The sequence below is a fragment of the Lutra lutra genome, chromosome 1, assembly GCF_902655055.1.
Source record: "Lutra lutra chromosome 1, mLutLut1.2, whole genome shotgun sequence".
Classification (NCBI taxonomy): Eukaryota; Metazoa; Chordata; class Mammalia; order Carnivora; family Mustelidae; genus Lutra; species Lutra lutra.
In genome coordinates, this window is record NC_062278.1 from 95,474,139 (window position 1) to 95,618,317 (window position 144,179).

The 144,179-nt window shown below is 38.4% G+C and overlaps 2 protein-coding genes across 8 annotated transcripts; both read left to right on the forward strand.

Moving 5' to 3' along the window:
- The first annotated feature begins 396 nt into the window (after positions 1–396).
- On the forward strand, positions 397–71,110 carry PRKCI (protein kinase C iota). Of its 3 annotated transcripts, none has more exons than XM_047730254.1 (18): positions 399–689; positions 17,087–17,208; positions 32,737–32,826; positions 34,710–34,760; positions 38,505–38,590; positions 40,102–40,242; positions 43,553–43,607; positions 44,877–44,935; positions 52,426–52,602; positions 53,041–53,138; positions 54,331–54,417; positions 56,266–56,401; positions 59,654–59,741; positions 60,989–61,114; positions 61,674–61,753; positions 64,063–64,152; positions 64,533–64,648; positions 68,534–71,110. In XM_047730254.1, the coding sequence occupies exons 1-18, from the start codon at positions 589–591 to the stop codon at positions 68,619–68,621; spliced, it is 1,791 nt and encodes a 596-aa protein (XP_047586210.1). In that variant the 5' UTR covers positions 399–588; the 3' UTR covers positions 68,622–71,110. The 3 variants fall into 3 exon arrangements, with proteins under 3 accessions (XP_047586228.1, XP_047586210.1, XP_047586220.1); XM_047730264.1 differs by lacking the exon at positions 399–689 and adding an exon at positions 31,577–31,799; XM_047730272.1 differs by lacking the exon at positions 32,737–32,826 and having other exon boundaries at positions 397–689.
- A 31,010-nt stretch (positions 71,111–102,120) lies between these two features.
- SKIL (SKI like proto-oncogene) lies at positions 102,121–131,745 on the forward strand. 5 transcript variants are annotated; one of them, XM_047730328.1, is made up of 8 exons: positions 102,128–102,550; positions 104,139–104,198; positions 104,865–105,926; positions 119,534–119,631; positions 121,272–121,504; positions 125,746–125,987; positions 126,269–126,493; positions 127,349–131,745. In XM_047730328.1, exons 3-8 carry the CDS (start codon positions 104,889–104,891, stop codon positions 127,505–127,507), a joined length of 1,995 nt encoding a protein of 664 aa, XP_047586284.1. In that variant the 5' UTR covers positions 102,128–102,550; positions 104,139–104,198; positions 104,865–104,888; the 3' UTR covers positions 127,508–131,745. The 5 variants fall into 5 exon arrangements, with proteins under 5 accessions (XP_047586292.1, XP_047586284.1, XP_047586273.1 ...); XM_047730317.1 differs by having other exon boundaries at positions 102,128–102,531; XM_047730336.1 differs by having other exon boundaries at positions 102,121–102,531; positions 104,139–105,926; positions 126,269–126,424.
- Positions 131,746–144,179: the final 12,434 nt, after the last annotated feature.

Sequence of the window (144,179 nt, forward strand, 5' to 3'; positions counted from 1 at the left end):
ATCCCATCGGGACTCCAAATCCCAGAAACCCGGCAGGGCTAATCTATCCCAGTCCCTAGTCGGCTGACCGCGGACGCAACCAAGTTGGGAAACCGGGGTGAGATGCAGCCGCCTCGTCCCCTAATGTTTTCCCTGCAGGAAGGGGGCTTTGTAGGGAGAACTTTGGCATTCTCTCAGTCACAGCTTCCAAGAAGGTCTCCCTTCCGGCCCGTGTGATGTGACAGGCTGCGTCTCCCATCCTCTCTCCCCCTTTTCCTAGCCCCCGTAAGAATGGTGCAGCCGGGCGGTGAGGCTCCTTGAGATGGATCGATGGTTGCGCCCGCCCTCCCCCGGAATGTGGGCCTTTGGAGCGAGCGAGGTGGGAGGGACCGGAGCGGGGAGGCGTGCTGGGCCCGGGAGGCGGGAGGAGCCGCGCGGTTCCGGCTGCCCCGGCGAGGCGACCCTTGGGTCCGCGCCGCGGGCGGAGTGGACAGGTAAGCAAGAGGCAGCCGCGCCTCTGGAAGAGGCTCGGGCAGCGGAGTCCCCCCACGGCGCCCGGCGCGCCCCCCGCACCCTCGGCCTCCCGCGTTGAGGCGGGGGAGTAAGGAGATGCCGACCCAGAGGGACAGCAGTACCATGTCTCACTCGATCGCAGGCGGGGGCAGCGGGGACCATTCCCACCAGGTCCGGGTGAAAGCCTACTATCGCGGGTGAGTGTCTCAGAGTCGGGGTGGGGGTGGGAGGGGAGGGGAAAGGCCCGCTCCACTTGGACTGGAGGCGGGGAGGGTGAGGGGCTGGAGATGTGGGCGAATGGGTCCGGGCGGGAGCCTCTAGGGACGCAGGATGGGTGACCAAGTGGTCGGGGGAGGAGCATGGGGCGCTGCGTTGGGGCACCCCAAGGTGTGTTTCAGGGCGCCCGGGAGTCGTGCGGCTGATGGCTCCGGACTAGGGTCCGAGGGAGGAGTCTTGGAATGGAGCAGGTCCACCTGGTGGGTTCGAGAGAGACTCGCCTACTAAGAGATTTACAAGGGCTTTACGTCATGAAGTCTGAATGTGTTTGGGGTTGCGAGTTGATTCCGAGTGATGCCTCAGTGAACTAAGTTTGCTCTAGGCTTGAAAGACAGGACCGCTTTAGTTTGCTGGTTCTTTGGATTACCAGAAGGCCTAAAGCCTCTGGTTCTCTAAGTCAGGTTTACCTTCCTCGCCTAGAACAGTTCACAAAGTGTATCCGGACTGTGGTCAGGCTGCCTGTGTATTAGACATAGGAGTTATTATTTAAGAGTAAAGTTGATGGTTTTTAGGGATGTGCATTAGGTACTTATGTCTCCCCGAGATTAGGCTGTATATGTGTAAATTAAAACTGTGAATGCTTCTTTGTCAGTGTTGCTTCAAGGACCATTTGATGGGGGGAGATACTGCAAGGAGAGAAGATGAACCAAGGCATAGTTTTAAAATCTGTGATCTTTACGCATATTATTACCTGTTACAACTCCTGTGCTTACACCAGTAATAAACCAGTCCTAATACTGTTGTATTAAATCGTAGTCTATAATCAGTGACCTGACGGACATATCCCTCTTCTCTTGAATTCAGTTGTGGTTTGAAATACGAGATAATTATATTTAGTAGCTTTAGAGAGGTGAAATGTTAGTGTGAACATGAAGATTTGAAGTTAAGGGTTAACAGAAAACCCAGTGGCTTTGGCCTGTCTGTTTGTCCAAGCAGAAGTAAATTGCTTAAAAAAAACTCAAGCACTAGGAGGTTGAAACTGCAATGCATACTTTTACATTCCGGAGGGGATCAGTGAAGATAGCAAACTTTAAAAAAAAAACAAAAAAAACATGACTCTCTTGTTTTGATTTCAAAGGAAATGGAAGCCCTAAAATGTGTTATTGGTTTGATATAACGACTTACTAGTTGCTGCCATGTAGCCTCTGACTTCTTGTTTATTAGGTTGACTGTATTCAGCTACAGTTTACAAGAATTATTTTGGACAGTATCAGTGTTTTTGCTTAAATCAATCAAGGAGGTCTTCAGTTTAAAACAATACCTAGAAGTGTGTGTGCATGTTTTTTAAAAGTTTGTAGTGGTCCCAAGAGCTGTTTTGACTTGAATATGGTCAGCTATGAACTTTGCAATGTGGGGGGAAAAAGTTTTTGCTTCCTTTATCTTACCTTTAGCTTGATAGATGAGGTATTTCACTTTACTTTCTTTTTTTTTTTTTTTTTTTTTTTTTTAGAATAGTGACTGGTCATATAGGCTTTTTTCTTAAGTAAGATTTTATTTATTTGACAGAGAGTGAGAGAGCACAAGCAGGGGGACAGTAAAGGGAGAGGGAGAAGGAGGCTCCTCACTGAGCTGGGAGCAGGACTTGGCACTCAATTCCGGGATTCTGGGACCAGGACCTGAGCTGAAGGCAGACACTTGACCTGAGCTGAAGGCAGACACCTTCCTGGTTCTGCCACCCAGAGAGTCACCTCACTTTCCATTTTACAAAGTTGACAGTCCATGAGTTATTAGGCCTAGAGAATGAAATATATAGTAGGTGTTTTTTTTTTTAAGGTGTCTCATTATTGACATTTTAAAAAACTGGATTAAATGAATATACTCACATGGTAGGAATATGCAGATTGTACAGAGGTATAAAATAAGTGACTTTCATCCCATTGTCCCAACTTCCTGAGGTATGCTGTTAACAGTTTATTTCTGTTCTTCTGGCAGTTGACTTTATTACTTTAAAAGTTATACTGCTGTTTCATGATTCAACTTTAGATAGTACCTTTTAATCCCGTCCTCTCAAAGATTAGAAATTGGGTGAACACTGCCTTTTGCTTGCCCTTCTCCTGGTTGGTGCTTCTCAATTTTTGATTGTTAAACTATTATTTTCAGTTCTTTGGTTTACATTTATGACTTTAAACAATATAAATTCTTTTTTTTTTTTTAAGATTTTATTTATTTGTTTGACAGAGATCACAAGTAGGCAGAGAGGCAGGCAGAGAGAGAGAGGAGGAAGCAGGCTCCCTGCCAAGCAGAGAGCCCGATGCGGGGCTCGATCCCAGGACCCTGGGATCATGACCTGAGCCGAAGGCAGAGGCTTTAACCCACTGAGCCACCCAGGCGCCCCTAAACAATATAAATTCTTGTCTTATTAAATTTAAATAGTTTCCAATGATTTTAACTATGAAGAGGAAGAAATTTAGACCCCCCCCCCCATTTTTACTGGTTTGACAAATGGAAATAGGCCTAGTTAGTAAATTAAAATTACCATAAACTTCTCCTTTGGAAAGAAATCAAAGTCTGTTATATTTCAGGAATGTAGGTGTCATATTGTCTTGGCTTATTGCTACAATTATTTTTATAAAAGAGAATAAAAAAGAACATATAACCCTTTAAGTGCCTGACTAAAATTTCTCCAAAACATTCAAGTTAACATTTTGTTTTTTAAAATCTATGAATTTGGGCACCTGGGTGCCTCAGTCATTGAGCATCTGGCTTCGGCTCAGGTCATGATCCCAGGGTCCTGGGATTCAGCCCAGCATCGGGCTCCCTGCCTAGCAGGAAGCCTGCTTCTCCCTCTCCCACTCCCCTGCTTGTGTTCTCTCTCTTGCTGTGTCTCTCTCTGTCAAATAAATATATAAAATCTTAAAAAAAAAAATCTATGAATTTTTGTTAAAGAATGAAAGAATCAGTCCCTTGCCCTTTATTGCTTTTTATTCATTGGAAGCTTTCTAACAGTGCCTTCATTTCAAGCCTCATTTAAAGACAACATCAGCACTCTCTAAATTGTACCAATTTCTGTCCCCTGAAATTAGATCTGTTAAGATTATATGTTTATTAACAATAGTCTAAACTGGTGGTTTTGATATTACATAGTCAGCTGCTCATTACTACAGATGAAACTAAAATGAGTCACCCGTGAGGGTAGCTAATAAACAGGTAGGCTAACTAGAACACCTACCTGATTTTAAAATAGAAAATTCTTCCTTTGTATCAAGAAATGTAAGGATAATGTGCATTTGAAAAAAGTTGCTATTCTTTCAGATCTTATGAAAGGCTGTTATTGGAAAGTTTTCTCCTATCCCCTTGTAACAGTATTTCTGTCCAATGAACATTGAATCTTGGAATAGCCAGAATTTTTTAGTGAATCAATTGCCTTCTCCTTTCAAAGATGTGTATAGTGTTCTCTCATTCAGTTAAATTTGTTCTTAGTGCAAATGACATCCCTCTAGATGTAACAGATTTAATTAGATTTTTTTCTAGTTTTTAAGCAGCAGATTAATAGCATTGAGAATCTGACTGGTTTGGGGTGCCTGGGTTGCTCAGTTGGTCAGTTGTCTGACTCTTGATTTTGACTCAGGTCGTGATCTTGGGGTGATGAGATTGAGCCCAGTGTGGAGCTCCTTGCTCAGTAGGGAGCCTGCTTGATATTCTCTCTTCCTGTCCCTCTGCCCCTCCCCCAGCACGCACTCAAGCTTTCTCTCTAAAATAAATAAATCAGTCTTCAAAAAAAAAAAAATCTGACTGTGTCACAGCCTATACACCCTTCTTTCCTTGATATGGGAGTTTGTCAGTGAGTGGCCTTCCTTCTTCAATCATTACCTAGTAGTGTTAGGAGGAAGAGAAACAGGTTTTGTTGGTTAGTGATAAATTGCTATTGTATGTGCTTATCCTTATATTAAAGTTACTTGATATTATGGGATAGAGTTTAACAAGGAAATGTCTGGACTACTCATTTCATTTTACATTATAAATGTATGGGAAATTTTGCAGAAAGATTGTAAAAATGCTTTTTAAACCCACTGCCATTGAACGGTTATAACATTCTAGAGTATTCTTTTTGTGCACATCTACAAATAGGAGATTAACTCCTTGTGTATTTGGATTGTACAGCTGGTTCAGTGAAGAAGTATGCAGGATTTTTTTGTGAACAAGTCTTGGCAAGACTTGTTTTTAAAAGTATTGCAAAATAGTTTTAGCAATATAAGGCATATCTCTAGAATGTTCTAAGGAAATACAAAGAGTATATTGAATTGGGAGTTGGGGGAATGTTAGTTATTAGTCGTGGAGCTTCTGGCATGGCACCTAACCACAGGACAACTCCTCATAGCTTTATCAGAGGAGAAATGACTTGGTGGCCTGGTGCCAAAAACCAAAATAGCTCTCTCAGAAACTTGAATCAGATAATACAGAGATAAATTGCTTGGTAGCAGTGAAGAATGGAGCTGCAGAATTAAGGGAGAGGCTAGTGAGGCCAGCACCAACCAGGTACAAATGTCAGGTCTGAGAAAGCAGAGGAGGAGGCAGCTTTCTGTGAAAAAATTCTTCCTGGAGGTCCATGAGAGCTTTCTAGTACAACTCCCAACCCTCTTGTTAAGGTAACTTGAGTGTTTGGGTTTTTTTTAATGGTTGAAGTGAGCATAGTGAAAACCTGAATTTTTAAAATTCCAGTCTTGCTTAGGATTTCACGTATTACCTAAAGTGTGTTTAAAAATCACTTTAATAAATATTGTTGAATACCTGCTGCCAACTCTAAGGTAGACACATGGTGCTAGGGTGGACAAAGGGTGTAGAGGTGGCTAATCTAAGGCTCTGCCCTCAAGGGACTGAGGAACTTTTAGGAGGACAGACATAGAAGAGTTAATAAAGGAGTGTATATGTGTTTATGTATAAGGTCCTTGCAGGGATAGATATTAGGGATGGATCCTTCTAGAGGATGAAGTGTTTGAGGCTTTTAAAGGATAAATAGGTTTGCCTGGTTGATGAAGATGTGGGGTGAGGGTCATTCCAGGCATTGCACAACTGCGTGGTATGTTTGGGGAATTCAGATCAGTTTAGTTGTTAGTCCCATAGTCATTCCTTATTAGGACATAAAGTGTGAAGTGGGCACTGATAAGAAGTGAGGCTAAGAAGAGATTCACAAGCACTACTCATGAAGATTCTCAAATATCATACTTTGGGCTTCGGACTTTTTTTCATTTGGTGAGGGTTTTAAGTAAGACAGATTCATGCTTAGATTTTCATCTTAGAAGGCTCACTCTTAGAACCAGTATGGGTGATGAATTAGCAGTGGATGAAGACTAATTTGGAGGCTTTGGAAGTAGTCCAGCTGAGAGAATCAGAGGGGGAGAAGAGGATATGGATTGAACAGTGATTTTAGGGGTAGAATCAATATGAATTACACATTGATTGCCTGTGGGGAAAAGAGGGATTCTGACAACAATAGGTTTCTTATTTGAGAGAGACTAGGGAATAAAGGAGGAAAAGATTAGTGAGAGGAGGTAATTCATTATGTGGATCAAGTAACTGAATTTTGAGTTCTTCATGCTTTGCAGGCATCCAGGTGGAAATGCCTAGAATTAACTGAAGTGTCATTTATTGTGTGCCTGCTGTATGTCCCAAGCCCTGTACCTGGCAGCTTACCTATGTAAGAATGTGGCTGAGAATGATGATAGAAACAAAAATGAGACCAGTTACCAAACGTAGATGACAAAGGCAAAGGACTAAAACTAAATTTTAACAATACAGACATACCTAAAGTGGAAAGTTCCCCTTCTACCCTCTCACCCCCACTTCCTAATGGTATCCATTGTTAATAGTTGGGATATTCTGCATCATATTAATATGTCTTTAAGTATAGATATTATGTGCACACAAACCTTTTTATTTTTCAAGTAAACAGATTTGTATTTCTACACATGTTTCTGCAGCTTGATTTGTTTTCATTCATGATCATCTTTCCATGTGAAGGTAGGCAGGGATAACTAGATAACTAGAGACATATATAGAGAGCAAACTGCTTACTTTATAATCGATGTATAGTGTTCTATAGTATTGTTATACCATAATTTAATCTTTTTCCTGATTGATGAGCATAACAAATTACCTTCATTAAATCAGTATTTCAAATTATGCTGAAGGAACATCCTTTTTATTTAATATATATTCTTGCAAACGTGGTCCAAAATTTGCCTTTTTTTTTTTTTTTAAGATTTTATTTATTTATTTGAGAGAGAGATAGTGAGAGAGAGCATGAGCGAGGAGAAGGTCAGAGGGAGAAGCAGACTCACCATGGAGCTGGGAGCCCGATGTAGGACTCGATCCCGGGACCCCGGGATCATGACCTGAGCCGAAGGCAGTCGTCCAACCAACTGAGCCACCCAGGCGTCCCTAAAATTTGCCTATTTTAAAACTTGATAATTGTCTTCCAAACACCAACCAATTTATGTTCCAAACAACAGTGTACAAATGAAGTATTTTCCTTGTGTTCCCAACTGCACATTATTGGTCTTTAAAGTTTTTCCCAGTGGGGGCGCCTGGGTGGCTCAATCAGTTCAGTGTCTGCCTTCAGCTCAGGTCATGATCCAAGGGTCCTGGGATCAAGCCCTCCATTGGGCTCCCTGCTCAGCTGGGAGTCTGCTTCTCACTTTCCCTCTGCTCCTCCCCCTGCTCCTGTGTGTGCACGAGCTCGAGGGCTCTCTCTCTCTCTCTCAAATAAATGAAATCTTAAGAAAATAAATAAAAATTTTCCCAATAGGCAACAAATGCTAACTTTTTTTTATAGCTATCTTTTTATACATTACTGATCATTTGTAGTTCTGTAGCTTGTTTATTCATGTCTTTTGCCCAGTTTTTCTCTTGGATTCTTTTTTTTTTATTAATTTATTTGAAGGGGCATTGACATTTTGTCTGTTAAAAAAGTTGCCAGCATTTCTCTAACCTGTTTGTCTGGAGTTTTTCACTTTAATTTAGTCAAATCCATCTGTTTCTTTTTTTTTTCCCCCTTTTTGGCTTCTGGGTTCTCTTAGGTATGTGTATTTCCCATCTAAAAATATTTTTTGTATACTAATTACGCAGTTTTTCAAGTGATTATCTTTCCAATCAATCTGATATTTGGGGGTTTAGTTGTTTGTGCTGTACTGATACGACTTAATTTTTTTAAAAAAGTGTATTCTAATATTGTTACTGAATAGGTTCTTTAACCACTGGGCTAAAGGACAACTTTGTTCCATACTAAATTTCTCAGATGAACTTAAGTACTTTCTATTCTGTTTCATTGATTTTTTTAAAAAAATATTTTATTTATTTGAGAGAGAGAGAGAGAGAGTGAACATGAGCAGAGGGAGAGGCAGAGGAAGAGAGAGAGGGAGAATTAGATTCTCTGCTGAGTAGGGAATCAGATGCAGGAGTCTATCCCAGGTCCATGTGATCATGACCTCAGATGAAGGCAGACATACACTCAACCAACTTGAGCCACCCGGGCGGCCCTTTTTCACTGATTTTGGGGAGAAATATATTTTTGCACATACCGCCATTGGTTTAATTATTGTAGTTAGTTTTGATATATGCTATGAAAAAGTCATTTCATTAATTTTCTATTTCCACATTTTCTTGGCTGTTCTTGTATATTTATTTTCTCTTCCAGAGTAGTTTTTGAAGGTTTTTCTAGGTTCCAGAAAAAAATCTTTTATTTTTTTCTATTTTACTTTATTTATTTATTTTTTTTAAAGATTTTACTTATTTATTCCAGAGAGAAAGAGTGAGCAGGGGGAAGAGCAGAGGGAGAGGGACAAGCAGACTCCCATTTGTGCATGGGGCCTGATGCAGGACTCGATTGTAGGACCATGAGATCATGACCTGACCTGAAAGAGTCAGACACTTAAGAGACTGAGCCACCCAGGTGTCGTCCCCAGGAAAGAAAAAATCTTACTGGTATTTTGATTTGGAATTGCTTTGAATTTATAGGTTAATGTGAGAACTGATAGTTTTATAATATAGAGCTTTGCCTTTTAACTATGAGGTATAATACCTATTTATTGATTTTTTTTTTTTTTTACTAAGGTTTCTATCCCTTAGATTTTACACATTTCCTGTTAAATTTATTCTTAAATGTTTTATAATTTTGTTCCTTTTTTGAATGGAATATTTTGTTTTCGGAGGCTTATGATATATCATCTATTTTTGAATATTTAAGTTTAACTGGTCACCTTAATTCTAATAATTTCTTAGTTAACTTGGAATTTATAGCTAGATAATATCATCTGCAAATAACAATTTTGCCTCTACTATATATCTCACTTATATTTCTTATCTTAACTATTTGGCTAGGTTTTCTAGACAGTGTTGAATTTTAGCAAGATCTTTTATCTTTTTTTTTAAGAGAGGGAAAGGGGGAGCGGGGAGGGGTAGAGGGAGAGAGAGGGAGAGAAAATCTCAAGCAGGATCCATGCCCAGCTTAATGTAGGACTCCATCTCACCACTCTGAGAACATGATCTGAGCCAAAATCAACAGTTGGACGCTTGACTAAGTCACTTGGGCACCCCAGCAGTGATCTCTTACCTTAATGAAGTATTATCAATAGTTAGAAAAATCTCACAAATTATCTCCAAAGATGCCCAGTCTCCTTTCCCCCTCTATGAGGAATGCTAAAAGGCATAGAAACTAATCTTTATAATGTATCCAGTTGTTCCAAGAACTATGTTGAGTGTTTCCCTATCATTTTTAATTAATCTTCCCAGCAATATCCAGAGGCAGATACTATTATCTTCATTGTATGGATGGTAATGTTGAGGCTTAGTAAGCCACAGCACAAAGCTGAGTCTTAACCCTTCAGAGAATTTTTTTTCCTTTTACTAAATGGATGGGGCTTTTTAAAATCACTTTTTTGCTTTTTTGTCAAAGTCTTATTTCACAGTTCTTTTTGAGCCAGTTTTCTTTTTTTTTTTTTTAAGATTTTTAAATCACTTGAGAGAGAGTGAGAGAGCACAGAGCGAGTTAGCAAGCACAGGGAGGGTCAGAGGTAGAGGGAAAAAGAAATTCCAGCAGACTCCTCCCTGAGCTCAGAGCCTGGGGGCGGTGGGGGTCACCTCAATCTCATGACCCTGAGACCGTGACCCTGAGCTGAAAGTAAGAGTTGGACACTAAACCAACTGCACCACTCAGGCCCTATTTATCATCATGATCATTTAAAAATGGCAGTTGCTTTATGACTTTTTATGAATAAATTAATTTGAGGAGTGGTACTATGAGATTGTATGAATATTCTCTTTCCTCAGAACTTTTAACCCAGTGATTTTACCTTTACCATCCATGGATAATTCTGCCTAAATCTGTTATATCAGTGATTATAAATAAGACTTTTTTCTCTTTATACTACATTTAATTTTGGAGAAAAGCTTATTTTGAGATAGCAGAAGGACTGAACTGGTGGTTTTTTTTTTTCAGGTTTATTTTTAAAAGCAATTAGTCCTACGGAAAAACATTAGATTCTATATTTTAGAACATAGGAACATAATGAATGCTTAAAGCAGTTTGTCTTCTGAAGCCCAGTAGCGAAATTAAGACTGCCTTTTTTTTTTCTTTTTTAAAAATTCAGCTAAAACTATATCTAAATTTGCCATTTTGGGAATTTTTGTGGTGAAGTAGACTATATTCTGTCGAAGACCAGTGGTAAGATAATTTATGCTAACACTGAAGTTAAAACCAGAAAAAAAAATCTTTCATGCATAATTTGTTTTATACCTTTAGAAAGTAATATCTTTATTTTGTAGCTCATTTTTAGCTTTAGGGCTATAATAAGGATCTGGTGTTTGCAGAGGGTATGAACATGGTGCTTTTTCAATTACTTAGAGAAGTGTTTATATAAAACTCCCTTAAATGTTTTAGTTCCTGGAACTTAAGGAGTGGCAGTTGATAAAGCATGACTCCTTCACTGAGTCTCTTTAGGGTGTTTGTACTTATGTTTCTCAAGGATTATTTTTAAAATATTCTGATAAATATTTTTTAGCTCTTGCAAAATAAGATTTCTTAAAAATCCCTATTGTTTACAGACATGCTTACATATGTGTTAATTTTAAGTTCATGTGGACCTTAATAAGGAAGTCACATTTTGATGATATCTGATACTAGTTTTTTTCCCTTGCTTTCAAAAAATACAATGCCATACTTGTTCTTTGCCAGAGAAAGTCTATAGGAGCCTTTACTTATTTAATTCTAAAATACATTCTTTCAACTTTTACTCCCTTATACTAATGACCTTGAGGGTATTTTGAAAGAAAAATTGCTGGGGAGGTGGGGGGGAATGGGCAAAGTGGGTGATGGGTATTAAGGAGGGTGCTTGTGATGAGCATGAGGTGTTGTAAGTGATGAATCCCTAAGTTCTACTCCTGAAACCAATACTACACTATATGTTAACTAACTTGAATTTAAATAAAAGCTTGGAAGGAAAAAAATAATATTAAAAAGATAAATAAAATTGAACAACCCCCCCAAAGTTGCTTTAAGGTTAGCATATCTCTTAATAATGTTGTTAGAAGAAGGAACTATTTTCTATTTTTATTTTCTTTTTTAAAAATAAAATTTTAAAATATTTAAAACAATTTTATTAATAAAAGTCATTTTAAATTTTTAAAATATTTTGTTTATATTTTTTACTAGAAAGCAAATTTTATAATAAAATCATACCTTTATGTGGTAGAGAAATTAATGATTATTTATACCATTCAGAAGAGTCTAAGTACAAAGCACATCTTCTTTCCATCTCTGATCTCTCCCCAATCCCCAGTTCCACTACCCAGAGTTAACTACTTTTAAAATTTTGTTTTGGTTTGAAGTGCCTGGGTGAATCAGTCGGTTAGGCATATGACTCTTGATTTTAGCTCAGGTCACAATCTCAGGGTCCTGAGATAAGCCAGTGTTGGCGTCCACACTGGGTATGGAACCTGCTGACGAATCTTTCCCTCTCCTGTCCCTTTCCCACTCCCCATGCTCGCTCTCTCAAAAAAATAAATAAAAATAAAAATCTTGAAAATTTTGTTTTGTTTTATTATATCCGTTGTTCAATATGAAAGATGAGGAATTTAGTACTTCTTTGTCACTGTCTCTCCTGGTTTTTAGTTCTTCTAATCGTTATGTTTGTAACTTAAATAATGTACCTTCTGCTTTTCTTTTTAACTGTGGTTAAAAAAAAACTTAATTTACATCTTAACCATTTTTAAGTGTACAATTCAGTAGTGTTAACTCTATTCACATTGTTGTGTAACCAGTCTCTAGTACTTTTTCATTTTGTAAAACTGAAACTGTACCTATTGAACAATTCTCCATTTCCACGCACCCCCAACCCCTGGGAACCGCTGTTCCAATTGAGTGGATTCATACAGTATTTGTCTTTTTGTGACTGGCCTATTTCACTTAACATAATGTCTTCAAGATTCACCCATGTGTCAGAACGTCCTTATATTCATTCATTCATTTGTTCGTTCATTCATTCATTCATTCATTAAGTAATCTTTGCACCCAATATGGAGCTCTAACTCAGGACCCTGAGATCAAGAGCCGCATGCTCCGCTGACTGCTCCAGCCCGGTGTCCCAGAATTTCCTTGAAGGCTGAATAATATTCCTTTGTGTTTATAGATCACATTTTGTTTATCCATTTCTCTTTTAATGGACACTTGGGTTGCTTCCATCTTTTGGTTATTGAAAGTAATGCTACTATGAACATGGGTGTACAAATACCTGTTGGAGTCCCTATGTCCTGTTCTCTTGGACCTGTACCCAGAAGTGGAATTACAGGATCAAGTGGAAATTCTGTTTTTAATTTTTTGAGGACCCTCCATACTGTTTCCTATAACTGCTGCACTGTTTTACATTCCCACCAACAGTGCACAGGGCTTCTGTTTCTCCACATCTTTGTCAACACTTGTTATTCTGTTTTGTTTTGTTTTGTTTTTTTGATAGTAGTTATCCTAATGGGTGTGAGGTGATATTTCATTATGGTTTTGATTTGTATCTCCCTAATATTTAGCTATGCTGAACATCTTTTCATAAGCTTGTCGGCTGTTTGTATATCATTTTGGAGAAATGTCGGTTCAAGTCCTTTGCCCATCTTTTATTTGGGTTATTTGGTTTTTCTTTTTCTTTCTTTTTTCTTTTTTTTAAGATTTTATTTATTTATTAGAGAGAAAGAACGAATGGGGAGAGGGGCAGAGGGAGAGGAAGAAGCAGACTCCCTGCTCAGTAGGGAGCCCCTTGTGGGACTCAGTCCTAGGACCCTGGGGATCATGACATGAGCCAAAGGCAGACACTTAACTGACTGAGCCACCCAGGTGCCCCCATTTGGATTTTTCTTGTTCCCTGTTTGTATTTTTAAATTATTAATTTTAGATAGAGTATTGACTCTCTACTAAGAAACATTTTGAAAATAAAGTTTCTCCACATCTTGATTTTTCTTAGAAATTTTTACATTCTAAAAGTTTGTAACATTGTTCTCTTCTTTAACTTACAAATTTTTGTTTAAAGCAATTGTTAAAAGCATTTATGAGTTGCCAGACTGGCTTAGTTGGTGGAGTGTGTGACCTTGATCTTGGGGTTGTAAGTTTAAGCCCCATGTTGGGTGTAGAGACTACTCAAAAATAAAGTCTGGCGCACCTGGCTGGTTCAGTTGGTTAAACATCTGACTTCAGCTCAGATCATGATCTCCAGGTCCTGGAATCAAGCCCTGCATTGGACTCCCGCACTCAGCAGGAAGTCTGATTGTCCCTTTCCCTTTGTTCCTCCCTACCCTCAACTGGTGCACGCACGTGTGCTCTCTCTCTCTCTCTCTCTCAAATAAATAAATAAAATCTTTTAAAAACAAACAAAATTTAAAATGAATGCTTATGTAGGTATTAAGTACTTGAAGAGCCAAGTAGTATGATCAGATGCTTAAAGAAGGAAAAGTAATCTTGCATAAATAAAACTTTTCTCTTTTAAAGGTTCCTCTTAACTTTGTTGTTTGGGGCTGGTACGTTTTCTTCACCACTTTTATTTCATCTGTTTTCAGTCATCTGGGATTTTTACTTTCTGGTCCACTGCTGGTGCCTTTTTTGACTTCTAAGACTTAGATAATTTGGCATTTCAGTTTTCTTCTCTCTCTCTCTTTTTTAAAGATTTTATTTATTTATTTGACAGAGATCACAAGTAGGCAGAGAAGCAGGCAGAGTGAGGAGGAAGCAGGCTCCCTGCTGAGCAGAGAGCCCAATGCGGGGCTCTATCCCAGGACACTGGGATCATGACCCAAGGTGAACGCAGAGGTTTTAACCCACTGAGCCACCCAGGCGCCCCGCCATTTCAGTTTTCTGATGTTCCATGCTCCCTTCGAATGAAAGGATACAGATATGTGTTCCCTCTGCCATATTAAACCAGAGGCATTTGTTGCTTTGTGTGTTGCTTTTAAAAGGTTAGTTGGGGAGGGGAAGGGTCAGAGCACAGTGTCCACCCCCGGTGTCATTAGATTTGGATTTGAATTCATATTCTATTTTTTTTAAAAGATTTTATTTATCTGACAGAGATTACAAGTAGGCAGAGAGGTAGGCAGAAAGAGAAGCAGACTCCCCGCGGAGCAGAGATCCGGATGTGGAGCTCGATCCAGGACCCTGGGACCATGACCTGAGCCGAAAGCAGAGGCTTTAACCCACTGAGCCACCCAGGCGCCCCCATATTCTATATTTTAACTGGGAGAGACTGGCAAATATTCCTTTGTGCTTTGCTTTTTAAATCTTTAAAATAGGTTTAGTCTTCTAGTTTGACAGTTACTGTGAATGTCATATAAGATACAGTTTGTTTAAATACCTGGAGCACATTCAGTATTCTATGAATGCTTATAGGCAAAGGAAACATAAACCGTGATAGTACCCTGTCAAAAGTGTGTTTTCTGGAAGATGGTTTTCTCCTAGAGAGTATTTCTTCTACAGTCAGTTAAGAAATGTTTACGTCCTTATGATGTTAATAGTTATGTGAATCTGTGAAACAGTCTGAGAATTCTTGTCTTCCAGTTGTGTACGGTTTAGTTGAGGATGTGTTATCAGTGTATGAGTTAAATAACAGAAGATGGAACATAGGATACATGTTGGACAGGTTTAGAAATGGAGACCATTGGGCTTGTGTGGTTGAAAAAGGTTTAATGGAAGTTCATGTTGAAATATCAGTTAAAGAATTGATCCCCACCTCCCCATATAAACTGGGCCTTGAACTGAGGAAAGGTCAGAATTAAAACTTGTATCATCAAGGTCTTCTGTGTGAAGGTCATGAGTAAACCAGATGTCTGTTGTAGAGTATATGTCTTGGGGATGGGTTCAATTTGAGAATAGAACCAGATTATTAAAAAACTTAAATACCACACACAGAGAGCTGGAATTACAGATTTAAGAGACCCACTACATAGAGATAGTAGTTAAAACACTGAATGTGAATTAGGTTTAGAGAGAAAGAAAGAGTGACAGAGGATGAATGTGAGAGAGGGTGTAAAGAGTATCTTGTGATTGACGACTGAAAGAGACTAGAGTTCAGAAAAGTAGACAGAGAACCAGGGTGGCATACTATTATGAAAGCCAAGGCAAGAGGGTTCTCAGAGGCAGGGGCAGAAAGTTCTGAGTTGCTTAGAATGATTCTCAAGAAAAGGCCAGTCAGTTTCCATGCTCTGCTCTCTGCTTACCTTTGACAGCCCCTAAAGACTATAGTTTTTTTAACTTTTTTACAGATGACTTAAAATTCTAAACTCCTTATTTCCTTCTCTGTGCTCTGTGTTCAAGCTACCCATGTGTGTTCACAGTTCTTCCTTTCTTCCGTGAATATTTCTCAAGAATCCATTCTGTGGGGCACCTGGGTGGCTCAGTAGGTTAAGCCTCTGCCTTCAGCTTGGGTCATGGTCTCAGGGTCCTGGGATTGAGCCCTGCATTGGACTCTCTGCTCGGCAGGGAGCCTGCTTCCCCCTTTCTCTGCCTTCCTCTCTGCCTACTTGTGATCTCTCTCTCTGTCAAATAAATAAAATCTCAAAAAAAAAAAAAAAAAAGAATCCATTCTGTGCTAGGCACTGGGTCTAGGCACTGTGTTGGCCACTAGGAATATAATGAACAAAACAAAATCCCTACTTTCATCAAACTTATATTCTAGTTGGGGTAGATGGTAGACTATAAACATTGGTTTACCTGTTGAAGTAGTACAAGAGGTTGGTCGGAGAGGTAGCCAGCGCCTGGTAGACCCTGCTAGGGACTTTGTTACTCTGCATGAGAGACAAAGACATTTGAAGAGTTTAAAACAGGAAAGATGTGAACTACATTAACTCTGTAAAACTCTTAGAACAGTTTGACACCTAGAGATCTTTGTAAGTGTTTGTTAAATTAGAGTCTTTCAGGCTATCTGACTAACATTTGAAAGGATACTGTGGCTGGCTACTGGGCTTAGACTGGTCATAGGGAGCCTTCTCGTGGCTCCTTGGAGGAAACCCCAGGCCTCCTGTTGCGATTTCAGGCTTCACAGTGAGTAGCTGCTAGGTAGATTTATTTGAATACTGTTGCTTATCTAACACTAAAACAAACATAAATACACTTTTATGTCTATTCCTATGTTTTCTGTATATCTACCTTGAAACATTAGTCATATTATAAAACCAATTGGGACAAATGGGAGTTCTTTGGGAAAAGGTGAAAATGAAGGTGCGAAGCCTAAAAATCATGCCATACAAAGAATGGATGACAGTCTCATGGATGGTTAATCTGTGGAAGTGAGGGCTGAGGAAGAGGACATGACAGAGCTTTGTCCAGTTATTGAAGAGCCATCTCTTAGACGAAGAGTAGACTTCTTAGGGAGAGGAGATCTGGAGTCCGCGATTAGAACAGATTTCCATTATATATAAGGCAGAAACTAATCAATAACTGAGCTGTTCATCTGTGGAGTGCAGTGCCTCACAGAAGAGTGTGCTCCTGGAAACTAATATTAAAGCAAAGTGGGATGACCATCAGAGCAGTTAAGGTGGGCTTCCTGAAGGAGGAGGGAGATTGAATTGAAGTTTCTCACAAATCCACTATTTTTATTTTTTATTTTTAAATTTTTAAATTTTTAATTTAAATTCAGTTTAGTTAACATTCTACTCTTTTTATTTTTGAAATTATTGATATGGGTTTTTCTTTTTTTTTTTTTTTTTTTTTTGCTTACAGAGATCGTCTACCGGAAGCAATGCAACGATACACACTCACAAAATATCTGACATTCTTCAGATCGCCAGGCATTCAGTAGTATGTAGAACATCATTAGTTTCAGTTATCTTCAAATTTAAAACTCTTTTTCTTTTTCAGGGATATCATGATAACACATTTTGAACCTTCAATCTCCTTCGAGGGCCTTTGCAGTGAGGTTCGAGATATGTGTTCCTTTGACAGTGAACAGCTTTTCACCATGAAATGGATAGACGAGGAAGGTGAGTGATAAAGAGAGGGTGTATGCATTTGATCTAAGATACTATTTTGTCATTTATTTTTAAAATACAGTAAAAGTCCTAATTTTTTAGGACTATTAGGTAAATTAGAAACTTGATGCCATTTTTATTTTGCTTCAGGTACTTAAAAGACTATCACCAAAGGGGACAGTCTTTGTTTTGTCCTTTTTAACTCCAAAAAAAAAGAGAAATTAATGTGATTATCTTCCCCCATTAACTTAAACGTCAAATAGTGTTATATTTTACTTTAATTTTGAATATGAATGTTGTTTTATACTTTAGAGATTACCGTCAATAATTTGGCAGTATTTTTTGCTGAATATTCCTTCAAAGAAAATGTTACAGAATAAAAGTGATTGTGACACTGTGATTTCAAAGATGGTGGCATTGATACCTTAATGACTTGGACTCAGAAAACATTTATTGAATATCTATGTACTAAAAATAGATATTTTCTGCTCTTAAAGTCAATGTCTCATTGGGAGATGGACATGTAAATAACAAATGTGGTGAGTTGAACGTAAATGCGTAGGGATCTTGGAATGCAAAAGAAGTAGCATGTCCCTGTGCCCGAAATATTTGTGACATTTGGACTAAAATAGTAACAGAGTAAAAGTTCTTGAAGTGGCGGAGGTGAGGGGAAAACCATTTTTGACAAAGAATAAGATAGAAAAAGGACAGAGGTATGAAGAACATGGTGTGTGTGGAAGAGCAGTAATTCACTAAATTAACGTGTGGGGAATGGTGTGGTTCAGGACTAGATCCTTGCTCCTGAGTGTGGTCTGCAGAACTTTTAGAAAAGGCTCATCACAGACTCCTGGATCCGAATCTATATTTTAACAGGAACTACAGGTAAGTCACATGAATATTAAACTTGTCAAACTTAGGGTTGACTCAATCCTGGAAGGCTTTGCAAACCACATTAGACTTTATTTTACATGATAGAATGTCACTGAAGTATAGCTTAAAGATACCCTAAATATACTAGCTTTGTATTATGGCCCTCTATTAATTGTAATGAGAATGAAATTTCTTTTTAAGGGAAGTCGTTATAATATGTAGTTCAATATTTGGGGCCATTTCTAGGTTTCCTGATAGGAAGAGCCCTGGAAAGATATTATCTTAGATCCAAGTTGTACATAAACTCAAAATCTATTTTTACTTTTTAAACACATTTTTAAAAAAAGTTTTATGTATCTAATCTCTGTGCCCAATGTGGGGATAGAACTCATGACCCCAAGATCAAGAATCACATGTTCCTCCCAGCTGAGCCAGCGAGGCACCCCTTTAGACATTTTTAAAACTTTCTCTAAAGTAATCCATGTTTGCTGTTTGGGAGAAAAAGTAGCACAGGTGTTTTGAAATTTTGAAAGAAGTCTTCTCTTTGCCCTTTCTCTTCTTTCCTTCCTCATCAGTTCCAGGCGTAAGAGAGAAAAACCATGGTAACAGCTAGTATATATCCTTCAAGATATTTTCTCTGTATATACAAATATGTTTGTTTCTGTACATTATTTATAAGTGTACTTTTTTTTTTTAAGATTTTATTTATTTATTTGACAGAAATCACAAGTAGGCAGAGAGGCAGACGGGGTGGGGGGAAGCAGTCTCCCTGCCGAGCAGAGAGCCCGATACGGGGCTCCATCCGAGGACCCTGAGATCATGACCCGAGCCGAAGGCAGAGGCTTTAACCTACTGAGCCACCCAGGCGCCCCTATAAGTGTACTTTTTGAATACAAAAAGAATTTAATCACATAAATCATTAAATGATATTTCCCTTTTATGTTGTGAATTGGACATTTTTCATTTCAGCATGAATGAAATTACACCATTACTTTTTTTTTTTAAAGAATTTTATTTTTTTAAAGTAATCTCTGCACCCAAAGTGGGGCTTGAACTCACCACCCCAAAATCAAGAGTCACATGCTCCACTGACTGAGCCAGCTAGGCACCCCTACAGCATTACTTTTTTAAGTGCTGTATAATATACCACATCATTGTAGATATTTCATGGTTTATTTAATCCCTTATTGGTGGATGTTTGGACTACTTCCAGGTTTTTTTTTTTTTTTTTTTTGCTACTATAAGCAATACATAATGAACATCTTTATATGAAATTTTGTGCAATTGTATGGGGCTTTGTGTAGCGAATACATAGAATATGCACATCATAAATTTTGGTAGCTAGGGACAATTTGCATTCAAAACAAGTTTAAACCAATTTATGGCACAGTTACATTGAATGAGAGCATGCCTTTGCTCTTACCCTTACTAACCTCAGATATTATGAGTCTTAACATTTTTTGTTTTTTTGTGTGTGTGTTTTTTTTTAAATTTATTTATTTGACAGACAGAGATCACAAGTAGGCAGAGTGGCAGGCAGAGAGAGAGAGAGGAAGGGAAGCAGGCTCCCTGCTCAGCAGGGAGCCCGATGTAGGGCTCAATCCCAGGACCCTGAGATCATGACCTGAGCCGAGGGCAGAGGCTTAACCCACTGAGCCACCCAGGTGCCCAAGTCTTAACATTTTTTGAAGTCTAGTAAGGGAAATACTAGCTTGGTATTTTAAATTCTTTTATTATTTAAGGACAAGTCTATCTCTATCTATTCATCCATTTTTGACCACAAGGCTAGTTTAAGTATTGTTAATTCTAAATGGTGTGGATATCTCACAGTATATCTTCAGCCTAAATATGAGACTATATAATTTAGCACAGTATATACAATATAGTTAGCATCAATAAATTGATTCTTATCATGAACTAATGTTATTCTCTCTTTTTTTTTTTTTTTTTTTTAAGTAAACTCTATGCCTAATATGGGGCTTGAGCTCACAACCCTGAGATCAGGAGTCTTATGCTCTACCAACTGAGCAAGCCAGGCACCCCAATGTTATTCTCATTTTAATCCTGACCTGATCATTTCATGCCATTTATTTCCCATTTGGGATTTTTTTTCAATTGGTGGTTTTCAAACTAGTGCACATAGGAATCATAGATAATGCATTTTATTAAATTGATTTAGAGATAATCCATTAAAAATTGTTATAGCATTTGAGGTGCGTGAGTGGCTCAGTTAAGCATCCAACTCTTAATTTCATCTCAGATCATGATCTTGGGGTTGTGAGATCAAGTCCCAGGTTGGGCATGGAGCCTGCTTAAGATTCTCTCTCTCCCTTTCCCCCTCCCCCTATCTCTCTCACCCTCTCTGAAATAAAATAAAATAAAATGAAACAAAATTTTATAGTACTCTTATACTTTGTATTGTCTTTACCTGGGAAGCTCTATTCCCACATTGTTATATGGCTATCTCTTTCCTGTCCTTCAGGTTACTCAAATGTCCTGTCCTCCAAGAAGCCTTTCACTCCTGTTCACTTTGAATCTCATTTTATGGTAGAATGGAAGCTCCATGAGAACAGAGATCTTGTCTTTGTCATGGAGCTCCAGTGCCTAGAGCAGTACTCCATAATAGTATGCTCGAAAAACATTTATGAGTTGTAGAAAAGGCTAAAAGCAAGGCTGTCCTGTAGTTTTATGTACATTATTGAAGATTTAAGTGTTGGGAGTTGTGGTTTATTCTATTTTTTCTTAACATTATAGGATATTTTTAATTAACAGATTCACATAGTAAATTAAATTAATTCTCTGGTGAAACAGTCTTATCCTTTTATAATGCAATTCAAAGTTCTTTGTCTCTAAATAGCTATTAAATGTCCTAATTTTCTGGGGAGAACTATAAAACTATAGCCTCATTCAAGTAAAAGGTTAAACTTCCTATTAAAGTCTGCTGATTCCTATGTGATCCTTGTTACCCTGGTTAATTTCGATACCAGTCCCTTCTTAATTTTAGGCATATAGAGACAGTAGTAATTATTTTTAACTTCCTTACAATTATTTTTCAGTTGTAATTTTGTTACCTTTATTTTTAGCCAGGTAGGCATCAGGGGTGCTTATCTAGAGAAAAAATTCTCTTCAGAATCAGTGGGACACAGGACTATGATTTCTCTGGTTTATGAGCAACACTGTCTAGAAGCTAAGCTTTTAACTGTGGTATTTTTTCTGTTAGAGCAAATAATGATCACAAGCTTACTTCATTTCTTAAAGTAGATCTATGACAGCCATTCTTTTTCCTTGTGTTCAAAACCAGTTTTACTGATTTGTTTTGATGTGTCTGTGGAAAAACTGATTTGCTTAATCTAACTAAACATTTTAGAATGAATAGTAATTTTGTAACAATTATACCTCCCTTCTCATGTGAGGAGAGAGTATGGGACAGAGAATGATAAATGACTTTTTAGTTCATCAAACTTTAATTGTGACTGTTTTTCCTTAAGGATATGCTTTTTTATATTCACAATCTAATATTAAGTATTTTCTAAATTTCTAATTCCATCAGTTTCTAATTCATTCAGAATCTGATTACCAGGTTTATGTTTAACTGCTTTTATTCTGTCACTTCTCTTTTATTAGAAACTAACCTTTGGGTATTTTATTTCTTAGTTAAGTTTTTATTGAGTGGTGCTTGCTTTTTAACAAAAATATTGATTTGTTTGAAGGAAAAAGTATCTCTGAGGATCCTCAGAACCTGAGATCTTTCCTATAAACAAATTAATGATGTCTTTTTTGGTGAATATACAACTAGAAGGGATTGGGTAACAGTTTTTTCCTTTCTTACAAATAGCCAAATATTGTACAGGCTGTTATTTAACCCACCTTTTCACTTAACATCGTGTGGATTATCTTTCCATATCAATGTATGTAGAATTATATAACGTGGTTTATATAATGTTTATATAACTTAACCAATCCCCCTTTGATGGATATTTGGATTATTTTGTAGTGTATAAAAAATATTAGTGCAGAGACTATCTTTGGACATACTTTTTTTTGGGAAACCTGTACTATATTACTTATAGGGTGAATTCCTTGAAATGGAAAGTGTCCTTGAAAATAGGTGGTACCAAATTGACCTCCAAAAATATTCTGCCTTTTGTTATACTTTTCACCAATAATACATGTAAGTTATTATTTTATTATTATTTATATTTAAAAGGCCACCTAGGCATACTTCAGTCAGTTAAGCATCTGCCTTTGGCTTGGGTTATGATCCCAGAGTTCGGGGTGGAGCCCCATGTTGAGCTCCCAGCTCAGTGGGGAGTCTGCTTGTCCCTCTTCCTCTGCTGTTCCCCCTGCTTATGCGCTCTTATGTCTGCTTTCTCTCTCTCTCTCTCTCTCTCTCTCCCAAATAAATAAAATCTTAAATAAATAAAAATGAAGGAGGTATAATTGACACAATATAGTGTACATATTAAAGTGTACGTGCAATTTGATGAGTTTCAACACCCAGGAAACCATCATCACAAGATAGAGAGCATATCCATTACCCCAAGTGTTTCAGTGTGCTTTGCAATTCCTCACGCCTACCCCTTTATGCCAAGTAACTAGTGATTTGTTTTCTGTCACTGTAGATTAGTTTACATTTTTTAGAGTTTTGTAGTCATGGAATCGCACAGTATGTATTCATTTTTGGGGGGCAGGCTAGTCTGGTTTCTTTCACTGAGAAAAATTATTGATTTGTGTGTTGTGTGTATCAATAGTTCATTTCTTTTTATTGCCGAGTGAGTGGTATTCCATTATATGAATGTACCGCAGTCTTTGAACTGTTCCTCTGTTGATGGCCATTGAGGCTGTTTGCACTTTGGAGCTATCACAAATAAAAGCTCTATGGCAGTCACATATGAGTCTTTGTATAAATACAGATTTTCTTTTCTCATGGGCAAATAACTAGAAGTGGAATGGCTGGATCATCTGGTAGGTATATATCCTTTCTTATTTATTCTTTTTCTTTAAGATTTTATTTATTTATTTGACAGAGAGAGAGAGAAAGATCACAAGTAGGCAGAGCAGCAGGCAGAGGGAGAGGGAGAAGCAGGCTCCCCGCTGAGCAAGGAGCCCAATGCAGGGCTCCATCTCAGGATCCAGGGATCATGACCTGAGCCAAAGGCAGACACTTAACTGACTGAGCCACCCAGGTTCCCCGGTATATATCCTTCTTAAAAAATAAAATAGGAAAACACGTATTTGAAAAGGAGATGAGGTGGGGTACTACAACCCAGGTGCATTCTTGGGCTGATGATTTTTAGAAAAGAATTTATATGGAAGTTGAGGATAGGCAAATTGATACCTTTTTAAAAACCCTCTAATCCCGGTCATCCCTGGAAAGTCTTCTGCACTCCCAAGAATAGAGTACCCCACACTGAAGACAACTGGCTGACTTAGAGAAGTCCTCAAGCCCTTCTTTCAGTTCTGGCCTCTGTCCCAACTCTGTGCTCCAGGCATTCTGTCCGGTAAACTCTGGCTGCTGCCATTTATACAGCAGGCCGTGTAGATGCCTGAAAGGCAAGGGGATCAGACTGGGGCCCACCTGGAAAAAATCCCTTGCAGTGGTAGGGTGGAGATGAGTTGACAGGTGAGACAAGAGGGGCCATAAGATCCTGACTGGTCACCAGAGATCCCAAACTCCAACTTACACTGTGGTCTGTGTGAAGGTCTCTTCGTTGGCATCCCCACCTCCAGTTACATTTTAAGGGATAACTACTATCGTAGGAAAAGTTTATAATCCAGACTGTTTCTCACTCACATCCCTCCATCTCCAGGAGGAGGAGTTTCTCCAGGAGAACCACTAATCTGGTTTTCTGTCACTATTCTATATATATAAATAACAAAATGCAGTGTTTTCATGTGCTTTTAAATTCATATAAATGATACTAGCACGTATTTTGAAACTTCCTCTTTTTCTACTGGACATATGTTTTGAGGTCTGTTCATGTGCCTAGAGAACTAGTGTACTTCTTTTTTAAAATTCTTTTTTTATTGTGGTCAAATATACCTAACATAAAATTTTAACTTTTGTTAAGTGTACAATTCAGGGACATTAAGCTTATTCACAATTTTATGCAAAAAAGGTATCAATTGGGATGGTTGCATAAAATTGTGAATAATAGGATAACATATGCTTACCATATTCTAGAATCTTTTTATCATCCCAAACAAACTATACCTATTAAGTAATATTTCCCTTAATTGAATTTAAATTAAAAAAAAAAAAAACTCCGCATTTTCCCCTCCTCCAGCTCCTCTTCCTCACATGCTTTTCTTAGACTTCCTGTCTCTATGAATTTGTCTTTTTGTCCCTATAAATTTCTCTGTGAAATAGATTTCTGGCTTCCTGCTCTCTAGGTCACCTTTGTTTTTGAAAGATAATTTTGCTGGGCAAATAATTTTTTTAATTTAATTTAATTTTTTTTGCGTTCTGTACACTGTCTTCTAGCTTGCATTGTCTCTGATGCAAATCTGCAGTCAGTGACCTTTGTTCTACTCTATGTAATATTTCTCTGGCTGCTTTTAAGATTTTTCTCTCTATAATTGGAAAAATTTTGACCATTATCTCTTCAAACAATTTTTTTTCTGTCACCAGACCCCTCCTTTAGGGACTCCAATTATAGATATGTTAGTTCTCCTGAGGTGTCATAAAGCTCACTAATGCTCTGTTCCCTTTTTATCCCCCCAGTCTGTTTCTCTGCTTTTCATTTTCGTAGTTTCATTGCTGCCTGTCTAAGTTCACCAGTCTTTTCTTCTGCCATTAATCCCATCTAGTATAGTTCAATTTGGGTCTTTATCTTCCATCTTTACTTGACATGCCCAATACCTATAGCTTCGTGAGCATATTGGATATAATTATAACAACTTTTAATATCCATTCCTATAAATTCTTTCATCTTTCAAGGTCTATTCCAATTGATTGATGTTTCTCCTGGCGTGGTTCGTATTTTCCTGCTACTTCATGTGCCTGGGTCTCTTTTACTGGATCCTGGATATTGTGACATTGGCAATGGCTATATTTGTATTTTTATGACTATTTCTGAGTTTTGTTTAGGGATGCATTTAAGTTACTTGGAAATAGTTGATCCTTTGTTGCTTATTTCCAGTCTCCTGAATCTTTTTTTTTACTTGTTTTGTGTAGTTTTCTTGTGTTTCAGGTGGAGGGTTGAATCCAGTTCCTATTACCTCGTCATCTCCAGAAGTGGAAGTTGAGGATGGGCAGCTTGATAGGATAGCATATCCTTCTGTAACCACTGATTTCCACCTTCTAGAAAAGCAAGCCAGAAGCCAGGAGTCCACTGCTTTTGTGATTGGGCCTAATATTGAAAGGATGGCCATTTAAACACTCTAGCATTCTTGGAAACTTTTTGCATATCTGTATTTTAAGCAATGCAGCCCTTCAGAGCAGGGAGTGCAGGAGCTTTCACAAGTAGTATGTAGTGTTCTGAACCCAGTTTCCAGAGGGGGGATGGCAGTAGGAAGGTTCGGTGGGAACGGGGAGTTTGTAAATCTACAGCAGACTCAGGTCTCCGGGAGAGGACTGTGGTGATACTACCTCAGGCAAATGTTAACGGTTGCCAACTTTGGTTGTAGGCTGTGTTGATTCTCTTAAGTGTGGGGCATTGAATTGAGTCATGTGCCGAAATACCTAATATAACTAGAGTTATATATGTGTTTCATTTTTTTATTTAAAGATTTTATTTATTTATTTGACAGAGAGAGAGATCACAAGTAGTCAGAGAGGGAAGCAGGCTCCCTGCTGAGCAGAGAGCCCGATGCGAGGCTCGATCCCAGGACCCTGAGATCATGACCTGAGCCGAAGGCAGAGGCTTAACCCACTGAGCCACCCAGGTGCCCCTATGTATGTGTTTTAAGTTCTGCATCTTGTCAGGTTATCTCATAAATAACTGAATCTTGCATATTTATCAAACACCTGAGGTCCAGGGCCCTATTTTCTTCTTTCTTTTCATAGGTGAAAGAAAATGTAGATGCATTGAAAGAAAGACTTGATCTGCTGGTTATAATACACACATTTTATTACCTTGAAATTCATTGACCATAGCAGATCTCACTCTGGCTGTATGTCTGTTTCAGGAGGTGAATTTGGACTTTAGTAATAGAGGGGGGCTTTGAGAAATAGCTTTTCTTCCTATCTTTGTTTCACGATGACTCTTCATGGAATGTTTTACTTCTGAGTTACGTGTCCTGCTTTATCAGGCATGAAACAGTTGGCCCAAAAAGGTAATACTTGAACCACAGATAAAAACAAAATAGATTTGAATATACGTAATGTCAGTAATTAACTCCTCTTTTCACACTTGTGATTATTCAAAAGTATCAGTCTCTAGGTAAATACTGAATACAGGTACTTCACCCAGTCTAGGTTTCAACCAACACAAGCAGGTACTAGTCTGGCAAAAAGACAGTGTCTAGCAGAAGAGAAAGATTGATTTTTTTAAATATGGTTGTAATGATACTTTTAACAATAGTTAATTCCATTCACGGCATTTAGTCAAAGCACAATAATAAAAGCCACATGTATAATGGACCAAGCGTACTATGAGTCACTTTAAATATATGATCTTCAGTTTTCCCATTATCCTCACAATATAAGTAATAAGCCTCTGCAGAGAGAGAGAATGGATATGTGTGCACAGACATATATATATCATATATATATATGTTTTTAAACAATGAGAATATAGGTGTTACTATATATATGTGTGTGTGTGTGTATATATATATCCCATGCTTATTAGCATTCACTACCTATTTCCCCTAAGTTCTTTACCCACTGCAGCCCTCATATATATATATACATATACATACACATATGTATATATATATATAGTAACACCTATGTTTTCATTGTTTAAAAACAACCTGAGCTAAGTTTAAATGTATTTGCCAGCGTGGATTCAGTTTCCTCACCTGGAAAATTGGAAATGAAGTGTTAATTAAATTTGAGACTCAATCTATTTCTAGAATTCTTTGAATATTTCATTATTTAGAATTAATTTAGTCAGTTGGCTTATTTAACTGGAAGAATAATTTACACACTTACTGATATGTGAAATTTTCATTACTTTTTATGTTGCTTTTTTATTTTTGGCTTATACTTAAATCTACTGTAGAAACAAGTTTTTTTTTTAACGTATATTGAAAATGGTATATAATTAAATTGACTTTCACTTTCATAAATGTGGCAAAATGGTAGAAATTTGGGTAACTGGGAAAGTGAATCTGTGAATGAATTACTTTATTTCTTTGAGGCAGAAAAAAGACAGACTCTGCTTTTGGACTAGAATGTTACTTTGCTGTCAGACTTACATTTATAAAAATGCTGCATTATGTAAACATTTTTTCTAAAACAGCTTCATTGAGATATAATTTATTATTTAAAGGAGTTTTTAGTATATTCACAGAGTTACACAACCCTCACCACAATCAATTTTAAAACATTTCATTACCCAAAAAATAAATCCCATGCTCATTAGCATTCATTACCTGTTTCCCCCTAAGTTCTTTACCCACTGCAGCCCGTAGACCTAGGTAACCACTAATCAACTTCATCTTTCTTTCTTTTTAAGATTTTATTTATTTATTTGAGAAAGAGAGAGAGCATGAGAGGGAGGGTAGAGGTCAGAGGGAGAAGGAGACTCCCCGCCGAGCAGGGAGCCTGATGTGGGATTTGATCCCAGGACTCCAAGATCATGACCTAAGCCAAAGGCAGTTGCTTAACCAACTGAGCCACCGGGGGGCCCCCAACTTTATGTTTCTATAGATTTGCCTAATCTAGATGTGTCATATCAGTACTTGTTCAATTAACAGGCATTTGGGTTATTTCCATTTTTTGGCTGTTATGAGTACTACCACTATGAACATTTAGTTACAACTTTTTGTGTGGCCATATGTTTTCATTTCTCTGGATATATACCTAGGAGAAGAATTGCTGGGTCATATGGTAACTATGTTTAACCTTTTGAGGAACTACCGGACTGTTTATCAAAGTGGCAGCACCATTTTACATTCCCATCAGCACTATGTATGGATTGATCCTCACCAGTACTTGTTATTATCAGTGTATTGAGTGTTGATCCAAAAATGGTGTATCTATGTAACCTGGTTGAATCATTTTGACTCACTATTTTTTATCTAGCATCTTTAAAATATTAATAACACCAAGTTAAAGACTGGATGTATGAGAGAACCAATCTTTCTTTTATGTAAATTATACTCAGTCAGAAAATAAATCAGAAGAAAAGATTCCATCCGTAGTAACAACATGATTTTTTTAAAATCTAGGGGTAAACTTTAAAGGAATGTGAAGAACCCATGTAAAGAAAACTGAAACAAAAACAACTGGATTCTATAAGCAAAACTTTAAATGAATGGGGTTAGGAAGAGGTATCGTGTAAAATGAGAACTCCCTGCAGATAAATCTATAAAGACCGCCCCCCCAAATTCTAATAGGATTTTTAAAAAACTGATAGTTTCATTTGGAAAAATAAACAGGAAAATTCTCAAAAAGGAAATGTAAAGAGGGAAGAATTACTCTAATTTTTATGTTGAAAAACACCATAATCACAGATATAAGAGTAATAACAGCTGACAGAAAATACTTGTAACATTTCCAGAGAGTTGGTATCTCTAATATAAAATAATTAGGTTAAAAAAAAATAGATGAAAAATCTACTTAAAGAAATGTAGATAGCTAATTCATAAATGCCAAAAAAACTAAAAAATTACTAATAGTTAAAAAACCCAAAGATTTGAAAATAAGACCTTTTCACTACCAGATTAAAAAATAATTAAAATTTAATAATTACTTATAGGGAGTTAGGAAAGATACACTTGTATATATGATAACCTTTTGGAGTTCCTGTCATTCTAAATTTTGGGATAATTGTCAAAATTTTAAATGGGGGCACTTTATTTTATTTTTTAAAGATTTATTTTAGAGAAAGAAAGAGCACGAGCAGGGAGAGGGGCAGGGAGGATGCAGAAGGATAGGGAGAGAATCTTAAGTAGACTCCACGCTGAATGCGGAGTCCATCACATGGCTTGATCTTATGACCCCGAGGTCACGACTTGAGCTGAAACCGAGAGTAGGACAGCCGACCAACTGAGCCACCCATGTGCCCCAAATGGGCACACTTTAATCAATCCTACTTGTAGGAAATCATCATGAGAAGTTATTCAAATACACAAAGACTTAAAGAATATTTGCTGTCTTATTCACTAATAAAAAAGACTGACAGGGGCGCCTGGGTGGCTCAGTGGGTTAAAGCCTCTGCCTTCGGCTCAGGTAGTGATCCCAGGGTCCTGGGATCGAGCCCCGCATCGGGCTCTCTGCTCAGCAGGGAGCCTGCTTCGCTTCCTCTCTCTCTGCCTGCCTCTCTGCCTACTTGTAACCTCTGTCTATCAAATAAATAAATAAAATCTTTTTAAAAAAATAAAAAATTTAAAAAGATTGACATATTGATACATGCTACAACATGGAGGAACCTTGAAAACATGCTCAGGGAGAAAAGAGGGACATGAAAGACCACATATTGTATGATTCCATCTATATGAAATGTCCAGAAAAGCCAAATCTATAGATGCTGAAAATAGATTAGTGGTTGCCTAGGTCTGGCAATAGGAGGAAAGGTTGGGGGAAATGGAGAGTGACCACTATGGGCAAGGGGCTTTTTTGAGGAGGAAATGATAAAAATGTTCTAAAACGGATTCTATTGATAGTTGACAGCTCTGCAAACATACTGATAGCCACTTACACTTCAAATGGGTAAATTGAATGCTTTGTGAATTATATATCAATAAAACCATTATTAAAAATTAGGTTATCCTAGGCTTTTCATAAAATGTGAAATATTACATCCTTAGGTAGGGCTGTTCAGAAGAGGTGGCATTTGTCCTGCTCTTGTAAAGATTCACAGAATTTCAAGATTCTACTTGAAAGATGGTTGTAAGGTATTGGTTCCATAACAACTCACCTCAGAGTGTAGTAGCTTAAAAAAAAAAAAACCCCGCCACTTTATTTTATCATCTCTCACACTTCTGTGAGTTGACTCGCTCTGCTGGTCTTACTAGAGGTCTCTCATGCAGTGGCAATCAGAGGGCAGCTGGGTGTGGAGTCATGTGGAGGCTCACTGGGATGCTGGCATAGTTGGTTCTCTCTCCCTTTTTGTGTAGTCTCATCACAAGGAGGCAGTATCTCATTGATTTTCACTTTCTTAATGATTAATGATGTTAAACATCTTTTCATGTGCTCATTGGCTATTTATACATCTTCTTTGGAGAAATGTTCATTGTTTTTTTTCCCCTTGCCTGTGGTTTTGGTGTCAAATCCAAGAAATCATTGCCAAATCCAGCATCGTGAAGCTTGCTCCCTATGTTTTCTTCCAAGGGTTTTTAGATTTAGCTCTTGCATTTAAGTCTTTGTTCCATTTTGAGTTAATTTTTATTTATGGTATGAGATAAAAGTTCAACTTTATTCTTTTGCATATGGTTACATTGGGATATTTTATATAAAATGAATTTGTGTTAGTTTTATAGGTTTATAATGGTATTGTGATCATATTAAAGAATTTTAATCTTAAGTTAAAGAGATTTATGCAGAATGATGCCGTAGAAGTGAGTGGATATGTAAGGGGAAGCCAGATTTGGTAATATGTTTGAAAATTTCCAAAATGAGGGGCACTTAAGTGGCTCAGTTGTTTAAGTGTCTGACTCCTGATATCAGCTCAGATCTTGATCTCAAGGTTATGAGTACAAGTCCTGCATTGGCCTCCAGGCTGGGAGTGGAGCCTACTTTTAGAAAGAAAGAAAGAAAGAGAGAGAGAGAGAGAGGAAGAAACGAAAGGAAAGGAATTGAAAAGAAAAAGAAAATTTTCAAAAATGAAAAGTTAAAAAGGAGAGTTAGTAAACCAGGAGAATGGCGTTTAGAAACCTAGAGGCATGTTGGTGGAGGGATGGGGTAACTCGGTGACAGGCATTAAGGAAGGCATGTGATATAATGAACACTGGGTGTTATATGCAGCTGATGAATTACTGAACTCTATATCTGAAACTAATGATATACTATATGTTAACTAATTGAATTTAAATAAAATAAGTTAAAAAAAAAAAGAAACCTAGATGCTGAGTTTCTGTAAATAGTCAGTGGGCAACTTTGTTAGATGCCATAGAGAGGTCCATTAGAGTAAAGACAGAAAAGGGGATTTAGCAGCTCTCTTCATGACTGTGAATATAGCACTTTTAGTAGACCATATGGACTAAAACCGGTTAGCAGAATTTTTGAGAGGATAGGAACAGTGGAGAAAGCAAGGTGGAGTCACTCTGGATATTAAGAAAAGCTATTTCTAATAAACCTAAAGGATTATAAACCTCTGATTAAAATTACAAAAGAAAAGTATGAAGTCAAAAGCCAAAGGCTTTCGTTCTTCCCCTTCTTCTCACCCACCCCCTCCAGTTCAGTCTTCAGTTTGCTCTTGAGACATGTGGCTACTGAATGAAGAGAATGGAACCTGAGTGTGAGGGAGATGCTGAGAGGGAGACTCAAACATGCCTTTGCCTGAGAAGAGCTAGTGGAAGGAAAGGAAAATTGAAAACGGAACTGAAGGGGACTAATGGGATAAGGCCCAGAGAAGATAAAAGGAAGAGATTCCTTAAGGGAGTCTCCAAGTTGGAGAAAGGTACAGAGGCACTCATTTCTTTGAGACTGGAGGACAGGAGATGGCTTCGGTTTTCTCTCTTGAGTAATAGACATAGTTCTCTGCTGAGAGTGATTGAGGTTTGGATAAGGTTGGTGGCATCTTGTGTGTGGTCACATTTGGTGTAACCACAGGAATGTGCAAAAGCATTGCTGTGAGGAGGACCCAGCTCAGGCTCCAGCTATGATCAAAATGATTTTTTCATTGAGGAATGCCATCATCTGGGGAGATGTGCCATCTCACTGTTGGCCAGGGATGACTCAGTTCTTTGGCTGGTTGATTAGGGAGGTATTTCTCCCTTAACCTTTCTGTGGGTAAGTTTCCTAAAACTATGTATTCACGTTTGAAAGAGCTCAAGCAGGGTTCTCTGAGGTCTGGAGTACTCTAGTAGCTGTGCTTCTTCTTTGTGAGCCTCTTGGGTGAGGAAAGACTCACAGGTGAAGGAAAAATTTGACAGAATGATGACATTATGGCAGTGAAACCACTTTCACTTCCTCCTTTAAAGAGGAACGTTAACAGAAAGCTTGTCCTTGGCCATTAGTCATCTTGTAGTAACAGTCCAAATGTGGTCAGGGTAGATTCCTTTTGCTCTATTCTGAATATCTATGTTATTGAGAATTAAATGTTTTTTGTATGTATCAAATTGGGTATTGATGAGCCTCATGTAATATTTTGTAGAAATAAAAATGGAATTATGTTACCCACTTTAGAAAACAGAATTGTCTAAATATCTAAAATTTTTCCTTGCCAAATACTTCTGTGTGTGTGTGTGTGCGTGTGTATAAAATTGTTTTTCTCAAGATTTTATATAATGGGAATTGTTTTTGCTCAAGATTTTATGTAATGAAAATTGCTTATTGAACATGACATTTTAGAGAGTTTAAAAGGTGAGCTTTGCTTTACTTTTTATGTTTTTTAGGAGACCCGTGTACAGTATCATCTCAGTTGGAGTTAGAAGAAGCCTTTAGGCTTTATGAGCTAAACAAGGATTCTGAACTCCTGATTCATGGTAAAGAAGTAGTCATTTCTTACTCTTCTAGAGCTCCATTTTTTTTTTAAACCCTATATTCTTGACATTTTAAAACATAATCCCAATGTCATTTTCTTAATCTCTACCCTCATTGCTATGTGACTGCTCATATTCAGTAGTTTCTCAAATGCTAGAGAAAATAAAATCAATCATCTTATACTCTTGGAAAATTTGTTATTTGGGTATGCCTTCGTGGATATTAGACGGATCTTCTCTCAAGTGTTTCACGTCAAAGTTTAAGAGAGAATTTAAAATTGAGTGCCTAGTAGGATTCTCCTGAGTCATTCCCTTGCAGTTTTGTAGTGTATACAAATAATGATCTCCAAAGAGAAGGTATCTGAAATGTCCTTTCTTTTATTTGAGGGTAACAGTGAAACTATTTACATAGTCATAGAGATTACTGTGTTAAACATCTGCAGGCCCACAAGCTGGTTAGTGGTAGAGAAGAGAAGAAACTCAGTCATCACGTAATGGTGCGTTGTAGACCAGGGTATAGAATCTAGGTATTCCGCTTCCAAGTCTCTGTTCTTTTCATTCTACTATGCTACCCCTCAAATTTTTTATGTCCTATAAAACCCACTTAATATATCGCATTTCACTGCAATTCATCGGCAATATTTCATGTAATATTTTTAGGAGGCCAAACCTAGAGAACTCTTTAAAACTTGAACAAATATAAATCGCCCATAAGTATAGTGAGTCAACACCTTGTTATTATTCCCTTGTACTTTTCTTTACAGTGTGTCTTTTAAAAATCAGTAGCTTGATATTTTCTACCTTCAGAGTTTGAGATAATGACTCCCCTAAGGGATCCGTAATCTAATTGGTTGAGGTCCTAGCAGAACTTCAAAGTCATCCATTTTTGGAGTCATTTCTTTCTAGAATAAAACTGCAATGAAGGTTGAAAGAAGTGATTGATCAGTAATATTAAACAGTTTAAGTTTTTGTTATTTTTATACCATAGCACAACTGAAGTTAGCTTATATTTCGACTTTTAAGAATATATAAGGGCCCATGCTTCTCATACTTCGTGTGTTTTTTTAAGCCATGTCCTTTTGTACATCACAGACTACAAATAGTTGACTAGTTCATAAATATACTGTCTTTATTTTCTATCTCTTTATGAAAATGGCCTGAATTAACATGTTTATAAATTTGTAGTTTCTAAGATAAAAAGTATATTTTTTGGATTTGGGTAATCTTAGTGCTGTAAATTTTTTCCTAAATTCAGTATACATCTTTTAAGAACTGTAATGGTTTGTGTTCATATTTGTATAAATTTTTCTCTTTTTTTTAAGATTTTATTTATTTATTTGTCAGAGAGAGAGAGAGAGAGAGAGCACAGACAGGCAGAGTGACAGGCAGAGGCAGAGGAAGAAGCAGGCTCCCTGCTGAGAAAAGGAGCCAGACCTGGGACTCAATCCCAGAACACTGGGATCATGACCTAAGCCGAAGGCAGCCGCTTAACCGGCTGAACCACCCAGGCGTTCCTGTATACATTTTTCTAATTCAGTTTTAGTTCTTCATTTTAGCAAACTTGACAGTACAACAAAGATTTAAGGAAATAGTTCAAGGTTTTTCTAAGGGCAAAAAAATCAATTAGTAACATAATAGGGACTAGTGTGAATAATTTGAGCTTCTAATGCATTTGATTTTGGCTGTTAACTTTTATGAAAACTTTTTTCATATAGACTTAATAAACCAATCCCTTGAAAAAATATTACTGACCACATGCTAAATATCTTGTGTCAAGAGAGGGTCAGGTTGAAATTTGGGTCAATTTTTTTGATTTAGAATTTAAAATTCTATGTAATTTGTATGTTTTCAATTTTCTATATTAATTTTAGTTTCTTTTCTTTTAGTCTTCCCTTGTGTACCAGAACGTCCTGGAATGCCATGTCCAGGAGAAGACAGTGAGTGTGTATTTACTTCATATCTTTGAATGTAGAGTTATTTATGGCATAAAGGCACACGTGAAAGGAAATCAGAACTAGAACTTTTAGTCCATTTCATTTCTTTTCCATTCTTCAGTCTAATTTAGGCTATCTTAGCAACTGCCTAAATTCTCTACTTTTGCCAGATGAAAATCAGGCAGTTTTTAGTTACAAGTTACTGACATGAGTATTTGTTGTACATTTGAGAGGAAAATTAAGTGAATTTTAAGTCATGTTTCTTCCTAGTTTTTAATTTTGGAAATTTTCAAACCTATGGAGAGTTTGAAACAACATTGAAAACAAAGACACAAAGATATTCTTTGCCTTCATTGACCAATTATTAACATTTTCTATGTTTGTTTATTTCTGCATCTGTATGTGTTCACACATAGATATTCATGTATATACATAAGAAACATGATTGTTTATTTTTGTTTTTTTAGTGTAACATTTGAAAGTAACATGATGCTTCCTTTCTAAGTACTTGAGCATGCATAGTTAGAAATTGTTAGGGATTTTCTTTCGAATGTCTAGGCTGATAGTTACCATTAGTAAAAAGAACTAAAAGAGCAAACAACTATCTGGTCTGATGGAACTTAAATATGTAAATTTATTTATGATCATAAGTTACTGCTTTTGATATTTTGTATAGCTTATTAGTTGTGTATATTACTCATTTTCATTTGTGGTTTCTGCACATATGCATGACTTTACAAGAATTGTGATGAGTGTTTTCCTTTGAATTAAATGAAATAGTTTTAAACTTTAAGTTCTGTGACTTTTTTTTTAAGATTTTATTTATTTATTTGAGAGAGAAAGAGAGAGAGTGAGCACACAAGCAGGGGGGAGGGGCAGTGAAAGAAGGAGAAGCAGACTCCTGACTGAGCAGGGAGCCTGACATGGGGCTCCATCCCAGGACCCCGGGATCATGACCTGAGCTGAAGGCAGACACTTAACTGACTGAGCCACCCAGGCGCCCCAGTTCTGTGACTCTTCCTGCAACTTGGTGAAGAAAAATAAAAGATATATGAATGTTTATATAGAGAGTTGAATGTACTATTTAGGAAGATGTGGAAATTTAAGGAAGTAGGTAGAACCCTGAAGCAGTAGTGAAAAATGTAGGTCTGGATTCAGAGAAGAATATTTTGCCAGAGTTCCAGTGATGGATGGATCAAAGACTGAGCCACCCAGGTGCCCTTAGGTTAAGATATAATTAACAGAAACTTTCTGCTTTGGTTACTCCTAACAGAATAAATAAATAAAAATAAAAGTATCTGTATTTAAGGTTCTGTATTATGCTATCTTAAGATTTCTAATTTAGAGCATTTCACTAGTTTTTTCTATCTTAATTTTAAATGGTAAACCCAGTGCTACATTGGCTTTAAAATATGAGTTTAGAAACCTAATGGAATCTTTCTACAATATTAACTATCACTATGGAATATTAATAGTAATGACTAATAGGCAATATATATAATAGTGATTGACTTAACCAAAATTACACAGGTCAACTAGATTTGGTCTTATGGAAGCTCTTAGTTTGTTTAGAAAATGTATTAATATAAAAACCTTTGGATTAAAGATTAGTGGGGAGGGACACCTAGGTGGCTCAGTTGGTTAAGCCTCTGACTCTTGATTTCCAGCTCAGGTCATGATGCCAGGGTTATGAGATCAGCCCCACTTTGGTTCAGTGCTGGGTATGAAGCCTGCTTAAGATTCTCTCTCTTCCTCTTCCTCTGCCCCTCTCCCCCTCTTAAGAAAAAAAAAATTAGTGGGGAAGATAATATTTTGTGGTTGCAGAGTGTCCCCTTTAGAGCATCTATGAAAAGTAAAATGTATCTTTACAGTGAAGAGAACAAGCAGTCACTGCCTTTAACAGAGTGATTGAACTGGGAATCAACAATCTGACATTTGTATATCTTTTTTTTTTTTTTTTAATTTTACTTATATATTTGACAGAGAGAGGGAGAGAGATCACAACTAGGCAGAGAGAGAGGGAAGCAGGCTCTCTGCTCAGCAGAGAATAAGAGGCTCTCTCTCAGAGAGGCACAAGAGAATGAGAGGCTCTCTCTCAGAGAGCCTGCTGAGCAGAGAGCCTGATGCAGGACTCCATCTCAGGACCCTGAGACTGAGATCATGACCTGAGCCGAAGGCAGAGGTTTAACCCACTAAGCCCCCCAGGCGCCCTGCATTTGTGTATCTCTTACTGTGATACGACAAGCAATATATATCACCTATGTATTATTTTTGCCAAAAGTATTTGATACTGATTCTAATAAAGAAGCAGACAAATGCAGAATGTAGGACATAATATAAGACAACTGCCTGGACTCTTTTTTTTTTTTTTTTAATCAACATCACAAAGAAAAAACAGCAAATATGGCAGCATGACTGTTTCAGCCTACATTCAAGAGACAAAAAAGGTATAGCAACCAAAGGCAATGTTTGAATCTTGCTTGGATCCTGGAGAGAAAGAGAAAGCTATGAAAGGTACTTTGAGGGCAAATAGGGCAATTTGCATACTAACTATTAGGTGATACTGAGTTAATGTTGATTTTCTAAGACATGGTAATGGTGTTAGGGTTAAATAGCATTAGGGGAAACACCCTTAATCTAAGGCAGTAAGTGGATACTTAGGTATTTAAGGGTGAGATGCTCTGTCCGCAACTTACTTTTAAAGGATGCAGACAAAAAGAGAAGAAGCAAATGCGGCATAATGTTAGGTATTGGTAAGTCTGCTGAAGGATTAACTGTTCATTGTTATAGTCTTTCAACTTTTCTGTGGGCTTAAAATTGTTCAAAATTAAAAGTGGGGGAAAAATGTTTTTTAAAGATTTTATTTATTTATTTGATAGAGATCACAAGTAGGCAGAGAAGCAGGCAGAGAGAGAGGAAGAAGCAGGCTCCCCGCTGAGCAGAGAGCCTGATGCGGGGCTGGATCCCAGGACCCTGGGATCATGACCTGAGCGGAAGGCAGAGGCTTTAACCTACTGAGCCGGTGCCCCGGAAAATCTTTTTTTAAAATATTTTATTTATTTTATTCTTGTAAGAGAGAGCACAAGAGAGTGAGAGGGGTGGGGGTGGCATGGAGGGGCAGAGGGAGAAGCAGACACAGGGTTCGATCCCAAGACCCTGAGATCATGACCTGAGGTGAAGGCAGTCGCTTAACCGACTGAGCCACCCAAGTGTGCAAAAATTGGGGGGAAAATTAAAAGACAGAAAAGCCTTAATAGTAATTTTTAATACACTTTTGCTCCATAGGCTTTGTTTTCCTTAATCCCTTGGTGAATCTATTTTATTTCTTCACTTTCAGGTTTTTATCAGAATATTTTTTTCTTAAAAAAAAAAAAGAGGGGCGCCTGGGTGGCTCAGTGGGTTAAAGCCGCTGCCTTCGGCTCGGGTCATGATCCCAGGGTCCTGGGATCGAGCCCCGCATCAGGCTCTCTGCTCAGCGGGGAACCTGCCTCCTCCTGCCTCTCTGCCTACTTGTGATCTCTGTCTGTCAAATAAATAAATAAAATCTTTAAAAAAAAAAAAGAATATTAGTTTCTTAAAGTGAATATCATGAAAGAAGGTCACAGACTTAATTATAAGAAGACTTTTATTCACACTTGCTCTTTTTCCTTTTTTTTTTTTTTTATAAATTTTATTTTTTTTAAACATATAATATATTTTTATCCCCAGGGGTCTTTTTCCTTTTTTTAACGTTTTCTCTCTCTTTAGAATCTATCTATCGCAGAGGTGCACGCCGCTGGAGAAAGCTTTATTGTGCAAATGGCCACACTTTTCAAGCCAAGCGTTTCAACAGGGTAAACCTTAGTTTGTAGAATGTTAATAACTTGAGATACCTGTTTTTTTTCCTCCCTACTGTGAAAGAAAGGTAGTCTTCTTTTCCCTTATTAAAGGAGTCAGTAGGGTGACACATTCCCATTTTGCCTGGGGCAGTGTCCGTGTTATCTTGAGGTAATTTTTAATAGCATCTCCTTTCACTCTTAAAAATACCTCTGATTGAATTGTATAGTTACCTTAGCTAAAAGAAAGTTGGCTTTTTTACTATAATTCTAGACAACCAGAAATAAGCAAAGTTTATTTTGCAAACCTTTTAATGTGATTTTAACTTTCACTGTTTGAGAAATAATAATTGCAAACCACTTATCTAGCTTTTACTAAGTACCAGGTGCTTTTCCAAATGCTTGACATCTGTTGACCCATTTAATCTTTACAACAGCCTTGTGAGTTAGGTACTATATATTTCTGTTTTATAGATGAAAAAGCTGAGGTGTGGGGCGGTTCAGTAACTTGCCCAAGATGACACAGCTAGTAAGTGGCAGAACCAAGGTTTGAAAGAAGTCTGTTTCCAGAAGTCCTTGTTTTTAACTACTCTTGATAACTATAAAAATATGGACTCCATTTCCATTGTAAAACCAGTGCCATGTTCTGAATTAATTCATGTAACTAAAAGCTATGACCTGAGTTTCCCCAAATCCTTTTCCCAGCAGCACTGATACTAACAGAGCTTTGAAATGAACAAGTCACTTTAAGAATTGCTCTTTGAGAGAGCAGGGCTTTGATTTGACCTCTGAACAGTCTGGAAGGTTGATGTTTGCTTGGGAGTCCTTCTGTAGCTTTTTCTGCCGAATGCTTTTCAAGTTTAATTCACTTTTACTATTTTCAGTACTCTGAATTTATGCGAAGACTAAAAGTTCTTTTTTTTTTTAAAGATTTTATTTATTTATTTGACAGACAGAGATCACAAGTAGGCAGAGAGGCAGGAGGAAGCAGGTTCCCCGCTGAGCAGAGAGCCCGATGCAGGGCTCGATCCCAGGACCCTGGGATCATGACTTGAGCCGAAGGCAGAGGCTTTAACCCACTGAGCCACCCAGGCGCCCCAAGACTAAAAATTCTTAAAACAGAAAACAACATGGTTGCAAATTTCACTCTTGCAAATAACTCTTCTCTGTTTATTTTTCTGTGACCATTATAGCTTCAGAAAAGTTATGTTTGATGAAGGGAATTGAGTTAGAGAAGAAAGCCATTCATTTTCACCTTTTTTTTCTTTTTTGGAGAGAGAGCAAGTGAGTGAGTGGGGATAGGAAGGGGCACAGGGAGTTGGAGAGAGAGAAACCCAGGCAGGTTCCACACCCAGTGCAGAGCCCAGACAGGGGTCCATCTCACCCCCCTGAAATCATGCCCTGAGCCCAGATCAAGAGACAGACGCTTAACTGACTAAGCCACCCAGCTGCCCCTTATTTTCACTATTTTGGCAAATGATTATGACTTTTTATTTGCTAATAAATTGCTGTTGAATTACTCTTTCCAGCGTGCCCACTGTGCCATCTGTACTGACCGAATATGGGGACTTGGACGTCAGGGGTATAAGTGTATCAACTGCAAACTCCTTGTTCATAAGAAGTGCCACAAACTTGTCACCATCGAATGTGGGCGGCATTCTATGCCACCGGTAAGATACAACTGTCTTTTTTTAATAGAACATTTTCAGTAACACTGCTAGGATGGAGGGCTATAATACACGGGTGGTAAGGAATCACAGTTGAGCACTGTTGTTACAGAACCTAACTTTACAGTCCAGTTGACATATTGTGAGTTTTGGAATTGTTATTAGAAATTTGTTTATGTTATGTAGCTAACTTCTTGATTTAATCTGCTACAGAATCATCAGGTTAAATTAGGTAGAGGTAGGAAGAACTATTTAAGAGCCTTTTTTTCTTCCTTAAGATAAACTCATTAGTTTGTAGCTCCCTTTGTTTTAGCATCTACACTAAACAGAGATCAGGCAAGAAGAATCAGAGACTTCATGTTTGCTATTTAAAGTGTGTGATTACTGGGGAGATTTTGAATTTAAAATTTTTACTTTCACTTTCTATTTTAAACATGCAGTTACAATGTGTTCATTATAGAAAAAAGGGGGAATATAGATAAATAAAGAAAAATTACATAAAAATCCCCCGTGAAATCTACTGTCTAAAGGTAATTGTCTTCTGGTGTATATCCTTCCAGAACTTTTTCTGTACAAATTTACATGCATACTTAAAATTTTTCCATATAGGAAATTTCTGTAAGAAAAAATGTTAAATATTTTTAAGAGTCACTATAACAGTATAATGAACTTCCATATACCAGTCACCCAACTTCAGTAGGTACCAGCTATGACCAGTCTTAGTTCAGCTACACCCCCACCTGTGTAACCTGCTTTCATCCTGTGTTATTTTAAAACAAATCTAAAAGATAAGGACTCTTTAAAAACAAAAAAGCAAATTCCTTATATCAAATATTCATCTAGGCAATGTTCAACATTCCACTTGCCTCATAAACGTGAAAATTTTTAGTTTTCATTCTGAAGCACTTGACTGATATGTGTCCTAGATATTTTCTCAACACTACTGATTCTTCCATTTCTCTCTCTCTTTTTCACCCCTTAAAATTTAAATGTAGAATAAATTATGTTGTCATTTAAAGTGTTGCAGTATTTTTCTCTTTGCTTCTCTATGGTTATGTTTTAAATGTTCCCCTGTCCTTTTTATTTTCTGTGTATTATAGTTGGATCTAGAAGTTTAATTAGATTCTGGCTTTTCTTTTTCTTTTTTAAAATTTTATTTATTTGTCAGAGAGAGAGCATAAGCGGGGTTTGGAGGGGTAGGGGGTGGAGCAGGCAAAGAGGCAGAGGGAGAAGCAGGATCCCTGCTCAGCAAGGGAGCCTGATGCAGGGTTCTATCCAAGGACCCTGGGATTATGACCTGAGCTGAAGGCAGACCCTTAACCAACTGAACCACCCAGGCAGCCCCCTGGCTTTTCATTTTTGGTTTTTGTAGACTGTTTTTGAGACCGCTTCATAGAAGGTGGAGTGTTTATCAGAATGTGCTTAATGTTTGAGTCTCATTCTTTTACATACTTTTTTTTTTTAAAGATTTTATTTATTTATTTGACAGACAGATCACAAGTAGGCAGAGAAGCAGGCAGAGAGAGAGGAGGAAGCAGGCTCCCTGCTGAGCAGAGAGCCCGATGCAGGGCTCGATCCCAGGACCCTGGGATCACTACCTGAGCCGAAAGCAGAGGCTTTAACCCACTGAGCCACCCAGGCGCCCCTTTTACATACTTGTTAACAAAAGTGAGATCATACGTATACTGTTCTCCTTAACTCCTTTTTTTCACTTAACTGTATTTTGGTCACCTTTCCATATCTATCTATATCCTCTTCAATTTTAGCATAATATTTGGTTACATATCTATGTCACAATTTACTTAACTTGTTCCTCATGATTTTACATTTGATTTGTTTTCTACATTTTCCTATAAAGAAAATCATAGGAAGTTTCTGGCAAATAAATCTTATTATTTCCTTAAGAATCCAGAAGTAAATTATTGGTTTAAAGGATATGCATTTTTAAAAAGATCTGGATGCAGGGGCTCCTGGGTGGCTCAGTCGGTTAAGCAACTGACTCTTGATTTCAGCTAAGGTCATGGTCTCAGGGTTGTGAGATGGAGCCCTGCGCTGAGCTCCACATTGGTGGCTCTTTGGTATTAGAAGTATTTAGCTAGTTCATTTAAGCTCAGGAGTGGGATTATCAGTAGGGAGGTGAAAATCGCATCTTAAGGAAAAAAAAACTAGGCCAAAAATTGTGAACATAATTTATTTAGGCTACTGTAACATTCTTGAGTATTCTTAGGTGATGGAATGACCTATGTAAATTTATAAATGTAGGAGGAAAGAGGGATAGAATTAGTGATTATTGATAATCACTAAGTGCATTGTAAAATCCAGGAGCCTATCCAGACAGCCTTAAAATTATAACTGTGTAAGGGGCGCCTGGCTGGTGCAGTCAGTAGAATGTGTGACTCTTTTTTTTTTTTTAAGATTTTATTTATTTATTTGAGAGAGAGAGCATGAACAGGCAGAAGCAGCAGAGGGAGAGTGAGAAGCAGGCTCCTCACTGAGCAAGAAACCTGATGTGGGGCTCGGTCCCAGGACTCTGGGATCATGACCTGAGCCAAAGGGAGATGCTTAACCCACGGAGCCACCCAGGCGTCCCGAGAATGTGTGACTCTTGATCTCAGAGTTGTGATTTTGAGCCCCATGTTGGGTGTAGACATTACTTAAAAATAAAATCTTTAAAAAAATTTAAAACTGTCTTAGCTAATGCTCCTTCTCAACTTTATCCTTTTTTGTTGGTATTTGTTAAACCTGGGTCCAAGATTAATGAATTAGAACATTTTGGTTTGAATTAACATTTTTCCTGAGGTTATGGGCAGTGAGTTTTTTAAGTCAGTTTCTAGAATGTATTGCTTTTCCTTATTTGGATCACTGGCACCTTTGAGAATCTTCAGAAAAATGGGAAACCCACCAAATTTTAGATTTATAGACTCATCTTCAGACTCAACTAAGGAACTTAGGGACTAGAGGCTCCCTTTGCCAAAGATGTAAAGTGAATGTGTGGAGCTCATAGGAAGAATAATATAGAAGAAACACAAATCAAAGTAGATAGAAGTTCAATCTGATTTCTAATTGATGGTCTGAAGTTAGTTTTCTGTTTCTTCTGTTATCTGTGAAATGTGACTAGTATTATCTCATTCACAGGAATATTGCATGGTTTCATATAATCAAACATAGTAATGCAGTTTTCATTTATTAAGTTCTTTTCTTTCAAGTTTAAATTTTAATATGCTGTGTCTCGTCGAAATGTTTCTGAATTTATAGTGTTACTGGGATTTAGAAAGAACCTGCTAAGTTACTGTGTCTTTGGAAATGTTTGTAGGAACCAATGATGCCCATGGACCAGTCATCCATGCATTCAGACCATGCACAGACAGGTAAGAATGACACTGGCAGAAACTGTCATTCATCAGCAAATATCATTTAAAGACTTCTTTAGGTGACTCTTTAACTTAAGCTTGAAACCATTTATGTTCTTCACAAATAAAAGTTAGCCCCATTTTGCAGTGGTACTCTCCATCATAATATTTAACATATACCTTTGGCATTTTAAGAAGACAACTATGTAAACTACAATAAAGGACACTTTTCTCTGATTCAGATAAATTTCTTCTGAGACTTTTTTTTAAATTGAGCAACCTAGCTTTTTCAATAATGAAAATGCATACTGTTTTTGTGGGTCATGTTGATTCTTCAGGTGATCTGTTTTTGTTAAAAGCTTTATTATCAGAAGTATAAATTATGTAAAAGATACAGTGTAGAAAATTCAAAAAAGATCATGTGATCTTCCAGAACCTTAAATATATATCTGTGAAATTTAGAGAGCAATTAATTGGGCAGAGCGTACTGATCTTGGATGAATCAAGAAAGGGAAGGTGAGGGAGTTTTTCTGGAAGGACAGAATGTACTTTCTTGTTCATATAAGAAGCTGGTTATATGAAACGTGGGCTTTTTTTTTTTTTTTTTTTTTGTGGCCTGAAGTAGCTTTAAGGAATTGAAACCTAGAGTTCAATCTTTGTCAGTTCTTTACTTGACCTATGTGGTATGGTAGTTAGGAACATTTTAAGTATGAAGGAAGTGAAGAGTAAAAACCAAGCGCCCCCTGACTCTGTGCCTTAGTCATACTGAAATAATTGAATAAGGTTTATGGAATCACCCTTATAGAAGAAACTGATTAATTTGTGAAGAAGAGAATTTTTTTTTTAAGATTTTATTTATTTATTTGACAGAGATCACAAGTAGGCAGAGAAGCAGGCAGAGAGAGAAGAAGGGAAGCAGGCTCCCTGCTGAGCAGAGAGCCTGACTCGGGGCTTGATCCCAGGACCTGAGCCAAAGGCAGAGGCCTTAACCCACTGAGCCACCCAGGTGCCCCGAAGAGAAATATTTCTAAAATGCCAAAAATATTTGTTAAAATCAGTACTTGGTTGCAGTTGGTTCTAGCTCTCCACTCTCATTAAAGATTAGGATTTATGTCATAAATACATACAGTTTATTACTAGTAGGACAGATACTCAATTTTAAATAATGCAAACTTATTCCGAAATAAAAGCTTAAATCATGAAAACATTTTAAGTCAAACTCAGTTAATAGGTGCTATGTTTTCTCCTTTTTCTTTTTTTCCCCCATGTTTGGGATTGGGTTTTCAGTAATTCCATATAATCCTTCAAGTCATGAGAGTTTGGACCAAGTTGGTGAAGAAAAGGAGGTAAGATAATTAGTTTTATTGTACATTACATCATCCATCAGCTTTTTAATAAGACTCGACAGTTAAAAAATATGACAATTAACTTGCTTAGATTTTTAAATCATAATGGTAAAGATGCAGAAATGATGTTTAATGATGCTAGAGTTTTATTCTGACTTAATCTAATTATTTATTTCATTTAAATTAAAACTCATGAGATAAGTTCTTTTTTTAACAGGAGAAAATAAAATTCAATAGCATATAGGAATAACATTTCTTTTTAAGATAACAGAACCTATAAAGTATAATTAAGAATGAGGTTTAGAATACTTGGTAGTATTGATAAGACACATTATAAATCCTACCATTTTATGGGCTAATTGTTTATTTAAAGTATAAATGATTGAGCATCTTGACTGCTACTATTTTTTTCTATTAAATATTTTATCAGCTTTTAAAGCAATAGGTTTTTAATTAAAATGATAATTTTTTTGAAAAAAAGCTTACAGTGAAAAAGATTTATCATGCCTCACACCTTCCACTCCCACTTTGACTTCTGAGAGGCAACTCTTTTTAATCATTTCTAGTTGTGCCTATAACACTTATAACTCAGTTTTCCCACTTTATATATTTTAGGCCATAAAGGTTTAGTTCACAGTACCTCCCCCCTTTCCCTTCTCTTTCCAGTGTTTGATAGGTGCATTATGTTTTACTCTCCATTACCTTTAAAAAAGCCCCAACTTTTTACTGTGGAAAATGTAATTAAAGGTAAACAGGGTAGTATAACAAAGCCCCTGTATCCATTACCCAGATAAAACAGTTATCAGTGTATGTCCGGTGTTGTTCTGTCTACCTACTTCCTTTGCTCCTGCATTATCTTGAAGTACATCTGTTGATTATATATTTAATCTCATATCTTAGTTTTTTGTTCTATGTAGGTCAATAACCTTGGCTCTCCTTTAGCCATTCCTTCTTTCTTCCAGTTTTCCTCTTTTATGTGCATATTTATTTTTTTTTAATTTTTTTTTTTTTTTTTTTTTTTTTTTTAATTTGACAGAGAGAAATCACAAGTAGGCAGAGAGGCAGGCAAAGAGAGAGGAGTAAGCAGGCTTCCTGCTGAGTAGAAAGCCCGATGTGGGGCTCGAACCCAGGACCTGGGATCATGACCTGAGCCGAAGGCAGCGGCTTAACCCACTGAGCCACCCAGGCGCCCCTGCATATTTATTTTTACATTGCCAAGGTTGTTAACGTTTACGATCTGTTCTGCAACCACAACTACATCTTCCATATTTTGTTCACAGGTTGAATGAATCATTCAAAGGAGGAAATTCCTAATAATAAGGAATGAATTCTCTATTCTAACACCATGAATTGCTAGTATTTCTTTCTTTTCAATCCTTGACACTTTTACAGCTTTTTGTTCTTTTTGGAGTTTCTGTTTATTGTTATTTATTGGTTTGTTTATTTACCAAAGACTCATTTGCTTGTATCCTCAAGAGTTTTAATATTTTTTAAAGATTTTTTCTTACAAGTAACAGTCTATTGCACATCTTTTTTTTTTTAAGAGGTTTTTTTGGGGACGCCTGGGTGGCTCAGTTGGTTAAGCAGCTGCCTTCGGCTCAGGTCATGATCCCAGCGTCCTGGGATCGAGTCCCACATCGGGCTCCTTGCTTGGCGGGGAGCCTGCTTCTCCCTCTGCCTCTGCCTGCCATTCTGTCTGCCTGTGCTCGCTCTCTCTCCCTCTCTCTCTGACAAATAAATAAAATCTTAAAAAAAAAAAAAAAGAGGTTTTTTGGGTTTTTTGTTTTGTTTTGTTTTTTAAGATTTTATTTATTTATTTTACCGAGAAAGACACAGAGAAAGAGAGAACACAAGTTGGGGAGCAGCAGAGGCAGAGGGAGAAGCAGGCTTCCTGATGAGCAGAGAGCCCGATGCGGGCTTGATCCCAGGACCCCAGGATCATGACCTGAGCCAAAGGCAGACGCTTAATGACTGAGCCTCTCAGGAGCCCCTTTTTAAGACTTTTATCATACAGTGAAGTATGCAAATCATGACTATATAGATAAATGAGTTTTCATACACTTTGTAATGACCACCCTGACCAGGAAATAGGATCTACTAATATCCCAGAAGCTCATGTACTTTCTTCTAGTCACTAACACCCCCTCCGCAGTATAAGTGACTGTTGTCTTAATATCAGAGATTAGTTTTGCTTTTTCCCCAAACTTTATACAAATGGATTCATACAGTATGTATTTTTCTGTGTCTGGCTTCTTTCACTCAGTATTGTGTTTGTGAGATTCCGTTACGTTTCACGTAGTAGTATTTCATTTATGTTCACTGTTGTTTCAATTTATCTATTCTACTATTGATTCCCCCCAATTGGGATTGGTACAATATACTGTTATGAACACTCTTATAAGTGTAGTTTGGCACACATATATAAAGATTTCTGTTAGGTATATAATTAAGAGTGGAATTCCTGAGTCACATGTAACAGAACTTTAGTAGATAATTCCAAACAGTTTTGCAAAGTGCTTGTATCGTTTTATACTTTCACCAATAATGTGTGTTTGATTGCTTCACAAATCCTTGTCAGCACGTTGTATGGTCTGTCTTTTTAATTTTAGTGAATCTGTTGAATGTGTAATGGTAGCTCATTATAGTTTTTTAATGTGTATTTCCTTGCACAACTTTTCATATCTTTATTGGCCATTTGGGTATCATCTTTAGTTAGGTGTCTGTTTCTTTTTTAAATGAGTGGTCTTTGTTATGTTGATTTATAGGAGTTCTTTGTAATTTCTTGACATTATTAACCTTTTATCGGTTATATATTGAAAATATATTCTCCCACTCTATGGCTAGTATTTTCATTCTGTTAATGGCATCTTTTGATGAATAGATGTTCTTGATTTTTAAGGTAGTGAAATACATTCACCTTTTCCTTTTTGGTACTGCTTTTGGGCCTTTTTATTTTTTTTATTTTTTTAATTTGACAGAGAGAGAAAGAGAGAATTACAAGTAGGCAGAGAGGCAGGCAGGGGCATAGAGGCAGGCGAGGGGGGGGGGAGGCAGGCGCCCAGCAGAGAGCCCATTGCTTGACCCCAGGACTCTGATATCATGACCTGAGCTGAAGACAGAGGCTTAACCCACTGAGCCACCCAGGCGTTTTGGATGGCCTTTTGAAATCTGTTTTTCCCAACGCTATTGAAGATACTGAAAAGGCTATGCCTTCCCCCATTACTCTGCAAAGCTATCTCTTCATCAGTTATATGCTTATGACATGATCTAATTTTGGATTCTCTCTTATTTTTCATTGTTTTGTTATTATCATTGGATATTGTGCTTCATGATCACTATAGCTTTATAATAAATCTATCTAGTAAAATTCGTCTGCTTTGCTGTCTGGGGATTATCTTGGCTACTCTTCCTGGCTTTTTGCATTTCCATGTAAATTTTAGAATCAGCTTGCTGGTTTCCACAAAAATCAAGCAAATAAACCAAACCGATCGGTACATTTCAGAGAAAGTGCCATCTTTACAATTTGAAATCTTCAAACTATGAGCATGATATATTCCTTCACTTATTTAGGTGTTTAAAGTCTGTCAATGTTTTATAGTTTTCAGAGTCCTTGAACTATAGGTATTGGATGTAAATGGTATTATTTTAAAATAAAATTTTCTATTTAATACTGTATTTCTATTTACTACTATAACATTAACTTTATTTATTTTTAATTTTAAAAAAAGATTATTTATTTATTTATTTGACAGACAGAGAGCCCAAATAGGCAGAGAGGCAGGCAGAGAGAGAGAGGAGGAAGCAGGCTCCCCGCTGAGCAGAGAGCCCCATTTGGGGCTTGGTCCCAGGACCCTGAGATCATGACCTGAGCTGAAGGCAGAGGCTTAATCCACTGAGCCACCCTGGCACCTCAGTGTGGGAAGGATTTTAATTCTAGTTTATGTCTGAATAGATCTGGGACAATTTAGATATCTCTATTTTGTCTTGTGTTTGTGTTATTCTTGGGAATTTGTTGAGCCTAAATTCTCAGATTTATTGACGTGAAGTTGTCCATTTCTAGGAATATGAAATGACATCCTTTTTTATTCCTGATAAAATTTGTTGTGCATTCCCTTTTTCTTCATCATTCTTGCCAGGGGATATCAGTTTATTAGTCTTTTCAGAGAATTAACGTTTGGCTCTTCTCTATTGGATGCTTATTTACTATTCTAGTGCATTGGTTTCTCCCCTATCTCCTTATGCTTTTTTGTCATTCACTTTAAAATAATATATTTTTGTTTGTTTGTTTGTTTGTTTTAAGATTATTTATTTATTTATTTATTTGACAGACAGAGATCACAAGTAGGCAGAGATGCAAGCAGAGAGGGGGGGAAGGAAGCAGGCTCCCTGCTGAGTAAGAGCCCAATGCGGGGCTCCATCCCAGGACCCTGGGACCATGCATGACCTGAGCCGAAGGCAGAGGCTTAACCCACTGAGCCACCCAGGTGGCCCTCACTTTAAAATATATCTTAATCTCTATTATGATTTCTTCTTTGGTCAGAGCATTATTTTCAAGTATAGTAGTTTTACATATTTGGAAAAACTTTTTTTTTTTTTTGGAAAATTTTTTGACTTCTAACTTAATTCCTCTATAAATCAGAAAATGCGTTGTGTGTGATCTCTGTCCTTTGGATTTTTTTGAAATTTGCTTGAAGGCTAAGTTACATATATATTGGTATATGTTCCATACATATTTTCTAATACAGTATGTTTTGTAGTTATTGAGTAGTGTTCTGTACAGATCATTTAGGTCAAGATTATTAACAATGTTGGGCGCCTGGGTGGCTCAGTGGGTTAAAGATTATTAACAATGTTATTCCATTTCTATTGCCTCACTGACTGTTCTCTCTCAACCACAAGGTTACATTGTGGGTATGTCTGTTCCTTGTTTGTTTTGTTAGCTTTTGCTCTATATATTTTGAAGCCATGTTATTGAATACATACAAATTTAGAATCATAATACTTCTATTGGATTAACCCTTTTTCATCATGAAATATCCCTTTCTGTTTTTAGTAATGCTTTTTGCCTTAAAATTCTTATGTTAGGTAATTGCTATGTAACAAATAATCCCAAAATGTAGTGACTTAAAACAACAAGATTTATAATGTCATAGTTTCTATGTGTCAGGAATCCAAGCATGACTTATCTGGGCCCTTTGCCTCAGAATCACATACAGGCTACAAACAAGGTGCTGGCAAAGACTGCTATTACCTCAAAGTTTGACTGGGGAAGAAGCTGCTTCCATATGTATCTAATTGTTGACAGGATTCTGTCCTTGCTACATGGGCCTATCTATAAGGCAGCTTATAACAAAGTAGCTTACTTTATTTCATCGGAGCAAGTAAGCTGTAAGATCTAGAGAGCGTGAATGCCAGCAGAACAGAACTCAGTCTTTTGTAACCTAATCTCAGAAATGACATCCTATTGCTTTTGCATTATTTTTTTAATTACAAGCAAGTCACTACATCCAGCCCATACTCAAGGGGAGGGGATAACACAAAGGCATGAATACTAGCTGGTGGGGATCATTGGGGGACATCTTAGAAGTCAGCCTACCACAGTAGGCTACAATTACTTTGTCTTATATTGGTTTAGCTACAACTGTCTTTTGGTTAGGATCATGACCTGAGCTGAAGGCAGATGTCTAACCTACTGAGCCATCCAGGCACCCCTGTACTAGTGTTTTTAAATAGTCTTTATTTAGGTTTATCCACATTTTATTTTTTTTGTTCTGCATTCCTTCCTGTATGTCTGTCCTTCCATATGAGATTCTCTTTCTTCTTGAAGAACTCAATATTTCCTTTAGTGAGAGGCAACTAGTGATGGACTTCTTTAGTTTGTGTTTGTCTGAAAATGTTTTTATTTCACTTTCATTTTGAAGGCTATTTTTTTTTTTTTTTAGATTTTATTTATTTATTTGTCATAGAGAGAGAAGCGAGAGTGAGCACAGGCAGACAGAGTGGCAGGCAGAGGCAGAGGGAGAAGCAGGCTCGCTGCGAAGCAAGGAGCCCGATGTGGGACTCGATCCCAGGACGCTGGGATCATGACCTGAGCCGAAGGCAGCTGCTTAACCAACTGAGCCACCTAGGCGTCCCTTGAAGGCTATTTTTGTAGATCAGCAGGGTATTTAGATCCTTTGACGGTGACATACCACTGGTTTCTGCTTCTGCCTTGTTATTGATTCTATGAAGGTGTTGTGCTTTTGTTCCATGTCATTCTCTGTCACAGTTTCCAGTTAACCACATTTAAAGTCTGTAAATTGCCTTATCTTCTTCTTTTTTTTTTTTTTTTAAAGATTTTATTTATCTATTCGACAGAGAGAGATCACAAGTAGGCAGAGAGGCAGGCAGAGAGAGAGAGGAGGAAGCAGGCTCCCCACCAAGGAGAGACCCCGATGCAGGGCTAGATCCCAGGACCCTGGGATCATGACTTGAGCCGAAGGCAGAGGCTTTAACCCTCTGAGCCACCCAGGCGCCCCTGCCTTATCTTCTTAACATTCTGTGCTTTCTTAATCTGCTCTAATCTGATTTCTTTCAGTCCTCTTTATTTATCCTTATTACCACATCAGATTTTTATTTCTAGATTTTTGTAAATGACCCTTCTCTTGAAACATCACTTTCCTTCAGTTTTCATAATACTTTTTTTTTCTGATTTGTACTTGTTTTTCTTAAAATTTGCTCTTTGCTTTTCTTGATACTCTTCACTTGAGAAAATTCATACTTAATTCTTATGGGTACATCTGTTGATTATATGCAGAGGATTTTGCAGATATGTTAAAAAAGATTATCTTCCAGTCTTCTCTATAAATTACCAGAAGACTAAATTTCTAGTTGTAAATGAATTTAAGGCTAATTTTGTTATTCCAAAGGAGCCTTGGTACTATGTAGAAAAAAAATATTTTCCACTAGTTAAGCTGTCTCATGCTTGTTTTCTGTCTATAGCTTCTAAAAGTGTCTCTGTCGTCCCATTAGTTCAGATGTCATATATCAAGCTTCCAGTAGACTCTTTAATCTTGATATCCCATTGTAGCTTGTATCTTCAGGATGAAAAACCAAGCCTATTATCTCAATAGCTCTGTCAATCTTATCCTGTGTGCACACTTTGTTTTTCTGTCAGTAGTACCTCCAGTCTCCAGGTCATTAAAGTTAGTGTCATTTTTTAAATTCATGTTTCTTCATTGCCTCCAGACCAAAATTTTATCAGATCTTAAGATACCCTTTAACACTTCTCGGATTTCAACTTCCTGTGACTATCCCTCTGAGCTCAATTCATGAATTGATCCTACATCCTGTGTAGTTAGATTATATCATTTGGAATGATGTAAGAAAAGAATTATTAAGAACTTAGAAGATATTTTAAAATCATCTTAGGTATAATCAGGTGTTATAAATATAACGTATTACGCAAAATTTCTCCAGGCATAACTCTTTGATGTAAATGTTCTTGACAGGCAATGAATACCAGGGAAAGTGGCAAAGCTTCATCCAGTTTAGGTCTTCAGGACTTTGATTTGCTTCGGGTAATAGGCAGAGGAAGTTATGCCAAAGTACTATTGGTGCGATTAAAAAAAACAGATCGTATTTATGCAATGAAAGTTGTGAAAAAAGAGCTGGTCAATGATGATGAGGTAAGTACAATGATTTATTATTTTGAACTGTTAAATTGGATTAAGTGTACTATTTCGGAGAAAACCTCAATGTTTGTGTCTTAAATTTCAGTCTATTCTAAATAAATGCTTCAGACAGATTACATAAGATAGATTTAATGTAATGTGATGATTACTAGATTTTTAAAAAATCAAAATCAAACCATATTATTACCAAGGGAATGTACTGGAACTTTGTAAAAGTTTTCGTAGACCATTTCATAATATTGAAAGATTTATTGGTGGTGATTTCTCTTTGTGTGTAGGCTCTTGTCTCATGTTGTTTCATGATAATCAGTGCTTTTGATATTTGGCCTAGTTACTAATTACATTTATGATAATTGAATTACTAAGAATAAATTTATCATAGTTTTCATTATAATTCAGTTTGACATAGATTTCTTTCATATTTTGAAACAGGATATTGATTGGGTACAGACAGAGAAGCACGTTTTTGAACAGGCATCCAATCATCCTTTTCTTGTTGGGCTGCATTCTTGCTTTCAGACAGAAAGCAGGTAAGTTTAAAAGATAATGGGATGATTACTGGGCTTTACACAATGAGAACTGCTTTCTGCTGTAAGCTGGAAGTGAAAGACATGGAGATGGACACAACAGTACTATGCTTAAAATTTCCTACTACTCAGAGTCCAATCAGTGATACCATTTTAACACTGGATCAGCATTCGGCATTAGGAAATTACCCGCTTTAGGCAAAAAAAAAAAAGAGGACAGGTCATAAATATCTCCAAGAGTCTAGTTTTAGTTCTTAAAGTTTCCTAGAATTTAGCTAGAGGGAGAAATGCTAACTTCTTTACCTTAAGTAACAGATGAAAATGACTTACCTTGTAAACGCTGAACTTGGGGTGAGAGTGAAAAGCTCTGGATTGCTAGTGGTACTATTTTCAAATAGAAGAAAGAGTTTACACAACTGTGCTGGTTTATTTTCTTGTATCTTCTGTGATTAAACAGCTTTCCACTCCAACTACCCTTTGTTTCCACCAAATTCCTGGAGTGTTTGTTAAGGGTAAATCTATAGAATGCTCTCTGTGTTGTAACTGGCCTTTGTAGTGTTTAAGATGCAAAATGGCACTGCTTTATTTTGAATCTTGGTTTCATGTGCTCTCTGCTGTTGTTTATTTATTTTTTTAAGCCCGCTGACATGTAAAGTTCCTAGATTTAAGCCCTGCTGATTATTTCTTACATTTCTTTTCTTTTCTTCTTTTTTTCTTTAATTAAAAAATACTTTTGGGGCTCCTGGGTGGCTCAGTTGGTTAAGTGTCTGCCTTCGGCTCGGGTCATGGTCCCAGAGCCCTGGGATCGACTCTAACATTGAGCCCCCTGCTCAGCGGAGAGTCTGCTTCTTCTCCCTCTGCCTGCTGCTCTGCCTACTTGTGCTCTCTATCTCTCTGTCAAAGAAATAAAGAATCTTAAAAAAAAAAATCCTTTTTTTTCCCCCAAGTTTTTATTTAAATTCCAGTTAGTTAACATACAGTGTAATATTAGTTTCGGGTGTACAGTATAGTTTCATACAACACCTGTTGCTCCTTGAGAGTACCCTCCTTAATCCCCACCACCTCTGCCTCTGCCCACTTCCCCTCTAGTAACCATCAGTTTGTTCTCTAGAGTTAAGAGTCCATTTCTTGGTTTGCCTCTCTTCCCCCTGCCCCATGTTCATTTGTTCTGCTTCTTATCTCTTCTCTGTTTTAGATTATTCTTTGTCATAGAATATGTAAATGGAGGAGATCTAATGTTTCATATGCAGCGACAAAGAAAACTTCCTGAAGAACATGCCAGGTAGATGTGTACTGTTTGTGTTAGATTTTTGCTGGAGGTGGGGCTGGCGGGAGGGGGCATTGTGGGGAGGGAATGCTGTGGGACTTTTTATGTGTCACTGGTTAAAAAGAGTAGATAAATCATGTATTTTGATGCTAGTTAGTGTTTGTAAGTCATGTAGGGACTAAGCTACAAGTTAGTTTACATTATAATATATAAATTATATGTAATGTTATGTACATATTAATATAAGCAGTTGAAAAGTATAAACAGTGTTAAAGGGGAAGCCTTTAGTTTTCTAAACGCAGTTATTTTAAAATACTTTGTCTATTCAATATCCACAATTGAAACAGTTGATGAATTTATAAACACTTATTCATCTAAGGTTTGCAGTGCTCTCTGACAGTTTTTCATTGATTATTATTTGTATATACTTGAGAGTAATAAAACAATTTCTTTTAAGCTATTATGTAATTCTTCCTGCAATTATAATTTCTGAATTGTTCTGCCTTTAGCTTTTTTTTTCCCTCTGATCACATACCTATTGATGAATAAAAGATCATTAAATATTATTTATTTATTTTGTGTCTTTAATTTGATATTATTATATAAGATTGTAAATTGCTTATATGTTAGAGGAATTAGGTGGGGGAGGATCATGGCCTAGGATAAGTTTAATTCATCTGTGCCATTTTTTGTTTTGTTTTGTACTCAGAATTAGGAATAATTCTCACCCTTTAGTGGTCCATAAAAGTAAGGCCAAAATGAAGCATATGAGTCTGCATATGCATGTGATGAAGGTTAAAGATTTTATTTTTATAAATACTTGTTCAGTGAAAATCTTGTTAGGACATTGATTATTTCTTACCAAAAGGAGATAATATCCTTCAATTTTGTAAGAAGGTAGAAATTGTACTAATCTAATCTTGGGCCAAACTGTGTTTGGTTTTGTTAATTTCCTGTATGTTCGTTTCCTGTATTTAGTCTTTATTAAACGATCACCCTTCATAGCAGAGCCACAAATGATATTTCTGATTGTGACCATAGCTTGAATTTGTTCCTTATTTGTTCATTTGGACTTGGGGGAAGTAGTTTTTACTGTATTCAAGTGCCAGTTCTGGTTTTATTTCATCCTTTTCTGGGAACCAAATTACAAAATAAAATCTCAGGTTCTCTGTGCATAGAATTAAGTAGCTGAGAAGGTATGTGTCATGCACCTCCAAACATGATCATGGTAACATTCACCAATGGAGCCGTAAACCAACTTGGGTGTTTCGTTTTCATTATTCAGGTCAAAAGTTCTGGTTATCTATCTACCAATGGGGTAGTGGCAGATCTAAAAAGCTCTTTAATATTAAATGGTATGGTTGTAGAAGAATTTATTTTAATTCCCTCTCTAGAATTTTGGTATGGATTTTGCGTAGTTTGAGTAGGACTTTTAGCATTTTTTCTATTCTAGACCAATCAGTGATTCTTAGCATTTGGGGAGATCATTCTTAGAGAAGTGGTGAAAGCTGTGGAAATCCTATAGAAGATGTACGAGTACACATATACATACAGCTGTGCTCTGGTTGTAGCAGTGTGGACTGCCCGAAGTCCAGCCAAGGACCCAGATTAAGAGCTCCTGTCGAGACTTGCAAATTAAAAATTTTATGACTTTAATGTAGGCTGGAACTTTTATAATTGTGTTTTGGGCTCAGATATTTTAAAGTAGTACTTCAATTTGTGTTTTGGTATTGTTTCTAAAAACATTGGGAGAAAAAATCTTTTGACATGATTTTGGTGTTTTCATTTGCAGATGGGAGTAGGACTTCTAGAAACTTAAAACAATTTAAAAATTTGAATCAAATGAGTTATTTTTCATTTTAGATTTTACTCTGCAGAAATCAGTCTAGCATTAAATTATCTTCATGAACGAGGGATAATTTATAGAGATTTGAAATTGGACAATGTATTGCTGGACTCAGAAGGACACATTAAACTCACTGACTACGGCATGTGTAAGGTGAGGGAAATTTCTAGTTAATCAGAAGGTCTCAGCAGCTCACAAAATTCTTTTGGTAAAATAACAATATTTAAAGTTGAGGAAATGACTGCTACTTTGGGGTGCTTTTTGGGATTTTAGCACAAGGATATATATACATATTTTCTAACCATTTACAAAATTCTGTATTTTCTGTGAGTGTATATGTGCTATAATAAGAGTTAATTTCTTTTTATTGTCTGTAAGCTTTTTATCTTGAATGTTGTGATACTACAGAAGAAAATTTGGAAATAAAAATTGTCTGCGGGGCGCCTGGGTGGCTCAGTGGGTTAAGCCGCTGCCTTCGGCTCAGGTCATGATCTCGGGGATCCTGGGATCGAGTCCCGTGTCGGGCTCTCTGCTCAGCAGGGAGCCTGCTTCCCTCTCTCTCTCTCTCTCTCTCTGCCTGCCTCTCTGTCTACTTGTGATCTCTCTCTGTCAAATAAACAAATAAAATCTAAAAAAGAGAAAAAAAAATTGTCTGCAATCCCATGACTTTAACGTAACTACTTACATGTCACCCTCCAGTTTTTGCTATTTAATTGTAACTTTTGATGATGCATTCAGGATTTTATCAGGAAATCTGTCATTTTTTTTATATTTAAAGTTTAAATATCTGACATGAAGTATGGTAGAACAAAATAAGAATTTCAGTTACTCTCAGGACATGTCCTTTATTTCTTGGTACTTTATTCTTTCTGTAACAGTGTTTGATTTAAGGGTCCAGTGTTTTTCCACAAAATGTCTAGAGAGCTACTCTCCTTGTTAAAAGTAGCTGGGACAGAGTTATCCTCACACAGTAATATGGCAACAAGCATGTAAATGTGTGAATTACACTCCCCCATTCACCGGAGGGAAATGCCTCCAGAGCTTGGAGGTTATTTAAATGTTAACATTAAGTAAGACACTCTAATAGTATTGAAGATTTGACCTTATTATCTGTTCAGCAACACTAGAAAAGAAAATCTTTACCTAAAGTACTCTTGCTTTTAAGTACAAAACTCAGTCATTTATCTTTTCTTATATTCAATTTCTGTTTCCTTAAATTTTTCTATCACACAAATCTTTAGTCATAAACAAATAGAGATTTAGTAGGCAAACCCCTATGTACCCATCACTGAGATTTGTGATACCTTTTTCATCTCTCACTTTTTTCTTTTTTTTTTTTAAAGATTTGGTTGATTTATTAGAGAGAGAGAGCATGAGATGGGGAGTGGGTAGAGGGAGAAGGAGAAGCAGATCCTCTGCCGAGCAGGTAGCCCAACACAGTTCAATCCCACGACTCTGGGATCATGACATAAGCTGAAGGCAGATGCTGAACCAACTGAGCCACCCAGACGTCCCTCTCCATCACTTTTTCCCCAGTGGATTTTTTTCTTATTTCAGAAGAAAAATGACAATAACATAAAAGTCAACAACAAAACCATGAGGAATGCTAACCTTATTATAAAGTGTACATATTAAAACAATAATGAGACTTAATTTTTGCATACCAGATACTGGTTTTTAAAATTAAAATAGTCTACTTACAAGAGTTTAAAGTAATGGGTATTCTCCTATATCATTGGTGAGCGTATGCATTGTTACGATCTCGTGGATAACAGATGGTGGGGATATATCAGGATTCTTAAAGATGTACAGCCACACTCTTCTGTCTAGTACTTCTGCCTCTGCGATATTCTGCGATATTCTGAGTACATATTTTGTTCTATGAGGAAAAGTTTGTGACCAGGTATTTTTATTGTAGTTCGTGATAAATATTATAAATAATCTAAGCGGCCACTGGTAAGAACAATGATTAGGGAAATTATGGCATGAACACAGAACAGAGCATTGTGAAGTCATTAAAATGTTTACCAGAAGTTCATGACCATGTAAAATGTTTAGAATGTAACATTAAATAAAGTTCTAAAGTATAGCATTGTCTAATTCTATATGCGTTGTTCTGTTATGTAGCATTACACATTTATTTTGTTCACCTTTATGTATTTCTTAAGTTATTATAATGGGCATGCTTACTTAAACAATGAAACTCACAAAAATGAATTGTCTTTCTCTTGCTTGCTTAATTGTATATTTAGTATTATTTAGCTTGTTTTTATTTTTTTAAGATTTTATTTATTTATTTGACAGAGATCACAAGTAGGCAGAGAGGCAGGCAGAGAGAGAGAAAGGGAAGCAGGCTCCCCAGTGAGTAGAGAGCCCTATGCAGGGCTCAATCCCAGGACTCTGGGATCATGACCTGAGCTGAAGGCAGCTACTTAACCCACTGAGCCACCCATGTACCCCTAGCTTGTTTTTAAACTATCTTTTTATTGTTGATTTCTTATTTAATCGCTGTGGCCAATAAATAGTCTAAATGATACAGGTTCTTTGAAAATATTTTGAGGTTTCCTTTGTGACTTAGTATTTGATCAGTATCCCACATGCACTTAAAAAAGAATATATGGGGCACCTGGGTGGCTCAATTGGTTAAGCAGCTGCCTTTGGCTTGGGTCTTGCCAGGGTCCTGGGATCAAGCCCTGCATCGGACTCCCTGCTCAGTGGAGAGCCTGCTTCTCCCTTTCCCTCTGCTGCTCTGCCTACTTGTGCTCTCTCTCTCTTTGTCAAATAAATAAATAAAATCTTAAAAAAAAAAAAAGAATATATAATCTCTTGTTTGTATGCAAGGCATCTCTGTCCTTCACACCCTCTCTCTCTTTCCCTCCTCCCTCTCTCCTCACATGCACATAGATTACACATATTCTATATTATATTTAGCTCTGGCTTTTATCTAAATCTTTTTTCTGCTTACTAGATTTTTTTTTGTCTGTATTATTTATCATTTTCCGATATAGATGTGTTAAAAATCACCTATCATGATTGGAGATTATATTATCAGTTCAGCCTGATGCAGGGTCAGTCCCAGGACTCTGGGATCATGACCTGAGCCCAAGGCAGACGATTAATGACTGAGCCACCCAGGCATCCCTCAAATGTAATTTTTATCTTAACTGAACTCTACCAACAGCTAATGAGGACAGGTTTTCTTTAAGCTATTTAATGGCAACCTGTGATTTTAATAATATGGACAACTGTGCTAGTGGTATTTTATTTAAGCTTTATATATTACCATAGATGCTGAGTTTGTATGATGATGAAATGAAAGAGATGAATTTAGAAGATAATTTCCTGTCTTACTATATCATTTCTCTCTCTCTCTCTCTCTTTTTTTTTTCTTTTTTTTTATAAAAGGAAGGATTACGGCCAGGAGATACAACCAGCACTTTTTGTGGTACTCCCAATTACATTGCTCCTGAAATTTTAAGAGGAGAAGATTATGGTAATAAATAAATAGGTTGCATTTTAGCTGTGTGCTAGATGGGTGGTTAAATGTGGTACCAATTGCGTTGTATTATACTATAGTATTTAAATGCTAATATTATTAATATAAACTTTCTTGATCCCCTTAAAACCTACATGAAAACCCTAAATTATGAAATCAGAGACAGTGGGACCTTACCAGTATTTGAAGGTACAGATTTGAGTAATATTTTATTAAGGGCAACACTAAAAGTATTAGGTACTAATACAAGCAGTTTATACATATTAATTAAGCCTGTCAATAATCCTAAGAGGTAAGCACTGGTTAATTCCCATTTTTAGAGAAAGTTTAAATAACTTGTCCAAGGTCCTACAGCTAGAAAGTGGCAGAGTAGGGATTTAAATTTTAGCCATGTGACTCCAGAGTCACGAACCCCTAGAAGATTGTTTCTATTTCCTGGGGTATTTCCTCCAGGAATCTGAAAAATGAGGGAAAGATTGACTGCTGGTCAGGAACCAGAGGATATATTTATCTTAAGCATACATTTGACTTCTTGGGTTCTGACCCTCCGATTTCAGCAGATGTAAAGGAGGATGGGTACTTCTGACAGCTGCTCATAATCTGATTCCAAGATCCTTCAAGGATCTTTAATCAGCTATCAAAAGATCAAGTTTCAGACCAAGGAAGGTTATTCTCAAGTACAATTTAATTATATCCTCAAAAACAACATGTTAGAAACAGATCATGAGTCTGAAATTACAGGCATACTTGAGAAAAGAAACTTCTGTTTCATTTCCAATATTTTATTTTTTATTTATTTGTTTTTAAAGATTTTATTTACTTATTTTAGGGAGAGTGATAGAAATAGCCTATGCAGGTAGGGGGAGGGGCAGAGGCACAGGGAGAGGAAGAGGGAAAGAATCCCCAGCAGACGGCACTGAGCTGGTACCTGACACAGGGATCAAACCCATGACCCTGAGATTGTGACCTGAGCTGGAACCAAGAGCCAGGCGCTTAAACAAATGAGCCACCCAGGTGTCCTTCCAATATTATATTTTTAAAGCTATCTTTTTGGTACCTCCCCTTTTTGATAACTGAATTATTCCTATAATCGCCATTGCCTACCATGATAGTTATAATGCATTTAGAGTTTAGTTTTTCATTATGTTTATTTTTTCATTATATAATAGAATGAATCTCAAGTTACTGACTTTCGGGAATGCAGAAGAGATCATTTGTTACTTCAAAGAATTTCTTTTTTGAAGGTTTCAGTGTCGATTGGTGGGCCCTTGGAGTCCTAATGTTTGAGATGATGGCAGGAAGATCTCCATTTGATATTGTTGGAAGCTCTGATAACCCTGATCAAAACACGGAGGATTATCTCTTCCAAGGTAATTTACAGTATTTTATAGAGATTCTCCGTGAATAACCTATTCTAGAGCATGAATGAGGATGGCTCACATTTTTACTTTGAGTAAGAAAGAGGAAAATAATTTGGACAGTGTACTTCTTAATATGTGAGTCTTCAATTTTTTTAAAAGATACATCTTCCTACCTCTCTACCTTCAGTTCATTTGCCAACTACTCTCATACTCAAAAATAAAACAAAGAGTTTCCTTTAGATTGTGTATCATAGAGAGTGGAAGAAGGAATCTTGTGGCTAGAGAGGAGAGTCTTTTCACATGCACCCTGAAGATGAGTCCATAAGTCCAAAAACAATATGGAGATAAAGTAGGGTACCAAGAATGTAAGAGAATCAAAAGGTGAAAAAAACAGGCCTGCGATTGGAAATACAGAGACTCGAACTGGATACAAACAAGCAAATACCAAAGTAATATATGTCATGTCTTATTTTTTCTGCTAGAGTGCCTTATGTTCCTTGTCATAAAAATGTAAAGATTGAAGCCATGTAAAAGTTAAATATATAATGCCATAATTTTGTCTTTCTAGTTATTTTGGAAAAGCAAATACGCATACCGCGTTCTCTATCTGTAAAAGCTGCAAGTGTCCTGAAGAGTTTTCTCAACAAGGTATAAATCACATATAACAATCTTTAGTGGTTTATCTGTATGTAAATGAAACTGTAAGTAGAGGTTCAGGCAGTGTAACATTCCAGAACATCAGAGTATGTGATTTTTTTCAGTTAGATCTGGAATTTGTCTCTTCACCAAAAAATAATTTGACAGCGTTAGATCATGAGATGAGTTGTCCTTTCCATTTTGGCAATGTAATTCACCCCCAGCTATATATTACATATGGTATTTTTAAGTAAATAATATATATCGTGTACACATTTAGAGAAAAATTATAGTCTTTGGGGATAGCCTCAGTGGTACTCATAGCTCCAGTACTCAGTTTTCTTTGGGTTATTACTCACTTGGCAGTAGTATTCCCTACAGATGATCATGTCAAAAGCCCAAGATAAAATTCAGAAGAAATGAAGTGCTATCATTGGTCTTTAAAAGTCTGAAGATCATTCAATTATTTGTTGTTGTTGGTAGTTTGGAAGAGTTTTGGGATCTAAGATTATGATTCTGAACAGTTTTTACTCACAACACTTCTGACATCAAATGTGTAGGTTTTTCCTCACACCAACAACCAATTCTCCAGCTCTCCAGACATACTGGGTGTCCCACAATTCATTTTTTTGGGCACTAACTTCCCAGAGTTAACATCAGATTCCAGGGGTTTAAGGGCTCAGTCTCACAAGACTGTCTTCACTTCAGAGGCCAGTCACAAGTACTGAGCACCCACACTTCTGTGTGACTTGGCTGCAAAGTTGGGGGTTCCCACAACCCTCCCACTTCAGGTTTGAGAATTTGCTGGAATGGCTCACAGGACTCTGGGAAATAGTTTCCTTACCATCACTAGTTTGTTATAAAGGATACAGTGCACAACCAGATGAAAAGATACACAAGGCAAGGTCCAGAAGGATCCTGAAAATATGGGAGCTTCTGTCCCGGTGGAGTTGGGGTGCACCACCCTCACGACACATGGGTGTTCACCAACCCAGGAGCTCTCCATGCCCGGGGGTTCAGAGGGTTTTGTGGCGGTTCCGTGACATTCAGCATGACTGATTAAATCACTGGCCAGTGGTGATTGAACTCCATTTCCAGCCCCTCTGAAAAGGAGGCTGAAAGGTACAACTCTAGTAATCACACGGTTGGTTCCTCTGGCAACCAGATCCCATCCTGAAACTATGATAGGCCCACCAAGAGTCACCTTATTAGCATAAACTAAGGTATAATCAAAAGGGATTTGTTATGAAAAACGACAGTTCTGAGACTCAGGAAATTACAAGGGTTTTAGGAGCTCCGCGTCAGGAACCTGGGACAGACCCTAGATATGCTTCTTACTGTATCACAGCAGTCTTGGCAAATCGTAAATCTTACCTTAAACAAATTGTGGGTTAGAAAGTAGGTTGATGTGTGTTTATCTTCTCAGGTACATGTAGATACGATAATGACGAATTTTAATAAAATTAGAAGTTGAGGCTTTTGAGTACTTTATATGAAGAAAGATTTAAAATGGAAATCTAAGTGTCAACATACTGAAAAATGAAGGTGAGAGGTTTTCATATCCAAAACAAAATGTCTTTTATTGGAAAGAAGGATGGTAACATGGTTTCATTCACAGTCATGAATAACCCATGACTTTTTATAAGTTGCAGTCCCTTCTCAGTCCAATGAGTCACCTAATGGTTGTGTCACTCTTGTACACAGATGTTGGCTTGTTGCTCTAATTGGGCATAGGGCTTTTTTTAAAAGATTATTTATTTATTTATTTGACAGAGACAGAGATAACAAGTAGGCAGAGAGGCAGGCAGAGAGAGAGGAGGAAGCAGGCTCCCCACTGAGCAGAGAGCCCGATGCGGGGCTCGATCCCAGGACCCTGGGATCATGACCTGAGCTGAAGGCAGAGGCTTTAACTGACTGAGCCACCCAGGCACCCTGGGCATAGGGCTTTTAAAATGAGCCAAGAACAGACTTGTGAAGTTTGGGGTTTTTATATTTTGACCAGCACTCTAACCTATGCCAAAGAAACATCAGGAAGCCACTCAAATGATTCTGGTGCTCTTTCCTCCCTTTTTCTTCAGCAAGGAGTGGACCTATGTCCACTAGAATCACATGATAGCTGAAGAGAGAGCCACAAGGAAATCTTGTCATAAGCTTCAGATACTCATTTAAGTCTAGTATTATGTTACCTAGAAATGAAAGGTAGACCATACTGATTTCAGAAATAGAAGTATCGTATAATAGACATGAAACCCAGGTCACAAGATGATTTATTCTAAAGCATGATACCCACTCACTTCTTGAAACATTTCTTCCCACCATAGGACCCAAAGGAACGATTAGGTTGTCATCCACAAACAGGATTTGCTGATATTCAGGGACACCCATTTTTTCGAAATGTTGATTGGGATATGGTATGTAAGTTTTCATTGTTTTCTATGTTAGGTTTCATTATTATCTTGGGCCAAATTTTATTATCTTGAAGGAATGTTGAAAAACAAATATATCACAGCTTCAGTAACTTAAAACTACTCTCTAAAGTGCTTTTTAAAAAGCTTTTAAAACAGTAATAGCTTGGAATATTAATTTAATGGACCAGGTTGTTGTAATATTAGTAAGGCCCGCATCAGTGTTCAGTTTTGTAAATGATTTCCATCCTTGTGAATACTGTAGAGCCATTGCCACGAACGCATTGGGATAGGACGAGGAGGCATCTAAGGGCAGAGGAGAAATGTAGAGGTGGAATTTTTCTGGGAACGTAGGCTTGAGCTGTCATCTAATATGTCTTTTCTAGATGGAGCAAAAGCAGGTGGTACCTCCCTTTAAACCAAATATTTCTGGGGAATTTGGTTTGGACAATTTCGATTCTCAGTTTACTAATGAACCTGTCCAGCTCACTCCAGATGATGAGTAAGTAATTCCATAGACTGAAATAATTCTAAAGTTCTTTGGAAGTTTCACTGTTAGTGGCTACACAGTGCTTCATTATCAGATTATAGTGTGATTTATTTAGCCATTCAGTTATGGGGTATTTGAATCTATGACAGTCTTAAGTTATAACAGCCGCCCTCTTCTACTTTGCTTTCCATGCCTTATCTCAAATTCTCACAACAGCCTTGTAAATCGACTTGCTGTCCTCTCGTCTTACAGACGAGGAAACTGAGGCTCAGAGAGGTGAAGCAGAGTTTCATAGTCGCCAGGCAGTGGCGTCAGGACGCAAACCCACGTCTGCCCGAGGCCCGAGGCCCGTGTTCCTGCCGCTGCCCTGGGCTGCCCTGCTGTGCCAACGGCCATTTTTGTCTGAGTCCCTGTAGGTCACCTTAAGATAGATTCCTAGAAAACGAATTAGGTCCAAGGGGATCACATGCTTCAAGCTCTTGATGTGTATTGCCAGATTGCTTTTTTAAAAGAATGGTTTAGAAGAATTTGGGGGTATTTGATCACTGACCTGTCATTACAGATTTGTTCTCTCATCTCGAGGAAGCCCTTCCTCCTCGGCAGTATTTTTACTCATATCTTCTAATTCCTCTCACATTCCTCACGCAGCTGTTCCAGACTGTCTCTACATTTTAGAAGCCTTCAGTCCTACCCCCGCACCCCCCACCATAGTGGATCAGCCTTGTCTTACCTTGACTGCAAGGACTGGGACCTCCTGCTGTGAGCTTGCTCCCTTTTCATCTCTCACCAGACCACGGCCAGGCTCACAATTGCTCTCTTACCTCCTTTTCCTTCTTCCGGGTGCTTGGATGTCCCTCATTTGCAGGGGGTGCCCCATTTCCCTACGTCTGTTTCCTTAGCTTCTCTGCTAGGATTTCATTTTGTCAGTTATGTCTGTTCTTCCACCTCCTTTAATTTCTCTTTCCAGCTGCTTTTCTGCTACTAACCAACATGCTCCGAAATCCTAGTTTTCCCCCTGAATCTTAGCACATCTTTGAACCGTCACATTTTCTTACTTCATTTTCTTCCCAAAATAATTAATAGATGCTTATGGTAAAAGAAAATAAATAATCAGTATCTCTCTCGAACTCCTTCAGAATAGTCAATATCGATTGTCTTACACTTTCTTACTCTGGGCACTTCAACTCCTCGCAGTATAACCTGTTCCTCCAGCGTCTGAAGGTTGAATTGACTTGTTAATGTCTGACTTTTAAAGCGTATTCTGATTCGTCTGATTCGTCATCATCTCCCCTGACGTCTGTACAGCATTTGGTGCTCACAGCCTTGCTTTGGTTGGCACTAGCCATCCTGGTTCTGTGGCATCTCTGTGACCACTTGTCACCCTTTTTTCCCTGTTCCCTTGAGGCAGATCCCTCAAGGCACATCCTTCCACAGTTCAGTTCAGTTCACAACAGCCTTCTCTTTGCTGTGTGTGGTGTGTGCCTAGGGATTTCAGCCAGCCCCACAATATTGACACCAGCTCTTTCAGTGACTGCCAGCAAAATTGGCAAACAGTTGTTGAGCAAAAGGCACTATGCTAAGTATTAGCCATTCAAAGACAATTAAGATGTAGGTCAGTCTCCCAAAAAGCTTCCTGTCTACTAAAGGAGAGAGAGATGTACCAATATCATTACTTCTGACAGCATCATGTGTTAGAAATAACACCAGATTCAATCAAAGGACAGGAATTTGTCCTGACACCACCTCTTCCCAACTGGGTAACCTGGGTTTGAATGTCATAACTTCTCTGAGCCTGTTTGTTCTCTTTCTGCCTGTGTTGCAAGGCCACTGTGAAGAATGAAAGAACGATGGTTCTGGAGCACCTCGCCTCTCCACCCAGTGCCTCTCCTGAGCTGCATTTCTGTCTGCTGATTTAAACATCTCCCCTAATTCGCCAGACAAGCACCTCAAACACAAACCCTTAAATACTTTCAGTAACAATGCTTGAGATGTCTGGCTGCGTCCATCAGTGGAGCACACGACTCTTGAGCTCGGGGTTGTGATTTCGAGCCCCATGTTGGTACAGAGATTCAAAAAGAAAGAAAACTAATGATTCTTTATGGTCTCTTTTTCTGTTCTCAATCAGTTCCTTATTTTTATTTACCTTTTTCTGCTCATTTTGTCATCACGTGTTCGTTCAGATTCAAAATACCCATGATTATGGACCCTTCCTTTTCCTTAACATTCAGCTGCCAAGTAAGTCCTGTCTGTTCTTCCTTTACTTCACTACTTGTGTCAGATCCTTCATGTTCGTGCTCACTGCCATGAGTCCAGTTCGTATCTCTTTCAGATCATACCCAGAACATGACCCCGTCCACCTCACTGGGCATCTTCTTTGCTTTGCCACCCATTCGACCCATCTCACTAAGTAGCACTCCCAGTTCTGTCACCCCCTTGTCGGAAGCCTCCAGGAACCTCCTGCTTGCCTAGCAGATAAAATCTGTCCCCTAGGCCAGCAGTTACGGCCTCCCACCCTCTCCTTCTGCCTGACTCCCTGGCCGTCTCTCTCTCTGTGCTCTGTGTTCTGACCAGTCTCCTGTTAACTCTGCGTTCCCTGACGGTGTGCTCTTACCTTTGTTCATGCTGTTCCTCTGTATGCATCCTTCATTTTTATGTACTGGAATCTTCTCCATCTTTCTGAGCTAGTTCAGGTGCAGCTAGATCTTTGATGAACCAAGGTGAAACTCCTCAGGGTAAACCTCACTGGCATCTCTGAGCTAGCCATTACCTTCCTTTCAGATCACCTGTCATTTGACATGCCTCTCTTCCTGTGCTTTCAACTTGAATAAATTACTTGCATTTTCTCGGACCCAACATCATCTTTCGTGATTCCATTCAGTATATGTTTATGTAGTGGATGCTGGCGTTTTCGATTTCTCCGACCAGAAGTCACCCTTTATTTTAGAACTGTGGTTAGATCCAGGCTTAGCTGTCCTGTATGAAACTCAGCGTGTCCTGCTTTCTCTTGTAGCTTTTTGTTGTATGACGTTCCTTCCCTCCTTGAAGGAAGGGACTATGTCCTGTGTAACTTCGTGCTCTGCAGTATGGTGTGTGCATTTAAGTACTAAAATACTCAGTAGTACTACTCTTACTGCATATTGAATTAGAAACCCAGTATAGCAGAATGCCAGCGTGTTTACACCCTGCGACCCATTACCTCCTTGCAGTGTCTTTCTGGGTACCTGTCCCTATTGCTTTTTTTTTTTTCTGGGTACCTGTCCATATTTGCATGTTTGTTTGTTTTTTTTAAGATTTTATTTATTTATTTGACAGAGAGAGAGAGAGACAGCAAGAGAGGGAACACAAGCAGGGGGAGTGGGAGAGGGAGAAGCAGGCATCCCTCCGAGCAGGGAGCCCGATGCAGTGCTGGATCCCAGGACCCTGGGATCATGACCTGAACCAAAGGCAGACACTTAATGGCTGATCCACCCAGGGGCCCCTTCTGGGTTAACCCAGGAGGTTAACTTTTTCTGGGTCTTGTCATCACCTTCCTGTTGAGATGATTGCTAAATTGAATGCTAATTCAGACCTGTATGTTCACCTATAGAGAGGAATGTTGTTCAGGTCAAAAGTTAAAATTAACTAGGCTTGTGACAGTTTGTGACTTTTTTATTCTTAGCCTTCAATTTTGGACCACCTTTTAGTTCTAAACTTGCTTATGGGATTGTTAGTCTTCTTTTATTTTCAGTACTCTTGGTTCTTCTAGAAAATGTTTTGGAACTAATCTAAACACTTAATAGATTTCCCCTCCATAATTTATGCAAATTAGCCTTATTTTTTCTTATTTTAAATTTTATTTTACCAATTAAATAAAAAGTTGGTTAGTTTATGAAAATTAATGTATTTTTCTTTCAACAGTGACATTGTGAGGAAGATCGATCAGTCTGAATTCGAAGGTTTTGAGTACATCAATCCTCTTTTGATGTCTGCAGAAGAATGTGTCTGATCTTCATTTTCCAGCTATGCATTTTGCTTGTGTTGCCATTTAATGCATGAATAAACTTGTTACCACTTGGGATACAATGAACCATTTTATATTTTTCACCTACAGAAAAGCACTCAATATCTTCTATTATTGGCTGTGAGAGTCAATTTATTACATCTAACTGTGAAAAAGAAAATGAAACTAGTTTCCTGACAGTTGTGTCAACACTTAACTATATTGGTAATCCAGCAGCCTACTGATGAGTAATGAAGTTGTCCTTTTGTTTAAAGAAACTACTTATCACCGCCTTTAAACAGGGAATCCGTAGCATTAAGGCACCTGGTGGGATTACATCTTAAGCCTCCGTAAATTTTTCATTCTTCACCTCACCTTGAAGTGTTTAATTTTGATATAAAACAATGATTCAAAAAACAGCAATTTATTATATTTCCTATTACTTTCTGAGTTGTTTGTGTTTAAGAATTCAGCTGTAAGTTTTATTGCCTTGGATAATTAAATTACTGATTTTTAAGGCAACATTTATTAAATTGGTAATAAAAGATGACTCTTGCTTTGAATTAGGGAATACGCTTTCTGCTTGAGGGAGAAAAATGGGCATATTTTATTAAGCATCAGATTTCAATCATTAGCTGTTTTTGAAAAACTTATGAAAGTAATTTCTTTAGTATAGGGGCATTAACTTCTGAGCTTACCCCTTTTTAACTGGAAAGTTAATAAATGGCACGCAAAGAGCCAGGATGCTTTTGAATGGAGCATGTCTCAGCATATAGAAAGGAAAAAAATAGAAATTTAAAATAGATACAGAAAAGTGCAATGGTGAGATTTATTTCTTTCTTAGCAAATCCCATAGTTATTTTTTGTGATTTGATATAGATAATAAGGAAGCGCTCATTATCGGACTTGTAAAAACATTCCATTATCCAGTGGAGACAGAATGTATGCTATTTTTTTCTTATAATTTAGTATACAGAAAAAGTATTTATCTTCCAAATAGTGGCTTAACCATACTCACTTCTTCACCAAAGCCCCATCATCCCTACTTTTGGACCCTGTTTATGGAGTCTTCAGTGAAATTTTAAAAAATAAACACGAATAAATATTAGCGACACGTACATATATGCACAATGTTTCCAGCTCCTTAAGTGAGTTTGTGTTAAGTAGGTAACACAGGTAATCAGAGTGGAATACATTTCAAAGGCAGAGTTCTTCAGATTATTTTTTATTAATATTAGTGTTTAGCAGTTTATTATTTAAAGGGATCCAAGTGATAGCATCTGTTTATTTTTTTTAATGAAAAGGGATGTAAAAAGTAACCATAATCATCTAAGTTACAGTTGTCCAGTCTCGGTAAAATTGAATTTGGGGGAAAGCTAGCTAGTTTTAAAATTAGAATGATTTAAAATTTATAGGCATTTAATAAATTATCTCTTTTTGTGATGCTACATTTTATTAGAAATGTAATTTTTCTGAAGTTTCTGGCCATATACTCATTTTTCTTGAAATAACGAAATCTGAAAGCAATGAAAACCTCAAATAGAGTTTATAAACGTTCCCATGTTTATATAACAGGTATATATGTCTTTCTTAATACCTAAAACTTGTTTTAAGAAGCAGTATTCACTGCTAACCATACACCCATAGAAAATTCTGACATGTCGGAAATGTATTTATGATCTTGCTTTTAAGTGGTACTGTTTCCCTAGGGCATTAGTTCTCAAATTTCAGAATGGGGAACAATCACCTGGGACATTGTTTAAAATGCACATTGCTGGGCCCACCTTAGAATTCTCTTGGGTCTTTGAACCTTATTTTGAGGAACGCTTTCTTGGAGCTCTTCTTTCATGTCCTGTAGTTATATATCAGAATAATCATGATAAGTTTTAAGAGAGGGGTAGGCAGTGAGTTACTATCTTCTCTACAATTTTAAATAAATTTCAAATGACTTCTTCAGGTTAGATATCCCCCACCGCCCCCCCAAAAAATCCCATCTATTTTCTATCAGGACTGTTACAAATGATGAACATTTTTCTGTGATAAGGTTTTAACCATTATTCAGGGTGGTTTTTTGTTTAAAAAAATTTTTTTAACAGATAAGATTTACCATGTATATTTTATACAAAACTGCATTACAAATATGTTTTTAATTGCATTGTTTTTTTGTAGTTTTTAAGTGCCATGCCAGTTCCTTTTATATTATATAGAAGTTCTCTCAAAATACTGAATGGGAATAAGGCAGCTGACAGAATGGGATTTTGGTGTTCTAAGAAAAAATTTATTTTGCATAAGCATGTCTGTGGTCAGATCATTTTACGTGTCTGCAGCCTGAATTGCATATCAGGTATTATGCTTGTTTAGTACCTGTACATATGCTTTTTAACTTTTGTTTTGATTTTTGTCATGTGGAATACTGCCTTGGTCATCATAATGTAATCTGTGTTTGTGTACCCTTTTTTTACTTTAAAATCTTTAAATAAAATGTTTAATACTCATCAGGACTGGAACAGGTTTCATATGTAGCATTTCAGAAATTTATGTAAGAACAGGGTGCATCAGAATTTGTTCAAGAAGGAAAGTGGAAATTGTAGAGTTTGGAATTTTGTTCTACTTAAATTAGCATTCTGGTAGTACTCATGCCATAATCACAGACATTCATTCATAAAATATTGTTAAGTGTATTTTTAAACTCTCTCTTCTATGTATCCCTGCTATTGGAAAACAAATTAGTAAGAAATCAGCTGAACGTAGAGCATTTTAACTAGTTTTAAAACTGAAGCAAATTTGAACAGATTCTGAATAGGTTTTTCCCAAATTATGTTGCACAGTGATCTAAAGTTCCAGAACTTGTCCTTTCTCGGTTGTAGTTGGTGTCTGTAGATAACAGCTGTGAGATCGGCGCCCCACACTTAGCAAACCTCTTTACTTAAGGCTTAATGTCGCCTTCCCTTCACAAGGAGAATGAAATCTTAAGAGCCTTTACTTTTTTTCCCTCAGTGGACTTGTCAGAGAGCGAGGGGTTGTCTATTAAAAGCACCAAAGACTGATCTCCTGTGTCTTATTTTATTTTTTTAAAGATTCTATTTTATTTAAGATTTTATTTCTTTATTTGACAGAGAGAGAGATAGGGAGAGAGAACATATGCAGGGGGAGTGGGAGAGGGAGAAGCAGTCTCCCCGCTGAGCAGGCAGCCCGATGCGGGGCTCTATCCCAGGACTCTGGGATCATGACCTGAGCCAAAGGCAGATGATTAATGACTGGGCCACCCAGTCAACCCAAAAGTTTTATTTTAAAGTAATCTCTACACTAAGCGTGGAGCTCAAACTTAAAACCCCAGATCAAGTCATATGCTCCACCAACTAAGCCAGTCCCGCACCTCCTGTGTCTTACTATTTTATCCTAATTTCAATTCTTGCTTAAAATGGAGTTACAGGTGGTATTAATGAAGTTCTGCTCAAGCTAGCCCCAGTATCAAATCATGAGTTTGATTGTTTTCTTTGAGATAGTAAAATCCCAAAACAGAGTCCAGAGAGGAGCTTTGCCGCTTTAGGGAAACTGCAGTAAGGCGGTCACTGAGGCAACCGGTTTCTCCCTGAAAGGTAAAGCCAATCCCCAGTTTTTAAAATTCAGCAGCCTGGTTTCTGGACAACACCCACCAGTGAGTCAGTCTGGTATATTGATGGTCTATCTCCCTAGATTTACTCTCTTCTGCCCTAGCACTTCAAGGATCAGTTAAAACCCAGATAATCCGTGTACTTTGTATCCATAGTTTATTGTTCCAGAATATACTGTAATTTACTATGCAGGGTGCCAAAAAAGAATCTCTGGACTTGACATTCAAGATGGAGCATGGACACACTGAGAAAGATGTTCATGTCTACAACAAAGAATCCGATGAGAGGAACCAAATAAATGCCGTAAATGTACAGGATGTGGTTGTGATAGTTTATCATCTTCACCAGGGAAACTTGTCTTGAGTTTTACTTGACATTCATATGTAATTTATGAAAGAGACGTTTTTCAAATTTATGGTAGATTCCACAAAGCTTTCAGAATTCATATATATACAGAAAGAATTCATTTATATACAATAAGAATTCATATGTATACATACATGCTTTTGTATATTATATTCGATTGTTTTTGGCTCTTGTGCCCAGAAATATGAATGGGAGTGGGAGAGAAAATTGTTGGATGCTTCTGCTTAGACTGGATTTTGTACAATTCATCGCTGAAATTTATGATGAAAATGAATCCGGCTCAGAATTTGAGAGTGATTTTCGGTAGTCAGTCCACCTTCATGTAGCCATTTGTGCCTTACTGACATTAACACTATTTTTACTGTAATTACTGTTCTTAATGTTTTTATTGAAGAAAATGAAATTATAATTTTTCTAAGAGTTAAGTGATTGCTTGGCCTGATCTTTTATAGGATCTCTGAAAGTTAAAAAAAAAAAAAAACCCATGCCAGCTGGATTTGAGATTTGAGAGAGATTCAGCTTTTTTTTTTTTTTTTTAAGATTTTATTTACGTATTTCACAGAGAGGGAGAGCACAAGCAGGGGGAGTGACAGGCGGAGAGGGAGAAGTAGGCTCCCCACTGAGCAGGGAGCCCAGTGTGGGGTGGGGCTTGATCCCATGATCCTAGATTCCATGATCCTGGGGTCACAACCTGAGTGAAAGACAGACCCAAACTGACTGAACCATGCGGGTGCCGCAAGAACTTTAGCTTTTCATTAACAGTTTAGCTGATCAGAAGCAAATTCTAATTCTATAGGAAAACCCGTTAGGAAAGAGAGCCAGTTGAAAAGATCTATCAAAATCCTCGAAAAATTAGGTACTGCTATTTTTTTTTTCCATAAAAGGTAAGTGCTGGGTTTCTAGACGTAGTGACACGAAATGAGATTTAAAACTTACATGTTATAAACTGTCTGCAATGTGGGTGGTTATTCTTGGTTACTTTTTTACATTATTCATAACATATTTAGGGGAAAATCAGGTAAAGGTAGTTAAGTACAGAAACTATTCTAACTCACATTTTATGGCCTTTAACAGAACATTTTCTCTCTAAGCAACATTTCTTTCTAGGCACTCTAGGTTTTTATTTAAAAGTCAGGTTTTTAAACTTAAGGATCACGAAAGGATGTGCATTTGTGAACAGTTCGAAAGTTTACCCATTTTGAAACAGTATTTCAATGAGGAAAATCTAAATCACTGTAGCAAAGACTTGACATTTTGCTAAATTAATCCTTAAGTTTAAATTTTTAATTTTATTTATTGGAGGCATTACAATGTGTCTAACACTGCCAATTCTGCCGGATTTAGAAACATTTTATTATGAGAAATTTTTTTGTGATCTAAAGAAAAAATTCGTTCAGAAAAGTTGGCGTAAGTTCAAAAGAATAGTCTGTATGCATGTTATTCCTTTAGATAGGGGATATTTCCTACGATTAAAATAAAAATTAACATTCTCACGCAGGCAGCGAAGTCCAAAACACAGGGCAATATGTCCGCCTCTTGCAATGGTGATTCTATCTCCTTTACCACCACCAGGGGCCAGTCTGCTGCTGTAATCAAGGTCAGAGTCACCTCAGCCCTCTGGGAGACACCGTCTGTCCACCGCAGGCCAGTGAGCAAGAGGTTCCAGGATTTCATCGGTGTTCAACGGGTATTGCGATTTTACAGAACTTTCGGACTGAAAGAACAGAACATTTGAACTGCTCTTCTGAAGGAAATCTCAAATATGTTACCCAGGAGTCTGACAAGTTTTCTCAAAAGTGCTTTGCCTTCTGGGTGTCGGAACTTTGATATTTATTCAACACAAGTGAGGACCTACTATGTGCCAGGCACCGGGGAATAATTCAAACAAGGATTTAGTCATGTCACATCTCATGCTACCTGGGCGTTTCCCCCCTCTATGGAGGGTACCTTCAGCTGAAAATAAAACCAGGGCTGTTTTTGGTCATTTAAACACCAAGAAATTCAGCAAAAATAAAATCCAAGATTCTTCAGTTGTGGAACTTTCTATATCAAATATGGCGTGACCTCACAGATTTAACCCATGAATGTTTGCAAACACTCAGATTGTCCATTAAAAACATGATTTCAGAAAAATTTTGACTCTGTTTCTATTTCAAAAACACTAAACACTTTTGTACCAGAGGTAAGGGGTTGAAAGCATCAATTTGCCAAGAAAAGGCTTTAAAAAAAAAAAAAAGATTATTTACTTGTTTATTTGACAGAGATCACTAGTAGAGAGGCAGGCAAAGAAAGCGAGGGGAAAGCAGTCTCCCGACTAAGCAGAGAGCCCAATGAGGGGCTTGATTCCAGGACCCTGAGATTATGACCTGCGCCGAAGGCAGAGGCTTAACCCTCTGAGTCACCCAGGCGCCCCAAGAAAAGGCATTTTCTTGTTAATCCTGTTGAAAATGAATTTCCAGGGGCACCTGGGTGGCTCAGTCATTAAGTGTCTGCCTTGGACTCAGGTCATGATCCTAGGTTACTAGGATCAAGCCCCATATCAGGCTCCCTGCTCAGCTGGGCGTGTGCTTCTCCCTCTGCCCCTCCTCCTGCTTGTACTCTCTTCTCTCTCTCTCTCTCTCACAAAAATAAAATCTTAAAAAAAAAAAAAAAAGAAAATGAATTTCCACCATGCCTCAATTCTAGGCAGGTATTTACTTCATTGCCCAAAATAACTGCTTGTACAATGTGCCGTAAATTGCATTAAACAACCTCACACCTTCTCCTTCACAGGCTTTTTCATCTACAACTTTTTTTAAGACTGGGTGTGTTGTAGACACCACTTTGTAATCTGCACATTGTAACTTGGTAGTAAAAGGAACTGAGAAGTATGATGTCTGTCCACTTGCACAGTATTCTTAGAAGTATAAGAATTCCTTTGCATTTTTTAAAATACAGGTGAAAGCTTGTACTTTATCATGAGGCCTGGCAGGAGTTTTTTGGTGTGTGTGTATGTGTGTGTGTGTGTGTTTAACTTTTGCTTGATTTTCACTGATGCCAGAGGAAGTTGAATTTCCCAAAGAAAGTTGCTCCTCGATGTTGAATCCACCCAGAAAGGAATATTATTTACTGATTTTAATAGCTAACATGGGCCAGGTCTATGCCAAACATTTTGCATTCAATCCTAAGAAACTTCTGATAGTGCCGCCCACCCCAGACCTACTAAACTGAAGTCTCTGGAGTGAGACCCGAGACTAGCATCTCAGACGAGTCTCGGTTTAAATTTTGAGAACCACTAACCTGTATTAATATGGGCTACTTTCACCATTCAACAGATTAAAAAAAAAAAAATGGAGATTTAGGAAGCAAACTCCCTATGTATCCGGTGCCTACTGCTTCTCAAGAGATTTTATATAAATACAAAGTTTGCACTAAAATCTGTCTCCTTCTGAGAAATTACACACAATGAACACAGTGTTTTTAAAATTCTGTCTTGCTGACTCAAAGGCCATCTCTGTGGGTATGTTTAACACCTCAGTCCGTTCACTGCAACTGTGTCAGTTCAAGTCGGCCAGCCTTTTGCATGATGCTGTACTCCGTCTTTCCATAGTTTGAGCCTCCTACTCTATAGACAGGCCAGGACCCTTTCCTTTCAAGCAGGTAGAGCTGTGTGGTAGTCCATCAGAAACTGTTCCCAGGAGCTCCTGGGTGGCTCAGTTGGTTAAGCATCTGCCTTTGCCTCAGGTCATGATCCCAGGGTCCTGGGATCGAGCCCTGAATCAGGTTCCCTGCTTAGCAAGGAGCCTGTTTCTCCCTCTCCTCCTCCCCCTGCTTGTACTCTCTTTCTCTCTCTATCTCTCTCTGTCAAATAAATAAATAAAATCTTTAAAAAAAGAAAAGGAAAAAAAGAAGAAACTGTTCCCATATCTGACACTGGGTGTGAGCCTGCCCAGTGAAAATCCTGTGTCTGGCCTCCTCCCCCAACTCAGACACCCTCAGATCAAGAAGTCCAGGATGCTGCTGATTTCTGGGAACTCAAGGTGTCCTCTGAAACACACCTATCACTAATGCTCTAGGTGACTGCAAGGGTTCGTTCTTTTAGCTCTCTTGGAGTTCACTGTGCCCGTATGCCAGTGATCTGTGCCGACCGCCCACCGTGTGACTCCAGAGAGGTAACCTGCCTCATCCTCGCTTTCCCATCCTTCTCTGTTTTCACCCTTCCCAAACTCAACCTTCCCTCTTCCCTACTCTCCTACCACTTCTCCAGTGCCCACTGGGATCCTCCTTCCTGGGTCAATGAATATTATCAAAGCTCTCAACCTATTCATGGCACTCTCCTTCTCCTTCTGACTCCCCTGGGGTCATTGTTTTCCCTCCACACTCTGAAGTAGAAGCTGCTTGTTCTCCAGATGGTTCCCAGCCCAGGGGCCAGCATTATTCCGGTTCCTTCATGCCACTGCCTACTATGACTCCTCCACCCAAGTAGGAAAACCCCACTTCTTCCAGGTTCATGCCCCGTGGCTCAACCTCCTTGTCTGATAATGCCCTCCTGTTTATTCCATTTCACCTGAGGAGGATTTGGCCCCTGGCACATTGCTCTCTCTACCCTAAGGGCTACTTCCTTTCCTGGACCAGAAATCATGAGCTGAGCCAAAGGGAGACACTTAACCGACTGAGCCCCCCAGGCGGTCCCATTCGTTGGCTTGTTTTATTATCATCTGTCACTTCCACCAATCTGGGGGCTCCACGAGGAAAGGGGCCATGTCAGTTTCATTGACCACTGTAGTCCCAGCACCTGGAGCAATGCTTGGTACACAGACCCTCCAGAAATATTTATTAAATGAGTAAATAAACGAGTGAATGAACAAACATTACTGGAAAGAGGAAGCTCCCAGTGGCTGATGGTTTCCCTCTGAGTGGAGATCGTCAGAGTAACTTTCATTGCTACAGCAGAGTGGGGGCTAAGGAGCCAGGACTTTGAAGAGACCACGTCGATGGTTTTTATGCTTTTACAGGGACTGGAAAGTGGAGCTAGGAAAAGGCCTTCCCCCACACACTGAATGCTGACCTAGGCTAAAGAAACTTTTGCTACAGTTGGGAAGGTGAATCATTCTGGGGTTTTGTGGGATTCCCCAGCACCGATATAAACGGAAGCTTTTAGACAAGACCCTTAATTTCTCAGGTAATACATGGAAATCTGGGGAAAGGGGCCTCCTGAAATACTGCAGAGGCTGCAAAACGTAGACCGGTTTAGTTGATTATGAGTTTTCCACTTTGTAGGAAGAATTTAGGAGAGGAGAATTTCATTGTATAGACGGCCTTGATTGCCTTAGCCAGGTGAATCCTATTGAAAAGGCTCAGTGGCAGCACATTTCATACTTTGAGGATGGATCTGACTCTCAGAAATACTCCAAAGCTATTTAGAGCCAAGTCTCAGGTGGGTGGCAAATCTGGGAAATATTGTTCTGGAAACTTGGACCTTAATTCTGCCTCCTTTCTTCCCCCTGATGCAAGAACCTCTGCTGGAATGACTTTGAGGTAAATAGGACATTTTGCTTCTTCTTCTTGACCCACAGAGGAAGGCTGAAATTCTCAGGGGAGAAGAAATGATGATGGAGAGCACATCTTTTTTTCTCTCCAGCTCAATGATTCCCCAAAGCTGCGTTCTTTGTCTTTTCATTCAGCCTCCTGGTAGTACCCCAGGTGCTTGGCCGTGGACCAAGGTGTGGAGAGCTCTTCTAAGTCCATATTTGTGGAACCCAGAAGAATATTTAATTGGTTCTATACTCCAGGCTACTCGTAACAGGATTTCACAGGGTTGGGATGTGGGGATGAAAAGAAAGGCCTTGTACCTCTAGTTTAGAATTCTTATCCTTAGAAGCTTACAAGACTGCAGGATCGTGGCCACAGGCCTGGAATTGTTCTCTCATGGGTGCTCTCTGGTAGCAGAGAATGTCCCACTCAGAGTCGCCCTTAATTCCCCACCCTCCATCCTTAATCCACCTCCATTACCACGTGAGTAACTGCTATTCTTTCTTTCTTTCTTTCTTAGAGATTTTATTTATTTGATAGAGAGAGAGAGAGCAAGAACAGGAACACAAGCAGTTGGAGTGGGAGAGGGAGAAGCAGACTCCCCACTGAGCAGAGAGCCTGATGCATGGCTCCATCCCAGGACCCCGGGATCAGGACCTGAGCCAAAGCCAGATGCTTAATCGACTGAGCCACCTGGCACCCCAAGTTAACTACTATTCTGACCCCACATCCCATCTCTGCTGCTAAGATGAATAGAGGAAACAGGCATTTTGGGGCTGGGGGGGAACAGAAAAGAATTGCAATTACCTTGCTTTTGTTTTGTTTTTTGTTTTGCTTTGTTTTGTTTTGGGCGACTTCTAAATTCCTTTTTACTAAAAAAATCAGAGTTTGCCTCGTGAGGATTAGTATCCTGTGGCTCCGTCTCCAGGTCTACAATTAAGATTCATATTCCATGGGTGCCTGGGTGGCTCAGTGAGTTAAGCCCAGCTCAGGTCATGATCACAGCATCCAGGGATCGAGCCCCACATTGGGCTCCCTGCTCAGCAGGGAGCCTGCTTCCTTCTCTCTCTCTGCCTGCTGCTCTACCTCTTGTGATCTCTGTCAAATAAATAAAATCTTTAAAAAAAAAAAAAGATTCATACTCCGCTTGCATGATTCTTGGGCTTTGGGCCTTCAAAGAGTATCTGCCTCCTTTTAAAACCTGGAGTAGGGGGCACCTGAGTGGCTCAGTGGGTTAAGCCGCTTCCTTCGGCTCAGGTCATGATCTCAGGGTCCTGGGATTGAGTCCCGCATCAGGTTCTCTGCTCAGCAGGGAGCCTGCTTCCCTCTCTCTCTCTGCCTGCCTTTCTGCCTACTTGTGATCTCTGTCTGTCAAATAAATAAATAAATAAATCTTTAAAAAAAAAAAAACGTGGAGTAGGGGCGCCTGGGTGACTCAGTGGGTTAAAGCCTCTGCCTTCAGCTCAGGTCATGATCTCAGGGTCCTGGGATGGAGCCCCGCATGGGGCTCTCTGCTCAGCGGGGAGCCTGCTTCCCCCTCTCTCTCTGCCTGCCTCTCTGCCTGCTTGTGATCTCTGTCTGATAAATAAATAAAATGTTAAAAATAAATAAATAAATAAATAAATCCATTTGTATGTTTAAAAAAAAAAATAAAATAAAACCTGGAGTAATCTTACCAAGGCCCTTTCTATTAATGTGAGCTTAAGAGAAACCACGTCTGATTTCCCCTTCTCAATTTCCTGTTTTCTTCACCCTCCGACATCAGACAGAGATGTTATAAATGATGGTGGACTGTATTGAGTTAGTGTTTTTGGTCTTTTAGGTTAAGCAAGTGTTAGGTGTGAGGACCTAACTGCCATTTCTAACACGATGTACATGGGGAAAGATCTTCTATGTTCTAAATAAAGACAGACAAACAAACTAGTAGACCTAGTGTTACTGTGGAAACAGTCTCTATGTGTATGCATGGGTGGTCATACATATGACACATATAAAGGCAATGTTCTGGGGCATCCTCTCTGGGACTACCCTTTTGGGGCCTTTGTGAATCTGAGGCCTCCCTGAGTATTTCTTGAAGGTAGGCTACACGGCTTCAACCAGTAGACTTGTAAGGTAAGGGAAGTTTATTTCTTCTTCTCTTAATAGTCCACGACAGATGCTCTGGGTCTGCAGCTGGAAGGATGGGGTTCTGTTCCCCATTGACATTCAGGGGCCCGAGCTGATGGCGGGTCTGCCATCTTCCAACCATAGGAAGGGGAAAGGCAGGCAGATACATTCACAGGAGGTGTTATGGCCCAGGCCCTGACGGAGCCTGCCTCACTTAGGCTCCCATTACTTCAGCTAGAACTCAGTCCTTTGGCCTTTCCTAAAACCAGGGAGGCTGAAGAATCCCAGCCAGCTGCACGCTGAGAAAGAAGAGGCAAGTAGATGTTGGTGGCCTGCCAGCTGCTTCCACCATAGAATTTCTTTCAGACTGAGTCATGTTGGACGAGAGGCCCGGAAAGGACCCTCGAAGGGACGTCAGTGTATGTTTCACATGGAGACAGATTAGGTGGGAAGTCCTGAATTGACAGTCAGAGGGTCACCGGCACAGCCCCTCTTGGTTCCTGGGGATGGCAGCTCTTATGTCCCTCTTGGACTTCCTTCTTCAAGGAAGGCTCAGGTGGCTCAGCTGAGAACAGCCTAATGCAGGGAACAGCCCTAGACCTTGTGCCGATGCCCTGTGCCCAGGACGCTGCCCTTCAAGGCTGCCCATTGGCTTGGCACTTTGGTCTCCTCCTTTGTTCTCCTCACCTCCATCTGACCTCCGTCCAGGCCAGTTGCTGGTTTGGCCTTCTTGAAGTTGTCTCTTTCACACTCAAACACACTCAGCTTTTTGCTCTCCCAAGCTGCAGATTGGGTCTATGTTGGGGGCCTAGGGCCGAGGGCCTCGTGCTTCCTTCCTGTGAAGAGCTCCCTAACTGGAAATCTTCTGTGGCCCAAGCAGTTCAGAAGACATAGACATAAAATACACTCAGTAAGAATCCTCATTTGTCCCTTCACATATGTCAACAGCCTTGTAATGGTGGGAATTTTTTTTTTTTTTAAGATTTAATTTATTTATTTGACACAGAGAGAATACAGTCAGGGGGAGGGGTAGAGGAAGAGGGAGGAGCAAACTCCCTGTTGAGCAGAGAGCCCGACCCTGGGCTGGATCCCAGGACCTGGAGATCATGACCTGAGCCAAAGACAGACACTTAATGGACTGAGCCACCAGGAACCCAGGTTTTTTTGTTTTTTTGTTTTTGTTTTTGTTTTTTTAAACGTAGGTGATCTGCCACCTGCCTCCCTATCTAAGTTAGAAACCCTTGATCTAGATTTAATGAGTATCTTATTATGACCTAAGTGTTGTGGCTCATATATACTTCTTTGTTTACTCCTCAGCACCTAGCACATACTTAGCACTCACTAAATGCTATCAATACTAGCTTTTCCTTCCTTCATTTATTATTTTAAGGGAAAATTTTTTTTTAAATAACATCACAGCTACTCTATTTTATTTCTTTTATTTTTTTAAGACAGAGAAAGAGACAAAGAGGGAGTGAGCGTGGGATGGGGGTGGAGGCAGAGGGAGAGGGAGAGGGAGAGAGAGAATCCCAAGCAGGCTCCACACTCAGCACAGATGCCCGACGCGGGGCTCAATGTCACAATCCTGAGATCATGACCGAAGCTGAAATCCAGAGTTTGACGCTTAACTGACTGAGCCACCCAGGCGCTCCAGGGGATTCTTTTTATAGTGAAGCTTTGGACGACTTAAGCATTGGCTACTCAGCCCTTAAAATAAATAGTACAGATGAAGCAATGACAGAATAGACAACAGAATAGGCTAACTATATAGCCCTCCTGAGGAAGATTCTATCAAAAACTAAAAAGAAAAACAGTTTAAAGACTATATATGCTAGAAAGATGTAAAGCTAGATATTTATTGTACTATTCTAGATCTTGCTTTGTCATTGTACTTATATTGTGGTTTGCCTGTGCTTTTCACAGCATTATAACTACATGTGGAAATGAGGATCTGTCTCGATAAAAATATGGCAGCTATAAAGAGAAATACCATCTACACAGGCTAGAAGTTGACCTGATCAAGAAATTCTTCACACACTCCTTTGTATCTTCTGGCTAAGCGAACCTGGAGAAGGAATTATAAATTATGGAATAATAGCCAAAATTTGAAAAGGGGGGGAATCTGCTAGGTGGGAAATGAGTTCTTTTTTAAAGAACTCGGTTTATGGGGAATGAAGGAAAAAACTGATGGATGGTTTAAAAGGAAATGTTTGACTGAAGCCTGCCTGCTGTACCCATAGCTACCTGCCCACAAGAATGTGGCTCCCTGGTGACAGCTGCGCTAATTATAGAAAAACAAGTTGAGTGGAAGAAGATGAATTATGTAAATTTACATTGACTGAGGATCTTGTTGGAACATTTAGGAATTTTGGTTATTAAAAATAAATCTAAGATTTTCTTACATGAAAAGCAGTGGAACTGAAGGATAATTTGCCAGAGTCTTAACATGAAATCTGGATCAGCAAAAATAATATTTATTCACATAACTGTAAATTACTTGCAGGTAACAGCCATTTTGTGGATGTGAGGGGAATCTAAAGTTTTTGGCTGGAAGTTTACACATGATTTTTTGTTTATTAAAAAAAATGACAGGTACCCCCCAAATCACCTTTTTCGTAAACCATTGCTGTTAAAATAGAACCCTGCAACTTTCTCTCAAGCAGTTTTCATTTTTTTTAAGATTTTATTTTATTTTTTATTTATTTAATTTATTTATTTGACAGAGAGAGAGACAGCGAGAGAGGGAACACAAGTAGTGGGAGTGGGAGACGGAGAAGCAGGCTTCCCGCTGAGCAGAGAGCCCAATGTGGGGCTCGATCCCAGAATACTGGGATCATGACCTGAGCCAAAGGCAGAGGCTTTAACCCACTGAGCCACCCAGGCACCCCCCCCTCAAGCAGTTTTCTTATTCTAAAATGTAATCTAGCTTCAAGGCTGAGGATTAAGAAATAATAAAGAATGGAAAGCCACTCAATCTTCTAAAAGAAAACATTTTTTATTTGTATTCAAAGATGGGTCATTGAAATCAATACCTTCACAAGGAGGATTCTTTACACATTTAGAAATTTGATACAGTCAGTTTTAGTGACTATGTTCACAAAAGCGAATGAAACTGGTATTTAAAAATTTTTCTTAGCGAAACATTACTCAACACTTAATTTAATATGCTGTAATTTTAAATGAATCTTTTTCCCTACTCAGACACGTTGAAGATGCAGCTACATTGTTTCAGTCACCCACTCACTGAACCCAAAAATGACTTATTGCTTGGTACATATCAGGAAGGTGGAGGGTCTACCACTAAGGCAGCACAATTCACAAGAAAAGTTGTTTTCTCACTCACTCCCCACCATCATAACGCTTTGACTAAGTGGGGAGAGCACTGTTACATCGGGGTCAGAAAAATGTGTGAATGCAAATAGCCCTGTGTTTCTTGTGGCTCTTGACTCCCAAATATGTATATTTTAATAGAATCTACAGTTCAGGAGAGAACACCCAAGACTTTTTCCAATGCCGATCTTTCACGATTTGTCTTACAACAATTTAAATTCCGGTGCAGACAAAGGACAGCTTTAAGGATACCCAGTGTTCATCTTTAGCACTGACACTGCACTTTCATCTGTAACGTGCCTTGCAAACATTAACTAATTAAGAGGAACAACACCCCTGCAAGGTATTTAGCAACATGCAAAAATGAAAAGCTACAAGCAAGACAAGACAGGATGCATAAATCATGAAGTGTTAAATCAACATGACCTGAAAACCAGCAGGACTCCCTCCCCCTTTTCTTGCCACCACCGTCTTTGGGGAAAGGCAAGAAGTCAGATTTTATGCCAACTGATGGGGAGGGGCTAATGCGGGGGGAGGGGTGGGTGGGAGGACGGTGAGATAGTTCCAAGTATCACATCTCCAAAAGGGAAATGTTCTACTAACTCAGAGAAGGGGGGCTCAAGAATATAACCCTTTTAGAAATACCCCAGAGAATAGAAAATCAATCCAGTGTTTAATTAATCTAATGCAGATTGACTTCACATAGAGGAGCCCCAGCCAGGAAAGTCCTCCGCTAGGAAATCTGACAGTGAGCAGTTGGAGAGTCTAAGAGGGCAGGAGAATACGCCGTAGTAGAATTTTCAGTTTTTGTTCTTTAAGGGGTGGGGAAGGGCATCCTGACTGCCCTGGGGTCCTATGGTATTTTGCTCACTCGCTCTCTGAAAGCGTTCTCAGTAGGTAACAGCATTACACAACCGTGAGTGGAATCCGTTTCGTAGCTTGTAGAGGAATGAACAGAGTGCCATTTAGAAGAATCTGCCGTTCAGAGCTTTGGATAAAGAAGACTGGGATTCTAAATAGTGACATGATCCAAGTCTCTGTCTCTTCACCTCATATAGTTTGATAGTCTCTATCTCAAACATGATGCTAGAACGTGACATGGAAACATGGATGGTAACACCCTTGAAGTGCAGAGCAGATACTCCATGAACTAGTGTTCTTCTCCTTACTGCCTTGGGTGTGCTGCTGATAGGAAGTAGGCGCACTCCTGTCTTAACCACACGAGGTCCCCACCTTAAAAGCAGTTCCTAGAGTCCGGTCAGATGCCCTTGAGTTCCATGGTCTAATGCGCTGGCCAGGAGCCACATGTACTACTGAGCATTAGGCTAGTTCAAATTCAGATCAGCTGTCAGTGTAGACTACATACTAGATTTCAAAGACTTAGTAAGAAAAGAAGTGTAAAAATTTTTATTTATAATTTTTATATTTATGTCATGTTGGAATGAGAATATTTTGGACATAATGTGTTAAACAAAATATATTTTAAGATATATTTTATATAAATATATATTTTATATATATTTAAATATAATATAATAATTTAAGTACAATATAATATAAATATATAAATATATTTTTATGTAAAAAAATTGTGGCTATGGAATACTTAGTTACATATGGGGCTCACATTTGTGGTTCACATTACATTTCTGTAGGACAGTTTTGGCCTAGAGCCTAACTCTCAAATATCCTAGATCGAACAATTCATCAATGAAGGGGTGCCTGGGTGGCTCAGTCAGTTAAGCGTTTGCCTTTGACTCAGGTCATGATCCCAGAGTCCTAGATCAAGCCCTACATTAGGCTCCCTGCTCAGTGAGGGTGTGTATCTCCCTCTCCCTCTCCCTCTGTACTCTTTCCCTCAAAGTAAATAAATAAAATCTTAAAACAACAACAACAACAATTCATCAAGGAAAGAACGTTTGCGAATGCACTCCCAAAATGTAAATTTTTTTGTTAGAAGTTTCCTTTATGTACATTAGAAAACATACAAAAATAGAAAGCAGACATATGAATAAAAGTCTCAGTATCGTCTTCCCACACCCCAGTGATCACCATGTGTATCCCTGGGATGTGCACATGCCCCTTTGAAAATTGCTACCTTAGAACTGGCTCTTGATGAGGCAAAGGACCCATTTATCACACTCCCTTGGGGAGTAGAGGAACTGGATGCTTATAATGGGAGAGAAACAAAATTACAAAAAATTGAAACAATACACAGATTACACAAGTACAACTAAAGTATAGTATTACAAATGTTACACCTTGAGTTAAAAAAAAAAATTGCTAGCAATAGGCTCCTCTCAGTTTTAGCAGCTGAAGTTTGTTGGTTGGAGTGCAAGTGGAGGAGGGACCAAGTGAGAGGCGGTGAGATCTAGCCCCGAAGCTATCTGTACGTAGAACTTTACATAGGATTGCAAAATTGTCAATTGTTGGAATCAAAGATTATGGGGGAAGAACTAAGGCAGAAATTCTCCCCGCTCACGACCCCCCTTCCTACCCCCACCCTTATAGTTAAGAGGAACAGGCTCTGAGTTTCTCAAAGTTCATTAAGAAGAGAAGGAAAGGGGGACGCCTGGGTGGCTCAGTTGGTTGGACGACTGCCTTCGGCTCAGGTCATGATCCCGGAATCCCGGGATCGAGTCCCACATCAGGCTCCCAGCTCCATGGGGAGTCTGCTTCTCCCTCTGACCTTCTCCTAGCTCATGCTCTCTCTCACTGTCTCTCTCTCAAATAAATAAATAAAATCTTTAAAAAAAAAAAAAAAAGAAGAGAAGGAAAGGAAAGAAGAAAGTGGAGAAGGAGCCAGTGCCCATGTCTATGTTTTCAGGTTCTATGAGCCGGTACAATGGAGTCCCACTCCACACAGGTCCCCCAGAGGTGACAAGACCTTTCCTGATGACAAGTGTAGGGAGATGCTAAGATTTGAAGGCAGCAGTAAAAGACTCTTCTGCCCAAGTTTGGACCAAGAACCAAAGACATTATGGGCTTGGACATTACATGGGAAACTATGTGCACTAGAGACCAGATGACCTGCCCGTGTGTTTAAGAATACACCAGACCATCTGGGACTCTTGAATGACCCTAGGGAGAGGAGGATTCCAAATCATGACAGAGATTAATTTTCTGGCAGTAGACTTATTTGAAATAGAAATGTGACAAGTTCTTTTTAAAGATTTGATTTCTGTATTTGAGAGAGAGAGCATGAGGGGAGCAGGTAAGGGCAGAGGGAGAGGGAGAAGCTGACTCTGCTGAACAGGGAGGCCAATGTGAGGCTCGATCCCAGGACCCCGAGATCATGACCTGAGCCAAAGTCAGATGCTCAACCGACTGAGCCACCCAGGTACCCGTGAAATGTGACAAGTTTTTAATGAAAAGTATCTTAATTTATAAATGTACATAGTTACATAATTTGAAACGTCAAATAGAAATGAAAATAAAAGTCCCTCACCCCACCCCCTCACTTTAGATTCCCACTTCCCAGGAACAACCACCTTCAACTTTTTTTAGCTGTTTCTTCCCACATTTACCTCCATAATTCTAAATAAGGTAATTCATACTACTTCTGAAGTTTCCGAGTTTTATATTTTAATCTAAGGACTGCTTCCTATGGAAGACAAAGTTCAACCCCCTTACACAAACACACATACACACACACACACTCTCTCTCTCTCACAGCCCAATTTCACAATTTTGGTTATTTATAGAGGATTTACATTACTATGACTACATCAATTTTATTCACCACAGAGCCAGGTAATATATTGTGATTTCCTTTCTCGAACGACTTTTTTCTAGAGTTAGCACCTAAATACACAAACCAAAACAACTTTGCTGAGTTTTCCGTATACCCATTTATCACTCGTTCATCTTCAAACATTACACGACACACTAGGGTTCAACCATTAGGAAATGGTTTGTTTGTTCAACCATTAGGAAATGTGTCATTTTCTGTCATTTCTCATTCTTCTGCACTCACCTCACCTGGAACGCGCTTGTCACCTGGGGCTTCCCTCCCGTATCAGTCTCATCTTTCTGTCCTGTGTCCTTATCTTTTCTAGCTTTTTGTCATCATTGTTGTGGCTGTTCTTGTTTATTCATTTATTCCCCCTTTAATGAGTGGTTTGGAAAGAAGCACAGATCATTTTTCCAGGACGGCTGCTTGTCGGGTAGTAGGAATGCGCTATTTCCCAACCTCAGTCTTGTAGAGTAAAAGTCACAGCAGCCACACAGAAACAACGGCACCTGAAAACCATGAGCAGTGAGCAGTACAATACCAATGACACGCCGAAGGGAAGTTCCTTCTCCCAGCTGAAGCTGACTCCAACCAGCATCACCACTGGCAGACTTTGTAGACGAACGCAGAGTCCTCTTACACCCAACAGCACACACATTTTGGTCTATAAATACTGGACTTAAGTAATTCATAACAAGTCATTTTATAAGTTCTGGAAAGTAGCTCTTAGACATATCGGAAAGTAAATGCTTATTTACAAATGTGGGTCATTCACCTCTAAGAACCAAAGCAGCTCCTTATGCTGAAAGTGGAACATTTTGAACAAAAACACTCTATAATAGATTGAGATATGGAAAATATGTTAATATTCATGCTGGTAAGGACGCAAAGATTAAAAGCTAAATATTTCTTGGTCATCTTTGGAGGATGATTAACTGGTCATCTTTAGAGGATGCTTAACTGGTAGATAAAAGGTGAACAGCCTGCCTATCCTGAAAAACAAAAAGCAGAAAAATAACCCTATACCTCAGGGTAACCAATAGACCACAAGGGAGAGTTCTTCCAAAGACAGAGTCTAGCTAATAAATGAGGAAGGAGTAAATGATATTGCAACCTCTAACGAAATAATAAATCCAGGCAATGCCCATCAATGGCTTCTGAAAGCATTTGTTGAAAATGATGGGGAACATTATAATAGATGGATCAGGCTAACAACACCTATTCGGCTGAAAACCATGATTGATCTTCATCTTAAAAAAAAAAAAAAAAAGAGTCAAGCAGACATTGTGTGTCTCAGGTGATATAAATAGGAAGTATACAATATGGCCAATAAACTCTTTTTGTCAACAAATCACACATAATCTGATAAAGTCTCTAGATTTTACTACCATTATCAAAGAAAATGGAGGCTACATGACATGAAAAATTGACATTATTGGGACGCAGTCAGCAAAATCAGAATATAGGCACCTGCGCAGGCCAAATGACAGTTTTTTCCCCACCAATAGATGGCAAAGAAAAAGGAGTACCTATAGGCTTAAAGATTTAAGAAACACACAAGTGTAGGAGGTGGATCTTGATTCAGTCATACCCACTTTTAAAACAAGCCACCAAGCAAGACTTTATCAGGCAACCAGGGAAAGGCAAACGCTGACTACATATTTGATGATATTAAGGAATTGTTATTAAGTAGTTAAGGTATAGCACTGGTGTTGTGATTGTGTTTTAAGAGGACTTGTTGTTTAGAGGTACATACCAGAGAGAAGAGAAGCTTATTCTTTTGCTTTTCTTCTTGGTCCCACCAACCGTTATTCTGCAGGATTGGCTCTCTTTACAATGGAGTCAGAAAGCTGGTGTAGATGCCCAGGCCTCCTCTGGCTTGTCACAGAGCCTACTCTGTGCGGGCCCTTGGAGTCAGGCTGGGTCTTCAGAGCCAAGGAAGAGCCAGCGTAGCTAGCACTGTGAATGGCAGTAATTGCTGAGTGTGAAAGTGTGTGCCAGGGCCAGTGCTTGGGAGTACTGGGGCCACAGTACATGGAAGAGCACATGCTCTATCTGAAAGCATTCAAACTCAATGACACACAGAAAGAGAGCGAACACGGGAGCCCAAGAACACAGGTCTAAGCTATAGCCTCTCATCAAGTTCATGATCCCTGTAGTAGACCTAAACCTTGAGCTGAATCTAAACTTTTCTTGGAAATATAACTTTTGGCCATACCCATCTCTTTGACAGCCCATAGAGAACTCTGACTAGCTAGCGCCTAGTCAGAGTGGATTAAAAAATATTTCACTTATTGGGGCACCTGGGTGGCTCAGTGGGTTAAGCCTCTGTCTTCGGCTCAGGTCATGATCTCAGGGTCCTGGTGATCGAGTCCCACATCAGGATCTCTGCTCAGCAGGGAGCCTGCTTCTTCCTCTCTCTCTGCCTGACTCTCTACCTACTTGTAATCTCTCTCTCTGTCAAATAAATAAATAAAATCTTAAAAAAAATTTTCACTTATCAAACTGACAAAGCGAGAATGGGTAGGAAATGCAGGACCAGGAAAAAGGCGTCCAGTAGGAAGCCTGTCTGTGTTGACCTAATGATAAGAATCTGTATACCAAGGGTGTTAGCCAGACAGGAAATCCATCCTGGTGAGAATCAGAAGTGCCCCAGTCAGGACTAACAGGCTATGGCCACATCGACTGGCTCCAAAGGGCATCCTTTATACACACAGGCAAAGGGCATGTCTAGACTTTGCAGTCACCAGAGATTTTGCTGGACACTGTAAGGGAGTAAAGGGCAGTGGGAGGAGGATTAAGGGCCTAGGAAAGAAGCAGGAAACTTACTTCTTTCCTCCCTGTGATTAGTTGATTTTTATTCAATTTAAAAATAATTCTGAGGGGCTCAGTCGGTTAAGCGTCTGCCTTTGGCTCAGGTCATGATCCCAGGGTCCTAGGATCGAGTCCTGCAACAGGGTCTCTGCTCAACAGGGAGTCTGCTTCTCCCTCTGCCCTTCCCCCCATTGTGTTCTCTCTCTCTTTCTCTCAAAAATAAATAAATTTAAAAATCTTAAAAAAAGATAATTCGGAGATTCTTCCTAAATATTAGAGAAGTACCTGTGGTAGGAAAGTATTACAAAAAATTGGGGGTTTTGGTGTGTTTCAGGATCTTGCTGATAGGATTATTGGCTCATGTGGTGGGTTAATAGGAAGGCTGACCATATCAACTTCTGTGTTGTCAAGAACAAATTCTTACTGAGACTACCATGTAAAGGAACCATACCAAACCCTGTGGGAGACATGGGCCTAATAAGATGCAGTTCCTGCCCTGTCAGATCTTTCAATACAGAAGATGATCTAAGATCATAAAATTACATTCTAATACATAATATGGTGAATATCAATGACTGTGAGATTAGGAAAGGCTGAGATAGACAGGCAAATCTTCACAAAAGATCTGGGAAATAATGCTAGCTTTAAAGTCTGGCCCCAATTTTAGTAGATGTTAAGAGGGGAGAGAGACTTCTTATCTAATTATTTCATGCTATACTAGATGTTGTTTGCCTTCCCTCTAAAGAAGTTGTCTTGCCCAAAGGCTCTTCTAGGCAGTCATGTTTTAATGCCCAGAACCTCTGTTCCAGCAAGTTAGGTTAAAGTTGGTTTCATGACCCAGGAATGTCACTCCCAGGCATGGCCTGACCAGAGTAGCCTGGCTTAGAAAGATATTCTGAGCCCATGAGAGTCTCCTTTTTGACAATGTAAAGGTAGAGATATGAAAAAAGCTAAATGAAAGGATGTCACGTGTAAGTCAAAGTTCTGAAGAACTTTGGTGGTAGTACGAGGCTACCTGGGAGCTTGAGGATTTTCTGGTTCCAGTTGAGGGTGTCCTTAAATCCTCTACCTCTAAGTGACTTGAAGTAAATGGAATGGATATCTGTTTAAACAAATCATCTGATTAAATCACGTGGACAAGATGAATGGAAATAGTAACTTTTTGCCTTCTCTCTTAGCTCTGAGGCTCTCTTTGTACAAATACCTTGAAAGTCATCTTAGTAATTATAGAGTAGACATTACCCTTATATTTGCATGCGACAGGAACTGAGAAGTGGCATGAGTTAACCAGAACTTCCAGTTTCTTTTTCTCTTACTCCCAATTTCTTGCTCCCTCTCACTCCCTCCTTCCTTGTCTCATGGATGAAATGAGAACAATGAGAAATTTAAGGTGAGAAATATAATCAAACCAGGTGTAGAGCTAACACACAACTGTGACCGGATGTGGTCTACAAATCTGATTCTGAGCTTGTAACTAGCTGTGGGGGGTGGGGGGATGTGGTTAATAACAACCTTTTTAGTATTTTAAGACAGAAGTAAAGCAGCTGAGGCCCAACGGAAATACCTCTCATGGGTCCTCATGAAGGAAATGCCACGTCATCCTTAACCAATGAAGGACAGGTGGCTCTTTCTTCTAATATCCATTACACAGATGAGGAGCATAATACCAAATTCGGGTAAGGAAGGGAACTTTCCTTGTTTTAAATATGAACACTGATGGTTTGACTTAATCCCAGGAAAAAGTCTGGGAGGGGAAAGTATAACATGCCTAGTGGAGCAAACAGCCTTCCAGTCCTCCAGGAAATGTTTGATGAATAACATTCCTCAAAACTGTGCTTTGATAAGAATTAAAAAATGGAGAGGTTATATCCTGAAGGGCAGAAATTGGATACAGTTGTGTATTTCTGACATTTTGATATGTGGAGAATCAGTGGAGCAGGTGTTATGGTTGGCATCAAAGAGGCAAAAGTGGAGAGGTGACACCAGAAGATCTTCTAGATTAGATATAGGTCTCAATAGAACATCTGAGCAGGCGTGGGGTTGGTAGGGTCCTAGAGGCCTGTGGAAATTATTATGGGCCACCCTGCAGCATGTATTTCATGGAGGGCCTTAGAGGTTCCTTAGAAGTTATGGATGATTGTTTACAACTGAATAATTTTGTAACAGTTATTGGCAGGTTGTTCTCCCTTTGCCTAAAATCATGGTAATGCCATGTTTATTTTATCTATTTTTAAATGTGTAAAATATACTGACTGCCTGGCACTTGTCCATGCAGGAGAAAGTGGTTAGAGCACACGAGGACAATATTATATAGAGCTTTATTTGACAAGATGATTTATTTAAAAATCAACAAAGTGGCTAATGGAACTTCAGGGTAGTAATTTCACATTTATATTAAACTTTAATGAGCCCATGTGGTTTCTTTAAAATCTATATTACCTGTGTAAAGAAAACCTATTCATTAGAAATCCAGTCTCTGATTTTGGTAACAGAGCCAATATTCAGATCCCACAGAGGCCAGTTCTAGAAAGCTTTAAAATCTAAGATATTTAACTTGGTGAATGTAAGACTTTATTATCAACACTTATTTCCCATGCTGTCAATTGAAAGAATATGTTGACCACCTACTGTAACTAATTTAACTGGTAAATAAATGGTTGAGACATTAATGGATGAAACAACAGAGTTGTTAATATTTTCTTATGAAAATAACTTCTATACTTACAGTAAGCATATTTTCAAGTAATCATTTTATTGCCTGATGTTTTAATATATAACTTTATAATTTATTTATAAGGAAAAATGTGTATGTCGATTCCAATTGCTAGTTCTGTATTTTTCTCTTAAATTGTAAAAGGAGAAAGTCTAATTGGCCTAATTAATTAGTATCAACCCCTCTGGGCCAGGACTTTTGGGTCAGGCTAAGCTACGTTATTGGCCAGCCTATGATTCAGGCCCCACTCCTGATCCATTCAGTGACCACCCTTTGCTCAAGGAATAGTCTAGATCACAGCAAAAGACCATGAGTAGGATGGGTTCTGTTAAGAGGATGAAGGCATTGCTGGCATCATGGTTGGTGTGTTTCATATCAGAAGTTTCCAATCTCTCTTTATTGTAAACCACTTTGATATACATCCTTGTTTTGTGTTTTTTTTTTTTTTAAGATTTTATTTATTTATTTATTTTACAGAAAGAGATCACAAGTAGGCAGAGAGGCAGGCAGAGAGAGAGGAGGAAGCAGGCTCCCCGCTGAGCAGAGAGCCTGATGTGGGGCTCAATCTCAGGACCCTGGGATCATGACCTGAGCCAAAGGCAGAGGCCCCAACCCACTGAGCCACCCAGGCGCCCTACATCCTCGTTTTATATCTTTTTGCACTTGTCCATTAACTCTGCTAAGATAAATTTCTGGAAGAATAACTATTAAGTCAAAGGATCTGAAAAATTTTAATTTTACTACCTGTCCTGACATATTTTTACCATATGTTCATCTGTTACTATTTCACTTATTGAACACAAAGAATATAATACTCCTTCTTTCCATGTGTATAAACATGAAAGAAATAAAAGTTTTACTTCTGCAATCAGCTCACAAAAACGGTGAAGCCTTACCACTTTGTTCTCTTTCTCATGCTTTTGTGAAACTGCGATGAAAGATTTTTAATGTTATTTTTTGGGAAACAGTCACATCTCTAGAATTTTTTTTCTTCAAGAAAAGATGAGGGCCCCTTGGCTGCCACTGGGGAGGCTAGCATCCAGGGGATAGAAAAAGATAACATTTCAGGTGCTCTTTTTCACTTAATTTTGCAAATTTTATAAAAGATTAAAACACACACACAAAAAGCCAAACTGCTTTCAGTGTGGGCGTACCCCTGACAGAGTCTGGAAAGTGGGCCTGGGTGTTGTCTCTGGGAATGCTGCCTTGGTATTCTGCCTTGCCTGCCCCTATGGCTGCTCTGACTGATTTTGCTGCCAGAGTTGTTCAGGTAGAAGAATTCTCCCTTCTACTTTTCCTTTATACTTCCCTGGGTGGAGAGCTTCTCAGAATTGAGAATGCAGGGACATGCCTGGATGTTTATTGAAATTGCTGATTGCCACGCTCCAACCCCTGAGATTCTAATTTGGTAGTTCTGGGGCCCAAGAGTCTAGATCTTTAACGGGTTCCTCAGATGACTCTCGTGCAGGTGCTTGGTAAACCCCACTTTGAGAAAAATTCTTTGGGGACTTAATGGGTACTTTTTGGGTGAGAGGAAATAAAAAGTAAAAATTTTCTATTTAACAAAATTTTCCTATAAAAAATGGCTATGCTACTCTTCCTTTCAGTAAGTCAAATCTGGATATATCTTTTTTTTTTTTTTTTTAAGATTTCATTTGTTAAGTAATCTCCACACCAAATGTGGAGCTTAAACTTGCAACCCCAAGATCAAGATTTGCACACTCCACTGAGCCAGCCAGGCACCCCAGATCTGAATGTATCTTAAAGAAGAACTTGAACTCTGTTTCAAACCCAGTACCTCCCTAACAAGAATGCTGCTGGCCCTTGCTTTCTCTTACTATATACATCCTTTTTTTTTTTTTTTTAAACTTTTATGTAGGGGCGCGTGGGTGGCTCAGTGGGTAAGCCTCTGCCTTCGTCTCATGTCATGATCTCAGGGTCCTGGAATCAAGCCCCTCATCAGGCTCTCTGTTCAGCCTGCTTCCCCCCCTCTTTCTCTCTGCCTGCCTCTCTGCCTACTTGTGATCTCTGTCAAATAAATAAATAAAATCTTAAAAAAAATAAAGCTCTTATGTATTTATTTGACACAGAGAGAGGAGAGAGAGGGACACAAGCTGGGGGAGCAGGAGAGGGAGAAGCAGGCTTCCTGTAGAGCAGGGAGCCTGATGCAGGGCTTGACCCCAGGACCCTGGGTCGGAGAACTGAGCTAAAAGCAGATGCTTAACTACTGAGCCACCCAGTGCCCCACTATCCAACCTTTTTAATTAACTCATGTGTCTCACAGTCTTCCATTCCTAACCTCTCTGGTTCTCCTGTTCTTATTGGCCCATTCCAGAATCCACTGAGGAGCTCTGGCGTTTCTCCTGATCTACTTTAGGAATTAATATTTTGAGGACAAGTCTCTGGGACACATCAGGATTGTGTGGGGAGGCCATTCGGCTGCCTCCCAGGGATAGACCTTTTTGGCATTATCTGGGTTAATTAGAACCTGGTTCTTGGCCTCGAAGGTTCAGCTGCTTGATTTTGTCAACAAATAAGATTGGCTCTGCTCTGTGAGCTGGTTCACTTGAACCAAAATCAAAACATCTGGTGCACACAATCAGCATAGCAGGCGTTTGTTTACAGTCACAAAGGAACTGGACATTTACACTGACATGGACTTCTCCACATACCAGTGGTTTGGGAAGCTCAAGTATAATCTGAAGTTTGCTTCAGAATAAGGAAGGTTAAATACACAATTTGTTCTCTGGATACCTCAAGGCTGATGCATTCATTCATCTCCACAATTGAGAGAGCCTTGCTAATCTTCCTGACCAGTTATGCCTTCTGAAGGATACCTCTATTTTGTAGGTTTGTTAATGCAATCAGGTGAAAATTTTTTTTTTTGAGGATTTTATTTTTTAAGTTATTTCTGCACCTAATGTGGGGCTCAAAGTCACAACCCTAAAATCAAGAATCACATGTTTTATGGACTGAGCCAGACCAGCGCTCCTGTCATCAGGTAAATTTTATTCTGAACAGAGAACCATTTATTTTATATTATTTTTTATGTTTATGTTAGTTCTTTATTTTTTTAAAGATTTTATTTATTAGAGAGAGTGGGGAGAAGCACAGGGGGAGGGAGAAGAAGAGGGGTAAAGAATCTGAAGTAGACTCTGCCCTGGGCCCAATATAGGCTCCATCCCAGGACTGGAAGATCATGACCTAAGCTGAAACCAAGAGTCACATGCTTTTTTTGTTTTTTGTTTTTTGTTTTTTGTTTTTAAGATTTTATTTATTTATTTGACAGAGAGAGAGACAACGAGAGAGGGAATGGAAGCAGGGGGAGTGGGAAAAGAAATAGTCTTCCAGCTGAGCAGGAAGTCCCATGCAGGGCTCCATCCCAGGACCCCGGGATCATGACCTGAGCTGAAGGCAGAGGCCCAATGACTGAGCCACCCAAGTGCCCCAAGGGTCACACTCTTAACCAATGGAGACCCCAGAGAACCATTTTATGTCTTCAAAACACTTCAAAAAAGTGTTTTTGCCTCTCTCTGCTTTCCCCCTTCCTTCCCCATTTTTTAAAGTTTTTTATCCCCCCCCTTTCTTTAAAAAGATTTATTTATTTAGTTATTTGTCATAGAGAGAGAGAGAGCACACAAGCAGGGGAAGCAGCAGAGGCTGAGGGGGAATCATCTCCCTGCTGAGCGGGGAGCCAGGCACGGGGCTCCATTCAAGGCACCTGAGATCAGGACCTGAGCCCAAGGCAGACACTTACACTCACTGAGCTACCCAGGAGTCCCAGATGGGGTGTTCTAATAGATATTTTGTTGTTGTTTGGTTTTTGGTTTTCTTGGTGAATCTAAGTCTAGTGAGATTTGGTAGTTAACACTAAGTCCAGAGCTGTGTAAAACTGAAGTCACTACCCCATTCTTCCACTTCTTTCTGACTCAAGGTTGCAAGGACTCGGACTAGCTCAAGCTTAAGAGGGGATTCAGCTCAGGGTAGCAGGAGCATCCAAGGACAGGAGTATAGCTCAGCATGGGAACACACTGGAGCCTAAACCTTGAGTCTTATCAGCACTCTATCTGCTCTCCTCTTTATACCTGCCTCATTTTGGTTTCTTCCGGCAGATGGCTTACACTGCTTTTCCACTCCACGATATGGAAGCATGATCACCAAAAGTTTTGGAGGTTATATTTTCTCCATTCAGTACACCAGCCAGGCTGGGGCTAGACTCTCTTAGTGCTCATTCCAAACACCTCTGGGAAGGTGCTCATTGGCTTAGCTTGGCTCAGGTGTCTATTCTGGGTCCAGTTGGCTAGGTTTGCAGGGAAGGTCATTCGTAGTTGAAGAAGCCACGTGGTTCAGGGAGTGGGACAGGAGCCAGGAAAAGACGTATAGCTGGGCAGCCAACCCTATGGGAAGCTATTATAATTCTCAGTCTACCATTTGGTGGCCCAGAACTCCCTGCTTTGGTTCTTTACCTGCGCTTTCCCTCCCTGAGCTATACATGAATACCTTCTATTTCTATGTCCTCCTCTCTAATCAAAGTTTCCTTATCTTATGTGGCATTATAATAGGATTCTGCTATGTGACCAATGAATTTGATACAGACAGCAAAACAGAGCAAAGATATAACCTAAACCCAGAATATCAGTTTTCTCATCTGATAAGTAGGGGTAATATTGCCTAACTTGAGACAGTGTTGTGAGATTAATAATTATATAATAATAGACTAATAATAATAATGTTTATTCCCTTCTATGTAATACATTTGCAGTTTAACCTGGATATTAGTGAAAATAATATATTATGGAAATCTCAAACACTATGTCAGAAAGGCAGTGGGGACGATAGAATCTTCTGTGACCTTCAAATCATATAACATAAACCCTAATCCTATTTCTTACCTCCAGATTGGTCTTACATAGAACTCAGATTTGAAAATCATGTAGATAATATTTTTCATAATTTGAAGAGGAAGGATGTACCTAGCTGTATGATTTTGAGCACAACTCTGTGCCAGTTTCTTCATCTGTAAAATGGAGTAATAATAGCCACTCTTTTATTGGGTTGTTTTGAGGATTAAATAAGTTATACTTAAAATGCTTAGAACAGAGCCTAGCAATAGTAAATACTATATAAATGTTAACACTGGTTATTATTCTTTAATGCATTGTTTCCTAAACTGTAGGCTGCATGCATTAGTAGCTAATTGAAATTCAAAGATTCAGAATAGAGAGTACACTATCACAGAGCATTACTCCATAGGAAGGGTAAGTATTATTGTGGGTGATGATAAATATCCTCTGAAGCTTGGTACAATGCTACCTACCTGTAAATTTCAATATTTGGTCTTTTTGGCCAATTTGACAGTCTTTACAGCTTGTGGGACTGAGAACCAAGAAGAGTGAGGAAATGAAGAATGGAAACCCCAGTGATGTGGGTCAAATGCATGTCCTACTAACCTCTGTTCTGCCACTTATCAGCCTAGTGGTTAGGCTTGTAACCTAAACTCTGCCTCAACTTCTCTTTTGTTAAAAAGGGAATTTCTTGTCTGTGTTTCATAGGAATATGTGAAGCATTTTGAACTACTTATAGTCCTAGCACTACGCAGTTTTCAAATCTTAGCTTGGCAATATCACAGGGCTAATTATGACTCTTTTTCCCTGAAAAAGAGAAAAGGTCTCTGATTTACAGTAAGTCAAACTTTGCCACACTTTCTAAACACTCATGAAATTCCTAGAATTGACAATGAAATACACTTTCCATGTGTCCATTACATTGATTTTAGAGTTTATTGCAATTTATACACTAAAAATTCAAACTCTTCTAACATGATCTTTTTCTCTTTTACCCTTTCTGGCTATTCCTTTTTGCTTTCTTCTTCATATTTCCCTTCCAGTTTCTCAGAGCCCAAGTTAAAATCCAGAAAAAAAAAAAAAAAAAGTGCTGCATGACACTATTCAGGAAAAGGAGGTTAATAATTTTTAAGCATCTGGTTCTCATCTTATTTAAGACATGAAAATGGAGATTAGGATCTTGTAGGTATAGTATCAATTTGGCAAATAAGAAGAGAAAGCCTAGTCAATGAGGGAAAGGATCTTTGCACCAGCAGGACAGTAGCATTAAACTAATATGGGGCTTAAAGTGCACTGGCGGGGGGTGGGGGGGGTGGGGGGGTGGGGGTGGGGGATGGGGGGTGGGGGGTGGGGGGGGTGGGGGTAGGGGCAGGAGAGTAGGGGAGAGGGGATAGGTAGGAAAAAGATGAGAGTGCTGTGAGGAAGTTAAAGAGCATCATCAGTACCATCATAATTCGGACAAGTAGAAATAAATGAAAAGCTACAGAAAAAAATGAGGTTGAAAAGGAAATAGTTGAGATTATCTTGTGAAACTGAAGGACCTTGTAGCATCTGATTTGCTGCTAGAAAATATGTCAAACAAGTTTTTTTTGTTGAAGATCGAGGGAGACGGGAGAAGAGGCACTAGAACCATCAAGCTACAACTGGTTTTTCTTCCTTGGAAAAGAGCACAAAGGGGTGTAAACAAAAACAAAAGCCAGTGTTTTTGTGCTCTGTTATTAACGTTTATCTGACCTTTCTTCCCCCTCCTTCATGAAAATAAAATTAATTTACAATGAGTGTTTGCACTTTACCCTGTCCTTTTCATTTTCGTATTCTTCGTAATTAATATTGGTAGGTCATTATCAATAGATGGGTACATGGAGACAAGAGGAAAGCATTTGCCCCAAATCATTTATCAGGTCACAGGTCAGAACTAGTCTTTGAATTCTTGGTTTCTCTTATTACCAGAGGGCCATAACGAATGAAGAAGAAATTCTAGTCCATCTAGTAGCAATTAGTTTGGATCTTCTAGCTGTACTGCTTAGTGGAAGATGAGACAATGGGTAGGCTCCTCCTCCCTCCAATCATTTGGAATTCTTACATGCACACAGGCACACATTCTCACAGTGGTCTTGCTTAGTTCCTACTGGCAGTGAGCAAGATGAGGTAGGAGGCCGATTGAAACCTATCTACTAGCAATTTACTAACCAATACTTGCGTTGACTTTTCAACACTGATGAAGACCATCAGTATATGGGAATTATAATATTCATTACCTTACAGTGCATATTTTTTCTAAGGATTGTATTCTCTGTGTCCACTTAATTCTGAGATAAAGAACCATTATCATCTGCTTCTGTGTGGGTTTTTTTTTTCATATTATACAATTTTGCTGATAATTCCTGAAAATCTTTAAGTAAGCCTGCAAAAATGTGGCTTAGGAAGAGCCTCCTCAGCTGCATCAGAACTGTGTAAATGTACCCTGTTTAGTTTCACTTGTGTTCAAACCTGTACCTTTGAGGCTGAGACCTTGGGAATTCAAGGGTAAAGTGAATTTTAATTTGGTACGTTTTGTACTTTGATGAATAATGAAAAAAAAAATGCCCTCAAAGCTTGATTGGTTCTAGCTACATTTGCCTGTCACTATTTCTCAAACTATTGTACATAAAATAACAGGCACAAAAGATCCTTCCCTCAAAAAACAGATTCCTGGGGAAAGCAAATCAAAAGAACAGTGGAGGGGATAATGCGTTTGATTTCTCAAAAGTCTATTTACTGTCCAGTTTATTTTGGTCCTTAGGCCTTTGGTCATGCTAGCAAGTACTTATTTTTATGGCTGATCGAACGACTACTAAACATTTGTCATTAATTGCAGTTTGGAATCACTTTAAATAAAATTTGTCATTTTGGCTCCCCAAAACTGTTTCTTCTCGAGAGACACGAGCCAGGTGCCACGAGTTGCCCGGATGCCAAGTCCCAGGACTGTCCAGTCTTCCACATTGGATCTGCAGCCGGCCTTCTAAATATTCTCGCGGTTAGAAAATCTATCCCCCAGACTCACAGATGCTGTTCTCCCCCCACTGGCTCTGCACAGAACATCATTATCTTTGCCGAGCTTCTGTCTCTATGGCAATAACAGATGGGAAGTGCTGCGGAATTATTCATGTTCAGCAAAGGAGGCAGTCAAGGAGGGGAAGGTGGGGGGGGGGTGGGCGAGGGGGCACGACCCGGGAGCACGACGTTGGGGGGCGTAAGGAAGGGAACGTGGGAGTGGGGCGAATGAGAGGTTTGTGAGCCTCTGGTAGGCCTTCTGGGAGGAAAAGTGGGGGGGGGGGATCTATGAGCACAGGACTATTCCCAGTCGGCTAGCTCCAAATGCGGACCCCGTAGGAGCGACCTCGAAGGAGTAAAACCAGGAGACACTGGACGAAAATGGGCGAAAAGGGAAAAAAGAAGAAAAAAAAAAAAAGAAAGAAAAAACAGCCGGAGGCCAAGCTCGAGTCCTTTGAATTCTGTGCAGTGCAAGTCGGTGAACTATTTCGGTTCCTGATCTTGCGGTGGGGTGGAGAAAAGGGGATTTCTTGGTGTTTCGAAATATGACGGAGCAACTCGGCAGAGTTTAATATGCTAATTCGATATCCTGGGAACGCTAACAAGGAAGACCACTCTGCTCGCCCGATGGTCATAGCCGAAAGATCCTAGGTCGTAACTTTCCTCATCTCATTTCGTGTTCCCTTCTAAAACAAAAACCAAATAATAAGCCCTCAGTAAACACTGTAGAAACCTGTAATTTCCAGCTCCCTTTTGAAACCGAGGGAGAAGCCTAGTGGGGAGGGGGTAGGAGGGAGGCTGAGAAGTAGGGACAAAAATGTTCTCTCTCGGTTTTGCCGGAACTTTGGCTAGCCCTCTAGCCCGGCCGGATGGCGTATGGAGGTCAGCCCGGGGAAGGCGTCTGGGCGGAGGCCGCCTGAACGAGGCGGGGGCCGCCGAGGTGGGGCGGAGCGTAGGCAGCTGGCAGGGCGGCTCGCGGGCTGGAGGCCCCGCGGGGGCGGGGGGCAGCCCCGGCGCGCCCCGGGGAGCAGGGCCCACACCGGGGGCGCTGCAGGGAGGCCGCCACCCGGCTGCCTCCGGGGCGGGGCGGCCCAGCTGCGGCCTCGTGGGGGGAGGGTCGCCCGTGCCTGACCTCGGGCGGCGGCGCTCTGCCGGGCGGGCCCTGCCTCCGCCCTGCCGGCACTGGGGTCGCGCACAGTGCACCGCGCGGCCGCCCTGCCCCCTCCTTCCCTGTCGCGCGGCAGCGGAGCGGCCAGGGCGCCCCCGGGTCTGGCCCGTCACCACAGAGCAGCGGGTGGGGCGGGGGCGGGGCGGTGGCGGCCCCAGACAGCCGGCTGGGCGACTCGAGGAAGGAAGGAGGGAGGGTGGCGGTGGGGGTGGGGCGGGGAGGGAACATCCTGTCTGCGCCGGGTGCACCGCAGACAGCGCCGCGCGCCAGCCGCCCAGACGGCGCGCGAGGCCAGGAGCGCCGGGAGCGCGCCTGGGGGGGAGGGGCGCGCGCGCGAGGCGATGGGGCGGGGGGAGCCCTAAGGAGCCACAATAGGCCAGACGGCGCGCGCGTCCCCGAGGAGCTGGGAGCCGAGAGGCGGTGGCGGCGGCGACGCCGGCGGGGCCGCGCGCGCGGTGCCGCCGCTGGCTCCGTTCCCCACCCCTCCCCCTCCCCGCCGCCCTCTCTCTCCCCCGGGCGGCCGGAGACGGCGGCGGCGTCTGCGGGAAGCCGTGTGTCTCCGCAGTGACGTGGGCGGGCCGAGGGCTCGGTGACGTCAGAGGGCTGTGTGTAGCGATGTGTGTGGGGTTCGGAGCGGCGCCGGCACAGCCGAAGGGAGCGGGCGAGCGGCGGCGGCTGGCACAGGTGCGGCCCCCGGCTCGCGGTGAGGACGCGGCGGGCGCGGCGGGAGGCAAGGGGCGCGCGGCCTCGGGGGAGCCCGACGGCGGTGCTCGGGGTAGTGGGGAGTTAACAAAGCTCGTCGAGCTACTCCGGGCGCGGAGGCCGGAGTCGGGGGTCCGGATGCGCGGGTCCCGGGTGGGGTCGGGGCCACAGGGGGCGCAGGGCGGGTGTCCCAGGGCGGATCATGCTTCACTAACCCCAGGCGGTGGGCGCGGACACAGGAAGGGCGCTGCACTTGACCGGAGCCTTCGGGACCCCGGAGACCCGGACGCCCGTCACTCCCCCACCCTCCCCCAGCCGCGCGTCTGCACTCCTCTGGGATGCCCCCGGCGTCTGTTGGCTGCCTGCGGCGCGGGGATCCCGACTTGGCGCCCCACCCGTTCGCAGACCCTTCTCCCTTCTGGCCCCGGGCAGGCGGGGGAGGTGCAGCCGTAGGGGTGCTGGGGTAACACCCGAGAACTTCCCGGGGAGAGGGTACGCTGGGGATTTCCACAGTCCTCCCCGCGGCCCCCGCAGTGGGGCAGTGTTGGAGGGCACTTGGGGTTGTCCCGAGGCTGTGTGTGGGGGTTGGGGGACTCCTCTTCCTCCACTTCCCACCCCCCCCTTGCACAGCCTAAGCGTCCCATATCCCTTGCCGCCACTCCGTCCTCCCTCTCGGGTTTGTGATGGGTGGGTGGATTTGCGTGGGCTGAGGATTTCAGGGTTGGGGGCTCCCCCACTGTAGGTCATGCCTCCTGCCCTCTTTCTCAGCCTTCGTTCGCTGAGGTGTTCCTGTGGTGGGCGAAAGTCAGAACATTGGCTAGTGGCCTTGGTCCGTAGCCCTAAGGGTATATTTTAAGGTAAATTGCTGGGAGTTCGGAAGGCAAAAATTTCTATTTATCGAATTTCTTTCAGAAAAGAAGGAAGTGGAAGAAGAATCTTTTCTTTTTCCTTCTTCCTCCATTTGCATTCTTTGTGAGGTCTGTCTGCCTTGTGTTTTTTTCCCGGGATTAGTCTTGTTAAGGATGGAGATTCCCAGGAGTGGAGTCTAGCTTTTGGCTTCCATTAAGCCACTTCACCCACCTTTTAAAGGGAAAGTTAATTTTTGCCTACAGTCATTCCAGAAAAATAGCATACACCGACCAGGTGAATTAATGCACTTAAAATTGTAACTTAGTTTCATATGGTAGATATGTTAACTCGTATCTGATTTTTTGGGGGGATGAAACTGGTATATATTTTTTATATAAAGAGATGTAGTAAGGGATTATTATAATTAAAATGGCATAACTGAGAAAGCCTCTGGTACTGAATTTTGGGTGAGATGATCTACTTAAGGTTCTCCCTATTCTCAGTTGAGGTAGCCCTTTCCCTTTTGAGGGATATTATTGCCCCCTTTACTCATTCTCCAAATTGCTTTCCTGTTTAAATGAAGTTCTTCTATCTAACTGGTGTTAGATTTGAAGAAATTGCTCAAGTGTCACCTTTGGTAAAATTGAACTGGGTATAAGATTAAGAAACTAGTTTCAAACCAACCCTTCGGCCTCTGGAGCAAATTCAAATGTAACTCTCCCCACCCCGCTCTCTTCTAGATTAATTAAAAGAAGAATGAACAGTAATCCATGAAGATTCCCTGGGCAGTTTTTCTTTAGGTATCATTTTTAACGGTAGAAGTTCAAGTGGAGTCAGAAGCTCTTCTTACTGGTGCAAGGATTTATACAAGCCTTCAGTTTGTTAACACAGACCAACAAGATCATCACTTTTAGAGAAGATATCTTTTGTTCCCCCTTTTTTGGTGTCTTTGGTGCCAAAACCTAAATTTGGATGTGACATTTTGATCTGTGTTTGTGTCTAGAGTTTATGACACAAGTAATCACATAAGCTTTTCACATGTTTTGCTTAAAACCAAAGCAAACCATTGCATTGATTCTGGACTTCTTGAACAAAGAGAATTGATAAGTTTATTTTAATGTATATATTTGAAGAATTAAAAAAAAAAAGGCTTCCTCAGAGGTGTGCCTCACAATTATATTCTTATTATTAGAGACAAAAGAAGAAAGTTTATAGCACTGGCAGTGAAATTATACTAGAGTAGAAGCAGAGCAAAATAAAGTTACAAAATCTATTGAGTAATTTAGGGAGATTTCTCTTTGAAAATTTAAATTTTCTATGAGAGTAAATTGCCATAAGTATTGATATACATTGCTTTTCTCTCTTCAAATGAGTGACTAAAGAACAATGCAAATTTCAGACTTATTTATTTAACACAACAGTTTTTAGCCATGGCAAACCTACAGACAAATTTTTCCTTGGTTCAGGGCACAAATAAAAAACTGAATGGGATGGGAGATGATGGCGGCCCTCCAGTGAAAAAAATGATGACAGACATCCACGCAAATGGGAAAATGATGATCAACAAGATGCCAGCAGTAAAGAAGGAACACTTGGATGACTATGAAGTGCCAATGGAAACTGATGGGGAACATGTCAAGCGAACCTGTGCCTCTGTGCCTGAACCTTTACATTTAAATCCCAGTTTGAAACACACTTTGGCGCAATTCCATTTAAGTAGTCAGAGCTCCCTGGGTGGACCAGCAGCATTTTCTGCTCGATATTCCCAAGAAAGCATGTCACCTACTGTATTTCTGCCTCTTCCATCTCCTCAGGTTCTTCCTGGCCCACTGCTCATCCCTTCTGATAGCTCCACAGAACTCACCCAGACTGTGTTGGAAGGAGAGTCTATTTCTTGCTTTCAGGTTGGAGGAGAAAAGAGACTCTGTTTGCCCCAAGTCTTAAATTCGGTTCTCCGAGAATTTTCACTCCAGCAAATAAATACAGTGTGTGATGAATTGTACATCTATTGTTCACGGTGTACTTCAGACCAGCTTCATATCTTAAAGGTCCTGGGAATACTTCCATTCAATGCCCCATCCTGTGGGCTGATCACATTAACTGATGCACAAAGACTATGTAATGCTTTATTGCGGCCCCGCACTTTTCCTCAAAATGGTAGTGTACTTCCTGCTAAAAACTCATTGGCCCAGTTAAAGGAAACTGGCAGTGCCTTTGAAGTGGAACACGAATGCTTGGGCAAATGTCAGGGTCTATTTGCACCCCAGTTTTATGTTCAGCCCGATGCTCCCTGTATTCAGTGTCTGGAGTGCTGTGGAATGTTTGCGCCCCAGACTTTTGTGATGCATTCTCACAGGTCACCTGACAAAAGGACTTGTCACTGGGGCTTTGAGTCAGCCAAATGGCATTGCTATCTTCATGTGAACCAGAAATACTTAGGGACACCTGAAGAAAAGAAACTGAAAATAATTTTAGAAGAAATGAAGGAGAAATTTAGCATGAGAAATGGAAAGAGAACTCAATCCAAGGCAAGTTTTGTTTTTGCTTTTTTAAATAGTAATTTTGAATAATGGCAGTGGTTTACTTTGAAATCAATTCTATATTTAGACTATTACTTAACCTGTGCATTAAGAAACTGTTGCTGCTAATGCAACAATAACAAAAAATACTGATCTATGTAATGCGTAATGTTTGTATTACACATTTTAGGCTATAAAATGCTTTCCTGTGTGTGTGCTCATTTGGAAGATCGAACAACCTGTTGCAAGAATTAGGATTATTCCCATTCTACAGATAAAGAGAATGAGGCTCAGAGATCAAGTGGCTTTCCCAAGATTATATAGCCAGGGAGTGGAGGATTTGGGGCTTCTTTCTCAAGTCATGTTCTCTTTCTTTTTCACACATCCTGCTTTTTGATGACTAGATCTGTTGTCCTAGGACTCAAGATAATTTACACTTTGGTGTTATTTCCATTTGCAAATGGTATAATAGCTAGCCAAAACAATTCTGGTTGTGGGCTTCAAACAGCATTTTTCAAAGGCAGATCTTGGATTTCTGACATTATTTCTATATCTGGCTATTCGGTATTGGAAATAAATGGATAAGGAAGATTTATCTGAAGAATTTGTGGTTCTAGTAAGGAAGGTTTTTTTTCTTTAAAGAAAGAAATAACTTTAAAAAACTGACAGCTAAAAAAAAATGACAGCTAGAATAAAAAGATTATTTTAACTAAATATTAGTGTAAAAACCTGTCAGCAAAGAGATCTTAAACATTATGTATCCACCACATTATTTGGTATTTAAGATTTTCATTCTAAGAGTTTGAATGTCTAGGTAAAACAAGATATGAGTTATTAAATATCCAGTTTGTTGATCTGATTTTTATATATATTTTTCTACTTGATTAAAACCAGTATACTAGCTAGCACTGTTTAATACTTACAACGTGGCAAACATTGTTCTTGAGCCTTTACATACATAATTTTATTTGATTCCTACAACAAAAGATTGGCCATGTTTCATCTTAAGAATCTAATTTTCCACTATTAGTTTTATTTCTTGAAATAATCTCTGCCTTTTCTACTTCACAGAAGAAATGAATGAGGCGTATTAAATGTCTGAAGCTTATTCACAGCAACATTAGAGCTTGGGCTAGATTTGGTGTTGAGTGCTTTATTATAGTACCTTTAAGGTTTTGAGGGAAATTTAGTTTAGTTTTAAAACTGCGATTTGCTTCTGAAGCTCAAGAAGGTAATTTTAGACTCCAATTCAGGAGAGTTTGCTACTTGCTGCTTCCAAAGGGTCAGCGCTTTGGAGTTCCTTGCCTGTGGCTCCTAGATAAGTTTATATTGTTCATGTGCAGTTATTGACTGATTTTTGAAGCAGGATTGACTTCAAGCCACTTCTCAAATTGCTGGACTTGCTTACAGCTGGATTGGTCCCACGCTGAGGCTTGTGCTTGGAAATTCTCTAAATGTGGAATGCCCTTTTGATATTTATGATATCTTGCCTTTAGCTAATTAGGGGCTCTACCCTTACCTGTCCGTAGGTGACCACATTATTTGCTGGCTGTCCTTGTTCCAGTCTTCATTGCTCTGACATAAGCATTTTTTTTTTTTTTTTTTTTTTTTTTTTTTTTAGAGAGAGGGAGAGAGAGTAAGCACAGGCAGACAGAATGGCAGGCAGAGGCAGAGGGAGAAGCAGGCTCCTGCTGAGCAAGGAGCCCGATGCGGGACTCGATCCCAGGACACTGGAATCATGACCTGAGCCGAAGGCAGCTGCTTAACCAACTGAGCCACCCAGGCGTCCCCATAAGCATTTTTTTAAAAAAAGATTTTATTTATTTATCTGACAGAGATCACAAGTAGACAGAGAGGCAGGCAGAGAGAGAGGAAGGGAAGCAGGCTCCTTGCGGAGCAGAGAGCCCAGAGAGCCCGATGTGGGGCTCAATCCCAGGACCCATGACCTGAGCCGGAAGGCAGAGGCTTTAACCCACTGAGCCACCCAGGTGCCCCTGACATAAGCATTTTTGGGATAAACTCCTTTGCCTGATATTTCTGCTCTATGTTTGTGAGAAAAGAACATCTGAGAACCAAGATAAAGGCTAAAAAGAAGAAGATGATCAATTTACTTAACTGAAACTGAATGTACTAGGGTTTGGGTAAAAAGGAAACCATTCTTCATCTGGTTGTAGTCCTTTATTGTCTCAGAAATTACTAATTTGAATAATTTGGGGGGGAGGAAGATGTGAGATTCCCCCCCCCACCTTTTGGCTGTGTTACCTTTTTGCAGGATTTACTTCATTGTTTTGGTGTATTTCTTCCAATTTATGTGAATTTTAAGCAATTTAATGGAATTTAAAATTTCTAGCAATCAAATCTTTAAGAAAGAGGTCTTTTTCGGTTCACGTGTAATACATACTTAAGTGGTTTATTGTGCTTGCCACTTCATATTTTGAAAATTTACTCCTTAAAACTTTGTGAGGTAGTTCTTGCTTGAAGGTCTGTGAGTGAGGTTTCTCATGAGAAACCAGTCCCAGATGGGTCACATGTTCCTGGTTGTATAACTTACTGGGTGGTAGAATGAGGAGTCAAATGCATTTCTTCTGACTTGACATCTAGTAATTTTCAGTGCTTTTTCCTAAAGCAAACTTAGTAGTAGAAACTTAATTTTGAGAAACATTAAGTTTTCTTATTAATTTCTCTTAGTATATTGGTTCATAAACTCTGTATTAACTTGAATTAACAACTCAGGTATTTAACTGGGAGGAGATCTGCTTGACTGGGGAACATTTTTTATTATCTTCTCTGAGCCAGTGAGTTGGTTGCCAAACAAACCAAATAGACCCAGAGGAAGCGTGTTTGAAAAGTCAAGACAAGCTTTTTTTTTTAAATAGTAGAGTATACTAAATAAATTAACCTCTCATATAAAGAACCTTATGTTTAGTATGAATACTAATGTAATTCAATCAAAATGTTTATATAGTTAATGTAGTCAAAGTATTGTTTTAGATTAAAACACAAAATTAGGAAACTCAATAGGGAGTTGATTGAAATGTAGCAACTGTTAAATTATTTCCAAGGATGGAAATTATATTAGTAATGATCACCGAACTATTTGCATGACTAATAACTACATTTAATTTGCATAGTAGCCATATTTAGATGGGCAAAATAAGTGGTATAAGGTCAGTGTTCTAAGGAGGAACTGGCTCTATGTAGAAATTAAAGGTATATTTTGAACTCTTTATTGCTCAGGTCATGACAAGAAACACATTTGATTTTAGAACTGCCTAGGTGGCTTTGCAAAATGGTGTTCTTAAACTATTTATTTCTTTATATCACCAGAACTTTTTGTTAGAAATATGGTTCTTGTATTTTACAGTGTGTGAATGTATGCAAGAATGTCATATTTCTTTTCTAAATCTTCAGTGATTATTATTTATTTGATCTAAGTCTGATTTTGTTGTTCGTACATTTTTGTCTATGGAAAAAAAGGTTGCTAAGCAAATTGCCCATTTTTTTAAAAAGATTTTATTTATTTGAGAGAATGAAAGAGAGCTCGTGTGAGTGGGGAGAGAGGCAGAGGGAATCTAAAGGGATCCCAAGCAGACTCCATGCCAAGCCTGGAGCCCGATGCAGGGATTGATTCCATGATCCTGAGATCATGGCTTGAGTCAAAATCATGAGTGGGATGCTTAGCCGACTGAGCCATCCAGACACCTTGCAAATTGGTTATTTGTAAATAAAATTTGAAGGGTGATACTTACTTAAGATTATTTTTAAGCACACTAGAAAAGTCCACTTGTAGTCATAGGTGGTTCTTTACTGTTACAGAATGTGGCTGACAATCTTTAAGATGGTGTATGCCCTTATGCCTTTTTTTTTTTTTTTTTTAAGATTTATGTATTTTAGGTAGAGAGTGTGTGTGCACATGTGAGGGCATGTGCACCTGTGTGCAAGGGGTGGGGAGGGGCACCGGGAGAGAGAATCCCAAGCAGACTCCCTGCTGAGCGTGGAGCCAGAGTCTGGCTCCATCCCACAACCCATGAGATCATGATGGGAGAGGAAACCAGGAGTCATTTGCTTAAGGGACTGAGCCACTTGGGTGCCCCATGCCCTGATATATTTTTTTTTTAAATTAAAATTTAGCTTTCTAACATTTAGACTTGGCTACTCTTTAAGTCATATAATATGGTTTTATTCTGCCTAGGGGGAAAAAACCCTACAGATTGTCTGTGTTGCAAATAGATGACCTAAAGGTATCAACAAAATTGTTTCTTAAAACCCATTAAATATTTTACTACTTTTAGTTTTGCATTTTACTTTCAGTTCATCATTACTTTCAGTTCATTGGAATAATAGTAATAGTAGAAAAAAATTTTCCCATCTTGTAAACTGTTTCTTCTGTTGAGGAAGTGCGTTTCTTATTCCAAACCTAAATGAAGTGAGGAAATACACTTGAGAGAATGGGCAACTACAAACAGTAGTGTTGAGTCAAAATGTGTTCTAGTAATAGTTGGGACAGATTTGGTGGTAATTTCTAATACAAATAAAATAACTGAGTATTGGGTTCAGATGTATCTCACTCTTCGTTATTTGTACACAGTAATTATACAAATTGGATATTTACTTACTAAAACAAAGTTATGCAAGAAGAAAAGTGTGAAACAGGTCTGTTACAAGAATTGTGTTAAGGACTGTTAAATCTTTAGAATGGCTTTGGGAATAGTGCCCCCTTATGGTTTAGAAAATACAGAGCCTATATTTGTTTTTACCACTAACAAATAGTAAAACAGTTATAAATGTTAACATTTTTAAAAAGGCTTTGATAAAAAACTTAGAAGTTTATTCTTTTTGGTCTGAGAAATGAGAAAAAAATTGAGAAACTTCAAGGAAGAAGAAAAAGGGCACGCCTGAATCAGTGTGGAGGCAACCAAAAGTGTTTTCTCATAGTTGTGCACATGTCATAATTTATGCCATTGGAAGAACAAGGAGGGAATCAAGAATTGGGTTAATTTCAGTTCCTTTAGAATTCTGGGAGAGGAAACTATGGAGCCAGAACCCAGTTTGTTCAAGTAAAGAGGTAGAACTAGTTTGGGAATAGCTTTAGGAATGGCAGGAACCTGTATTTTGTCCACAAGCAGAATTTTAGTCTAATGAAGGTTCATACATAAAAAACGTAAGGGTTTTATTAGACTACAGAAAGTAAAAAAAGAAAATATATAATTAAATTCTAAACCTTTTTTTAAGCTGCGGTTTGCCTCAATCACTAAATAAAGTATTACAGCCCCATGCTAGGCAGAAAGAAGAATGACTAGAAAAAATGTAAAGTTGCTTTTTTTTTTTTTTTAAGATTTTATTTATTTGACAAAGAGTAAGTACAAACAGGGGAAGTGGCAGGCCAAGGGGAGGGAGAAGCAGGCTTCCCACTGAGCAGAGAGCCCAACTCCTGGGCTTGGGCTTGGTGTTAGGACCCCAGGACCCCGAGATCTTGACCTGAGCCTTCGAAGGCAGCTGCTTAAGCTTAACCGACTGAGCCACCCAGGCGCCCTGTAAAACTCATTTTGATTTATAGACTCAGAAGTGGGTCACAGAAATATGTACGTAAAGACTAAATGCAGGCCCCTGAGGGCAGGAATTTATCTTCTAGTTTCTGAATCTAGAATGTGGTAGATGTTTAATAAAGGTTTGAATAACTGAATGAAAAGTTTTACTAGCCCTATAAAGTTACCAGTGATTTTCAAGGAGAAAACCAGGGTTAGTTTTAAAGCAAAGTAGCATTTTGTTTTTATTTATGGTATTGAATTTATTTTGAGATTTCAAATAACACTGAAAGTGCATATTTTGTGTTATGGGGACAAGGAATACAAAAGTTTAGGAAACTCACTACAGTTTATTTTGGTAACACTACGGCTTTTATTCCATGTTAAAAAGTTTTTTTGGTGTGATTATTAAAACAGTATAGGCTCATTGTAGTAAATCCTAAACAAGTGCAAAGAAAAGAAAATTTCATACTTGCAGCATAGAGTGATAATTCCTTTACATATGTAATGCTTTGTAAATCTGTGCAAAAGCACCTGCACAGTACACAGGTGTTATTAAATACAGGACCAGTTGTTGAAATAATACTTTTGGACTTGTTTTTATTTTTAAGATTTTATTTATTTAAGATTTTATTTATTTATTTGACAGAGATCACAAGTAGACAGAGAGGCAGGCAGAGAGAGAGAGAGAGAGGGAAGCAGGCTCCCTGCTGAGCAGAGAGCCCGACGCGGGACTCGATCCCAGGACCCCGAGATCATGACCCGAGCTGAAGGCAGCGGCTTAACCCACTGAGCCACCCAGGCGCCCTGGACTTGTTTTTAGACAGTTCACTTGGAGCAAGGTTTTTCAGATTGCAATTTTTCATTCATTCAGCCTTTTTCATCTGGGCTGCCAGGAGGGGAGAATTAAGCCCTACAGAAAATTATCTGAGTAATGGTTTCCTCAGTTCTTCCAAAGATGGTATATAGTACCCTTCTAAATGCTTTGGAGTGAAGTTAATTCATTGCGTACAATGGATGCCTTGCGGCATTTGGGCTTGTCTCTTGAGAACCCCAGTTGAGAAGGGCCAGGAGGGTTATGAAATCAATTTAGTGGGCCATCAGCATTCAAATAAAATGAAATAGAGTAAAATAAAAAATGGACTATGTTGCATATAATAAAATTAATCTACATTTTGATATTGTCAATATGCATTAATTCAAGACCAAAATAATCTGAGATCATTTTTTGAAAGCATGTATGCTGAAATGGGATAGAAAAACAAAATCTTAGATTTATACAGATATTTTAGTGAAAAGATGTATATGACATGGAGATTGCTAAGTTATTGTAATATTAAATGGATTGGACACTGTAGAATTCCAATATAAAAAATATTATTTTTAGGGGTTCCTGGCTGGCTCAGTTGGAGGAGCATGTGACTCTTGATCTCAGGCCCCACATTTGGTGTAGAGATTACTTAAATAAATAAATAAACTTAAATTATTTTTAAAAGTACCAGGATTTTATTAACAGGACTTTTTATCAGTTTGCTCCTTTTCCTTCACATTGTAATGGGCGTGATACCATGCTACTTCACATGGACTTCACATGGTTTTGCTTCCATAAAGGATTTAAGATAATAGTTGCACATTATAAAAATGTGAGACTTTGCTTTTCCGATGAGCATTTTTCAGCACTTTAAACTTAAAATTGGCTTTGTGAGATATGTGGTATCTTTCAGTGTGGGGGAGTAGCAGACATTCCTATTACTCCTGAAGATCTGTTTTTGGGCAGTTAGTGCCATTATTGTTTCAGTTTTCATTGGGTTGATAAATTTGAATAATTACAAGGAAGCAAGGCACAAGACTAAGCCTTAAAAATCTCTCCAAGTAGCTATTTGCTACTTGTAACACTATTCCTGTTTCAGTTGTTGAAACACTCATTCACAACATGTTGGAAGTATTGAGGAAAGCTGATCCTTTAGTGAGAGATTGAGTTTCTTTGAGTAAGTTGTTGGCAGCTGTGTGGTAGGGTGTCTTTGTGTCCTTCTGCAGTCTCTTACTGGCCACTTGAATGTCTTAGTATTATAATAACACAGTAAGAAGACCCTGACAGGTATATTCACTTTATACCTAAGGAGCTGTTGCTTAGCTATGTATTCAGTCATGTGTTTAGTAAGGTTGCTAATGATTTATGTTGGGCTTGTACAAAGTAATGATAATTTAATATGCATTATGTATTACTTCTTATATAAGCACATCATTAGGTAACCTGTTAAATTTACCAGTCTGTTAGTTCTTTGGATGCTTACTGTCTTCTGAACACCACAATGTAAAAATTAATCTACATCTTTTATAGCTCTTTCTAAGTTCTGTATTTAAAAATAATTTTTCCACATATTTAAAAAAATTTAATTCTGATTTTTGGTGATATTTGGAAGTCTCACCAATATGTTGAGGTATTGCCTTGATTTCTTTAGTTCATTAATATTTGTCATTCATTAAAGATAGTGTTAATCTGATACTGTAATTAAAAACTGGAGTGCCACCTAAAAGCAAAGCTTATTATCAGAGATAAGTCTAGGAATTATAAAGGGTTTTGATTGATTGATTGATTGATTGATTTAAGTATGAATTGGGTTTCTATATGAATAGTGCCGAGTGGGTGGGATTATTTTGTGTCTAGAAAGTGGCAACTAAATATTTATTTATTTATTTATTTTTGTGAATGAAATCAAGTTCTCTGAATTATTTGTAATTGTGAGACTAATAAGCATTGTACTACCAAAATACAGTTGTTCTTTATTAGGAAGTCTGACTGTCAAAGGTTCATGTGTACATAACGCAGTCGAAATTTAGAGAAACTTTCATAAAACATTTCCTGATTTTTACTTATTTAAGATGAATTCTTCTGTACATTTTGGGATTGTTTAAAATTTGCTTTCATAGACATTATTTTATGACTTAGAGAAAGAACCTTTGAAATAATGTGTCTGAAAATTTTCTTATGTGTTTTGGATAAGGATGCCATCTGTTCCATTTTGTGATAGATAATGATGGGCAATAAAATAGCAAGTTCTAAACTTGGTGGGCAATAAAAGCATTTTAAAATGTTTAAGACTCCAACTTAAGATACTAAGTGATCTATTTCTCTCCTTTGCCAAGTAATGTAAGGTATTCTATTTTAATGTTTAAATATACAAAGTGAATAAAGTTTTCCTACATTTAAAGGTAAGATAAGAGGGAATAGATGCTTGTATCTTGGTATCTAATTTTTATTCCTGATCAGTGCTAGCATTACTGCTGTGCCATTTCATTATATTGTTCTTTTTTTGAAGACCTAATTTGTATGTTGACACAAATGCAGAATAGATGAGAAAATCTGGCATGCCTGTGAATGTTCTGTTGTATAATATGTGTTTTTCTTAATTGTCTTTAACACACAGTTAGGATAAGTTGTTCTAAATGTGTTTATGGCTTACCACATGTTGGATAAAATTAAATCCCAACAGTTTATCATGGTCAGTGTTGTACATTTCCCTATCATTTATATTATTTAATTTGTAGATCTGATTCTAAAAATATAACCCAGAGATGGTTGGGCTTCTTTGGTACCTCATGGAGTAGAAGGATATTGAGTGTGAAAGAAACTGTCTTCTCAGTTTCAGGGTAGCTGAGTAACCTGATAAAAGGCCACTCTGGGAATTAATGAGCTAAGCTGTCATTCAGAATTCATTCAGAAAATATTTATTAGTTCCTACTATATGTCAGGCATGGTGCTAGGTACTGAAAATACAAAAGTAAGGAAGTTGGTCCTTGACCTCAAGCTGCAGTCGAAGCAGAGGCTGGATAGCTTCTTGTTAGGGATTTTTTTTTTTTTTTTTAAAGATTTTATTTATTTGTCAGAGAGAGAGAGGGAGAGAGAGCAAGCACAGGCAGACAGAGTGGCAGGCAGAGGCAGAGGGAGAAGCAGGCTCCCTGATGAGCGAGGAGCCCGATGTGGGACTCGATCCCAGGACGCTGGGATCATGACCTGAGCCGAAGGCAGCTGCTTAACCAACTGAGCCACCCAGGCGTCCCCTTGTTAGGGATTTTGAATGGGGAATTCAGACATTGACTAGGGGACTACACTAAGTGATCTTTAAGGAAGGTTTCTTTAGAATTTCTTGATTTTGATTTTGTTAGTAGGATAGGGTGAGATTAGAAAGGAAAGGACAGAAATTAGAGAGGGGTGGATGTTTAAAATGCTAGCCGTTATTTACATCTGAAGTTTAAAGACCGAGAAGTAGAAGATACGCTGAGTTTGGCTCATGAATAAAAGTAAAACTTATACAAATCAAGCTGTAGAGTTTTGAAATGTGATCAAAATTGAGTCAGTTTTTTTTTTAAATACTGAGTCAGATTTCAAGTCAAGATCTTTGGGTGAAGAAGTTTAGAACTTGCTATTTTGAAGATTGGGGATTCCAGCTTATAATCGAAAAAAGTTTGAATATATAAGTGAATTTTAGTAATTTGAATTTAAAATTTCTGGAAACAGTTGGTATCTTGGGCAGTACATCTAGAATTATTTTGGATATAAAAGTGATTTAAAGTGGAGCTTTATTTTCTAAATAATGAGTTTAACAAATGACTTCTAGAAAAGAAATTCTCATTTAACTCAAGCTGATGTTTTATTTCATTGATCTGTTAGAGTGAGCTTATCCATGCTTGTAAACACCTCCGGTTATACAGTGTTGTGGTGAAAAATGTTCTGCATAAGTGAGTTTTCTGGATGAGGAAGCTACTCTTTATAGACGTGTTTTTTTGAAACTTTAACCTTTGGGGCACCTGGGTGGCTCAGTCAGTTGAGCGTCTGCCTTCGGCTCAGGTCACGATCCCAAGGTCTTGGGATTGAGCCCCATATCAGGCCCCTTGCTCAGTTCAGGCTCCCTGCTCAGTCTTTCTCCCTCTGACTGCTATTCTGCCTACTTGTGCTCTATCTCTCTGCGAAATAAATAAAATCTTAAAAAAACCACAAAACTTAAACTTTTTTTTTTTTTTTAAAGATTTTATTCATTTATTTGCCAGACAAGAGACCACTAGTAGGCAGAGAGGCAGGCAGAGACAGGAAGGGAAGCAGGCTTCCTGCTGAGCAGAGAGCCCGATCCAGGACTTAATCCCAGGACCCTAGGATCATGACTTGAGCTGAAGGCAGAGGCTTTAACCCACTGAGCCACCCAGGCGCCCCAAACTTTAACCTTTTTAATGCATTCTAAAATGTCTTAGTTTTCAGTCTATGTGGTAGGTATATAGTTATGGTGTACATGTATACAGTGTACTATTTATATCTCATATAAATATAGACTATAACTATGTCATGTTAACTCAAGACTTCTTAAACATCAGTTACTGTACTGTGTTGTGATGAAGGTAGGGGACAATTGAGATATATTAAATTACTTGCCCTGGCCTATGATAAAGCCCTCAGATTGTCTTGCTTTTTGAATCAGGTTTTGTGTTTGGATCTTGTAATTCTCCTCTCTTTAGGCTATCAGCTGTCGCCTGGCATCCACCCTTTCTAATTTACTTGTAGAACTGGGCTATAGGTTGAGAAACTGTGTGAACAAGTGATAGGCTTATTTTCTGAATAAGCATTTGATTTTGCCTCAGATTCTGAACTTATTTAGAATAGTTGATCTGGATTATGAGTTTTTTTGTTTTTAAAGATTGTATTTATTTGAGAGAGCTTGTTGTGGGGGGTTAGGGAAAGGGCAGAGGTGGGAGAAGCAGAGTCCCTACTGAGCAGGAAGCCCAATGCGGGTGGGGCAGGATCCCAGGAATGGGGGTACTCAGGGGGTCCCCTGAGTGCTGTGTTTATGGATTATTGGATGAGGATGTCATTTCTCTCACATCTTACCTAGTTGCAGAAGGGACTGGAGACGTTCAGAGGAATATCCAGCTTTCGTTTTTGTGTCATCTTTCCTTTATCTCAGTCTCAATTCCATCCTCTCTTACTCCATTGGGGTTGTCCATTAACCTCCTGTCTTTGTTGCTCACCCAAACCTTATGTCCTTTTAGCTCCCTCCTCTACTATGTGAGTCTTGTTCCCCCTTTAAGATACTCTTTTCCCAAAATAACAGGGTCATTATTGTGATTTGAAATACTGTGCATGTGCATAATGGTGCTGGTGGTTGGTGGTAGTGGAGAGGCCATATAAAACAAACCAAAATAAGGGAGAAGTTCGTAGTCACAGGTTATTCTTTTCTTTTTCAGTTTCTGAACCTCAGTTTACTAATCTGTAAAATGGAGTTAACGATACCTACTTAATGAAGGAGTAATTGTTAGAAGTAAGTAGGGTTTATAAAGTTCTTATCAGATTCTTATCAGGTTCTTATCAGATGTTCATTAAGATGTTCATTAAGTAGCCAGTGACCTTCTTCTTTTCCTTTATTCACATGTGTAGTTTATGAGGAAATGTGTTTTACCAATAAGTGTTAGCAAGCAAAGTAATTTCAAGTTTAGCCTGGCGAAGTTTTGTGTTTTTTGTGGGTTTTTTTGGGTGTGTAAGATGTTTGTTGGGGAGTTGTTTTTTGCCTGCTAAAGGAAGGAAGTGGAGGTGAGACTGTGTGGAGGGAAGGTAAAATGTGCAATGCAGTCCCATCAGTGTTTCAGCCAAGTTGGTAGAGAGCTGTGGAATGAATAATGGCCATTTGAGTTTACCATGTTAGGATAAAATGGCTACTCCTTTGGACTCCACAGCTCTTTACCTCCATTGTATCAGTGACCATATCAGCTGTCCAGAGAAAGGCAGGACTCAGCTTTGAGGAGTTTCCTCATGAGCGAGTGCTGCTCAGGTGCTATGCTGAATTCTTGAGGTGGATCCTTCACCTCAGATCTGTAGAGTTTTTTCTGGGCAGCTTTCTCTGACCTGCAGACTTGATTTGCCTTGGTCTTTCTGGATGTTGTACCCTGTCTTCTCCACTCAAGTTACTCTGTGAGGCTCTGAACTAGGTTCCCTTGTCTTTCTAATTTTTGTTTTTTCTTTCTTTCTTTTTTTTTTTTTAACATTTCACCATACATCTTTTATTATAAATCTACCTATTTATCTGTCCACATTTTTTCCCCTCCAGTGTTATTGAGAAATAACGTAATCACTGTATGAGTGTAAGGCATACAGCGTGATAGTTTGATTTACATATATTGTGAAGTGATTAACACAGTAGGTTCAGTTAACATCCATCCTTGTAATGCAGTTTGTCTTATGAGGTGTGGTGTCTCTGAGGTGCGGTGGGGTGCTTCAGCCTCACCAACTCCACACTCCCATGTTACAGAATTCTCTTCATGGTATCTTGTTCTTTAATAGATGTTGTTTCTCTTGTGAAGGGGTATGAAGTCAAGAACAACCTGTGTTGCCATCTTAGTGACATCTCTCCCCTGGCAAAGTATTTATTGCTATAGAATGTTATCTAATCCACTAACAAGTACAGTAGGGAAGGGGAACATTCTAGCTGATTGTCACAGCAAGAAGAATCCGCACTTACCGATGCTGTACATTTGCAAGGTACTATTTAAAATGGATTTTATTTTTATTTATTTATTTATTTATTTGTTTATTTATTTAATTTTTTTTAAAAAGATTTTTATTTATTGGGTAGAGAGAGCAAGCGCACAAGCGGAGGGAGGGGCAGAGGGAGAGGGAGAAGCAGACTCCCTGCTGAGCTGAGCTGGGAGCCCCAACGATACTGGACTCTGATGATGTCAGACTTGATCCCAGCATCCTGGGATCATTACCTGAGCTGAACACAGACACTTAACTGACTGAGCCACCCAAATGCCCTTATAATGGATTTTAAAAATAGATTCCTTAGTATGAAATTTTATGAAATCGTTTTTGGTAGTCCATGTTAATATGCATACTGAAGTCGTTTCTGTGATAGGATAATTCACATAATTTTGAGTGACTAGATTTGGTACTTTAAGGGAAGGCTGCCTTGTTAGTAGAGGACTCTCAATAATGTACCTTTTATTAAGGTTCTCCAGAGACATGTACTGGCCCTGTCAAGCTGACACAAAAAATTAACCATCACATCTTCCCTCAATGAATTTTGTCCCTTCTGCATTTTTCTACAGATAGATACACCATCAGGAATGGAATTACAGTCATGGTACCCTGTTATAAAGCAGGAGAGTGAGCATGTTGCTCAGACACATTCATTTTTACACCCCAGGTAAGTGGGTATTGGCTCATTTGTTTGTTCATTCATTTATTCAACATCTATATGTCAGGTACTGTTCTAGTTCCTGGGAATTCATTTTTTAGTTTTAGGCTTGTTAAATGAATTGTAAATTGCATTGAATATTTGAGATAACCTTTTCTTGATGTTTTTATGTTCTTTCTAGAAATATGTCATTTCCTTTTCACCCTAAAGTAAAAATTGGAAGTTTTCCAATCACCCTCCCCCTACCCCTGGAAGTTTTCCTTTAATTTCCTTGCTTCCCTATAAGAGGTAAACCAACTCTTCAGGAGTTTGGTATGCAATTTTGGTGTTTTTCAAATTTTTTGAAACTTAGAAGCTTTTATAGTAGCCACATCCCTCAAAATCCAGTTTCATAGTTTTAATAAAAATGCACCTTAGATGATAAACTGTTTATTGATTTCTAGATTTTTAGTGCTGTAGATATATATTCCCCTCAAACATGGTGATGAAGAATCTCAGTCTTATTTACATTTGCACAGTTTCTACCATTCCTGTTGTGTTTGAAGTAAGTCTTTGGGCATTATTAAACCTGTCAGTGTTCTTAGCAGAATACAGAGTTTTTAATCCTCAGAATTCTTATAATTAGTAAAGAGGAACAATATAGATTATTGGATAAAGAAGATAAGATATAAGAGGAGATCATTTAGAGTTTAAGGTATTAAGTAGTACATCAGTTAAATGGTTGCATCTTGGGCTAAAGGTTATGCAGGTTATAGCTAATAATAAAGTGCTTCAGTATCTAGCTCAAATTTGTTCCTTGGGTCTCTCAGGTAATCTGCTGAACAATTTATGTGAGCTTTGAGCAAAATTGGTAGTTATCCCTTTAGTCTTAGTTTTGTGCAACTCACTATGGAAGTTTTGTTGTTGTTTTTTTTAAATCAAATTAGGAAATACTAATGTATTTTGGGAAGACTGCTGTGTGGGGTTTGAAACAAGTAGGACCGACTGCCCAGTAACAGTAGCTGGGTGGTATTCAGTACTCTATAAGAAGGACCCCGGGAGCTTCTCATTGAGCCTATGGTGAATCAGGCCATAGCCTTGTAGTATGGGACTGAATTAGCCTCTATAACAAAGATCGAGGATTCCTTGCTTTCACGGGTGGTAGGCAAGAAAATGGTTTTTCAAGTAGCGTTGGTCTGTTTTCTTTTTAGCATAAGCCTTACCTATTCAGGGCTATTAAACAGCTCTAAAGTGCTTCATGCTTTTAGTCTCAGGTGGTTTTGAGGGAAGGAGATGAGACTGTAGTTTTCGTTGCCACTGAGTATCTCTTCAGTGCTTAGAAATTTTTGCAATATAATAAAAATTATTCATAATTTTGCACTTACTGTCTAAAGTACTGAATTTTTAAAGAATTATTTTCTATGATCTAATTTTCTTTTTTTAAAATCATAAACATATAATGTATTATTTGTTTGGGAGTACAGGCCTGTGATTCATTAGCCTTACACAATACACAGTGTTCCTCACAATACCTACCCTTACAATCCTTATTTTCTGAGTTATTTTGTCCGTTTTAGTATAAAATTTTTTAACCATAGAAATAGATTTAATGTATTTTGCTTTTTATCCAAATGTGATATATGTCTTATTTTGCCTTTCTTTGTTTGTAGCTACTACTTATACATGTGCGATAAAGTGGTTGCTCCAAATGTGTCCCTTACTTCTTCTGTATCCCAGTCTAAAGAGGTCACAAAGACAGAGGCAAGTAGATCTATACCAAGACAGTCAGAGAAGCCTCATAGTAGTGGGAAACATCAAAAAATGGCGTCTTACCCAGATGTCTCATTGGAGGAACAGGAGAAAATGGATTTAAAAACAAATAGAGAATTATGTAGCCGTTTAGGTAAGTATTCAGAATTTTTTTTTTTATATATATACTTAATAAACACATTTATTCAGCATTTTTTCTTTCTTTGTTTCTCTTTTTTTTCTCTCTCTCTTTCCTTCTTTTAAAAATAATATTATTTATTTGACAGAGAAAGACAGCACAAGCAGGCGAAGTGGGAGAGGGAGGGACAGGCTCCCAGCTGAGCTGGGATCAAGACCTGAGTGGAAGTCAGCTGCTTAACCTTAACCAATTGAGCCACCCAGGTTCCCTCATTCAGCATTTTTAAAGAGGATTTCTATTTAAGCAAGTGTTCCAGACAGTTGAAGCTTTTATCTTAAAAAAAGTGCACCTTTCAAAACTCTAAGTGACTACTAAGAACCTCGTTCCTATACTTTTTTTAGAACAGTTATAGCTATAGATGCTAATGCTGTAGATATGTGGTCTACATGGTTTCATCCTGTAAGTGGTTTTTGCGTGATTGTTTTTTTCCCTTTCCTGCCCTTTTTTTGCTGTTAGTTTTTTTCAGAAGGCCCTTTCTAATTTGCTTTGAACTGAGAAACCATTTTATAATGCTAAGAAATATGTAATGGGGTGCCTGGCTGGCTCAGTCAGTACAGCATGCCACTCTTTTTTTTTTTTTTAAAGATTTTATTTATTTATTTGACAAAGAGAGATCACAAGCAGGCAGAGAGGCAGGCAGAGAGACAGGAGGAAGCAGGCTCCCTGCTGAGCAGAGAGCCCGATGCGGGACTCGATCCCAGGACTCCGAGATCATGACCTGAGCTGAAGGCAGCGGCTTAACCCACTGAGCCACCCAGGCGCCCCCAGCATGTGACTCTTGGTCTCTGGGTTTGAGCCCCACGCTGATGTAGAAATTACTCAAAGAAAAAAAAAAATCTTAAAAAAAAATTTTTTTTTAAAGATTTAATTTATTTATGACAAAGATAGGTGAGAGAGGGAATACAAGCACGGGGAAGCTGGAGTGGGAGAAGCAGGCTAACCGCTAAGCAGGGACCCTGATACAGGGCTTGATCCCAGGCTGCTGGGATCATGACCCCAGCCAAAGGCAGATGCTCAATGACTGAGCGACCCAGATGCCCAAGAATAAAAGTCTTAAAAAAAATAATGCTAAGAAGTACGTAAGAGTAGTTAGGTATAGGACTCAGGGAAACTTAGCCATGTGATAAGCAAAGATCGAAAACTCATAGGTGTGGGAGCCTGGCAGATGGTATAAAAAGCAGACTGCTGGCTGGGCATCTTAAAAAAAAAAATCTGCCTAGTTACAGTGCCTTTTAAAGTACTGTGGAGCAAAGGAGACATGTCTGCACAAATGCTGCCTATTTTACCCTCTACATAGAGGCAGAGCTTTGCTTCCAGCTTAGGCAAGTGTGACAGTTATTTCAGCTATCTTGGAGTAACTGAAGTGTCCATTAGTCATTTAACTGTTTTCATAGATAACGGAGATTCTTTGGGGGATTTTTGTACTTTAATTTTGAAGTTCAGCTTTCTTTGGATTTAAATATGGTAAACAATAATTAGTAACGTACTCTTATGTCATATTTGTGTTATATTTCATTTCCCAAATTCTAGCGACTTAAATTGTTGACATATTTCATATACCATAAAATGTATCCTTTTAAGGTGTACAATTTAGTGACTTTCAGTAAATTCTCAACAATTCACAGCTATTTAATTTCAGGACATTTTCATCCTCCGCACCCCCCTACTGCCACCCAAACCCCTGTGATCCATTACAAGTTACACTCTATTTTCCTCTTTCCTCAGCCTCTATTTATTTTTTGTTTTTATATATTTGCCTATTGTGGACATACCATATGAAAGAGATCATGTAATATGCTACCTTTTATTGTCTGGCTTTTCACTTGCATATTTTTTCAGTCCATGTTGTAGCATATTTTAGTACTTTTTTTCTATATATGGTTTAATAATATTCTGCTATTTTATAGATAAATATACCACATTTTGTTTATCCACTTATCAGCTCATGGACATTGAATTGTGTTCACTTTTTTTTTTTTTAAGTAGGCTCCATGCCAAATGTAGGGGCTTGAACTCATGAACCCAAGATTAAGAATCACATGCTTTACTAAGTGAGCCAGCTAAGTGCCCCGAATTGTGTCTACTTTTTGGCTGTCATGAATAATGCTGCTATGAACACTTATGCACATGTTTTAACATAGACCTGTTTTCATTTTTCTTGGGTGTATATTTAGGAGTGAAATTACTGGGTCATGTTTAATATCTTGAGGGATTGTCAGGCTTTTTCAAACCAGCTATACCATTTTCCTTTCCACCAGCAGCTGATGAGGGTTCCAGTCTGCAATCTTTATCAACATTTGTTATTGTCTCTCTTGATTATAGCCATCCTAATGGTTGTAAAGTGATATCTCATGGTTTTGATTTGCAATTCTTCAATGACTAATGATATTGAGTACCTTTCTGTGTTTGTTTTATTGGATCTGTTCAGATCCTTTGCCTGTTTGTAGATCCTTTGCTTAGATCAGATCCTTTGCTTCTTTACTATTGAGTTATAACTGTTTTTTATATATTAATACAGGATAGTAGACCCATATCAGATATATGATTTGCCATTCTAGCAGCTGTCTTTTCATTTTTTAAAAGATATTTATTTATTTATTTGACACAGAGACAGAGATAACAAGTAGGCAGAGAGGCAGGCATAGGGAGGGGGAAATCAGGCTTCCTGCTGAGCAGAGAACCTGATGAGCAGAGGGCTCTATCCCAGGACCCTGAGACCATGACCTGAGCTGAAGGCAGAGGCTTAACCCTCTGAGCTACCCAGGTGCCCAGTTGTATTTTCATTTTGTTGTTGATGTTTTTGAAGCACAAAAGCTTTGTTTCTTCTTTATTTATTTATTTATTTATTTTTTTCAGAGAGAGCACGAGTGGGCTGGGAAGAGGGAGGGAGAGAGAGAATCTTAAGTAGGCTTCATGTTCAGCACAGAGCCCGAGGTGGGGCTCAGTCTCACAACCCTGAGATCATGATCTGAGCCAAAATGAAGAGCCAGATGCTTAACCAACTGAGCCACCCAGGCACCCCAGAGCACAAAAGTTTTAAATTCTGATGAAGTCCAATATATTTTCTTTGGTTGCTTATGTAGGTATTATGTCTAAAAAACCTTTGCCTAAACCAAGGTCAGAAAGATTTACATATAACAGTTGTAGTTCTTACATTTTGGTCTCTTCAATCCATTTTGAGTTAATTTTTATATACAGTGTGAGGTTCAGTCTCACTCTTTGTATGTGACTACAGTTGTCCCAACACTATTTGTTGAAAAGACCATTCTCTTCTGATTGAGTTGTTTGGTGCCCTTGTTAAATACCGGTTGCCCATAAAAATATGGGTTTATTTCTGGACTTAATGTTTATGCCAGTACTACACACTGCCTTGATTTCTGTAGCTTTGTGATAAGCTTTGAAATTGGGCATTGTGAGTCCTAAAAGTTTATTACTCTTTTTCAAGATTATTTTGGCTATTTTGGATTTCTTATATTTTCTTATGAATTTCTGCATCTGCTTGTCAGTTTCTGCCACAAAGCCAGCTGGGATTTCAGTAGGACTTGCATTGAAAAAGTAGATTGGTTTAGTGTGTTCAGTCTGCTATGACAAAAATACCCTAGACTGGGTGGCTTATACTACAAACATTTATTTTTTACAGTTCTGGAGGCTGGGAAGTCCAAAATCAAGGCACCAGCAGATCTGGTGTCTGGTAGGGTCCTGCTTCCTGGTTTATAAAGGTCTGTGTTCTCCTCAGACACAATGGAAGTCCTCACATGGTGGAAAAGGCAGGAGAGCTCTCTGGAATCTCTTTTATAAGGGTTATATAAATCCCATCATGGAGGCTCCATCCTTATGACCTAATTATCTCCCAAAGGCCCCACCTCCTAACACCATCATATGGGGCATTAGGATTTCAACATACGAATTTTGGGGTCATTAACATTCAATTCATGACACCATCTTAACAATATTAAATCTTCCAGTCCATGAACATGGGATGCCTTTCTCTTTATTTAGGTCTTTAATTTTTTTCAGTCGTGTTGTGTAGTTTATTGACTAGGTCTTATACTACTTTTCTTAAATTTATTTTTAACTATTTCATTATTTTTTATTTCATTTGTAAATGGAATTTTTTTTTTCATTTTGTTTGTGGGTTCTAGTGACTTTTTCACAGTGATGCTCACTTTTTGTTACTTCATTTTTGCCTCTCAAAGATCCATCAATCTCCAATAATTCTACAAGTAAGAAGAAACCGGAGTCTACCACTTGCAGTTTCATCAGAGACACAAGCAAGGCAGGAATAGACCGTGATACTGCAGCTTCATCTCCACTTCTTGTCAAAGATATCATTTGTGAGGATGATAAGGGAAAGATCATGGAAGAAGTAATGAGAACTTATGTAAAACAACAGGAAAAACTGAACTCAATTTTGCAGAAGAAGCAACAACTTCAGATGGTAAAATTACTAAAGTGATAGTCTATTATAAAGATACTTTTGTATATTCTCAAGAAAAATGAAGAGAGAGGTTTTAATTGTGTTAAAGATTTAGAGTTCTATGCTCATAAGCAATTTTCTTTCAAATTTTTAGAGAAAATAGTTTTTTCAAGATAATTACTTATATATAAAACTGATGTGACAGCTGAATTTTAGATGTTTTCTGCCCCTTTTTCCTGTATTGAAATTTTTAGCATGATGGAAATAAAATAAAAATTGTATTGTGATTCTATATATTACAGGAAGTTGAAATGTTGAGTAGTTCAAAAGCTATGAAGGAACTCACTGAAGAACAGCAGAATTTGCAGAAAGAGCTTGAATCTTTGCAGAATGAACATGCTCATAGAATGGAAGAATTTTATATTGAACAGAAAGACTTAGAGAAAAAATTAGAGCAGGTAATGAAGCAAAAATGTACCTGTGATTCAAATTTAGAAAAAGACAAAGAGGCTGAATATGCAGTGCAGGTAAGAATGACTCAGTTTGTATAATGTTGCCCTTTCAGTGTGGAGATTGAAGCTGTACCTTCTCTATTAAAATTACTTTTTGTCAAGCTCAGTTCACTGGGCAAGATTTCAAAATATATAAAATTCTGTTCAACACAAGTTTATGGTGTATCATCCAACATGATTTTTTTTTTTTGAAGATTTTATTTATTTATTTGACAGCACAAGCAGGGGAAGTGGCAGGCAGAAGGAGGAGGAGAAGCAGGTTCCCAGCTGAGCAGGGAGCCTGATGTGGGGCTCAATCCCAGGACCCTGGGATCATGACCTGAGCCAAAGGCAGATGGTTAAGAGTCACCCAGGTGCCCCCCAAGATGATTTTTTGAATTTGATTGCTTTATTAAACTTTCATTAGGTTTCTGTATTTTAGTTGCCCAAATTGCTAATCTCTAGCTCTCTGAATGTCAAATGTTAAATTACCTTAATGTAGTATATGGGCTTTCAAATCAATAAATTAACAGACATGAATTTGTTCATGTTCAAAAGCACTTGAGCAAAAATGAATAGTAGCTCACAACTTGGGAAAGATGAACAAATAACCCTTAACTCGAGCAGGCTGTTTGAGAGGTATACTAAACTGTAGGGCATAATGAAAGTGCTTTAGGTGTTATTTCTCTTGACCCTTCCCCGCCCCCCATTCAATGTTATGTCAAAACTGGATGAATATTATTAGATATTCAAGAGATTGTATATGCATGAATTTACAAATGTAGTTCATTTTTTAAAAAGTAATTTGAAAGTAGGTCTTTGCCATGATGTGAAGATTAAATGGAAAAACAAAACTGAATGAAAACTGACACAGTCTTTTAAATCTCACAGTTGGCAGAACTGAGACAGAGATTGGACCATGCTGAGGCTGATAGGCAAGAACTCCAGGATGAACTCCGGCAGGAACGGGAGGCAAGACAGAAGTTAGAGATGATGATAAAAGAGCTAAAGTTGCAAATTTTGAAATCATCTAAGACTGCTAAAGAATAGAAACCTTTAAAAAGATTCATCTATGTATTCCCAACAGGGTTTATTTGCTTTGGTTATTGAATTCTGAATAACTTGTCTGCATGAAGATAACTAGGCATCCTGTCCATTTGTAGATCAGAGAAAGTGAAGAGATCATATATTAGTACATAAATTTTTACATTTTCCAAATGAATGAAAATGTATGTTTCTTTGTACTTCTTTTTTTTAGCCAGCTTAGAAACAGTACTATATGGTTTGAACTATTATATAATCTGCTATATTTCAAATGCAAATTTAGCAGTTGTATACTTTTTAAAAGCTGCATTGTGTGATGGATAGTTGCGGTCAGTTTTGTTACCCATATTTCAGACTCAATTTTACATATAATGGTGGCTCCATATTTCAGATATATGGAGCTACTGAAGGAATTGAATCTCCATGTTTTTCATTAACACAGTCTCCTTTCTAAATTGATATAATCATTATACATAAAATCTGCTTTTCTTTTGTTTATATTATAGAATGAATTTCCACCAGTTATCTTTTTTTTTAATGTCTCCTAAGAGACATTTTGTCAAAAGAGGAATTTCATTGATGAGGTTATAGCACACCCCATAGGCGTAATGAGGAAGGATAACATACTTTATTAAACACTGCTGTTAAATACAAGAAGCAGTTGTAATTTGTTTTTTGGTTTACATGTGGTTTTATTTAGAATTTTTTTTATGTAGCAACTTCAGAAGAGGGAATAAAATGTAATGATTTTTGAACTTTTGTTTATGTTGTTAATAGAGGTGTGAAAATATCAATGTTCTTGAGAAAAACTGATACCATTGATGTACGTCAGTTTGTATACAATCCATAATCCTCTTGTACAGTTTTTATATGTAGTTATGGGTCTTACTGAAATTTATATAATGGATCTGTTTTCCTTAATGGGTTATTTTTTCCTTAAATTGTAACATATTAAACACCTTGAAGTTTATTTTGGATTTTTGTATGTTTAAATGTTAAGTCTTATCAATATTTGCACGAATGGACCATTTTCAGTTACTACTTAATATCAAAATCAGGAATTTACAGTCAGCTGGTAGTGAATGGTAGGTTAATATAGGGAATTTTAGTTCTGCTACTAAAAGGTTTTTAGATAATTTTTAGAAGACAAAGGAATTCCATAGTTTGGGGGAGGGACAAATCTTCTGCACTTTTTTTTTTTGCACAGAAAAGTCTGTCATTCTTTAATGGCAAATTTCATATTCGTTAATTCTTGGCTTAAAAGATACTAGGTAAAGTTCTTAGTATGCATTTTTTAAGGGAAGTTTCCTGAAGCTACCATTAATTGACATTATTATTCCAGGAATTTAATGTTTATGTTCTCATGTAGGGTACTGTATGAAATTACTTGAGAGCTAAGTTTATTTTTAAAATAAATCAGCTTAGAGTTAAGGTTGTATACTATTCCCAGTGTAGACAATAGATGCTCTACTGGTATAGAACTTCAAAAATCAGTAGGTTATCATTTAGCCAATTATTTTCATATTTCGCTTAATGGTACTTACATATCCTAAAAGAATTTTTGTACTTCTCAAAGTATAGTTTCTTTACTAGAGTGTGATATAAATGTGTATTTTCTATTTTCCATTTAAATTTTACTATGTTACCCTCCAATTTAATTTGTTGATTCTTGGTTTCCTCAAGGAAGAACAAATGTTAAAAATGATAAACCCTCCTAATACCTTTTATTTAGATCTGGAGAAAGAAAAATCACAAAGACATTTTATGATAAAGTTCATTTTAGTTGTGTCACAGTTAATCTTTTTGGGAGACAAACTCAAGCCCTATAATTTCATCTTTCTAATATACTAAAAAATCTTTGTGCTTATGTTACTTAGTAAATGACAAGCTTACTTAAGTTTCAACCCCAAACTTCTAAAATACATTGCTTAATCTTTGAGATAGTTTATTTTAAAACTCTAAGCAGTGCTTAACCATCTTTAAATTATCATAAACTCTTAAGTTAGAATTGAGTAAAGAAATATTTTTTCTAGTCCTTTGCATTAGGAAAACTTGTCACATAAAATTGTATAGTCTTCATTTTCTAGAAGATACATTGATGTGCCATAGGTTTCTGTCTTCTTCCTTGAAAATAGAGCTTTTTAGACAGTTGTAAATATTTTACCTATTCTAGTTAAAAGTAATTTTAAGTTAAACTGCACCACATAGGTTGAAAATAGAGAGATTTTGTAATACTTTAAAAGTGGCCTCTGCTGAAATATCCATATAAACTTATTCTTCTATTCTTTGCATGCTCATTTTGTGTGTTGGTTGTTAGCTTAAAGTTTGTTTTGGTGTTAGTTTTTGTGTGCCAATTTATTAGGTAAGCAGATTTTTCCTCAGACTTTGTAATATTCTTTTTACAAAAAATATAAAAATATTTACTTTAAAAAGCTGCATTAAAGGAACGGCCTATCAGAAGTGCTAGGGCATCTTAGGAAGGAAGAAAAGATAGAATATTAACTTACTTACTGGGTGATGGGTGATGATAGTTTCTGTACTTTGTTGTGAGTAAAAGGTACCAAATCTATAAAGGTAGTAAATGTAAAACCTGCTATCATTGAAGACGCTCTAAAACCAGCCTGATATTACAAATGCAGCTTGTAACACTATGAAAGGATTTGACCAACAACGTAAGTTTGGCTTGCGCTTTGGTTTTGTAAAGCATATTCTTTTGCTTGAATTTCTGTGTCCATGAGAGTCAGGATGTTTTATGCTTCTTGAACTAATTTTATAACATATTTAATATATTACCAGTTGATATATAAAATCATTTGTACATATTGAATTAAAAACCAGTTACTAAAGTAGGTGAAATAGACGAGTACGATGATATTCGCAGGTCATCCGTAGGTTTTAGAAGTCATGACAAAACAACCAATTTATTTGCACATCTGTGGCTTCTGTTTGAAGGAAAGTAGAATGATAAGGAAACTCCAATAATATGAAATGTGTTCAAGGTTTTTCCCTAAAATTAATTGTCAAGCTGGTGCTGAAGGTTTTTGATCAGCTTCTAAAATTTTTCTTCTCAGTGACTTAGGTTTGATTGCCTTGGGGAAAATCCGCATTTTCATTTGCTCTTATGCATTTAATCTGCACGACAGGACATTAAAAATCAGTGTAATGAAAAGTTGTGCTCATACTGTACATCTGTTTCTGTGCTTAGAACTACTTGTTAATTTTTACTGAAGCTGTCAGCAATAAGGGACACATTACTGCTGTATTATACATTGTGGGATTGAATAAACAGCTTGAATTATTTTCTATTACAAGATACTGAAGCATTTCCATTACTGGAAGAAATTTATATGGGTATTCTATATTACATCTTGTTTAAAAGGACAGTTTTTTGTTTGTTTGTTTCATTTCATTTTGTTTTTGGAAGATCTCCATTTTTGATGGCTTCTAAACCTGTAATGCAGTCTGGAGCTTGTTTCTTTAGTAATAGAATTAAATGTCTTATATAGTGCTACTGGTTTTGAATTAGAAAGTGATCCAATGTAAAAACTGAAATTTAAAAATTAAGCCCAGAAAACAAAATAGTATATTAAGTTAGTTGAATGTAAAAGAAATTTATAAGATTTTTTTTCTTCAATATAGATACCTCACTTGAAAATAAAGCACAGCATACTTAAAGTAGTTCTAGTAAAAAAGTCCTGCTAAAAGAATTGTTTAATCTAGGACAACTTTGGGGGAATTATAGTTTGGGAGAAATAAAATATACTTGCTTTTAACCATCCTGTTAGAAGTATTTGCTTATCCTGATAATTTTAAGCCAACACAGTAGTCTTAAATTATTTCTGAATTTCTAACCTGTGAAGGCAGTAAGTAAAATTGTTCTGCAACTGTTGAAACAAGTTGTTGACTACATTGACCACAATTCAATTTAAAATTTTGCCAATGATGTACAGTTTTATGGTTTAAATTGCTGTGGTTGGTTGCATCACATGATACACAAAACTGTCCTCTACCTCACGTGGAATAAATATTTTATATGGTTTTACTATAAAACAAGACTCATCTATCTGGTCACTTAGTTTACAAATTTTGAATTATATTTATTGAAACATGACATACTGTGCTCTCAGCTTATACCTCAATTGTATTTTGTGCTGTTTTCCATTCATGGCTTGTAAATAACTTGTATAGATTGTGGATTAAATTCAGAATAAAACTTTTAATGCCAATAAAACTGATTGAAGCCCTTTTAGTATCCTGTGTGGGCTCAACTTTCTTGTCCCTTAAGATTGACATTTTCTCCTTTTGTTCCTTCAAATCTATTAGTCATTACACACTAAGTGATTAACTTGAAAATTTTTTTTAAATTATAAATTATGAAATTTTATGCAATATTTCAGGTATAGAACATACCAGCATTTTGTGATTATTTTCTTTCATGATATATAGTCTCTTGCTTTCACTTCTTTCCCTTACTCCTTTACTCCCACGTCTGGTATTATTATTTATTACAGTGTAACAAATTACTCCAAATATAGCTGCTTGAAATAACATATCTCAAACAGTATCTGACAGTCAGAAACCCAAAAGCAGGTTAGCTGAGAGTGATGGCTCAGGAGCTCTTACAAGTGTGCAGTTACTATGTTATTTAGGGCTGAAGTCATTTGGAAGCTTGACAGCTGGAAGATCTGCTTTCAAGTTCATTGACATGGCTGTTGACAGCTGCTCACTTCCCTCCTCTATGGACCTGTCCATGGAGCTCCCCACAATATGGTAGATGGCTTCCCCCAAATGAATGATCCAAAAGAGAGAATGATGCCAGTTTCTTCTGTTAATGAGACTCTTAAGTGAGTCACAAGTCCAGCCCATATGCAGTTGGAGGGTATTACCAAGGGTATGGAGTACCAGGAGGAAGGGATTATTCAGGGCCATCCTAGAATCTGATTACTATATCCTCCCAATTTTTTTATGGCAAAATATACATAAAATTTAGGCAAATTATTTTTAAGAATAATTCAATGGAATTAGCTACATTCACAATGTTCAACCATCACCACTATATTCAAAACTTTTTCATTAACCCAGACAGAAATTCTGTACCTGTTAAACAACTTCTTTTACCCACCACTCCCAGCTCTTGATACCTCTATTCTATGTTCTATCTCTATGAATTTACCTATTGTAGGTATCTGGTATAAGTGGAATCATAAAATACTTGTCCTTTTGTGTCTGACTTCCTTTATTCCTTCACTTAGCGAAATATTTTCAAGATACATCTGTGTTGTAGCATGTATTGGAATTTCATTCCCTTTTATGGCTGAATATTTTATTGTAAATATATGTGTTATATATATGTGCATATCATGTTTATGCATTCATCTGATGATGGACATGTGGGTCATTTCCACATTTACCTTGTGAGTAATGCTGCTATGAACAGTGGCTTACAAGTATCTGATTAAGTCCCTGCTTTTGAGACTTTTGAGTATACACCCACAAGTGGAATTGCTGGATCATTGGGTAATTCTACATTTAACTTTTTGAGGAACCACCAAGCATTTTCCCAGCAGCTGCATTATTTTGCATTCCCACCAGTAATGCACAAGGGTTCTAATTTTTTCATCTCCCCACCAACACTTGTTATTTTCCATTTTATCAATAATAGCCATCCAAATGATTGTGAAGTGTTATTTCCCTGTGGTTTGATTTTCATTTCCCTAATGGCTGAGATGTTAAGCATTTTTTCATGTGTTTATTGGCCATTTGTATATCTTTGGAGAAATGTCTACTTAGGTCCTTTGTCCATTTTTGAATTGGATCATTTGTTTTCATTGAGCTAGAGGAACTCTTCATGTATTCTGGATATTACTCTTTCAAATAAATGATTTACAAATATTTCCTTCCATTCTGTAGGTGGTCTTTTCACTTTTAATGTCCTTTGATGCACAAAACATTTAAATTTTGACGAAGTCCAATTTACCTAATTTTTTTCTTTTGTTGTCAATGCTTTCGGTATCCTATCCAAGAAATCATTGCCGAATCCAATGTCATAAAGCTTTCCTCTTCTATTGTCATCTAAGAATTTTCTATTTTTTAAAAAGCTCATACATTTAGACCTGTGATCCACTTTGAGTTACTTTTGTAAATGATTTAAGGTAAGAGGTCCAATTTCTAAGTTCTTTCTTTCTTTTTCTTTATCTTTTCTTTTCTTTTTTTTTTTTTTTTTTTTGTGCATGAATATCCAGTTCCCAGCATCATCTGTTGAAAACTGTCCTTTCTGTTGAATGGTTTTGACATCTTTGTCCAAAATCACTGACCATATATAAGAAAGTTTCTTTCTGGACTGTTTTATTCTATTGGTCTTTGTATCTCTCCTTATGCTTGTACCACCCTGTTTTTGATTACTGTAGTTTTGTAGCAAGTTTTGAAATGAGGAAGTGTGAGTCTCCCATATTTATTCTTTCTCAGGATTGTTTTGACTATTTGGGGTCCCCTGATATTCTGTATGAATTTTAGGATGGGTTTTTCTATTTTTACAAAAAACACCATTGGAATTTTTATGGGGATTTCACCAAGTCTGGATCACTTTGGATGGTATTGTCATTTTAATGATATTAGGTCTTCTAGTCCATGACCATAGAATAGCTTTGCATTTATATATATATATATATATCTCTTTATTTCAACAATGTTTTGTAGTTTTCCATGTACAAGAATTTCCCCTCAGATTTATTCTTATATATTTGGTTCCTTTTGATGATTGTAAATGGGATTTTTCTTAATTTCCATTCAGATTGTTCATTGCTAGTGTGTAGAAAATGCAGTTAATTTTTGTGGGTTTTGTGTCCTGGAACTTGGCTGAATTTATTTATTAGCCCTAACAATTCTATACTGTGTGGAATTTTTAGGGTTTTCTGCATGTAAGATCACATCATCTACAAATTACTTCTTCCTTTTTAATTTGGATGGCTTTATTTCTTTTTCTTGCCTCACTGCTCTAACTAGAACCCCCAATACTATGCTGAATAGAAGTAGTGAAAGCAGGAATCCTTGTTTAGTTCTTGATTTGAGAGGGAAAGTTTTCAGTCTTTCACCATTGTGTGTGATATCAGCTGTGGATTTTTTTTTCCTATTTTTTTTAGTTGTGGGTTTTTCAGATATGGCGTACTTGAAGAAATTCCTTCTATAGCTAAGATATTAAGTGGTTTTATAATGACAAGGTGTTGGATTTTGTCAAATGGTTTTTCTGCAGTGCTAGAGATGATCATGTGCTCCCCCCCACCCATTACTGTGATGTATTATAGTGCTCAGTTTTTGTATGTTGAACTATCTTTTGTATTCCAAGAATAAATCCCATTGCTCGTGGTGAATATATTTATGTAAGTGACATATACTTGACATGCAATGTGTAAATTTAAGGTGTACACTATGTTAATTTGATGCATTTGTATTTTTTCAGTTTGCTAAGATTGTGGGTTTTTGCATCAATACTCGTCAATGATATTGGTTGGAGTTCTTTCTTTCTTTCTTCCTTCCTTTTTTTTTTTTTTTTTTTTTTTTTTTTTTCTTTTTCTGTAATGTCTTTGGTCCTGGTGTTAGGATAATCCTGGCTTCATAGAATGAGTTAGGAAATGTTCTCTGGGCTTCGAATTTTTGGAAGAGTTTGAGAAAGACTGGTCTTAACTCTTCTTTCAGTGTTTGGTAGAACTCACCAATGAAGCCCTGGATTTTTCTTTGTTGGGAAGTTTTTGATGAGTGATTTAATCTCCTTACTAGTTATAAGTTTATTCAAATTTACTGTTTCTAAATGAGTTGTTTTTTGTGGAGATTTTGTTTCTAGGAATTGGTCCTTTTCATCTAGGTTTTTTTTTTTTTTAAATGATTTTTTCCTTTTGGATTTTTAAGATTTATTTATTTGACAGAGAAAGAGAGAGAGAGAGAGAGAGAGAGAGGAGTGCACAAGCAGTGGGGGAAGAGCAGGCAGAGGGAGAGGGAAAAGCAGTCTTCCTGCTGAGCAGGGAGCCCCACATGGGGCTCAATCCCAGGACCACGGGATCATGACTTGAGCTGAAGGCAGATGCTTAATGACTGAGCTACCCAAGCACCCCAGTTATCTTTTTTGATGGGATGTAATTGTTCATAGTGTTCTTTTAAAATCCTTTATATTTTTGTAAAATAAGTAGAAATGTTCCCTATTTTCATTTCTGATTTTAGGAATTTGAGTTGTCTTTCTCCTTAGTCAATCTAGCTAAAGGTTTTTCATTTGTTGATCTTTTCAAAGAACCAACCTTTGATTTTATTGATTTTCTCTTCTCTATTTATTTCCACTCTAATCTTTGTTATTTCCTTCTATTATCTTTGAATTTAGTTTGCTCTTCTTTTTTTGGTTCCTCAGGATTTATAGTTTGGTCATTGATTTTAGATCTTTCTTTCTGTTTAATGGATGTTTTTACAGCTATAAATTTCTATCTTAGAATAGAAATTTAATTAGCATCCTGTAAGTTCTGGTATGCAGTGTTGTGTGTTTTTTCCTTTTTTTCCATTTGTTTCAAGGTATTTTCTAATTTCCCTTGTGATTTCTTCTTGACTCCTTGTTTGTACGTTTGCTTTTTTAGAGAGAGAGAGAGAACATGAGCAGGGGGAGGGGAGGGAGAGGGAGAGACAGAATCTTAAGCAGACCATATGCTCAGTGTAGAGTCCATCATGGGGCTTGATCTCACAACCCTGAGATCAGACCTGAGCCAAAATCAAAAGTTGGTCACTTAACCAAATAAGCTACCCAGGCACTCTTCCTTGGTTATTTAAGGTTGAGTTGTTTATTTTCCAATTTGTGTATTTTCCTGTTTTTCTTCTATTATTGATTTGTGGTTTCATTCCATTGTGATTAGAAAAGAAAATTTGCATGAGGTCCATCTTTTTAAAATTATTAAGACTCATTTTGTGGCTCAACATATGTTCTATCATGGGGAATTCCATATGTACATGAGAAGAATGTGTACTTTGATGTTATTGAGTGGAATGTTTTGTATGTATCTGTAAGGTCTAATTCATTCATTGTGTTGTTCAACTCCTCTATTTCCTTATTGATTTTCTGTTTGGTTGTTCTATCCATGATTGAAAGCAGGGTATTAAAGGCTCCAACTATTATTGTACAACTGTTTCTCCCTTCAATTCTGTCAATGTTTGGTTCATATATTTTGGACACTGTTGTTTGGTGCGTATATGTTTACAATTCTTATATCATCTTGATGAACTGTACCTTTTATCAATATATAATATCCTTTGTTTCTTTTTACAGTTTTTGATTTAAGGTCTGTTTCATCTGATGTTAGCACATTTACCCCAGCTGTCTTTTGATTACTATTTGCACAGACTACAGGCATACCTTGTTTTATTGCACCTTTATTGCATTTCACAGATACTGCGTTTTTTAGAAATTGGAGGTTTGTGGCAACCCTACATCAAGCAAGTCTACTGGTGCCATTTTTCTAACATTTGATCACTTTACATCTCTGAGTGACATTTTGGTAATTCTTGCAATATTTCAAACTTTTTCATTATTATATTTCTTGTAGTGACGTGATCAGTAATTATGACTGAAAGCTCAGATTATAGTTAGCATTTTTAGCAATGAAGTGGGTTTTTTAAAAAAATATATTTATTTGAGAGAGAGAGCGCACTAGCAGGGGGAGGGGCAGAGGGAGAGGGAGAAGTAGATTCCATGCTGAGCAGGGAGCTCAACGAGGGGCTCAATCCTAGGACTCTGGGATCATGACCTGAGCCAAAGACAGATGCTTAACTGACTGAGCCACCCAGGTACCTCTGAAGTGTTTTTAATTAAAGTATTACATTGTTTTTTCCAGACATAATGGAGTTGCACACCTAATTGACTATAGTATAGTGTAAACATAAGTCTTAGATGCATTGGGAAACCAAAAAATTCATTTTTGACTCACTTTATTGTGATATTTGCTTCATCGGGGTGATCTGGAATAGAGCCCACATATCTCTGAGGTATTCCTGTAGCTTTTCCCATCCTTTCACTTTCAATCTGTTTGTGTTTTTAGTTTTAAAGTGTGTTGTACACAGCTTATAGTTGGATCTTAAAAAAAAATCCATTCTGCCAATCTCAGTTTTTTAATTAGAGTTTAATCCATTTATATTCAAAGTAATTACTGATAAAGAAAGGTCTTACTATCACCATTTTGCTACTTTTTTGGTCCCTCATTACCTCCAGTACTGCCTTAATTTGTTTTTAGTTGAGTTTTTTGTAATGACATATTTGGATTCCCTTTTCCTTTTCGTTTGTGAAAATGTTCTGTAAACACCTTCTTTGTGGTTTCCATGAGGCTTATGTTTAACATCCTAAACTTACAACAATCTAATTTTGAATTGATACCAACTGAACTTCAATTGCATATAAAACTTCTCCTATGCCACTAAATTCCCCCTGCTTTATTATTATTGATGTTACAAATTGCATCTTTATATATTGTGTGCTTAATAACATAGATTTATTATTTTTAATGCAGTTGTTTTTTAAATCATGTGGAACTAAGGGTGTAACCACAAACCAAAATTACAATAATACCGACTTTTATATTTGTCCAAGAATTCACCTTTATTGGAGATCTTTATTTCTTAAAGCATCATGTTGCCATAGAGTGTCCTTTTGTTTCAATCTGAAGGATTCTTTCCAGTATTTCTTGTAGGACAGGTCTAGTATCAATGAATTTCCTGTTTTTGTTTATTTGGGAATGTCTTAATTTCTCCCTCATTTTGGAAGGACAGTTTTGCCAAATATAAATTTCTTGGTTGACTTTTCCACACTATTTTGCAGACTATTCCTTATTCTGTGTGGTCACTGAAGTAACTGTTCCTTTAGTTCATGTTCAGCTAATGTTTTGAAAGATTTCCTTGAATGCCAGGAGCTAAACAGACAAAACAACAACAAAAACTCACAAAAAATATAAAAAGAGAAACAAAAGCAAACAAAGAAGTATAAGCATTTCTCCCAGTCTTTGCAGTTTGACTCTGTGTTGGAGCATTCCTTCAACACAGAGCTATAATTGTTCTCATCCTAGAAGTAAGCCCAAAATGAAAGTTTAAGGCCTTCTTGGATCTTTTCTGGGCATGTACCTTGCCTGGCACGTGTGTGGCTTTCACACACACAGCTGCTTTTGAATGTTCTAATTTCCCAAAGAATCTCATCCTAGCTTCTCCTTCAGTACTTAGTCTGTTGTTCATTTCTACCTTGTTATCTCTTGTGCCAGGCATCTGTGAATTTGTAGTCCCCCTTTGCATTGTTTATAAGCAATTCCCACTGCTTTTTCCACTTAAGTTCCAAATCAGGCATATTGAAGATGAGACACTTCATCAGTAGTTCAAGTATTCCCAGACAAGTCAGAGCAGATGTACACAATGATTTTCATTTTTAAAAGATTTTTATTTATTTCTTTGAGAAAGAGAGAGTGCACAGGTGGGCAGAGGGGCAGAGAGAGAGAAAGAAATAGATTGCTGAGCAGGGATCCTGATGCAGGACTCGATCCCAGGACCCTGGGATCATGACCTGAGTCGAAGACAGACACTTAACCAACTGAGCTACCAGGTACCCCAGATGTACATGATGATTTTCAAATAAGGTTTGCTCTGCTCCCTCTTGTTCAAGGGAGGGATCTGGAAACTGGGCTGGTGCTTCAAGATCAAGACTGCTTCTACACTGGAGAGGAGATAAAAAGGGCAAACAAAACATCCCCAAACATTCTTATCATTTTAGAAGATTTTTTTCTTTTTCTTTTTTTTTTTTTTTTTTTTTTGATTGGGTGCTTGCTTGTTTGCTTAAAGCTTTTGCTATTTTCCAGAGTACTGACAAAGTTGATCCTGCCCGTTGCTTTTTTTTTTTTTTTTTTTTTTTTAATGTTTCTGTGGGAGAATGAGAGCTTAGAGCGCCCAGGTTCATTGTTTGGCTTACCACTGTCCTATTTAGCCACAGACATTTTATAACCTGATCTTGCAGTGATATATGACTTCTGTCCTATCTATTGTTCATACAGACCCACCGTGGAACAGTGTGGGATGGCACTACACAAGAGTGAATACCGGGAGGTAGGGACCACCGGGGGTTGTCTTAGAGGTTGCTTACCACAGGATAGGTAATATATATATAATATACATATAACCAATAATATAATAATATATCTATAATATAATATACATATAACCAAAATAATCTTGGTTGAAACCACAGAGTTGTATACGTTATAGCTAAAACTTTGATTTGGAAAGCTTTAAGGGGAAGTGTTTGGCTTAGATAGCAATGATAACTGTTTGCCTTGGCCTGACACAGATACTGGAGCTATCAGCATGAGTCAAGAACAACTTCTACCTTGGAGGAACTCCCAGACACCTGAATGGATCATTTCAAAGCAGCATGTCTAAATTCTATACAGAGGGCTAGGGGTACATGAAGAGTGCACTTAGCCTAACCTGAAAGGTAAGGAGTGTTCCTGTTTCAAATGATACCTGAACAGAACTTTGAGAGATGGGAATTTGGGGAGGAAGAGCTGTGGCTGTGTTGGGATGTTGGGAAGCCTTCTAGGTGGAAGGATCTACATTCGGATAGTAATGAATACAGTGTTATACTTTATGAAAGAACAAGTCACACAGTTTAATTTGAATCTTAACAGTATAATGCTAGTAATTTATGTTTTGATATAACCATAAAAAGGTGCTATGGGAACACCTCAGAACTTCATAGGAAAAGGCACATAAAGTCCTGTCATAGGAAGCTCTTGAGCTAAATAGTTTGGGGTGACTGGAAAAAAGCTGCATGGAGAAGGTCCTTTCCTACAGGGTAAAGGGCAGGTATAAAGCACAGGGAATGAGAAAGTGTGGTATTCTTCTATGAGGAACTGCCAGAAAGTTCATTATAATCAGTATGGCTGTTACTTGGAGTGGGGGGCTGTACAAAGGAAGGGAGAAGTTGCTGAGAGGGTTGTTCACAAAGGGTGTGTGTGCTCTTGCATCTTAAAGGGTTTGGACTGTGTTCCGAAAGTGAAAAGGACTGTCAGCGAGGTAGTGACATAATCATCAGGATGGTCACATAGTGTATAGGGACATGAGTACTCTTCATAGATCCTTATGGTAATGGATATTTAAAAATATTGAAAGCATTTTAAATTTAAAAATTAAATTTATTTCCTTATTTTAAAATCAACTCATGCTCGTTACAGAAAATTGGAAAATGCCTAAAGAACAAGCACAAGGGAAGGGACCCTCAATCTTACTACCTGAAGGAGCTGCTTGTTATTTCAGCATTGATTTTCCAAATATATCTGTATGTATTTAAAAACCAATCTCCAACCTCCAGATATTTCTAAATGCAATTTAATGATTTGCATTTTGAAATTTATATTTTATACTATGTTTACTTTTTTTTTTTTTTAAAAGTAAGCTCTACATTCAATACAGGACATGCACTCATGACCCCCAAGTCAAGAGTCACATGCTACTGACCGCATCAGCCAGGCACCCCGACATATTTGCTTCTTAACTGAACACTTAATTGAAATGTAAATTGAAAAACTGGGGGTGCCTGCATGGCTCAGTAGGTTAAGCCTCTGCCTTAGGCTCAGTTAATGATCCCAGGGTCTTCTGGATGCAGTCCCTAAAGAGGCTCCCTGCTCTGTTGGGATTGTGCTTGTCTGTCCCTCTCCGTCTGCCCTCTCATCCTCCCCACCTGCTTATGTTCTCTCTCTCTCTCTCTCTCTCAAATGAATAAATAAAATCTTTAAAAAAAATTGAATTGAATACTTTCTTAATGATTTTCTTAGGTAGACCTTTAGAAGCTAGAACAAAGAATATACATATTTAAATCCTTTGGCTATATATTGCTGAATTACTTTTGTGAAAGGATGTATCATATTTTAAAAATTTTTTCTAATGAGGGGCGCCTGGGTGGCTCAGTGGATTAAGCCGCTGCCTTCGGCTCAGGTCATGATCTCGGGGTCCTGGGATCGAGTCCCGCATCGGGCTCTCTGCTCAGCAGGGTGCCTGCTTCCCTCTCTCTCTCTCTGCCTGCCTCTCCATCTATTTGCGATCTCTCTCTGTCAAATAAATAAATAAAATCTTTAAAAAAAAATTTTTTTTTTTCTAATGAGACAGAGCACGAGCAGGGGAAGCAGCAGGCAGAAGGAGAAGCAGGCTCCCCGCTGAGCAAGGAGCCCAATGTGGGACTCAATCCCAGGACTCTGGGATCATCATGACCTGGGCCAAAGGCAGACGCTCAAACGATGAAGCCACCCAGGTGTCCCTATATCATATGTTTTATTAGTATTTTGTAACGTTCATTCTTTGTGTTGTTTTTATCGTATCACTTTTATATAGCATTAATGAGAGACCATGAGAGCCCTCCAGTGGCCAAGCTAATTTCTGCAAAAAATATTACCAACGGTAGAATTAAAAAGGAATTGTATCTAGTTGTTAAATTTTAATGACAAAAAGAGCAAAGTGCTAGAAATATCTTGGCTGTTAAAAAGGCCTTCTCTCCTTTAGTTAGAGAACAGATGCCGTTTGCTTTCCTTTCAAATTCTTGTTCATCTGCTACCAGATTATGAAATGTTTTGAATTTCACTGCTTTGTTATATGAAGATTATGTTGTTTCAAACAGGTTTAAAACAAACTGATTAACTATTTATAAAAACTAATATTAATTGAGTGGTTATATGTGTTAGGCACTGATCCAAGGATTTTACATATAGTAATTATCATGGTTATTGTAAAATAATTACTATTTTAAATACCATTTTACTAGCAAGAAATAGAATATTAGCTACTAAACAGAATAACTTAACAGAAAGGTTAAATAACTTGCCCAACTAGTTAAGTAACTAGTAAGTGATGGAGCTAGGATTCCAACCCAGTGCTCTTAACCACCTGCTCTAATGTCTCCCTTGGATCTTGGTGTCCAGGAATGTTCTCATTCAGGATAATTCATAAAGTAGAAACTTTATGTAACAAACCAATGAAAAATTGAAAGAAAACAATTGGTACAATTGAGACAGAGGCTTCTCTTCTAGTAATTCTTTATGGAACAGTGTAGTGTTGATAACATAATTTATAATCTTATATCATATATTGAATGAATAACAAGAGGATACATGATAGTTTTGATTATTCTGTAACTCATACATTCTTCAGTGCAAGACTTACAGTTTGACAAATTGCTCTGTATTTTGATGTCTTAGGTGGCTAAATGGAAGAGAATTTAATCTTGAAGAGAATTTAATAGTGTGGACTTCGAGTCAATTGTCTCATTTTCCTTTTAGTACTTACATACTTCATGACAATTCTACTTTCAGAAAAATGTGATCTCCAGTTTGAACTAAAAATATGGACTGCTACTGGTCTTCAGGACGTATGAGCTTATAGGCTGAATGAGATCTATCGTCCAGTGTATTCTGAAACTTCTGAAATAGAAGCAGATGAATAGCCCTTTGAAGGCAGAGGAGAGAAAACATTCTGGAAAGGGCTCAAACCTAACAATCCAGATGCAGCCTTTCATTATTTTGCTTCATCTTTAAGTGGAAGGAGGGGAAATCTGGAATAAAATGGCCTCTGCAGGAATGGTTTTTAATTGTATCATGCAGGCCAAGAAATGGGACCCTGAAAAGGCAGTTTTCCCGCCCCCAGTAGCTGAAGTCGAAATTCTAGATGGAAGTACTTTGTGAAAGTGCTCTGCTCTTAATGAAGATACCTTGACTGAGCCAGGATCTCTAGGTAATCAGAGATTGTCCTGCTTGAGACCTGAGCAGCACACGTTCCTTACTGGAAAAGGCTCTTCTTTACCAAGCACAGCAGGTGGGTACTGAGACCACAAAGGGCCTTCACTCTGTCTCTTGCCTGCTCTCACACCAGTTCCTATCCCTACCTCCTGATTTCTTCTTCTTCAGATTCCCAGCTGCTATGGACTAAATATTTGTGTCCTCCTGCAATCACCGGTTAAATCTAATCTTTCAGGGGTGATTAGGTTATGAGAGTGTAGACCGCCTAAATGGGATTAGTGCCCTAATGAAAGTGACCCCAGAGAACTCCCTTGACCCTTCTATCATCTAAGGACACAGCCAAAAGACTGCCGTTTATGAACCAAGAAGAGGATTCTCACCAGACAGAATCTGCTGATTGGTGCCTTGATCTTGTACTTCTAGCCTCCTGAACTGTGAGAAATGTTTCTGTTGTCTATAAACCACCCAGTCTATGGTATTCCGTTATGGCAGCCGGGACAGACTAAGACAACATCCTAGTGAAACTTGGAGGCTTGCAAATGCAGTCTCTCCTTTTTTGGGAGAACATTTCAATCAGCTCCATTCAAGAGATATGGACAGAGTGCCTCTGTGTCTGCCAGATACTGGGCCACACTCAGATTTTAGTGATCAACAAAATAGACAAAACTCCCAAACTCGCAGGCATTTCATTTAAAGTCTATGTTTGGAGACATTTGTTTACACTATGAATTTGTGCTACAATATTTCTAAAAATGTGTGTGTCTTTGAAATTTTGTTTTTACAACTAGAGGAATTATCCTTTTAAAGGGGGTCTTACTAGAAGTATTTACTTTTTAGATGAATAATCTCACCTAAGTGGTATTGTATATGTCCTATGTTTTCACGTTTGGTTTTCTAAA

Bases quoted from the DNA above. Each gene is read 5' to 3' on its own strand.
- PRKCI (XM_047730254.1), top strand. From the start codon at position 589: ATGCCGACCCAGAGGGACAGCAGTACCATGTCTCACTCGATCGCAGGC. The intron at 43,608-44,876 runs GTAAGAATGACA...TTGGGTTTTCAG, and splicing joins TTCAGACCATGCACAGACAG to TAATTCCATATAATCCTTCA. The intron at 52,603-53,040 runs GTAAGTACAATG...ATTTTGAAACAG, and splicing joins AGCTGGTCAATGATGATGAG to GATATTGATTGGGTACAGAC.
- SKIL (XM_047730306.1), top strand. From the start codon at position 104,829: ATGGCAAACCTACAGACAAATTTTTCCTTGGTTCAGGGCACAAATAAA. The intron at 119,632-121,271 runs GTAAGTGGGTAT...CTTTGTTTGTAG, and splicing joins CATTCATTTTTACACCCCAG to CTACTACTTATACATGTGCG. The intron at 125,988-126,268 runs GTAAAATTACTA...TATATATTACAG, and splicing joins AGAAGCAACAACTTCAGATG to GAAGTTGAAATGTTGAGTAG.